Source organism: Phodopus roborovskii, unplaced genomic scaffold, assembly GCF_943737965.1.
Source record: "Phodopus roborovskii unplaced genomic scaffold, PHOROB, whole genome shotgun sequence".
NCBI classification, from domain to species: Eukaryota; Metazoa; Chordata; class Mammalia; order Rodentia; family Cricetidae; genus Phodopus; species Phodopus roborovskii.
In genome coordinates this window covers 14778640-14899281 of record NW_026126416.1, presented here as the reverse complement: position 1 = coordinate 14899281, position 120642 = coordinate 14778640, and the positions used below count along the sequence as shown (strand labels likewise).

At 40.9% G+C, this 120642-nt stretch overlaps 1 protein-coding gene across 1 annotated transcript; it reads left to right on the top strand.

Annotated features, from left to right (window-relative positions):
• The first annotated feature begins 29859 nt into the window (after window positions 1–29859).
• Window positions 29860–106435, top strand: Ism1 (isthmin 1). Its single transcript, XM_051183148.1, has 8 exons — window positions 29860–29922; window positions 30087–30239; window positions 30406–30570; window positions 79436–79666; window positions 88595–88859; window positions 94509–94652; window positions 97752–97841; window positions 104824–106435. The coding sequence occupies exons 1-8, from the start codon at window positions 29860–29862 to the stop codon at window positions 105339–105341; spliced, it is 1629 nt and encodes a 542-aa protein (XP_051039105.1). The 3' UTR covers window positions 105342–106435.
• The last annotated feature ends 14207 nt before the right edge of the window (window positions 106436–120642 follow it).

The window sequence follows — 120642 nt, the reverse complement described above, 5'->3', positions numbered from 1 at the left end:
CACCAAGTATAAACAGAAGGATTTCAATGTTTACAGCTAGAGAAACAACAAAATAATCACACATAAAAAGGTAGAAGCGACAGATTTTACTATTGAAAGTTACAAACATGCCCTTCAGATAGTTCATAACAACATTCCCATCCCTTTACATTATGTAGGACAGCCATCTCTTCAATATGCACCAACACTACTGACATTCTATAATCATTACTGAATTGTTATGGAAAAAGTGGCTCTCGTGAATGTCTTGTGGCCTTTTAACATGGATAACCCTTTTTCATATTGTGTTGCCTGCTTGTCTTTTGCACTTTTACTGTTTGTAGTCCCTGACACATTCTGCATTACAAAATCTGATGCTAGAAGACAGGGAAGCAGTGTCTTAAAGAACTTAGAGGGAAACAGTTTCTAATCTAAAATTCTTCATGCAGAAATATCTAATAAAAGGAGAAGAAAACAGTAGCGTGTGTGTGTGTGTGTGCGCGTGTGTGTGTGCGTGCGTGCGTGCGTGCGTGCGTGCGTGTGTGTGTGTGTGTGTGTGTGTGTGTGTGTGTGTGTACACCAAGGAAGTTCTCTAAGGTGATTTCACAATTACAGCCATACTTCTATTTATTTTTTTTCATGTAAACAAGGTCTCACTAAGCTGCCCAAACTAGACTAAAATTGACTATGTAAAGCCAGGATGGCCTTGAACTTGTGTTCCTCCTGCCTCAATTTTCTGAATAATTGAAATTACTGGCTTGTAATACTATCCCAAGATAAAATAGGGATTTTTTAATGTAAAGCATTTAAAGTTTGACTTTCTTTAAAAAAATAAATCACTTGCAAATAATCCAATCAACGCTTCTAAGCCAAATGAAGGTACCATAGCCAGTACAGAGTAGAATTCATTAACAGGCAATGAGAAAGATCCCTTGGAATAATCATTTATAGTAAATTAATCGAACTGTTATGACAAAATAAGGATGGGCTATATGTTTCTCCAAATAGAAGGCGAATTTGGTATCCTGAGTGTCAATCATCATAGTGTTTCAGGTCCATGTAATTTCTAGCCTGTGCCCCCAAGAGCCCTAATGATTTTGTCCTAGTGTGCATGGCTATCTCCGTGTCTATGGAAAATGAAAAGTGAAAATGAAGGAGACAACCGATTAGCCCTGCCTGATGTCTGACTTAACTCTGATACTAGACACATTGAAAGGGAGTAGCCTAGCTCTGATTCTGTGATCCAAAAGGATGTCCTGAGATCTCTAAGAAAAATAATTGCTCTGATACCTCAGTACCTAGAGATGCAGCTATCTTTTTCAGTACTACTTCTTTATCCACTTCATCTACTTGTATGAAACATAAAAGCCTATGAGCTTCCTGCATCCTCCAGAGAAGCTACATCCAGTCTATTAGCCATAGTTGTTCACCCAGAAGTTTATCCAGAAGTCTTTCTTTCTCATTACTCTTGGATATACCCATTGAGTTCCACAGGAATGTTATGCTTGTCACAGTGTTCAAGGTGGTACTCAATATGTGCCTGCTCACAACTAAAGCACCTTCAGAAAAGCTTGCATGGAAAGGAGAAGGGGGCATTGCATCCATGGTGTCCATCTGCTTCTCTGACCACCAGAACCATGAGCATACCAAGTCTGGCCCATATGCTCCTTGGGATATGAAAAGAGAGGTGATGGGTTTCTCACCTCTGTGATCTTCCCCCTGCTTCTCAAATTGTCACACCTCACTTCAGGACACTCCTGGGTTTCATTAGTTATGGGGAAAGCAAGCCAAATGTTTGTTTAGTGTTGGCTCTTTAAAATTTCACTTTCACAGCATAATAGCCTAGAGTCAGCTCTCAATGAAATGCTAGAAAAAAGAAACCATAGTATACTTTATGGCTTGTTTACCCATCTGCATCTTCCCTGCACACATTCCTATAGTCCCCTGCTCCTGGGTTATGACCTTTCAGAGTTTTGCCACTGGTTCAAAGCTATTTGTCAGTGACAGTTTAAGGGCTAGGAAAAGTAGACACTAAAAAATAACAACACACACACAAAAAAATGTGTTCCTGCCCCCATCCCTGGGCCTTCCTGTTTTCACCATCTAGCCTTTCAGCATGAATGTATGTGATTGATGTGACAACAGAATTTATATATGTTAGTTTCTCACCTTGTAGATGTAAGAGTGTAGGAGGATGTTTTCACGGAGTTTCTGTTCTTCATAATCCTATGGGCATGTCTAGGTATTTTTGGATTTATACTTCCAAAGTTTATGAGGAAACAGATGTTCTATAAAGGCGTAAAGCTTAAAATAAGAAGTAGACAAGCTAAATATAGTTAAGAAACTATTTAAAATCTGTCTCATGTTCACTATTATGTTCTTGAATTATAAGATAGTACAAAGAAGATAAATCTTTCAATATTTTATAGTATTTATCACTTAATGCATACGTTACATTAAAAACATACCACTCAAATGTACAATCTTACTTATGAACACTTGTTTTAAAGAAATACTTGAGGGGAAGGAATATACTTATATACTTGTGTAAAAATGTCCTTATGAAAACCCAACACAATGTGTAACAAAAAATATATCACTTGTAAAACATTTTTACTCTTCATCAAGGAAATTTCTCTTTACAACAGCCAGAGACCATTACAGAAAATCACAACCAGCTAAAAATGCAGAGTTGTAGAATCCAGTCCCAATGGATAGATCTACCATAGGGTCCTTGCACATTTGGCTCAGAGGCCATTAAGGAAGAGAGAGCAGAAAGATCCTTAAAAGCCAGAGAAACAGGAAGTTTGTTGTGAGGTTATATCTCCTAGGAATGTCAGGAGCTACATCCAGAAAGTCTCACCAACATGGCTGCCCAAATATGACCTGAACAAGAAGGACACTAGTAGACATGCTAGACATGCTAATATGATTGGCAGGTGGGTGACAGGCTTAGGAGGCCTCAATCTTTGACAAAGAACTACAGTCAACTAAGGAATGCTGAGCACGGGAGAAACAGCCTTCCCAGAGAAGAGCACACCAATTGGTGTTCAAATACTAAATGATCAACCCTGAAAACAAACACACAAGTAACATTACATGTAAAATTTTAAAAAAGAGATCATGAATTTAGAAACAATCAAGAGGGCAGCACATGGGAGGATCTGTAGAGAGGAAAGGAAGGTGGAAATAGTGTGATTGTATTATAACTTCAAAAGTTTAAAAGAAAAAATTTTAAGAGTACATAATATTCATATGTAAGAATTAAAGCCACTGTCTCATACAATTAATATAAGCTCTTATAAAATAAATATCTTAGAGCTTTAGTTACTTAAAGCTTAGTTTCTGTTAAACAGAAACTCGTTACAAAATAGAAATACTAGATCAACATAACATTCTTTCAAGTGTGGTTACCTGTAGGAAAATCAGCAGTGATGAGAAATAAAGAAGCTAAAACATGAAACTATGAGGACCAAATCCCCTGTTCTGATCTCCAGAACATGGAGTTTTAATGCCTATATAATGAAAAGCAACAAGGACTTGGGCCAGTAAAAACTGAGAAGTTAGACTTTAATAATTATTTGGTTAAATAATTATTTGAATAAACTTAAATAATACAGCAATAAAATGAAGTTTTTCTGTCTATGTTTTAGATAAAGAAAAATGGTGTGGCTTAAGAAACCATGACGTTATGGGTTTGATTTACAGATATATATCAGAATTTTAGTGGCAATAAATTAACATACAATATGTCCTATGCTGGAATGCCACTGGAAGAGACCAAATTTCATTGTTGAAATAATCCACTGCAGACAAGAGTAGTAGAATCAGGTTTGAGAGATTATCTAGACAGCTTACAATAGACAGGACAGAAAAATTCTGCTCAAAAGATAAAAGAAGAAACAATAGGTGTATGAGATAAAACTTAGTAATGTAAAGAGATGGTTTAAAACATATTCATAATAGGTGGCTTAATAGGCATAGCTTAATAAAGAGTGAAGGAAAGAAACAAATCCATTCAGAATTGAACTCAGAGAGCTAGATAGAAAAGAATGAGTGTAAAGAAAGAAGAAAATATACTGCAAAGATTTAACAATAGAGATCACAGCTGTTTGGGTTAAACCTAAATGTTAGAAATAAATATGTTTCTACAAATGGGAGACATGTTTTACTTTTAATATTTTTATTTAAGATGTATTTGGATTTAGCTTAAAGTATTTGCCTATGATTTGATAGTTATGAAAATGTACCTATTGTCATTGACAGTATAAACAGTTTTACAAACTAATTAAATATTTAAAATGTATTTACAGAGCTGGGAAGATAGCTAGCTCTACCAGTAAAGTGTTTGCTGTACAAAATGAGGACCTGGGTTTGATAACATAGCCCCCCTCCCCCCCACACACACACACAAAACGCTAGTCATGGTGGTGAACACTTCCATGCCCAACACTGAGGTGGGAAGACACAAGGATCCCTGGGACTTCTGGCTATCCAGTCTGCCTAACTGATGAGCTCTAGGCCAATGAGAGACTGTTTCAAAGGAGGTATATGTTGTTCCTGAAGATGATATCTGAGGTTGTCCTCTGTTCTTCACATGTGTACACACATGTATACATACACATTCATACATGTCCATCAAAAATAAAAGGGCCTAAGAGATCATATTATTCTCTCTGAAGATTCAAGTTCACTTCTTGGCACCCATTTAGTTGGGTAACTCATAACAGCCTGTAATTCCAACTCTTGTGGCTCTGATACCCTTTTCTGGCCTCCATGGGCATCTTCACTCATGTGTATATGCCAACACACGTACATATAGAAGCACACATACACATAATTAAAAATAAAGGAAATCCTAAAAAAAATTAATTTATTGACAAATACACAGAGAGAGGTCTAAAAATTGTATTTCCCATTTTCTCTGCATAAATAGAGAATCTATGGGCATGTGTGTGTCCATGTGTTTACACACACATGGGTATGTGTACAAGTGTGTGTGCAATTATCTACAATTAGAAGATAAAGTAAATTAATCTTCTGGAAAACAAGTTAAAATGCTGCTTTCAGATTTGCAGTTCTTTCTTGCCCCAGTGGCTGAGTGCTGAACGCCAAGTGTTAAGTACTGTGCTGCTTACAGTTCTGTGACTCTGTATTTTGATACAAAAACGTACAAACCCTAGAAAGGGTTGAGAGTCAAGTAGCATGAAACAGTGATCTCAGATACAGAGTTACTCCCACAAAGAGCTATCACTTGGATTCTGTGGGACCTCTAGCCAGTTTGTCCCTCCTCCTCAAATCCATCTACTCTGGAGAGCTCCTATGGGATTTGGCAGGACACCTAGCTTCTATGAGGACACTGACACTTGTCCCCAATCCTGTTTTGTAGACTGCATTTGATTTCCCCAGTGAACTAAGCTACCTGCCCCATGCTAGAGTCTGTGCTGTAGAGGGACACTGGTGGCCATTTTCAGAGTTTGGAGTAATGAGTCTTCCTTGTACACTTTGGTTATCCTTACACCTATCTTTGGCTAGGTTCTCACACTCATTCACACTCATTCTGAATCTTCATTCCAGGGGAAGAGGGTCACTCATGAGCAGCCAGATACTCACAAGTAAGAAGACAATGGGGAGAAAACAGGTTTCATGCGTAAATTCTGTCTGGAATAAGAAGCTGTCAAACCCTGCCCTGGATACATAAAAGCCACAAATGCAGCACCAATGGGTGTTATGAGGATCCCTTCAATGTGCCCACCAGTTCTTCTCCAGTTGTGATTTTTCTAAATCTCTAACTAAGTAAAACCCAGCACCCACTTCGTCTTCAAGTGAGGCTGCAGTTGTCTCTCAATTTTCCAAATACTGAAACTCTAAAGTAGGCAGCGAACACTCGTTAACTCATTTGTTTAACTGTTATTTTCTAATTGTAGATAATTGCATACACATGTACCCATGTGTGTGTAAACACGTGGAATTTGTTCTGTCTTCTTTATCCCTCTGTCTTTTATACCTCCTATGATATTGACATCATCATGAGGCCAGTTTGCTTCATGCACACATGAATGCAGCTACAAACTCTGTGCAGCTAAATAAAACTTCAAAAAGAATGAATAAGATACCTTGCTTGTTCTCATCTATTCACCGGTCATGTGCTTCTTAGAGCACAATGAGTTAATTGGTGAGAACCAACTAAGACCCATCCCTAAGAACAGAAGCCATCCCACAAAGAGAGCAAACTGCACTGTACAGAAGGAGAGAGGGGTGGGCTGGGATGCAGGGAAGGCAGCCAGGATTTCCCCTATAGCCAGAACCCCACATTGCTTTACCATCTGTGAGCACAGTAGGATTCCTCCTTTATAACATATGACTAGTAAGCCCTACTCAGCCACCCCTCAAGGGCCTCCTAAGGATAAAATAAGACAACTTAAATGGCAGTACTTGATAAACCATAAAGCATTCAACAGTGAAGCAAGTTTCTGGGTGAATTTCCAGGGTGAGCATTACACGGCTGCTGGCAGTGACCTGTGCAGAGGCACCAGGTCTTTCTCATTCCTGTATGCAACATACAGCTGCCAGCTGCAGGCACCCACATCTTTTTGCCTGGAGTTTTTCTCTAAATACTAGCTGAGCAAGATTCTGCTCGTGCACATTAAAGGATGACAGTCATTTCCCCTAACCCAGGGCCAGCAATGCTGTGACAGAGATAGCTTGGAAAGGATGCCTTTCTCCAGAGCTGAGGTAACTCTGAGACATGAAAAGTGCCTTTGCATTCCTGGAGTGGCATAGCATGATGAGGTTCCCATGATCCTTTGCATGTTTCTTTATATTATTATTATTATTATTATTATTATTATTATTACTATTATTATTATTATTATTACTATTTAAGTATCATTCCCTCCCAGTGTGACTTCTACCTCTGCTTCCAGGAATCAACTCCCAAATCATCTTCTATACTTGCAGTTGATTTCTAAAGAATCAAAATAAAGACACATATCAGAATAATCTTACATCCCTTATAGAATGCTGATTGAGCATGCAAGTTATATGGTGGACAATTACTCCAGAATATATCTAATGATTCCTTTTAAGTTATTTCTGAGTGAGTTTTCATTGTCTATACATAGGGTACCTTTGTTTCTAATTAATTCATTATGGTGCTGGGCTGAGGGTCAGACTTGGCCTGCCTCCAGAGAAAGATAAAACACAAGCAATGCTACCCAGATGTATTTTTCTCAAAGCCCTGTCCTGAAGATAGATAATGCTATTAGAACATAGAACCTACAATTAGTATATTTATCAGTAAAATACCCACTAGACTGTGATAAATTTGTGTTTTTGAAGACAAAAGAGAAAATATGTTCAAGATGCATTTACTTAGCTGCCATTAAAAAAAAGCTCTGTTTTGCACTGAGTTCATTCCTATTGTAACAAGCTATTAAATTATGCTGAACTTGCCTTTTAATTGAAATAAGAAATGATGGCTTGTCATGTTTTGTGAATGTTTTTAAAGAACAATTTAATTTCCATCAAGAATGCATAGAAATGTCATCAAGTGGATATCTCTGACTTTTTTATTGCATTTTGTAATTGAGCTCGATTTTGGTTAAACTTTTACCCATCCTCAGGCTCAGGATCTTCTTTCTTGCTATTCCCTTCACCTGGAGTCTGTATGACAGGCTCATTCTCATCATGTAGGTAGTAGAAAGACCTTCCACTAACTAACATTATGACTTCCACTATAGTAGACATTTTTGTGTGTGTGCATGTTTGTGTGTGATCATGTGCGTGGGGGGTGGGGGATGGGTGGTATGTGCAGCGTGTGTGTGTGTGTGTGTGTGTGTGGTGTGTATGGTGTGTGTGTGTATGTGTGTGGTATGTGATGTGTGTGGTATGTGTATGTGTGGTGTGTGGTGTGTGTGTGTGGTGTGAGTGTATATGTGTGTGGTATGTGATGTGTGTGTGTGTGTGTGGTATGTGTATGTGTGGTGTGTGGTGTGTGTGTGATGTGTGTGTGTATGTGTGTGGTATGTGATGTGTGTGTGTGTGTGTGTGTGTGGTATGTGTATGTGTGGTGTGTGGTGTGTGTGTGTATTAGATTGAATTTTGGAAACAATGTGAAAAAGAACTAGTAGGATTCAGGTGTGTGTATGTATACACATTTGCACAAAGACACAAATAGGTGAAAATATGTGGAGGCCAGAGGTTGACATTGGATGTCATCTTCTATTGCTCTCTACCCTATCTATTGAATCAAAGCCTCCCACTGGACCCAGGGCTAGCTATTTCAAGCTTGTCTAGGTCAAGCTAGATTGCCCTTAAGAGATCCCTGTCTTTGCCTCCCAAGTGCTGGAAGTATAGGCATCTGCCAAGCCAGCCAGCTGTATGTGAGTTCTAGGAATCTAGTCCCTAGTTTTCATGCTTGAATAGCAAGTGTTTCATTCACTGAGTCATCTATCCAACCTACTAATAAGTTTTGAATTGATTATATGTTGAAGTACATTGAGATACACTGAGTTTAGTATATATTGCCTCCTTTTTTTTTTCTTGATATGACCACCAGCTGGTTTTAAAATGTGTATGTGGTTCTTATTTGTGAACAACCTGTATTTCTGCAAATCAGGTTAGACCTGAAGTAATCCCCAAACTCATTTACAGTGCTTTTTTTCATCTCTATCTGTTTCTGGAATGATGCAAATAAATTACCAATTGTTTACCTGTTTAAATTTCAGGTAGCTTGTACAACAAATGTATTCTTCATTAGTATCTGGCTCATGGTAGAGCAGAAAGCATAATTCACAAAATAAATAGTAGACAGAATAAAGGTATGAGAGGTCAAGGGCTGGTGACTCTACCTCTTTGGCATGCTCCATGAGTTAATGAGCGACTTTACCTGCTCCTGGAAGGACAGTGGTAGTCACACAAAATAAGTACAACTTGTTCACTGGTAATTGGTGAGTTATATGTCAATATTTTCTTTACGATATCACAATAAAAATGTAAGACTCTTGGTTTCATCTTGGAAAAATTCTCCCATTCACCCACCACAAATGCAAGCTCAGCAGATTGTCAGTCCTGAAGAAGCTGAGGACTCAGAATAAAAAACTAAGGTGACCACTCAGAATCAAAAACTATCTGTAACTGACCTCCTACCTAGGGAACAATGATTACAGTGGTAAGAATGGAGAAGTACAATGTCAGAAGAGTCACCACTGACTACTGGATTCTGTATCCCATAATAGCCCAGAATGGCCAGCACTGTGATATAACTGAGCTTCAAAGGTGACAACCTTACTAAGATGAATGGGATAGTTCACACTCCGTTCATTACTATTACTATTAGATTTTTCAGACTGAAGACAAAAACTCTGTTCAGACCAGTTCAAAATGGACTTACACTTTACTCTGAATTAGCTGTGTCCTGTGTAGAGATTGAACAGCCTGAGCTGGCCAAGGTCAGTGTTGTACATGCCTTATGATGAAGTCTACTTTCCCTGCTTGTGCTCTAAAAATTAGATTTCTATCTTCAAAAAACAGAAAGACCACGTAGCTTTCAATTTCTTTCTAAATTTCTAGGGTTCAAATTCTGTTCTGGCCAATGACTTACCAAAAGGCTTTTAAATCTTAACCTTTGTGTTCTTTTTTCTTATTCTTATTGTCTTTTCCTTTTTTTTTTTTTTTTATTTAAATTTGAAAACAAGGTTGTTTTACATGTCAATCCCAGTTCCCTCACCCCCCCATCCTCTCTTATCACCCCCACCAAACCCGAGCCCATCCTCTTTCTGCTCCCCAGGGAGGGAGATGCCTTCCATGGGGAGTCTTCAAAGTCTGTCATATCATTTAGTAATCAAAGAAAAAGAGGTTATCTATTTGAAAGAGAGTTGGGAGACTTGGAAGGATTGGAGAGAGGGAGCATAGGTAGGGCTGGGGGAAAGAACAGGAAAGGCAGAAGTGATGCAATTATGTTTTAATTAAAAATATATTAGAGGGCTGGAGAGATGGCTCAGCCATTAAAGGCTAGGTTCACAACCAAAAAATATAAGAAATATATTAGAAATAAAATCAAAAGACAAGCAGACACTCATATACACACCAAAGAAAATTATTTGCTGGGCATGAAAAAAAAAATAAGATTTCCATTGAAAAACTGAACTGTAAGCCTTGGGCATTAGAGTGAGGGAAACCAGTGATGCAAAACAGGCAAAGCCTATACCAGCAGCTGCAAGGCCAGAGCCCAAAGAGTCTAGGGATTAAGAGTCAAATTCTGCTATACCTTTGTGTCAGGGATTATTCTAGCCCAACAAAGGTGGCCTGTGCTGGAGACTACCTATGTTAATGTTGTCCTTTCTGCACTACAGCACTTAGCATTATCCAACTTCACCTAAGTCACAATAACAAAGCTCAATGAACATGTGAATGTATCCCTAATTCAACAACTAAAGTTTCACTCTTAAAAATGACTCCACGTAAATGAACCAGAAAGACTCCTCTCAGAACACATTAGTACGAGTTTATTTTCCAAAACCTAAAAAAAAGATTTTCTTTAAATTATGTTTTTTACCTTTTGGGAGTACCAGGGGAGCAAATCCCAGGGTCTTACGTCACTTAGCTGCAGCCTAACTTTGGCTTTTTGAGACAGGGTCTCACTACAGAGCCCAAGCTGGTCTCAAATTTGGGGTCATTCTACCTCCACACCCTGTCATGTTACGCACTACTTGTCCTAAACCAGTAACACCACAGAGAATGTCTCCTCTACTACAATTATCCCTAAATTCCTTCCTGGAATTGGTCAATCTCAGGGGCAGTTAATAATCCTTAGCAACTCATGAACTGCCACTGTCCATCTCACAGCCTCACGTTTTCAATATCCTTTGAGGCTGTCTAGCTCCCACTGCCCTGTGAAAGAAGCAACGGGGTGCCATATTTGAAGCTGGAGAAAAACGCCATTCATAACTAGTTTGGGTTTCTTTGAAGCAATGATACTTAACCCATGTAATCTAGTTCACAGAAGAAAAAAAAAAAGAAATAAAAGAAAACCAAAAAAAAACATCAATAAAGTGAAGGAAAGGAACATTTGAGGTGAATTTGTCCTAATTTGGATCTTGTTACCCAGGGTGGCTCCTTGTTCCATACCCCAGTGAGGGGGAGGAGCTAGGCTGAGGCTTCATTAGCCATAATGATAATTACATCCATTTTCAAAGAGGCTATTATCCCCAAGGCTTGAAGTGTGCTATAAACATTAATTAATTTAAGCTCTGGGTAGCCAAGTACCATTATGTCTTTTGTAAAAAAGACTAAACAGAAGTGAGCAGTGATCAAAAGTTAAGTGGTTTCCCAGGGCTCATTCAGCAAGCCAGCGTAGCTGTAAACAAAACCCAACCTGAATGACAACTCCAATAGGCCTCAGTGGCTCAGTAGCAGAGGCAGAGGAAATGAGGGTATGGCTACATTTTAACCAGACATGAGATACATTTTACTAATTATATGTAATAGTAAGGAAACACTGTGACACTGAAACACGCCAATAAAATGGACCTCCCCTTGTAGCCATCAATGACCTTTCCTCCCAATTTCTTTCAAGGCAAGACTTCTCAAAGTTGATTATGCATCCATATCACCTGGGAGTTGTCCTGTTCACCTGTAGATCCAGAATCAGCACATTGGTGGTAAGGCCAGAGTCTTCACGGAAGCACGTTCCTGGCCATGCTGGTGTCACTAGTGGACACCTTGTTCGACAATTTCCTATGTTATTTTCATTCTTGATGGGTTTTTCTCTATCCAACCCTCTTCTAGCTGACTTTTTCCAGTACCCATGTACTATAGTTTCCTTCCTCCTAGTTCTTCAAAATTGATGTATCATATTTATAGAGTGGAGCAGGTCTTCAGAGCTCAGTTCTAGAGTTTTGACCTTATTTGGAATTTAGAGACAGAGTTGCAAGCACAGTGTGCTGCCACTATCAGGCTGAGATCTGGCTCACCTGCCCTTTGATCCCAGCATGGAGACTGCCAGTCCTTTGAGCAGTTAGTTTGGCCTTGGCTCTTCCTACAAAATGCACCAGGGGAATTTCACTTCGTGATATTTATTATACAGTATAAGTATTTTTAGTATTTCTCGGCCTTTCCTTAAAGACAAAGCACTAGAGTATACAAATGTGTGCTGCTTGAGCAATGAAATAATGCCATGGATTGTATTTAAACAATCTCAAGACACAAAGGTGGGAAAACATTTAATCAGTCAGGCATGGTTCTCTTTCTCTCCTACAAGATCAGCATCTGGATATTAAAAAAAAAAAAAAAAATTTTTTTTTGAGTAAAAATTTCCAGTTTTTCACCACAAACAAATTGATTTACTAAGGAAAGAATTATCTAAAATGTATGCAGCAAGCTGTCCAGGATATAGAGTTTAATGGAGTTCAGAAAAACTGTGTAAGGAGTAAGGTTCCCCCTCTACACTGCCCCCCCCAGCCGCCTCCGCGGGTTTGGACCCACCACGGCGGCAGCCCAAAGTAACACACAGAGACACTGTATTAGGTATTATTAGGTATAATGTTGTTGGCCAGTTACTAGTTTCTTATCAGCTAGCTCTGTTTTAATTATTAACTCATTTCTATTAATCTAAGTATTTCCATGTGGTTTCATCTTACTGGAGAGTGGCTGGCGTTGTGCTCTCCCTGGTCTCTACATGCTGCCTCCTCCTTCCTACCTCCTCAAATCCTCCTTGTCTCCTAGTTCTGCCTATTTTGCTTTCCTATTGGTCAACAGTGCTTTATTCATTAACCAGTATGAGAAACATATTTACAGAATGACATCTCCCATCAAAACTGTCTAATTTAGACTCCCAACCATAGAGGTAAGAGCCTTCAAGGAGACCCCAATGAGGATTTGGGAGGATCCACACAGAGCAGGCTGAGCCTAGAATTTTACATGCTGGTGGAGAATGGAGCCTTCTCTCAAACACCAGAAAGATCCTTGGTGAGCCTTGGGTACTTATTATTGCACAAACAAGAGAGGAAGCAGGGAGGACCAGAGTATTGAGGGACCCCTGATGAAAGATAGCTAAGACCTGGCTTGAGAGGCTGGCCCAGGGGACTAGAAGAGGGTGAATTCCAGTTGTGTGAGCAGAGCTTGATGATGGATGAGCTGTGTGGGGTGTAGAACTGCCACTTAGCATTTTACATGTCATATTTTTAGCACAAATCTTTAAATATTGTCAATCAATTTTAAAAGAAGACCAGTAGTGCCCAATTAGTATAAATTCAACAAATGCTGCTTATGCTACTAAAAGTTAAATGTACAAATGTTCACATGCAAAGAAAGACAACAAGGAAGAGAAAGTGGGGAATAGCCTTAAACACATTGGTACAGGACACAACTTCCTGAATAGAATATTAATAGCACAGACACTAAGAATGACAATTAATAAATGGGACTTCATGAAAAGAAAGCTTTTGTAAGTCAAAAGACACCATCAATAGGGCAAAATCATAGCCTACGGAATAGGAAAAGGTTTTCGCCATTTCCTCATCTGACAGAGGGCTGATTTCCAAAATATATAAAGAACTCAAGAAATTAGATATCAACAAACCAAATAATCCAATTAAAAACTGGGGTACAGATCTGAGCAGAGAATTCTCAACAGAGGAATCTCAAATGGCTGAGAAGCACTTAAAGAAATGTTCCGCATCCTTAGCCAACAGGGAAATGCAAATCAAATTAACTCTGAGATTCCACCTTACACCTGTCAAAATGGCTAAGATCAAAAACACAAGTGACAGCTTGTGCTAAGAAGGGTACTCCCATTGCTAGTGGGAGTATAAATACATACAGCCACTTTGAAAATCAATATGACAGCAGTTTCTCAGAAAATTGAGAATAGATCTACCTCAAGACCCAGCTATAACACTCTTGGGCATACATTCAAAGGAGGCTCAATCAAACCACAAGGAAACTTTCTCAACTCTGTTCATAGCAGCATTATTCATGATAGCCATAACCTGAAAACATGCCTCTTACTTCAAGAATGGATGAAGATAATATGGTACATTTACACAATGGAACATCGCTTATCTGTTAAAGACAATGACACTATGAAATTTGAAGGCAAATTGATGGAACTAGAAAAAAAAATCATGCTGAGTGAGGTAACCCAGAAAGACAAGCATGTGTGTACTCACTCATAAGTGGATATTAGCTATAAAGTGAAGGTAACCATGCTAAAATTCAAAGCCCCGGAGAAGCTAGGAAACAAGGAGGGCTCAAGGGGGACATTCTGATCTCCCTGGAAAGGGGAAATAGACAAAACTGTGGGCAGACTGGGGGCAGGTAGGATCATGAGGGATGAGTTGGGGTGTGGCAAGGGGGAGCGTACTGAAAGATCATATCAGGGTCAGGTAGAAACCTGATACAAGAGAAAGTCCCAGGAATCTACAAGGATGATCCCAGTTTAGACTCCTAGCAAAAGGGCATGCATAGCCTCACCTGGCAGAGAGCAACAATCAAACATTAGGCCGCATTAGGGGCCAGATTTTTCACTGTAGATATTCAGAAATAGCTCACCAAGATGAGTTAAGCTGCTCTGAAATGATAGGCAGTAAGAACTTGAACACTAAGAAAAATGTGAGTTGGAGCCACACAAAACTGTGGGTTGACGACATCTCCCATTTCTGGCCATAGTCCACCTGCTGCTCTAACCCATCAGACTGTACCAACAGATATCCAGTAAAAGTTTCTATAAGGTATGCAGAGAGAACATGCTTTAAGCCACGGCTGGTGACACTACTGGCTGCTGTGGTACAGCTGTCTCAATCCCATGTGGTTGGTTTCAGACTTTCAACAAGGTATCCCTAAACACAGTGTTGGGGAGCAATATGGAAGACTGCAACACTGTCTTCAAACACAACAGGTACCACTATGTTCAAGAGCACAGGTAATCACAAAAAGTAAAGCAATGAGGAAATATGGGTATAAACTTTGCACTTAATATAAGTTATATATTTTCACTTTTTTGTGTGTGATTCAATTCTGAACAATGGATGTATTTAAAAAGAAGCAGTCGAACACTTGGGAGACAGAGGGACAGATCTATGTGAGTTCAAGGTCAGCCTAGTCTACAGAGTGAGTGCCAGGACAGGCTCTAAAACTACACATAAATACCCCATCTTGGGGGTGGGTGAAACTTGCAAAGGTTCTGGAAACACCCAGAAGAAGCCATTATCACCTCCAGTTTGTAGAAAAACTGTGATACAGTGGTTGCTAGGACATTGATGATGCCAGTTTGAACCCCCCTCTCTAAAGCTGATAAATAAATCAAAATGTAGTAAAATCTCTGCCACCATAAATGTGCTTATGTCTGGATCTGGAATATGAATGCCCATCTCACTGTTCATAGACCAGACTTCAGGATCTTGTGCAGATACTAGAAGAATTTATACTTTCAGCTACTTCAGAGCACTTGGAATGATCATCTATTTTAATCAGATTTATCTTCATCAATATTAATGATTGCAATATGACAAAACAATTATTTGATCCAGTTACTATTGAAAATGGCTACATTCTTAATTAGGAACAATTTAGCATACATTTTTATGACCAATGCCTATTTCTTTTCTTTTCTTGCCACAACTTGCAGGGAATTAAGTTATAAAAGTAGTTTATGTGCCTATAAAAACCAACCTCTGCTAAATGGAAAACAAAGAAGGTAATTTGTACTGTCAGATCATCTTTTTAAACTTTGGAGGAGGAATGGGGGCTGGGTGGTTCAGAGTGAAAATGCAAAAAAAAAAAAAAAAAAAAAAAAAAAGCAACTTTTGAAACAATTTTTGACCCTGTTCCTTGAATTCATTTAAAACTACAATAAATAAAGGTTCCACGAGATAAAAAAAAAAAATGTGCAAGCAGTTGTCACAGCAGACCTCAATAAACACTGCTTCACAAAGCCTATTTCCTCAAGAGTTAATAATGCTCCAAGACCCCAAGAATCCTCATGAATACACTAACTCAGATTATTACTCAATTATGTTCAAAGACAGACTTATTCAGTCTTCTGGTTGTTGATTGTATTGGCTTTCCCTAGCTGTGTTTCAGGTGTTTTAATTTCAAGTCTAAAAATCACCCAATCGCTTTCACAACAGAATCCCCACCTTTGAAGGGAGATAGATGATAGGGACTACTCAGAGGTATGCAATGTTCTACCTGTCTGAGCTACTTGAATTCAATTTTTTACATCCACAGCTTACAGTTTTCTTTGCTATTTCCAGGATCCCCTGTTGACATTTTTCAAGGGTCTGTTCTAACCATTTGTGAAATTAAAAATAAAAAATTCACTTGAGCACAGAAATATTTCTGGGACAATCTGTAACAATTTTAATAGTGTGCTGGTGTATGGGCAAAATATCTTTATTCTTGTATGATTGTATTTTCTTCCAAGGCAAATTAATTCCACTGTGGAACTGAGAGAGGTAGCTGGTAGGATAGAAGACTTAACTCAGAATAGATCTATGATAATCTGTCTGAAAAGCAGTGAGGCCACCTTCACTAGAGTAAGGAAAGGTAGATGGCAGAGGCTACCACTGAGCACAAAGGTACTGGGCTTCATCAGGATAGCTTTGCTGCCTCCAGCCCATAAGGAGTCACCTTAGTTTTCATAGTTTCTACAAGGTCTTGTTACTGAAGTCTGCTCCATATAGCTCTCATCCTTTTTGAAACAGTAGATGCCGCAGAACAAAATTTCAAGGATCACACAATTTTTCTTATATACTCAGCACTGACATGCCATTGATTCTACCCATGTGCCACTACCCAAAACAAGTCACATGGTACATGAAAATTATCAGACAGCCAACAGGATGTGTATATAGCTAGAAGTTAAAGCTATTGGTATCAACACTGGTGGCATATATATAGTCATAAGGAAGTGAGATATGTAATTATGAGCTGAGAAATTTGTTTGTGCTCTGGGAGCTGAGACCCAGGGAAGCAAGTAAATATGAACTTACTATCTACTTGACTGGCATGTCAGCCTTCTGCCCTTAACTGACACATACGCCATCAGTTCTCCAGTATGGTAGACTATAAAAGCAATCAATACTCCTCTGCCTCCTCTCTTTACCAAAGACTGGTCTAGCCTAAAACCCATGCTAGGAGAATAAGCCCATCCCTGACACTTCCTGGAGCACCTGGACCCACAAGCTGAATGACCCAGAGATAGAACAACCCATAACTGGAGGAAAAATGTTAAAGTAATGATTGATGCCTAATGATTGATATTCTACTATATACATAGATTGGTGCTTAGCCCAATTGTCATCAGAGACACTTCATCCAGCAACTGATGAAACAGATGCAGACACACAGCCAAACATTAGGTGGAGCTTGAGAAAGCCTGCAGAAGAGTGGGAGAAAGTATTGTAGGAGCCAGAGTGGTCAAAGACACCAGAAAAGTCACATAATCAACTAAACTTGTAGGCTCATAGGTGCTGACAGAGATCAAACCAGCAACCAAGGAGCCTGTATAGGACTGACCTAGGGACTCTGCATATATGGCACAGTTGTATAGTTGATCCTCTTGAGAAGATGGGAACAGAGACTATCTCCAACTCTTTTTCTGACTTTTAGGACCCTACTCCTCATACAGGGTTGCCTTGCCCAGGCTTAATACACAGAGAGGTGGTTATCTTTCTGAAACTTGATATGCCATGTTTTGTTGCTACTCATGGGAGACCTGCCCTTTCCTAAATAGAAACAGAGGAGGAGTGGATTGGAGGGTGGGAACAGAGGGGAGTGGAGGAGGGACTTGGAGGAAAAGAAGAAGGGGAAACTGTGGCCAGGACATAAAATAAATAAATAAATTTATTTTAAAAATAAAGTATTTTGCTTTGTGATCTGCTGAGATTTTGTTGTGATTTTTAATGTTTCAGACATTGCATTTTTTATTTATTTTATTTTTAAACATTTTATATGTACAGATGTTTTGCCTATGTGTGTAGATGTTCACCATATATATGCAATGCCCACAGGGCCCAAAAGAGGGTGTTGGATTCCCTAGAAGTGCATTTTTGAGATGGCTGTGAGCCACTTCATGAGTGCTGGGAATTGATCCCTGTTCTCTGAGACAGCAACCAGTTCTCTGAACCACTGAGTCATCTCTCTAGCACCAGATTTTATTTACTGTTTTTGTTTAGTAACATTAACAAAGAAAACCTATGTCATTGTGGTAGTTTGAATGGGAGTGGCCCCATAGAGTTATGTGTTTAGATGCTTGGTAATCCATTGGCTAACCCTTTGGAAAGGACTTGAAGGTGTGGCCTTGTTGGAGGAGGTGTGGCCTTGTTGGTGGATGCTTGTCACAAGCTCATGCAGGCCCATTGTTTGACTGTCTCTCTGCCTCTTGCCTGTGGATAGACATTTAATTCTCAGCTACTCCTCTGCACCATGATTGTCTGCCTGCTGCCATGCTCCCCTCCATGATAACTACTAATCCTCTGAAACTGTAAACAAGTCCCCAGTTAAATGCTTCTTTTTGTCTGGTTGGTCATGGTGTCTCTCTATAGCTATACAACTCCAAGATAGTAACATGGAGTGTTACTATCCATATTATCCATAAACTACCAACATCCTTGAAAACATACTGTAATTATTTAGTTTTTTAACTCTTCCAAATGCTCCTGAGAATCAAATCCAGGACTTCTACCACTGAGCTCTACATCAGCCCCACGCTTATTTATGCATTATATCATGACTGAATTATCCTAAGAAATTTTACAAGATATGGAATCCTACTGAGAATCAGTTTTGAAACAATAGTTCCTGAAACATCTTCAATTATAGCAATGTTTGAATGTAGATTTATTCAGTCAATGCTAACTATGTCGTTCTGTTGTCCAAACAAGAAGTGTTATAGCCATGACTCACCACTTGGTTTATCATCCTCTGACAGACCCATCATCACTAACAACATCAGCATCAGACAGCATACTTCATCTAGTTTATCAGATTGTTGAGACAGAGTTGGTACATTTTCAGAAAACAAAACAGACAATTTAATTCAAACTAGTACTTTTTAACATATGAGCTTACTCTAGCATAAAGAGCTAAAAGAACAACCAAACTCCATCTTCCACCACGCATCTCAAGAGTATTTTTACCATCACTTCTACAAATTGAAGCTGAATTTACATATACTCTGTGCACAGAAATGATGGGTGACTCCATTGATTTTCCATATAGAAGCATCAGTATTCAGCTCAAGACATGAAATACATTAGGTACTGAGAAAGTTTTTTTGTAGCCCAGGCGAGTTACAGCCCACCCCACCCCAACCCCTGCCAAAGGCCCATCCTGGTCTCTCATTTCCCAATTTGCTATACCTTTTCTTGAATTTCACATAAGCAGAATATATCAAATGTATTCTGATGTATGACTTTTTTCCCATTAAACACAATGTCTATGAAAATCACACATATTGTCCCATGCTCATTCATTTACACTGACAATTGGTATTACACTGTGTGGATATATTGGAGTGTGTTTATCCATTCCAAAATTGATATATACATCTGGATTGCTCCCAGCTGTGCATTATTATGAAGAAAAGCTGCTATGGATATTCTTACTTGTATCTTTTTGCTCTTATAAGCAATCATTTAGTTGGGCATATTCCTCTTAATAGTATTTTAATGAAGTCAATTTTATATAATGTTAGTGTCCAAACACAGTAATTAACTAAGTAATCTATGATAACCATATAAAAGAATAAACTGCCACTTTTAAGAGCCTTCTTTACAAGACTTTAATAAGCATGTACAATAGTAATTCAGTCATATCTTTATTAAAAATTCTAAATGTGTATGGACTCTATGCATATTCATATATAAACATAAAAGTATGTTTTAAGGGACCATAAACTCAACATACATATTTTCTCTCCCGCTAGGTATGCAAGATGTCTCTATCTCCTAACTGTTCTTATACCTAGGCACTGTCTCTGAGTTCTAACTTGAGCATCTTTCCATATATTTTTGTAAGAATTGTCTACTAACCAAGAAATAAGCTTTTTGTTAATTGAGTCTTTGAGTTTTGGGTTGTTTGTTAGAGCTAGTGTCTCTTCTCTGAATACTACAAATATATTTTTTCTAAAATTGCTATGATTTATATCACTGTCTTATACTGCATATACACACACACAAACACAAACACACACACAAACACAAACACATACACATACAAACCATACATACACACATACATTACACACACACACAATGTGAAAACAGCTTATCCTTTGATTTTTTGTGAACAACTAAAACACCCCTTTAAAGTGTTACTTTATTTCCTTGCCCCCTAAAATTAAAATATATATTAGAAATCCCAACTCTTTGTCAGTAATTACACATAAAAGCCAGCAGTTATTTAATGAATGACACTTTCAGAACCAAGTTAGGTCAAGGTAAATAAAAGAGAAAGTCTTGACCTTTATGAATGACAATCACCGCACACTTGAAACATTTATTGACAACACTGACGTGCATATTCCTTCACAAGGCTATTTCTCATCTCACAATCATCGTTATGCTTAAAGTTTATGAGAGGGAATCTTCCGATTTTAGTTCAGACACATCTGGCTCACAAATGAGGCACCACACCCTCCATCATTGTGAAATCCTCACCACAGCCTGGATGATGAGATCTTGTGTTTATTAGTAAAGATGTTAGAGCCAGTCAGTTGCAATGCTATTTTGAGTGGAGACATCTCAGATGTGGCATCTTGGAAGTGTTAGTGTCTTCTTTCTTTGCAGAGGAACTACGAGGTTAAATCCACCTCTCGCTGCAGATTTATCAGTGTTAGATTTGTTTTAGAACTGATCTTGCCTGCAATCATTGAGATATGCAGGCATTGAGATATCAACTGATCAACTGACATTACTGTTGGAGAAGAGTTAACATTCCTGCCTTGGGTTACTGTTTCCTTAATTTTTTCTTTTTGACTGAGTTCTTCTTAACTTCCACATGATGTATTCAGATTTTTTTTAAATAAAGCAATATAAATATGAAATGCTTTTGTAAAACTCTGAAGATAACAACTTTCTTTTTGTCTAACATACAATCTCCCTTGCTTCCAAAAATAAACAAAGAATTTAAGGTCAATTTATTATTACTATTGATAATGACCTTTGATTAGAACCAACAAAATAACTGATTCATAGAGTTCACACTGAGGACACTTGGCCTCTTCTATGATCCAACTCACTGCCCTGAAAAAGCTGACAAGCATCTTGGAAGAAAATGAAGTACATTCCCAGAAAAGTATATGAATTAATATTTCCTCTCTTCTCACATTCACAAACATCAGAGGACCAACATATTCTTCATCGACAACTCTTCCAGTTTAAGCTAAAAAAGATGACTTTCATCTTCTGTAACTTGAGTCATAATCTCCAACAACTGGTCAAATCAACATTACAGACCCCATGTGATGTCCTTCAGGGAACACAGAATCATCTGGGTAGAATTCCTCCCCAAAGTGCACAATCTGAAATTGGTCCTGGAGAAGCAACCATGTGACTGTAAACTGAAGGTCATGTTGCAAAACCAACTGCCCAGATTTAACATTAATGACACAAAAAAGGGGAGGAAAGAGAGAAGGAACTGTCCTGATTAAAAGTTGTACAGAAATAGAATGATGAAAATGCAACATGATCAGTACTTCTCACCTGACTTCTAAATGAAAAAGAAAACTGTGGCAGACATTATATGAACTATTGGAATGTATGGTTGTATTATAAGCTAAATGACATGACACTGAAGTGAAATGTCTCTTGTATGAGAATTGTATTATGATGAAGTAGAGATTTCCTATTCTAAGGAGGTACATACTGCTGTATCTGAAGTTTGGGACCACGAAAAACACTCTGTGTTGGACTACCCCAGATACAACAACTATTTATTTGCCTTGTTATTCTATCTAGACTAGACTCATCTGTGTGGTCTTCTGAGCAGACTAGACTTCCTTCTGTATTTCCGATCAGACACAGTGACTCTATTTCTGGAGATAAGCTGTGTGCAGAGGAATCTAAGTCCCTGGTTAATCTAACCATGGATTATTAGCATTGAAGAAGCAACACAGAGAGAGAGAAAGAGAGAGATAGAGAGAGACAGAGACACAGAGACAGAGAGAGACAGAGAGAGAAAGAAAGAGAAAGAGACAGAGAGAGAGAGAGAGAGAGAGAGAGAGAGAGAGAGAGAGAGAGAGAGAGGCCTAACCTCAGAACTCAATCTTCACTCAACTAGTCAGAGTAAACCCCAAGGTTAGTGTAAGGTTAAAGATTATGCTCCCACCCTATAAAGGGCTGTCAAGTTGCTTCATAAAAAGCTTCAATACAATGTGTGCGTGCGTGCGTGCGTGCGTGCGTGCGTGCGTGCGTGTGTGTGTGTGTGTGTGTGTGTGTGTGTGTGTGTGTGTGTTGGGTGCGGATGCTACAGACAGGATGCAAAGATTTGCATTCAGTTATATTTATAATTTCTTCAGAGGTTTGAAATTCTACAGCACCCCCAAAATTGTGGTGAGAATATAAGATAGGAAAAGAAGTCAGGCATGAAAGAGTGTACTAACTTTTTAATAGGCAAATCAAAGGCAAGCTAATGAAAGTCAGAATCCTAGTAACATCTCGTTGCCTGGTTCTGGACAGTAGATCATTTACTTTCTGGATCTGAGAGGTGAGAATTCCAAGTGACAAACCAAGAACATGCACTCTTTTCTGTAGAAGGGCCTTTTAGAGAAATTTACTGGGAAAAGAAGGAAGAGCATTAGCCATCATCCCTGTACAGTGTTGAGAGCATCTATTTATTCTGTAGGCCTCATCTGTGAACTGACATCTCTACCTTGAGATTAAATTGTGTCTCAATGGCATGCTTTCTTCTGGGCCCAGACCTTTTCAGAAGTTTGAGAATGATGCATATCACATAAGACTTACATTTAAGTCTTAATTATGAAGTGCTTTCCCCTTCTGGCTATAGCATGTCATCGGTTTATTTTGTTTTCCATAATTTGTATAGCTAGAGTTATAACAAAGCAAAAGCAATGAAAAGAATGCTGTGGTTCAGGTAAGAGATGTAAGGGCCAGCTACATGAAGAAGCCAGTGGAGGAACAGGACCTAGTATGTTTTAACTTTACACCAAAAATGTGACAAAGGGGGCCTCCCACTAAGGAAGAATCATCCCAAACCTTGCAGTTACCCAATTATATCTGTCACCTTTCTGCTCTGATTTTCCAGAGTCCTGACTTCCCCAGAGAAAAATACTTCATGGTCTCTCGGAGTCCCTGTGCATTATGGCCTTTGTGGGTAAAGCAGAGAGAGCCATCGGTGTCCCCTCAGTCTTTGGACACTGTGTGTAGGATGTGTGTAGGTAGCAGAGTCACTAGAGGTCCAGGTGCCCAACAAACCCAGCAGCTGCTTCAGGGGGTGGAGCCCTTGGGAGCGCCTCGGATGGCGGATGGCGTGATTTTCTCACTTCACAGCACTCTGCCCCCTTCTGAGTTCAAAGGAGAGCAGCATTTCAGCCGTTTTTGTTTGTGATTCCTTGAGGGCTTTGAGTTTAGTCCTATGGCTGGCTCATTTGAACTGTGATTTCCAGAAGTTTTGTGAAAGTCGTGTTCTTCTATTGGCTATTTAAATGCCATCTACCATGTGCACTCAGCAGTGAAGGGGGTAAAGCAGCCTCTACCCTCATGGGCAGAGAAAGGAGTACTTCATTTAACAGAATCACAAGACTATTAACCTTGCCCTGCATATGGACATGACAGCTGAACTTCATGGCAGTCCTCTTGGAGACATTCTTAGCCCCAGTTTACAGACAATGAGACGGAGACTCTGAGAGGGAGAGTACGGCTGGCTATCTTTCAGCAGAAAGAGTCCCTCTGAACTCCTCGGTGATAGGTGATATGAAGATAATGTCTTCAAGGCGCCTAAGCCAAGATGATGTGACACAACAGCAGCGGTCACACTAAATCACAAGGCCCACGCTCTGTGTGCTCTGTTTTAAAACCTCACCCGTTTGCTTGTGCACTTTTTATGACTGCTTTCTCACTGAAACCAAAGCTGCGTGTGTGACAGGGACATTTGTGCGGGTGAGGGGGACCAAAATGATTGCTATTGAGTTCTCTAAAGAAAAAGCAAGCCATAATCTTCCTCTTTGGGAAACTTGCTTCCTGCGCTAGTTCAGCATCAATAACAAACTCCAAAATGTTAGTGACTTTCACTTTATATGACAAAATAGTTCAGGTTTTCCTATGGCAACTGTGGGGTTGGGTAAAGCATCTGCTTCAGTGTGACCCAGGTTAATAGTGCTCTAAGGTCACCTGGGCAGGAACATGCAACCAACTGACAAAGGAAAAGGAGACACCCCCTTCCCCATCCCCCGCCAAGGGGACTTATATTTGGAAAGGGCGCTGAGATCACCTCTAATCTCCTTTCATTGGCCAGACCACGGTCACATGACTGCCTGCACCTAAGTGCAAAGGACACTGGGGGATGAAGTCAGTATGTGCTAATGGAGAAGGGAAAGAGGTTGTGGTGAACACATAGTCACCTCCACCTTAGAAGAAAACTGGTTTTGAATTCTCTGACCTGCTTCAAAGCCTGTATAAAACGTGCACATTTATAATTTTTACTCGGTTGAACACCTATCTTTCTGACATACGTGCTAAATATGTGTACATCCAATGCTGTGGTGGTGTCATGTTGCTGAGTTTGCTTGAAAATAATCTTAGGCATCTTGTGAGAACTTGGTAGTTCCTTCTTGTCCCCCAGTGTCTGTCTGAAACTGCAGAAGCTGCCAAAGAATACATTCTGTGTTCATTCCTACACGCGGGTTCCTGTTTAAACGTTCAAATTTGTAAATTAAGATTGGACAAACATAACAATATACTACAATAACATCATATGAAAGGGTCTCTCAAAATATTTTATTATATCTTACTCTTTCTGGACTGAGCCAGATGATACCGTGCCTACCCGGTAAGATGAAGTCAGGTGAGAGACAAAAATACCCTGACATCGTGTGAGGCTGCTTCTAGAAGAACCAAACATGAACACTGAAATATCATGAGAGTGGATCTGATAAATAGGAAGCTACTATGCTACTGATGGGAAGCAGAAAATACTGAATGGGTTTATTGGAAGAAAATATGCTCCATCCCAGCTAGGATGTGGCAGAATATTCAGATTTCATCATGCTGCTCAGAATCACCCACAATTTAAAAATTCTTAAATATGTATTTATGGAATTTACTAAGTTTTACTGCTATCTCAGACCAGAGTTGACCTGGAATTACTAAAACTACAGAAAAGGAAGCACAAACAAAATGAGTTCCTACCATCAAAGACATCATGAAACCATGATGTCATCAGTGATAATAGCTATAGTGCCTGTAGCTATTTCTTCAAGTATTCTAGCCAGATATGCAGACCTGCCACACAAATACAATTGATTATAAGTACAAAAATCTATGCAAGTGTATACAATAAAGAGACAGAAGAGTTAACTGTATTAATATTTCAGACAGCAACAGAAGAGATGATTTATTAAGTAGAATCGAAATAGGCACCAAACTCAGAATTTTCAACATCCTTAGCCATCAAGGAAATGCAAACCAAAACTAAATTGAGAATGCATCTCACTCTAACCAGAATGGTGGCCAATAAGAAAACAAAGAACAACATATATTGGCAAAGACCTAAGAAAATATAAATTAGTCAGACACTATAGGAATTGGTATGGAGGTGCTTCAAAAAGGTAAACTAGAATTATCAGATGATCCAATTATAACACTCCTGAACACAGATACATGTAAAGACCTTTACATCAACACACCATAAAAATCAGTGCATATCCATGTCTATTGCTGCATTATTCACAACACCCAAGATACAGAACCAGCCTAGCTACTCATCAACAGATGCCTGGATAAAAAACCTGGGAGTGTGTGTGTGTGTGTGTGTGTGTGTGTGTGTGTGTGTGTGTACATACATATGTATATAATGTATATTATAATGATTTTTATTCTTTTATTCAACCACAAAGAATGAAGCCACATTATTGCTAGAAAATTAGACAAACCCCAGAGATTGCCATGCCAAGTGAAACAAGCTCATCCTAGAAAGAAATCTATTCCATTAAAGTATGAGGAGTCCCGTTTGAGATGTGGAAGTATATGCTGGCTAGTTTTTTTTTCTTTTTGCAAAGTTGACATAAACCAGGGTCATCTGGGAAGAGGGAATTTCAGTTGAGAAATTGCCTTCATTAGACTGGCCTGTGGGCAAGACTTGGAGCATTTTCTTGATAAGTGATTGATGTGAGATGGGATTGGTGTGTAACATGAGATGACACCCCTGGGCAGCATAAGAAAGTAGGTTTCACAAGCTTTGGAGAGTAAGCTAGTCTCTGCTCCACAGTCTCTGCTTCAACTACTACATTGAGTTCCTGCCCTGTCTTTTTTCCACAAGCCCTTTCCTCCTTAAGATGCTTTTGGTCATGTTGTTTACATCAGCAATAGAAATTGTAACTGGGATAGATATTGACACCAGGAGTGAGGTCTTCCTCAAATAATGAAATTAAGAAAATTTCCTGCAGCCCTTTGGATTTCAGTTATTCCAGATGTAGTCAAGTTAACAACCAAACTTATTCATCAGAGGCTACAAAATCCCACTCTTTATCGATCATTGCCCTTACTTTTAACGGTGGACACCCTCTGAGCCTGAATTTTCATTGTAATCCAGCCAACTTTATAATGAGGACTTGGGTTTGATTTTAGACCATTTGCGCTTTACGTCTGCTGGACAGAAGATCCTCTTCCAGGGCATACTTAGAAATTTCCAAGCTGTTTATGTGCATCTGAAGCCAGTTAGTTTTTATCACAAGCTCATTCTTTTCCTTTGTCAGTTTATCACAGGATGCTAGAAGCAACCAGCTAGCATCCTCCCCCCACCCCGAAACACACACACACAAATTATCAAAAGCTTTATGCATAGAGTCACTAAACTCCTTGCTCCTCACAAAGGATGAATAAAGATCAAGTGTGTTAATCTGAATAACATCTTTAAGTACATGAGATCTTGTGTGTAAAAAAGAGAAAGGTGATTGTTTAATAATAATGTGTTTGTGTGTCAAGTTGACAAGGAGAACTGAGTTGTGCTGGTCAGTTTTGTGTCAATTTGACACAAGCCAGGTTCATCTGAGGGAATTTCACTTGAGAAAATGCCACCATCAGATGAGCCTGTAGGTAGGTCTCTGTGGGATTCTCTTACTTGCCAATGAATAAAATAGGGCCCAGGCCACTGTGGGCAGTGCCATTCCTGGGTTAAGTGAGCCCATGATATGTAAGAGAGCTAGCTAAGCAAGCCAGAAGAAGCAAGCCAGTAAGAAGCACTTCTCCATGGCTTCTGCATCAGCTCTTGCCTTGGGTTCTTTCCTGCCTTCCCTTCGTTATGTAATGCAAGCTGTAAGATGAAATAAACCCTCCCCACCCCCCATTGCTTTGGCTGTGGGGCTTATCACAGCAATAGAAACCTAACTAAGACAAAAGGGAAAGTTAGGAAGGAGAACAAAGGATAAGAAAGGTAATCAAGTATATCATAAGATGTGTGTAGATGTGCTAATGAAGTTTCTTACTTTGTACAACTAATCCATTCTCATTTTAAAAAGTGAACATTACTCTATGTAAGACATGTACTCAATCCTAAAAATATTAGTGATGATCAGGAAGGTGCCTCTGTGAAGACTGCCAATGTCTGGAGAGGTAATGATAGTTGTAAATATCAGATCGTCACGTGTATTTGAAGAAAAGAGTGTCTTTCTCACTTGAACAAAGCCAAGTGCAGATATATCTAGTTCAATGGCTCCCTTCCGAACAACAGTCTGCATAAATTCTCCTTCTTTCTCTTAGACTGCCATGCCAAAAGGGTGTGCACATCCATAATCACTCAGGAGCCTCAGAAGTAACAGAGCTCTACACTCATATTAGATCCAAATGTGACTGGAAAATGTCTTCTAGCTGACAATTTAGGAATAAGGAAACAGTATCCTGGGGGTAAGTGGGGTCTATATTGGTCTTTCACAAAGATGGCATAATCCATGTCTGCTGGGATTAAGGGCAGGCTAACAGACACATTCCACTGGAGTGTAGTATGGCCAGCAATAAGGATATGAATCCAGGACCTTGGAGATTTTGAAGGAAGTAGGATTATTTTCAAATTTCTGCCAGCTACTGGAATGGTTTCTGAGATGTGTTTGAAACACGGCTTGTTGGTGCATTGTACACACAGCTCTCTTTTCTTGTAATCTGAAAGCCAATGTTCCCCAAATCCCTCAGAAGCAGGGTGTTACTGGTAGTTTTGTTTTGCGAATGCGACAGGTGTGTGCTTACCAGATTGAAGGGACTTTAGTAGCATTCATTCACACGTTTGTTCAATGACTAATAAAGGCTTCTAACCCCAGATCAATTTATATTTTATAACAAATTTTAATCTTTAAATTTACAGTTATAATTTTATAAGAATTCACATTCCTTTCAAGAGTTTCCAAGTCCCCCCCCCCCCGGAGTAATTTTTCCTTAGGAGGAAAAATATGTAACTTTTGGATGAGAGGAAATGCAGTCTAGGCTCACATGTGGAGACTGTGAGGGAAAAAAAAAAAAAAAATGACAGAACGGAGCATCCCTTCTGCCCTAATCTAGACCAGCCTGCCTTTGGCAACAGGAATCATTTGTCCACAGCACCACTGGAAAGGCCAGGAATGCAGCCATCCTTACCCTACCTATGGCTACAGGGCTCTAGTTTGCCATCTTAATTTATATACTCCACCTGTGTGCTGATTCGGTCGCCTACTGCCCTTAAGTGATTCTAATTAGAAAACACACAGGGGAATCCTTATGGGATTCCAAAGCTGCTAGGATCCCCTTTGATCTCCCATCTGAACCACCAAGGTTTATTGTTTCAATTTCTTCCCTCAGCGCTCGGGTTGACAATTATTGGTATTTTAGAGCCTGGAGATAGCAAAGGGATGCCAGGCAGCCTAACAGTCCTCAGCAAGCACTCTGCCCAGGGAGAGGGGCCGGGGAAGGGGGCGGGGGGAACCCAATCCCAAAAGAAAAGTAAAGATACCATCGTGAACTTTATAAATAGCTGCCAGTTTATTAATGATCTGCTGGGTTTGGCTAGAATTTTAAAGATATTTCCAGCATTTTCAAAGAGGCAGACAGCCGGATACGAACAGATGTAAGTTGTATACTGAACCGCGGCTAGTTAAATTCTACAAATGCTACAGCGACCCAAGGAACGTTTGGAGTAGTGAAAGAATTTGTCTTGAGGTTTCCAAAGTAAAGGTTTAAGCTCTAAATGGAGTTTAATTAAGAACTTTTTATCCGTTTCTAGTGGTCATAGAAAGAGGTAGAAAAGAGAAGAGTGGCGCCTGGGTAAGAAAGTTTTATTTATTTAATTGCGTTCACCTAAGGAGACTCTGAAGGATTTATCCTTTGGTCCTGGGGTCCGGATGAGAAATGGAAATGTGTGACAAGGGCTGTGGGAACGTGTGCTCATGCTTGACTGGGGCTGGCTGGGGCTGGGCTCACCGGGAGGGAAGGGCTGGGCTGGCTCGGGAGGAAGGAGGCGGAGGGAACACGGTATAAAAGTCTCCAGCTTAACAGACCGCTTGCCACTAGGAGCCACTTCGGGAAGGCAGGAGCCAGAGCCACGCCAGACCCAGTTCACTCTAGCGTCAGAGGAGAGGATCACGCGTTCTACTGGTCCAGCGCTGAGCCATTCCATTCGTCATCTGCATCCCTTGCAAGGCATGAGTCGTTCCCCGGAGCCCGAGGCTGCAGCGCGGTCATGAGGAGGTGGCGCAGGAGCAGCGGCTGCGTTTCGGCAGCCCTCAAGTCCCCTCTAGGCGCGGCGCCCCCGGGATGAGCCCCCCCCCAGACTCGAGCCTGCTAAGAGTTACTCAGCGCCCCGCTGACGTCCGAGTGCCTCCACCGCGCACACCGAGTCCCTTGCAGCCTCCCACACGACACCTGCGCGCTTAAGTGGACTAGCGGACTCAATCCTGGCTCTCCCAGGCGCTGCGGGAGAGCGATCTGCGGTACCCAGTGATCAGCCAGCCCAGTGCCCATCTGCTAGTGTCAAGACCCTTCCGGAAGAACAGACACTGTGCCACTCCCCCAAGCTCGCCTGCTCAAAGCCAGGGCGCACAGTGTGGTTGTAGACACCTGGTTTGTCTAGCCCCTCAGTTTTCCACCCCTACAACTCCAGCTCTACTTTGCCCATAAACTTTTCTTCAGGTGGCCTAGGCTCTCCCCACTGGCCCACAGTCCCAAGCATTAGTGCGAGCAGAGGGCTAGCCCCTCCACCACAGCGACCTCCGCAGTGCACACTTAGCACAGCCGAGAAGGCGGACACAGGCGCCGGCGGGGCGCCCCCAGTTATCCTCAAACAGTGACAACCTCGGTGACCGGGTGCCAACCCATCCGGGGACTGGGCGTGCGGGGCTACGAGGCTGGCGGCCCCCAGGAGCTCGGAGTGAGGAAGGTGGTGGCCCTGAGGGTGAGTGGCTCGGGGCAGCGGGGGCGGGGGAGCCGAGAGTGGAGGTAACTGCGGGCTGCCACTGAAGCCCTCCTTCTCCTCCTCCACCTCTTCCCCGCGCTCCTCTGGCGGCGTCTCCCGTTCCAGCTGCGGCACCGCGGCCACATCTGGGGCGCCCATGTGCGCTCGGGGGCTCGGCTGCGCCCGCCCCGCCGCCGCCCCCACAACTCCCTGGCCGCAGGGTGGACCCTGGCCTGGCTTGGGTCTCGGACAGTCCAGTGTCCCCACCGCCGCCACCGCCGGACAGCGCCTGGGATTGCTCGGCCACCGGCTTGGACGTCCCCAGCCCCGCGGTGGCTCCGCTGTGGTGTGGGGGCGGCGGTGGCGGCTGCTCCTGCTCCCCGGGCCCCGCGCGATCGGCCGAGCCCAGAGCCAGCCCTGCGGGCCCGGGGAACGGGGCCCCGCCAGGGGCCGAGGCGGGAGCAGCGCAGCCGGGCTCCGGGGCTCCGACTCCTCCTCCCCCGGCGCCGCCGCCGCCCGCCGCGCGGGGTCCTAAAGCCGCGCGACTCAAGAGGATGGTGCGCCTGGCCGCGGAACTGCTCCTGCTGCTGGGGCTACTGCTGCTCACGCTGCACATCACGGTTCTGCGCGGATCCGGAGCCGCAGACCGGCCAGACGCGGCCGCCAGCAACGTCAGCGGATCTCAGCTGCAGGTGAGTGCGCCGCCGGAGGGGGCGTGCGTGGTTGCGCGAAGCCGGGTGACAGGCAAGGTAAATGCCAGGAGGCGGGTCCTCTGTTCCACCAAAGAGCACTTGTGCCTAGGCATCTCTGCTAAGGCAGAAGAGCCTGGGCTAGATGATGGGGGTTGAGGGAGGGGCGTGTAATGTGTGGAGACCCGGCAGGCTGCTAGGTCTACTACCTAAAGCACTCCTCGGAACTGTCACTGGCCAGGCACCAGGAAAGGGTGTTGGGCTTGGGACATACAGGTCAGCTGGAGGATGCTTTGCTTCTGAGTGCTTTCAGAGACTGGGTAGCATGTCTGGAGGCAAGGAAGGTTAGAGATCTAGAGATGGGATGACACTACACAAAGAGGCCTTATGAAATAAATCTCCAAACTATTTAAGAGAAAGAAGGCTAATGGGTGTGCAAGCAGTGTCAGAGGTCAAGACATAATTTCTGGAGAATAGCCAGAAATTTCCCGTGTGATTCCTTCACCTTCTGTGCCCCTTCATACTGTGCAAAGGTCATAGTCAAGGCACCTGCACAGATCTGGTCTGGAGTTACTTGACACTTTGAAACTTGTAGCAGAGACTTCTTCCCCGTTACCCTTTGAAAGGTCCCGTTAGTAATAGGATTCCATTGGTCCATTTCAGCTCCAAAACAGGGGGGCATATATTGGGCCTTGAGGTGCCAAATGAATTTTGCTGAGTAAAGGTTGCCCACATGGGCTTCTTTGCTAAGACTTTGGAAAGCCATTCTCATGGTTCGAGGGATAGGACAGGTGCACACCTGGAGAGCTGGTAGAAGCGAGCCGGAATTTTCTTCAGGATTCTCCAGTCACCAACGAAATCAAGCCTACTAAATCTATTTGCTCTCCAATGTTGATATTTTTACATCTTTATGCTTATTTGCAAAAAAAAAAGCTGTTGTTGGCGGAAACATTTATTTAAATAGCTCTATAGCAGTTATTTACTATGCTACTATTTTAAGAGTGTTATGGGATTTAATTCATTTACTCTCACCATAACCCTCATTACAAGATCGCTAATCAGTCTGCCTTACAGGTTATGAGATCGAGGTACAGAGAGATTAAGAAACTTGTTAGTATTCACCCATTCCCACCTGTTGATTAATTATACCAAGTGTGTTATCTGCCAGACTAAATTTGTAAGGTGACCCTTACAAATGCAAACCAGGCCTGCAGAAATACATACCCCAAATTTAAATGTTCTTGGGCCCTTCTAAAAACACTCTCTGGTTTTGTAAGAGCCTCTCACATTACTCTTTGTGTAAACCTGTACAATGACAGACATTTCCCCACTCCAAACATTTGAAGGAATAATTTTTACTATCATCAAGACTTCTGGAAATCATATTTTATATGTAATGCTTTCTTGGACCCATGAAAAGCTGTAAAAAAAATGATGCTCTATGGAAAAGTACATTTGGCAGATTTCTTTATGAGGTGCATGCTATCATTAGAATAATCTCCCATTGGCCTTTTCCACCCCAACAGTAAGTTAATGAGAGAGGCAGCTGGTGGAATTGGATGGGATTCTCAGAGGGCTTTTACTGAAGAATAGCACCCGACCCCCGCCCCCAAAGCAGAAGGCATGGGAAATTTAGAAAGAGTCCTGCTCCTAGAAATATCTGGGGTCCTAAGTAGCTGCTAATCTGGTAGCTTTCCTTTATCTTGCTACAGTGTTCAGTTACGGTGAACATCCAAAGCTCCCACTTTTAACCAGGCCCTGTGATGACTTTAACAGCTTAGTTTGTAACTTTATGCTTTTTTTGTAATTTCTTCTTATAAAATTTTATATTCTTCCTGACCAGAGTTATTTCTTGGGCTCAAGGCAGTATGATTCAAATGGACAGAGCCAACTGAACCTGCAAAAGACATTTGTCTGCTGCCTGCAGGATGCAAAAGAATGCATTTGCTAGCAGCAGGTGTATTTGAAGACAAAACTGTAACTGCTTGGTTCTTCCTGTTTCCTGGACATTTTGAATCCAATCTTAAACACCATCTAAATCATTTGATTATGCTGCCAAAGTCCTTCTTAGTTATCAGAAACTCAGTGGATCCTGTACATTATGAAGCAGGTAATGCACTGTATTTGAATTATTTGGAAAGATGCACATCTTTATTTAAGATTCGGTGACTTGGATGGTCAAGGATATCCAATAAAAGTACTTAAAACACTAACAAGAGCTGAAGCCTTATTGAGTGCTTTTTGTAAATGACAAGCAATGCCCCTAGCACTTTACATATAGTAACTTCTCTAAGTTCAAAGAAAAGAACCTCAGGAACTGGGTAATGTCACCATCTCATTGTCAAGTGGAGAAACTGAGGTTAGGCAAGTCACTCTAAAGCTGAAGAGCTAAAAGCCCCTTAATTTTTTCTTATTGTATAGTGTAAAGATGTATACCTTACATTTTGTATACCATATTTCAAATTATTTATCAGTATGCCAAGTTGTGATAAACTCATTATACTGCCTACAAAAGAAGGACAACTTTCAAATAAGTTACATTTTTAAATGCACATTTATAGTCTTGCTGTGTCAACTACCTCTCTCTCTCACTCTCTCTCTCTCTCACTCTCTCTCTCTCTCTCTCTCTCTGTGTGTGTGTGTGTGTGTGTGTGTGTGTGTGCTTATATCATCTATACCTAAACACACTTAAGAAATATTAACAAGTTTTCTTTGGTAGTTCCAGGGAATTCTAGGAAATTGAACTGGGGGGGGGTTGCTTAGATTTTTTCCTTTGTGACTATTCCATTGCTACAGGTATGCTGCTATGAAGTAGCAATAGAATGTTTTGAGCACATAATATCTTCTGTTGGCCAGTGGGTCATAAAATACCCTGTAGGAAAGTCTCAGTTGTCAGCACTAGCTGTATAAAAATTTGTAGAACTGCCAAGTATTTTGACTTTTGACTGACATCTTATGTTTTGCTGACATAACTTTATCTTGTACTGGCCAAATATTCTGATTCTTTTTTCCCATATACTTTTAATTAAATGATATAAAGAGCAACTGTATATAATAAAAGCAGTTTGGAAAACAGAATATTTCAAAATATAGGCTTCACAGACAATAACAATTATAATCAAAATAATGCTATCTCCTTTTTAAGTGAAATTCTCATGTGCCTTCTAATAAATCTCACTCAAATTTAAAATTGTGATTTTTAGTAGTAAAACCTGACCTCATTAAAAGCAGTGAGATTTAAGCAAGTTTAATAAAATACCACATTGGTTATTTTTACAATAGCATGAAAGGAAACCGAACTCTGAACTTCAATGAAAAGATTTTGTTCTTGATCTGTCATCTTTACGAGCCAACATGCTGCCTCTTTATTCGACTGTTGCCTTCAATAAAACAGTGTAGCTTCGTGTACTCCCTGCTTTATCTGGGCCATACAGCACTAAAAGAAACGCCACTATTAAGTGAAGCTCCTCACAGGGACTCCAGGGGGGTTGACAGTCTTCTCCTTATCTTTGGTGAATTCATTCTGAGACCTTGGTGAACCCAAAACCGCACATAGTGTGGAAGCCTACAATCACAATTTCTCCTCTACATACACTCACTATGCTAAAGAACAAAAACTTTCAATAAGATAGATATCAACACAGTGTGCCATTTAAAACATACAGATTAGACATTTCAGAAATAGTCCATTTAGTATTTTTAGACTACAATTGATTGCTGGTAACTAAAACCAAGGAAACAACAGACTGGTGTCCATTCCACAGATGAGTATGCGGAGAACAGAAGAGACTGAAATAACTTACTCAAAACTACACGGCTGGGGTAGAGGAAGGGCAGGCCCAGGACTTGGACTGAGACAGGCTGACTATAGAGTCCAAGCTCCTGTTGTCTGTCAACACGATTTCTCCAGCTTTGATTCAAGTTAATAGGCATTTCTGTTTCATGCATCCCAGCTTGCATGCCCACTTTCCAGTTAAGCAATTGCTCTCATCACTGGAACCCTTTGTAAGTGATGGATAATTGTCCCCCTCCCCTACTGCTGCATAGCAAACCACTCTGCAATTTAGTGGCTTAAATGCAGTCATAGTTTTATTTGCTTATGAGTCTGTAGGGCAGCATCTAGCTCTGGGCACAGATGGGCAGGTTCTCCTGCTCATCTCTCCTTGAATTATTCATGTATTTAAGCCCTCTGTTGGTATAATGTGGATGAGGTAGTGTTAATGACCTCATTCATAAGTCTGATGGTTGTCGCTCATTATCGCCCACCTGTTTTCTCCACATACTCTCTCACCCCTATCTCCACATGGTAGGCCCAGAGCAGCAAGCAAATGAGAGCAGGTGAAAGACCCCTTAACCAACTTTCACATCTTGGGATCAGCTTCGATATAGATTCTGTCCCCAATGGGGAGGAGCCATCAGGTTACATTACAAAGGCCTGTGTGCATCTGAAGGAATTCTTGCAAATACAATATGGATCTTTTGTTTTATGGGATTTGTAGATGTCTTGGCCAATTCGCTTTGTTTAAGCTACCTTTGGCCATGTAGTAGCTGACTCCCAATCTTTTCCCTAATGACCTTTTTTTTAAGTTTATACAAATCTTTAAAATACATTCTGTTCAAATATGTTTGTACTTAAACTATTCTAGAACAGCAGTCTAACTTTGAAGTTATTTCTGAGTTTTAAATATATAACTATGTTTTTTTTGTTTTGTTTTGTTTTTTGCCCAAGAGAATAACCAGACTTGTTAAGTGCTCCACTTTGTCATATACTAAGCTTTTCACATATATGTATCTGTTTTGTCACACACCTATTCGTGTACATATATTACTGTGTTTTGTGTAATGTAGTCATATGTTTTGATAGGATTAACATTCTGTTTTGTTTTGTTTCAAGTATATGAGCCAGTGACATAACTTAGCAGGTAAAGGCTTTTGCTACCTAAGCCTGAGGATCTCTGAGAATATTAGTGACCTCAGAGACACACATTTTGGGAGTTGAAAACCAGAGCCCCATAAATTGCCCTCTGACCTCCAAAAGTACAATGTGGTATGTGAGTTCACATGCCCCCCCCCACACACATGCTCTCTCTCTCTCTCGCTCTCTCTCACTCACACACACATTGACCAATTGATGTTAAAAACAGTTCTTGAAAATTTATATCAAATATATCCCGGTGAACTTTATAGAGTTGTTTTGCTTTAAATTACTACATTTTTTCCTTTTTAATTTAAATTAGAAACAATCTTGTTTTATATATCAATCCCAGTTCTACCTCCCATTCTCCCAAATTACAATTTTAATGAGAATTATTTTAAATGTCAGACTGCTTTTACCTCTCCCATCTAAGACAAACAGAGGTGTCTGTTTCTTGAGAAAGGTTTTATGTTGGGTTTTTATCAAAGTTTTTTTTTTAATTGAAAATTATTTTTTTCATGCAATATATTCTGACCATGGTTTCCTCTCCAATATCCTTTCCACCTCCCTACTCACCCAATTCTGTGATTTCTTTTTTCTCTTTTTTAGGAAACAAACAGGTAAATTTTAAAAATTGGGTTATATAAAAAAAAACATTTCTGTTGTATAGATTACTTTCTATGTTTGAATGCTTTTGAGAATAGGTATTAAATGTTGTTATGTTCATCAGTTTTATTCTGGAATCTAGAAAAGCAACACTTAGCAATACCTGCTTGCAAGTGTTAGTTTGCCATATATATATATATATATGGAAGCTGGTATTACACTTTGGTAGTATCTTTTATTTTTTTCCCTAGCACTTTAAATAATAAAAATTGAATGTCAAGGAAAATAATGTTGGAATACACTTAAAATCCTCTTAAGTTTACTATCTCCTTGATTGGAACCTCTGATTCATATTCTAGCTGATTCCGCTGTCAATGGCCTATTTAAATTATGTAATACTTCTTTAGTTGGTTATAGTATTTATATTTTCAAATGAATTTTAATTTTAATTGTATAAGGGTTATGCATAATTAAACATTTGCAACTGTTCTATGTTCTTTTGTATACGTTTTCATATATAGTATATAATGTCTTATATGGTAAAACCATAGGACCCAGATTGTTAATTGTATTATATAAGCCTCCATACCTTGAGTTATCTGATGATTCCTGAAGTAAAATAACTAGTTTCTTACCCTACAATTGTACCATTTTTTATTATACTTCTGTACATTTTAAAATTTACATTTCTATAATCCATAGTGTTAAGACATAAATGTCTTTGGAGTGTGTTGTAGTTTTATTGAGATGAAATTTCCCATTAATCGCTTTCATTGCATGTATATTAAAAATGTTTTATTTTTTAGGTTATTACTCTGAATCCTTTTGGGAGGTTATTTGAAGGGGACATTTCTTTGTGTATAGTTTTCAACCTTTAGTTTCAAGCATTTTCTGCTTTCAATATTTTGACTATCTAATATTGATGATCTCTGCCTCATTTTCTTTATCTATGAAATCAATGGATTAATAATTTGTAATTACTTTGTTACTGATAAATTTGAAGTTATATTTTCCAGGGTATTTGTTGTTCTTAAATTTCTGAGTATTTCTCTGCACCCACCATCAGTTTATCTGTGTGAGTCTAGTAAGGGAGATATCCTCTCTATAATCATAAACTAGTGTCATTTTGAAGACTAGCAAAGCGCTTTTATCAGGGATTGGATCTGAACACTTAGCATTCAAATTTATTTATTTTATTCACTTTCCCTCAAATTATGGAAGCAATGTGTCCTATTTCTATTACTCTAAAAATCTTAAAAACATAGTTTTGCTCATACATTCCTATCAATGCTAAAAATGAGTCAGTACTTGTAACTTACATCCCCTGCGACACAGAATTCTGATTCCTTTTCTGTCTTGTCTGTAGGTTATCTCTAGATTTGCTAAATTGTGTTTTCTGAACGTTTAGTACTGGGGTTTTCCATTTTTTCTTTTTCCTTTAGCCTTTTTATTGCACTTGGTGATCAATGCATACCAGTTTTATTATGTTCTCAAGAATTATTTTGCTTTAACGTCAAAATGTCTTTAATTCTTTCTCTGTTGCTTCATAGATCTCATATTCTCATTTTTTTATGTTGCTCAATACATTCTTTAGAAAGTGTTTTTGTAAACAGCTTATCAACTACAAAAGTCTTCAAGAACTTACATTTTCGGACACCTTTATTTGGTTCTTATATGTAATGCCAATTTGGCAGCTAGCTGAGCTATATTGTTTACTCTCAGAATTTTGAAGATATTACTCACTTTATTATGCTATTTCATGTTTCATGGGAAATTTTAATAGCATTTCTTAGCATTTGGCTTTTTAAACATGCTAGGCAAGGGCTCTAGCACTATCAGGAACCCTTGATCCACTAAAAAACAAAGTTGAAGCTCTTAAGATATTCCACTTTACTCATATTCATAAATTTCATTAGATACAGGGATCGACTGAGTTCTTTTCAGCAAATGGCACATACACCCTTTCCATGTGAAGTCCCAAGCTTATACTCTGCTCAGGAAATTTTTGTTTATTTCCAGTATCTATAATTGGTCCTTCTGGGACTCTTATCCAAGCGTGAAGCTAATATTGAGATCTCAAGGTCTGTCTTCAGTATCTATTTTCCCTTCCATGCTCATACCTTTGTCTTGAAAACACACTTTACATCCTGGCTGCACCTTCTCCTCACACCTGACTTCCATAGTGAATGCCAGGTGGAAACGTTACATGCAGACACTCTGAATCCCAGGACTGAAGGAAGCAGTGCTTGCCCTCTAGTCCTTGGGCTCTCCCCAAAGCCTACAACCCCTTCTCATCTTACTTCATCCTCTCCAACTTCTCCACTTCCTTTCTCTTTATTTTCCTTCCTTTCCCATTTTTCCCTTCTCCCTTCTCCTTTCTCTCTAAAAACAGTCTTTAAAATGTGTGATTTACATGCAATAAAGTGGACGAATTCCAAAAGTTCAATTGCATTTTTAGTAGCTGTAGGTGGCCATGTAGCTGACATCAAATACAGGATTCCCCATCACCCTAGAAGACTTTCAAGTGATTGTAGCTTAGTAAACAGTCCATCCTTCTCCTGATGTCTACCAGTACAGATTAGCTTTGCCTGTCCCACTGCTCACACACATAGAATTGTACTGCCTACATTTTTCCATGTACTTGTTATGTTTTACTTAATGTACTATTTTGAGATTCTTTGAAAAAGTGTATCAGTAGATTTCTCTTCTTTCGTACTGAGTGATATTCCACCATGTAGGCAATCCATGATTTTGTCTATCCACTCCCCATCAATGGATGTTTGAAGACTTTCCCAATCTTCATATAGTGTAGGTAAGATCATGTTACTACCATAGGTCCTTTCATAAACAGATGTTTTTATTTCTTGTCAGTAGATATCTAGCAATTAAAATTAAATCGCCCTTGATATTATTGAATATTTTTTTCTCAAGAACAAAGTTTTCTGAAGACTATTCTTCTATACAGTCAACCCTGAAGTATCTCACTTTTGATTTGTTTGCCACTATATTATGTCTATTAGAAGCCTGTCACCCCTCCCAGGTGATTTTCCTATTTCTTATTCCTATTTACTGTTATTATTGTAATTTAAAGAGAAAAAGAGGTGAACACAGATGCTTGGTTGGTCATGTTGAACTGGAACACTATAATTTTATTTGTTCTTATTTTTTTAGACAAAAGAGCTACTCTTTATGCAAGTTGTTAATCATTTCCTCCCAGCCATGATCTAAAGAGTGTATTGATCTTTGGGTTACAAGGATGCCCTTGGGATGGAGAAATAGCTCAGCCATTAAAGGATAGGCTCACAACCAAAAATATAAAAGAATGTCCTGAGAATGTCTGTTATTAGAGAATATTACATCTGGGGTGTCAAACTTACAAATGAACCCCAAAACATATTCTTTTGTGTCATTCAAATATTTCTAAACCTCATTTATTTTCAGACCATTCTTACTTTGATATGCCTTTAGGTCCCTTGAGCTATAATGAAATTCTATGTTCTTTTTTTATCTCTCCAGTGTCCTTTCCAAGAAATGTTGCACACAGGTTTGAAGATTATTGTTTAACAATTTTAGATTGCACCAATTTTAGATATCCATTTCTTTAGCACATTTTCTTTGGATTTGTTTTATGATATTTTAGGGCTTTAATATTTTATTTGGTTCTATTTTTCCTCTCAGCTTCTCTTGCAACCAACCCCTGGTTCAGCATTTTGTAACTTGATTGGTGCTGACAAAGTCCCTGTCTTCAATTGTAGTAAAGAAAGCCTCTCTATCTGTATTAGTCAGGATTCTCTAGAGCAGTGGTTCTCAACATGTGAGTTGTGACCCCTTTTGGGGGAGGGTCAGACCTTTGACAGGAGTCACCTAAAACCATTAGAAAACACAGATATTTAGATTACTATTCATAACAGTATCAAAACTATAGTTATAAAGTAGTAGCAAAAATAATTGTATGGTTAGGGGTCACCACAGTATTAAAGGATTGCAGTATTAGGAAGGTTGAGAACCACTACTTTAGAGGAACATATATATTACACATATATATATATATGTATATGTATATGTATATAATAATTCCTACCTCAAATGATCTGAGTAATTAAAATTTACTCAGAGGTGTGCTCAGAAACTTGGGTATTTAGTTAATTTCAGATGTAGTAGTCAAGTTGACAACCAAGAACAACCATCGCACTCCCCCTGTCCTTTGCCCCCAAACAAATTATTTAGCAGCTAAGACAGGAGTGTCTGGGTAATCTTATATTACATGCCAGGAGCGCAAAGAAATGACAAAGGAGTATGTTGTTGAGCAAAAAAAAAAAAAAAAAAAAAAAAACAGTCTCATTTTGCATCTTTTAAGGCCTTATATATGAAGTTCAAACAAAGCTATGGACATGAAATACATAAAATTGTCTTCTAGGGTAGAAACATGGCCCAGCAGTTAAAAGCACTTGCTGCTTTTGCAGAGGACCTGAATTTGGTTCCCAGCGCCCACATGATATCTCCCAACCATTTGTACCTCCAGTTCTAAAAAAATCTAACACCCTCTTCTGGCTTCCAAAGGCACCAGGCCACCCACATAGAGCACATACATACATGCACTCAGGTGCATAAAGAGAAAGGAAGGAAGGAAGGAAAGAAGGAAGGAAGGAAGGAAGGAAGGAAGGAAGGAAGAAAACAAGAAAGACAACTGTCTTCTGTGTATATTGGTCAAGAAGCAAGATCAAATACAGTGCCAATCAAGCCAGCATGTTAATGTCCAGCATTACTCTTAGTGCCGAGCTCCACTGTCTGTGCTATCTACTTCCTAATCACATGCTCTTATGTTTCTTCCATTTCCTTCCCACCTTCTCCTTCTCTTCTAGGGATTCTAGGGGTCTTGTCAGGGAGTATCTCATGTTTGCTTTTGGACGACACAAAACTAAATGATATACTATATGCCTAAATATTAGTCATTGGGGTGACTTCCTATCTAGATAGCCCCAGAGTAGAACGCAACTGGAAAGACAGAGCAGAGCTTCCATGAGACACTTCTGCTTGTTGTCAGTTACAATAATAAAGTTTGTAAACCTCAGAAAGATCTGTGGGCAGTAACAGTATCCAATGTCTCATACCTTCCCACAGATAGGAAAATCCATGGATAGCAGAATTGGATACAAACTGAAAATTCCTGGTGCTTAGGAACATGACTGGCTCATTTTTCCTTGAAAAATTAACCCCTGTAGTCATTTACTATTTTAAATAAGAGGATGAATGAGAACAGGAACTCCTCTGAGTTCTGTGTGGGTGTCATCTAATGTCCGAGAAGGCAGGGCAGGTTATGTTGATAAATAACACCAGCTCCCCAAACATAGACGAGCAGATGTCACTGGAAAGTTATTTCTGTAAACTTAGCAGACGTGAAAACAGAGGGTTAGTGACTCCTTCCTGTTGGCGTTGACCTTTGCCCATCTTAGTAAAGTGAATCCTCTTGTGTAAGGTGCTATCTGTGAGTAGCATCCCTCTGTGAGAGAGCTGCTTTCTTGTTCTCCCTGGAAGACACACTGAAGCAGGGACCCTGAAACTTAACTCACGACTTCAAGTCTGAGACCCTGAACTATTGGGCTTACAATCTAGAGCAATCCAAACTCTAGGTATTCAGTAGCAGTGGCCTGAGAAATAAGAGGGAAAAAAAAAAAAGAATATAGACATAGAAGGCAATAGGCCAGGTCATTTCCTGCTGGACACTACATATCTGTAAGGAGTATGGTTTTTCTGCCCGCCGCCGCTGGTCTTGTCCCGCCGCCATGCCAGCCCCAAATAACACACTGAGACTCTGTATTTGATACAATTTTGTTGGCCAGTTACTTGTTTCTTATCGGCTAGCTCTGCCTTAATTATTAACCCATTTCTGTTGATCTATGTATTTCTCTTACCGGGGAACTGGCCGGCATTCTGCTTTCTCCCAACTCTCCATCTTCGCTCCTCCTTACTACTTCCTCTTTCCTCCTTGTCTTCTAGTCCCTCCTATCTTGCTTTCCTATTGGCCAACAGTGCTTTATTCATTAACCAGTATGAGAAACATATACAGAATGACAAGTATGAGAAACATATATACATAATGGCATCTCCCATCACATATCTATTTTCAAACAATAAGGTATGGCTAAAATGTACATGAAGAATGCAGGAATCTGGAAATAAGGCCATGCTCACACCAAGCATTAACATCTACAGCATCCAAACAAAACATGTATGAATGTTTCTCTCTCTCTCTCTCTCTCTCTCTCTCTCTCTCTCTCTCATGCACACACTCCATATTTGGGCTCAAAGCGACCTTTGGATATGAACAATGAAAAGAAGGGAAGTAGTCATTTTATTACTTCATAAAATACAGCCTCTTGAGACATAATTGATAAGTGATGAACTGTATATATTTAACATGACTATTTTTGACAATGAAGACACCTGTGAGAATATCACCATTATTAAGGTAATAAATTTCAAGGCGTTTTTTGTGCCCCTTTGAAATATCAAGAAAGCTCTAGGCAGCCACTGACTGGTCTTCTATCATTATAGACACATTTTGTATTTCCTGGATTCTTTGTTAGTACATTCATTCATATACCTGATACATATTTTTTACTCACATAATTAATTTAACAATTATATTTGTTCCTTTTTGCTTATTCCATTGAATGACTCCATCTACAGTATGTTAATCCATTGTCTCACTGAAAAACATTTAAGTTGTTTCCTATTTGGGAACTATTAAAATAGAAATACTGTGAACATTTCTGTAAACATATGCTTTCATTTCTGTTGGGTGTATATTTAGGAGAAAAATGGTTGGGTCATATGGATGTGACATGTTTAACTTATTAAGAGATCTTGCCAATATTTTAATGCACTTACATAGTGTACTCAGGATCCACAACAACCCTGTGGCACCTTTGAAGAACTTCACAGAATTTGGGAGTTGAATTCCAGTAAGATATCTTCCTCAATTAAAATAGCAGTATTTGCCTTCCCATGTATTGTAAGAATCTGAAGGAGAAAAGAAAAGCCTGTACCTTGGAAAGAGTTCTTCCTTTCCTTTCAGGACAACAAAACTACAAAATCCCATATGGCTCAGTTACCCAGGTGACATAATGACAGTTATGTAGTGGTCGCTGTGGAGTGAGGATGAGGAACAAAAGGTGAGTACTGGACCAGAAAACAGATTAGAAATGTGGCCAATGTGCTTGCTGCTGTTGAGTGTGCCTTCCTCATCAACCTACCCATTTCCTGTTGAACAGCAAATTGAGAAAACCAGAGGAATGCTATCTTAACTGAGCTGTGATTTTGAAGTCCAGTATGAGTTGTGAGCTCAGAATGAATTGTCAGCCAGATGGATTACTATGACGCTTTAACTTCTAGGGAACAGAAATAATAAGAATTTAAGGACAGACCATCTCAGGGTTGCAGAAATGGCTCAGTGGTTAGGAGCACTGGCTGCTCTTCCAGAGAACCAGGGTTCAATTCCCAGCACCCACATGGCAGCCCACAACTATCTGTAACCCCAGTTCTAGGGGATCCTGCATCCTCACACAGACATATATGCAGGCAAACCTTCAATGTACATAAAATAAAAATAAAAAATAATTAAAAATAAAGACAGACAATCTAAAAACACAGGCTGAGGAAATATTAACATGGGATCATTTTCTGGGCAAGACGCATGTTAGAACACTGTGGAGTATGTCAGACACCCACAGAATTCTAATTATGAGGACAGGGAGTGCCCTTTTACATAGAAGGTGACCCATCTACTATCTGAGTGTTCACCAAATGCAGTCATGGCCCAGAAGCCCACAGGAGAAACCCAGGATGACTTTACAGCCCTTGTACCCAGAATGCTGTAGACTAGCAGACTAGCATCTCCTTGTGTCCATCCCAGAATCCCCAAATCAGAACCTGCATTTTGACAAGGTTCCTGGCTTAATAACAGGCATATCACAATTCAAAAACACTCACTAGTACAGAGGTGTGCTTCTGAACACCCAGACAGCAAGTAATATAGATTCTATATTATTCAACTACCCCTTAACAATGTTATAGGATTAATTGCACATAAAAACTCAGTGGCCTACAGCAATTAGCATGCATTTGCCAGTTGATCTGCTAGAGTTCACATCTGGACAAGTACCCCCACAAGTCCTGGCTTGGGTTTGCATTTACTCCATGCACTTGTCTGGGCCCAGCTGGATGGCTCCCTGCAAAACCTTTATCTCATGGTGATAAGAATATACAGAAAGGCAAAAAATAGGCATGAGTATGGAACACAGTTCAGCCACTTGCTTGGGTTAAACCTACATCCTGTCAACCAAAGCAAATTACAGGGTCCCACAGAATGGCCAAAGAGTGGCTGATTCTGATTCTGTTCCTTAAGAGTATCCCCCTAAGCAAAGGCATTTGCTTCTGCATCCCTTTCAGTGAAATTGAACAAAATAGCTACATCACTGGCAATTTATAATGTTGCAATGACCTTTGTATCACATAGTAAAGTTTTAGCATATAGGTGGTAGTACTGAGAATTCAGTGACCTTGGACAAATCACATCAAACCTCTGAACCTCATTTTCTCATTGGGAAACAGGTGATCCGGTGTGGAGGTGGAGCTCTGTTAAATCTGTGAAGTTCACTTTCAAAACTGATGGTGGTAATTATAATGGTGGCACAAAAGCTAACACAAAACACTTACCCCATGGCAGGCATTACTGTTGGTGCTTGATGTGTGTATCCTCCTTTTCTTCAGTATGCCACCAGTTCACCCTCTCATGATCTTTTGGGGAGCAAATCACCAAGACTTTAGACTGTTCTCTCTATCCAACAGTGTTGTCACATCCTTCTACAGTTCCAGCACTGCCTTGCTGCTGTCAAACTCATGGGTCACTATGATTCCAGATCCTTTCCTGCTAGATCTTCTCCGTCTTTGACTTCCTTGCACCTCCAAAGAAGTTTACCTTTGTTTTGTTTTCTTCTTAATGAACCATCTATCACTTATTGAGCCCAATTTGTTGAATTCCATTACACATTAGCTGTTCTTTCCTTGTGACCAATCTCACTCAAGTTTCCTACATAATTCATTCATTTGGTAGTAGTCACAGAATTGAACACTGACTAAAGTGTAGTTTAAAAAAAAAAAACCTTCTATTTTGTGCTGCTGGAGATCGACCCTAAGGCCATGCACATGCAAATATTAAACAACACTCTATCACTCTATCATAGAATGACATCCCCCATACAACTCACCCCCTAAAAAAAAAAAAAGACCAACTTATAAAGGAATGTGTGTGATCACTGAAAATGTAAAACCACTACACTATCCCACTGGAATGGTAAAATGGAGAAAATAATCCTTGTAGGTACTATAATGTTGAGCAACTCAGTGGTCAAGTGGGAGAGTAGACTGATATAAACATTGTGGGAAATGATCTTTCCAAAACAAATAACTGAAAATAAAATCTCTACACACATCTATTCTACCCTGATGAGATACCCACAGTCAATGCACTTAAAGACTGGGAGAAGAATAGTCAGAACATTATTAAACTCATCTCAATCTCAAGCCCAAATGTCATTGATAGTAGAATGAATAAGAAGGCAACAGAGCACATGCTTAGAATGAACGAATAACAGCTCCACCCAGGGTGTAAGTTTATTGGTATAGTACTGTGAAAGAATCCATTCACAAAACACTATCAGCTATATAGTCCTATCTATATCAATGTCAGCACCATGACAAATGAATACATGAAGGTGGAAGGGAGGACGCAGGTGGGAGCAGGCCAGACATTACCCTTGTCAAGAAAGTGCCTAGGATGGCTGCTCCCTCTGAGTTCTGAATGTATTCTCTCTGTTGATATGAATGCTGGTTACAAAAATGGCCTCTGTCCATGAATGTTACTGAACTATCTATGCACAATGCCATACTCAGTTAAAAATACAGTCAAGAAAGCAGCAAGCAGGGAAAACGGTGTAGAGACTGGCCCAGTCTCTGCATTCCCTGTTGTATGCCACTCTGCAAGCTGGGGTCTCTACATTTTAATGAATGTAGACTAGTTTGTGTATTATGCCGGTGCTCCTCTGCCTTCAAGGCCCAGTGCTATTGTTAGAACATCAAAGACCAACTGCTAAGATACTGTTCTTATGAAAAGAGTGACCAGCAAATTTACTGCTTGACTTCATTCCCTTTAAATGAAGCTGGCCCCACGGTCCTCTTTGAAAGCTCCATTGTGGACATATATCTTCTTTATAGGACATTGTGTACAATAAAGAGAAGCAATAACTTCAGATAATAAAAAATACCTTTGAGAATGCTGTGAGATGGGCATTCCATTTAATAAATATCACTGTGGTTACATACTCTCAAACCCACTGAACTCCAGCCATTTGCCCAAGAGCCTTCTATTTGACATAGGAGCTCTTTTGAACTAATTGACTTATTGTATTTATGCCCCAATTGTTTTCATAGGCTCTGTAAGATCTTAGGAATAAAACAGGATTATTTACTCCAGAGGTCCACCATACTGAAATTAGGCCAATGGCAAGATTCAGTCCTACTACACATTTATTAGGAGCTTCCCTTCAGTAAAACAAACTAAACTCCTGTGTCCATTATATGACGTCCTCTGATAGCCCTGGTGTGAAAAACTTTTGACATTATCATTTTCAGATAGGGGACAGGATTAGAAATGAATGGATTGTTTTATACCTATTAAAAAGTAAAGATCATTACTGATTGTCTTTGGGAGAAAAAGAAAGACTACTTTTAAAGAATGTTCTTGGTTTAATATGAAGTATGAACTAGATTGTGAGAAAAGAGGCATCTATAATCAGAATCACTGGCTTGCTCAAAATTAAGTAAATCAGAATGATCTTTTCAAAAACAATTACTTTCTGCAGGAGTGTTTAGCCCACAGCACCTAAAGCATTCTCTATAGTTGCCAAGTCGCTGAATGTGTTAGTGCACATGAGAAGTGGGGGCTGAAGGATCAGGAGTTCAATGACAGCCATGACTATAAAATGAGTCTAAAGACAGCCTGGGCTACAGGAGAATTGTCACAAAAAATAAATGAGCAAGTAAGTAATCTACTTTGGAACGCATCCCTACTGGAGGGTTCCATACTGTACAATCAGTTCACTTGGTTGGAAGCAGGCTGCTGAATAGATCCTTGCTTTTCTTCTCTCCTCTTTAGTCCAATTCAAGAAAATGTACTTGCAGTGATTAAGATGGTGAGATTTTGATGGAGACAAAGGACTAAGTTTAAAAAAATCTATTAAATAAATATGCAGAGTAAGCATAAACAGCACCAAACCCCTCACAATCTTTGTTGAGCAATATGACCTCAAGCAAACACTACACTCCTCCAAGTAGTAAGTGAGAATAATGAGTCACACTCTGTATAAGGTACCCATGGAGGATGTTTTTTTCTGCTTTAGATTCTACCTCATAACCTCACAGCCCTGAAACTCATGTAATGGCCCTTCTACAGTGTAGGATAATCCAAAAATGAGCATCAATTCTTCAGCTCTAATTTTGCTCATAAATGGTGAGATAGGAAGAAAAGAAGGAAATTGGGTTGGACCAGACCTAGCTGATTTGATTACAGAATGATACAGCCAATAAGGATAGGACTGTGTGCTGTGGAGCCAAGAGGAACAGGATTCCCATCTTCCTGATGTGAGCTGAAGGAAAACAAAGAGGATGGGGGTCAGAGTTTCAAAGAGCTACCGTCTAATTATGAGGCTGCATCTTTTCTCTGAGCCTCTGAATGGTTACTTCAAGACTGCTCAAGCCATTAACTCAATTTACTTTACTTTAAGGGCTCCTGTATGTGTCTGTTGTTCCTTTGGGTTGGCGTTTTTCATGCCACTTAGAATGTGGTGTAAATAGAAATGCCATGGCAATCTGCCAGTCTGGAGGAGCCTATACAGATGGGAAGAGCGTCTGTTGGCTAAACAGGCCCCCTTTAAAAGAAAAACTCAGTACTCACAAAACCCTAGGCATTTAGGCTGGAGTGACATCGGGAGGCCATCTGCAGCCCACCACACATAGGATCTAAAGCAAACTTTTCTTTTGGTATTTCACCTTGAGGTGGTTACTAGTGGGAGAACTACAGTGGGTGTGGCCCTAGAAAGATCTGATTTCTGGGGCAAATGTTTAAGTGAAATGCCTTTGAGGCTATGTGGACACATGACACACTCTTATGCAATTATGACAGGGGTGCTAACCATTCTGCTCACTAGGCTGAATCAGGCCTTCATCTGGACCTACTACTACCAGTATGAAGCATACTGTTAAGAAGACAAGTTTCAGATACTCACCAAAAATATGGATTTTTATTGAAGTGAAGAAAGCCCCCATGTTTGCCTTTCATTAATGAAGAATCTAAAACCTGGAAAAAAAAAAAAAACGAAGGGACTTTTCCCCCAAATCTTAACATTTATGATAGCTAATCTTGACTGTCAACTTGATTAGATTAAGAAGAGATTAGGTGGTTTGTGGTATACTGTTACATAGACATTAACCCCAACTAATGCACTTGATGAAGAGTCCAGAACCTGGGGAAACAAAAGAATTTGGACAAGACCATATCAATCATTTTTCATACAGTCAGCATTATATTATGGGTTAACTAAATCCTAGGCAAATTGGCTTACATAAGCCACATTTCAGAACAGCTCACTGGACTCTTAGATGAAGGGAATCTCAGTATGTATGCCCCTAAGGCACTTGTATTCTGTGACATTACAGATGATGTTCCATTATTGCAGGACTGAGAGGTCATTGACTGAGCAAGAATTCTGTCTCTTTTCTTTCAGAGTGTGTGTCTAAGTATAGAGCATTGCCCAACCATCATACAACTGAATTAATCTGAACCTCACTAGGTTTATCAAATTGCTATTATTAACAGACATTCTAACAAATATTAAAAACTCAAGAGAGAAAAGAATTTATGTTTTTGAAGGAGGAGCTTAAGAACAATTCATATGTGATGCTCATCAGAACAGCCATGAGGAACACATATAGGACATAACCACAGGGTAGCTACTAAAAGAGGATAACTGAGAAGTGCTTACTGGGAAAGTGACAGGGAAGTCCTGAGCTCAGTGACAAGAAATGTAGGGATAAAGTATGGATAAGGAATGTAGCTCAGGCAGATAAACTCAGAAGCACCAGAGCCTTGAGAGGTAAGAATTTTTGCTTGGCTGAGACAAGGAAAAGAGACTGAAGAAAAGTTTGCAAGAAAAAAAATGTAGTAAATGAACTTGTGGGAAAATACATGGACTTTGGTAAACAACCTCACTGTTCTGAGGTTGACAAGGACAAAGCCACTGAAGAGATTCTGGATGATGGCTCTGGCTATTATTGTAGAGAATGGAAAGGAAGCAGAGACATAGTAGAAAGTTGTAGAAACCTACGTCATAGTTGAAGCATAGTGGAGAGCAGTAAATAGGCACAAGACACAGGGCTAGGACAGACACAGAAGGGTGTGCAGATGGCTGAACTTCAGGGGATAGATTTATATTAAGCTCTTAGAGTATGAGATGACAATGGGATGTCTAAGTAAAGATAACGAGGAAAGACATGTTTAGGTGGACCAGGAATTGAGACTGAAGTGCTGTAGCCAAAATGGTGGGTGGTTTCACAGAGTTGTGAGATCATAGGAACCAGTAGAGGAGTATGTCTTAAGAAGGTCCCATAACCTTCCTAATGCTGCTGTCACAACAAAGAAGAAGTCAGAGAAATGTGTGTGCAAATGGTTGCTCCTGAGAGGAGTTCCAGGGGCATTAAAGGAGGACTTGTAGTGTGTACTATCAAAAAGAATTGTGGGAAGAAAGTGGAGATAGAAATCATAGATAAGACGCGAGAAACTCCTATGAGTTTAATGATTCACTTAAGATAAGACTTACCAGGCCATTTTGAATGTTGATGATAAAGATACAGTAGAAAGAGATATTTAGATTGTAATGTTGATGAAGAAGGAAGTGCATTCTTCATGAAGGCTTGAGTTTGAGTGTGGAAAGTGGCTTTTCATTTCACTTTTAGAATTGCCATTTGATAGAAGCAGGGAAACTCATGTTAGCCAGCTTTTGAGAAGGTGAATAGTACAGAAGAGAGTGTGGATTTATGATGGAAGTATGAGAGTCATGAACCAATAGCTCCTATTTCTTCTGTGAAACTGAAGGTCAAAGTAAGAAGCACAAAAAAGAGATGTGGAGAATGATGTCGAAAGACTCCCTGTGACCCTACCCTGCTGGAGGTGAGGTTGTGAGAGGGAAGATGAGTAGTTTGGGGACAATGGTAAACCCTCACTTGTGTGAGGTTTAAGGACATGAATCAAAATTAAAGTTCATTTACCACGTTGAGTGATTTTCTTTCATTTCTTCTCTAATTTGTTTGGCTCCCAACATAGAAAAGTTACATTATTAAGTTTACCTTAAGAGTAGGTGTTTTGTTCCCCAGTCACATGGATCAGAGGGAGAGAGAGAGGGACAAGGGAAGCTGAGAAGAGTTGGCCATAAAAGTTTATTATAAGAGGTTAGTACACTGAACATAGAGGAAATTGGAAGTGAGAGAGGGCTGAAAGGTCACGAGTTGCTGGCAGTTTCCTTGAAAGGGTAAGACCTTGGAAGGAAAGATGGACTTCCTTCCCAATTTTTCAGAGAATGCATTTTGTATGCTCTTGGTGGTGGTGGTGGGACAAGGGAGTGCTCATCCTCAACTTTCCTCTCTGTGGGAGTGGACTCATCTGCCAGCTAGGAAGACAATGTAAACAATGGGCCTTGCTATGCTCTCACACATCAATGCAAACAGAAACCTGGCAGAAGCAACTTGAGGAGTGAAAGGTTTATTTTGGCCCATGGTTTTAGGGTCTATACATGATAGCTTGGAGGCTGGGCCAGCTGTCTGTAAGCACAGCAGAAGGTCTGTCTGTTAGATGAGATAACTTCTCACATCTTGTTGAATCAGAAAGCAGAGAGCTGGTAGCAGAATCTGAAGTAGGGTCTCAATGACCACTTATTTGGGCTTCTCCACAAGTCCTAAAGTTTCTGGAACCTCTTAAAACAACACCACCTGCTGGAGACCAAGTGTTAAAACACATCATCCTGTGAGGGACATTTAAGATTCAAACTGCAACATTCTCTCCCTAAAGACAGGCAGTATAAACATAGAAAGACATAAATTTTGCCTCAATCCTGGATAAATGCAAAGGTCTGTTCACACTCTCGGAGGCTAAGTTAAAAACCTGCAAGAAGAGGAGGCTTGATTCAGAACAGGTCTCTCACAGGTTTGCTACTGCAGGCAAAGGAACTTGTGACTGCCGTGGCGAGCATAGTTCTCCATGGATGTCAAGCCATACTGTGACTGTTCTGAATGGCATCATCATGAAAATGTCTGACATTTACTTGCTTGGCCATTGTATGTCATGGGTCCTACAGGTTACACGGCAATGCAGTTCAGAGACTGTGTTGTTTTATTCTGTTTCTCACAGTAAGACCATTGAAAAGAACTTAATTATAAGCAGCACACTGAGCATAAAAATATGCTAAGGAGATTTAGCATGGTGGGGGTTATTCTAATTCACAAATATGGTATTAACTTTGCTGTTTAACTCCATAACTCAAACATAAATGAGAAGATAATGTGGCTTTGTTTTGTCCCCCGGACCCAAATCTCCCAGCTGAGTTTTATGTTAGCTGTCACCCAGGCACTTTTGGTACTACTAATGCATTTGTGGATGACCCATTTTGTATAACGAGTGTATTTACCCTTCCTCAATCCTGAAGAAACTTAAGTTACTGATGTAAAAATCACACTCAAGGAAGACATGTCAAAAGGAGAGAAGTGTGTTTGTCCTGTGTCGCATTCAGAGGCCTCTGCTTTGTATTGTATATATGGTGATAATTTTCCTGCTGCTTTCCACTGGACTGTCTCCTAAACCATTTGAAATTGAATACCAAATTATATTTCTTTAACCAGACCCAGGAAATTGTGAGATAAAGAAATGGCAGAGAGATATCTTTATATGAAATATCCCTGGAATCAGTAACTCCTAGAACAGTTAGTTCTCAACCTGTGAAAATATTTATATTTTGATTCATCACAGTAGCAAAGTTTCAACTATGAAGTACCAACAGAAATAATTTTGTGGCTGAGGAATCACCACAACACAAGGAACTGTATTAAAAGTTTGCAGCATCGGGAAGTTTGAGAACCACTGCCTGGAAGAAAGTGTGCAACTTTGACCTACAATTGTTGAGATTTGAATCTCAAAGAGCATTTGTTCCCTATTCTCCCCCTTACCCCCCCCCCACATTAAATACCTTATACAGGTTACAGACACCTACTGCTGTGTAACAAATTGCCCCAGAATTTAGAAGATTAAGAGGATCCACATTTATTATCCCAGCATTTCTGCATATCAGGAAGTCAGCTCAAACAAGCTACAATTAAGGTATCAGACAGGGCTATAATCTCCTTGGATGAGCTTCAGACCTGTTTCATGGGAGCATTTACAGATTTCAGTTTCCCATGGGTTTTTGGCTGGAGGGAGTCCTCAGTTCCTTTAGCACGTGGCTTCTCTACAGTGTGGCTCACAAGAAGAGAACGATTTTATTTTGTTTACAAAGCAAAAGCATGAATAGAGCCAGAAAGAGAACATGAAACCAGTGTTTTTTGTAATCTTGTCTTAGTGATGTCTATGTTACTTTTATCACAATCTGTTTCTTAAAAGCAGGTTCCTGGGCTAGAGGGATAGCACAGCTGTGAAAGGCTAGGCTCACAACCAAAAATATAAAAGCAGTCTCTTGCTGCCTCCCAAATTCAAAGGAAAGGTATCATATAAGTATATACATTCTAGGTGATGGGGACACTGAGGGACATTTCAAAACCTGCCAGACCATCAAGTCTCTGTATGTGTGTTCATTCCTGCTTCCCCCAGACAGTGACAGTTTGCCTTCACTCTGGTGTGGTCTTACTTTTCCAGATTTCTTGATTTTATTTCTGGTTTCTGTTCTGTCACCTCCATCCAAACTATGGTATTCCAATTTCTTGCTCTAAATTTATTACTCTTCCTTGCTAAAGAACATTTGATAGTTCCCTTTTTTCAATACAAGTATTAAGAATGTCTATATCTTGGACTAACCTCATTTCCTACCCTTCATTTCAACAGGCTACAAACAGCCAAGTAGATTCTGCATGTTCTTTTCCCCTGTGTTCATGCTGTTTCCTTAGCTTAACACTTTCCTTCCCCTTTCCAACTGTGAAGATGCTAAACACATCACAGGAGAAATTTCTTTGTGCTATGCTGGGATTTCAATGGGCTTGATTCTAAGCCCTCTTGCATTGCATGTTCACTAAACAATTACCATATTCTCGTTCCCATATAACTATCTAGGGCATAAATACTGCTGTTCCTTACTCTGCATGCCAATAAGAGAAAGGGTCTTGAGGGCTGCAGTAGTAACTTCCATCTCTGTAGTGGCCTGTGCTATGCAGGCAGTCCCTTGCATATGGCAAGGGTTTGATAAAGTCTAGAATGATGGTGACTGCTTCCCAACATACCTTTCTCAAAGTTAGGAGGACTTACTCATTTTATTATTTTCATGTTATAAATGAGAAATCTGAGATGGAAAGACTTTCTCTGCTTATCTTAGAGCAGACCAAGGACCCTGACTTAGGAGTCCTCATTCATTTTAAGTGAAAACCTGTATGACCTGACCTGATATTTGTTTAGCTGCACCAGAGATTAAATCTTCAGCTTCACACTTGCTAGGAAAGCATGCTAACCCTAACACGTAGCCTCAGCCTTAATTTTATTTTAATTTTGAGATAAGGTCTTGATAAATATCATTGGAATTATTATATCCTTGCCTTACCTTCCTACATTGCTGAGATTACATTTCTGCACCATTACATCTGGCTTTGATAATTTTTAAAGATTCATTTCTATTTTGTGTCCATGAGAGCTTTGACTACATGCTTCTGTGTGTACTACCTATGTAGTGTACGCTTGCACGTGAGTGCATGCATGCGTAGTGTGTGTGTGTGTGTGTGTGTGTGTGTGTGTGTGTGTGTGTGTGTGTGTGTGTGTGTGCCCATGGAGGCCAGAAAAGGGTGCTGGATCTTTCAGGCAGTTGTGAGGTACCATGTGGGTGCTGGAGGTCCTCTACAAGAGCAATAAATGGTCTTAACCACTAAGCCATATCTCCCAGCCACCTAGCTTTGATTTTTTTTTTTAAATAAAACACTACAGAGTCATTCAGCAATCCTCATACTGTCAGTTTTAATAAAATCATTCATAGTGAAAAAATCGAAACAGACAGAGATTTTTAAAGTAAAAAGACTTTCACAGGTAAGAGGAAGGCCAGGTCTGCCACTTCTTGTTCATCTGTGAATTAACTTTTTCGAGTTAGCAAAACAGCGGTGTCAGGAAATGCCATATTCTTAAAGTCAGTGTGTGTCCTCCTGCCCTAGACTCATTTCTGGCATGCAATGATGTTACCAAGTAGCCATAGTCCGCACAGTTAGGAGGGCTCTAGTGACCCAGGACACATAGATGCGATAGCTAGAACTATAAACATGACTGTCAGCAAAGCGAAGCATCGTGTATATGTGTGTATCTGTGCTACAAAAAGAACTGATATGTGAAAGGTAATTATTTCCCCAAAGCAATTGTCCAGACCTCTCCAGACAATAGTCTAAATTTAAAATGACTTTCAGCCAAGTCCTGTTTGCACCTGGGAACTATGAGTGGTATTGAAAGCTTCATAAAGGAGATGAAACTTGACCAGGACAGGAAGTGACTTACAGCCGGTAGGCTCAGATGTATTGACACAAGGTAGTGAAGTAGGAAATTATGGTTTTCAAAGAGAAGTCAGATCTTAGTTTCTCTTTTATCTCAGTGTGATGTGTGTGTCCTTGGATCAAATCCCCTAACCACAGTGCAAACGTGACATTCATGCAACAAGAGTGGTTGGAATCCCTGTTTTTTGTGAGTCTCATACACAGGAAAGTCAGACTTCCTTTATGACTTGTTCATCATGTGTCAGTATTGTGGTTTCCAAATGCTCTTGGAAGCTGATTTTCCAAGTTCCAGGTGGGCTCTGGGCCATGGCAGCAGCCAGAAATGCTGAAGGCATTAGCTTGAGCCAGCATCGGTTTCTTGGAGACTCAGGCTGGGGTAGTCTGTTTTACATTAGGGTATTTCTTGGTACATGAATTATCAAAATCCTTCATTCCCTACCATTTCTTCACCTGCCTCTCCTTTCATGGCATGTCTTGTTATTTCTGCATAAACTGGGATATCCAACAAGTGATTATTCTAACACACTGAGCATGAACTGTGTGGCTAGTGAGAACTATTTCCAAGGGAATGTGATCAACTGGAAAATTTGATAGAATCTTGACAGTTGATAGATCATGAACTTCACCTCTTGGGCCAGCCCCCATAATACCAATTTCTAGTGTTTTCTCGTGTGCCCTTGCTGGAGCTGCTGACTTTATTTTCCTACCTCTTTCCCACGTCTTCACTCCAGTTTTAGCATAAGGATAACCATCTGAAATAGTCTGAAGGATGACACATGATCAATTCTCTCTCACACATGCTAATAGATACAATATTAATATATATTAATTGGGCCTCATAATGGGTCTCATTCTGACAGTTTTATACATGTAGATTCATTCATCTGCCCCGCACCCAAATGCTGAATTCTGACCTATTTCCTTGATGCCACTAGATGATTCTTTGTTTTGCCTGATCTGCTACTTAGAACAGAGGGAAATGGTAAACTGAATATATTTTATCTGCAAAACTTAGCAGTGACTTTGAATTGACCTAAAGATGGGAAACAAGGTAGAAGTATATGACAAGAGGCAACTGGTCAACAGGAAAATAACAGGGATATTCCTTAAGCTTTTGTAGGAGAAATGGCTATTTCTATTTGAGTGAGATCAGTTAAACTACTTGAGCTGAATTCTGGTTCCAAATACATGTGGTCAACCCAGGAGCCCTGGAAAGAATCTGGCTTTGTTTTAATCCAAATATTAGTCATTGCTGGGTGGACTTTTTTTAGGATGATTTTTGAAAAGATAAAATAAGGACACAAAAACCCGGAAGAAAATCCAGGTGTCACAGAAAGCATGGTGAGCCACTCTCCCTGCCCATCACTGAGAGATACAAAAACAGGTGTCTGTACAGGCTGGTGCTGAGCCTGCCCTTTCCACAGATGCATCTGAGTTTGGAAGCTGTTGTGGGGCTAATGGAAGTCCAGGACTTCATCATCCAGCCCAATGGCTGCTGTTGCCAGATATGAAGCAACAGAAGGTCATCTTGAGCTCCATTGTGCTCTGAATGGAGAGACACAGTGGGACCACACGGGGCCCAGTCTTTTCCCACAAAGTAGCGATGTGTTCCAGGCAAAAACCCAATTTGGGATGTTTTGGCCCAAAGGAAACATTTACAACCAAATTATACACCTCGGAAAATAAATGAGCTTTCATTTTGGAAGGAAACCCTGCCGGGCTCTTTATTATTTGTACCACAATCATAAAGTTGGTTTTAATCTCTGCAGTGGAATGCCATTGGGTTGGCCAAGTGGCAGGCTCAGTGGTTGGAGTGGGGACCATTTCACCCTGCAAAAAACACAGTGGGAAGGAAAGGAAATTATTTCTCGTGAAACTGTTCTCAGGAATCATTGGTTTGGGTGGCTTGGGGGGGGGTGTATCTTTTTCTAGCACATCCATTGAAACTTCAAAGTTGGTTTCTTTCTTCATCTCTTTCTTTTATTCTCTTCTTCAAAACTTCCAGGGGCCCTCTGGGGAAAACTGTGTCCTTTATAAATGAGTGAAAATCGAACAGTAGACCCAAGAAAGTCTATAATGGATTTCTCCCATAGCTCACAGGAGAATGGAATACTGAAGTTGCAGGAGACTGAGGGCAAGGCTGAAAAGTCTCCTTCCTTTTCCCCCCATAACAAAGAAATCTGGAGATTTAAACCCACTGAGCCTCTGCTCCCAGGATGCATGCTATGGAAGGACCGTGTTGAGGAGAAAGTGGCCAGGGGTCTGTGGGCATCTGAGATGACCCAGGTTGTAAGCATTTTGAACCACTATCAGATAAGTCTCAGAGTTCTTTGTATCCGTTTAGGGTGGAATAGAAAGTGACCCTCATATCCATCAAGAATATGACCAAATACTTTGGGTTAGCAATGCCTTTTCCAGACCTCAGGACTTAATGATCTTTCAGAGAGCTTCTCACTGGTTCTGGGAAAACTGGCATGGAGTCTTTGTGGGCATGTGGAGGTGTAGCAAGCAGAACATGACAGAAGCTGTTCATGTGAAGAGGAGTTCATGGCAAGACTTTGGCTCACAGATCAAGCAGTTAAGAAAGCCAGCTAACAATCCTGAGATGTTTTCAAAGTCTACTAGTCCTGAATGTCCTGGTGTCTGTCTGCATCCTACCAAAGACACCTGGACTTAACCAGCTTTGGGTTTGCCTAGAATATAAGCTCCCCACCACTCTTTAGGCTGCTGCAGCGTGTAACATCAGTGAGGAAAAGGATTATGTTTGTCTTGCTCCCCATTGAATCCCCAGCCCTTGAGTCATTAGCTCCCAGTAATTAAATGAATAAGTAAAAAAGAGTCCTGTAGCTCATCTGCCCACACACCATCAAAACAAATCCCAGATAATTAGATGATTTCAGCGCTTAATCATTTGGGGTGGTTGAATGTAAGTGTGGCTTAAGTGTTGGGTCTTCTTTGTCCCGCTCCTATTCCCCCTCCCCGAATTAAAGCATCCCAAGAATGAATTTAATAACTTTTTCTAGTCTGAATTTTATATCCGTGCCCTGGCAATGTTTAACTTATGACTGTTGGTTGCTTTTTATTTTCCATGAATGAGGATTGTATGCCTGAGCACCTCTCCTTCTGGGAGTTCCTTTCCCTTCCAATAATACCCAGTTAACCAGGAGTGGATCAACTGGGCCATTCTTCACCAACGAAACCCTGGGAGTGTCTTTCACTTGTTCCCTTGCCCTGACACTGAAGGCTTCCATTTCCTGGTGCCTGCCTTCGTTCTACCTCACCCGCCTCCCACAGACACCGACTTCTGGCAGTGGATAAGTCAGCTTTTATTATAAAAATGTTTATGGAGACTGTCAGTTCTTAACCTTAAAACTGAACCGTGCTGTTTGTATTTTCCTAAGTGATGGAGAGTGTGAAGGACTGATGAAAATGGAGCGTGAAGAGATCAAACATGCGCCTTGGAATCTTTGTTCAAGACCTGGAATAGGAGAAATTCCACTTGAGGGGGGTTGAATTCCAAAGAAAAGGATCCTCTGTGAGCTGAGCTCAAAGCTGAGATCATGACCTGATGTGAGAGAAAGTGAGGTGCAGGGAGCGAGGGGACCAGTGGGAGATGTTCAGGGTTAGGGTCATGTGATGTTCTGAAAGACAAACAAAAAGAGTTAGAAATATATTTCTTTTGGTCAGAGAGCAAATGAATTCATTTGCAACAAACTATCTTCTGAACTTCTCAGGCCTGCTTTCAAATGTTGGGAGTTTGAAAGAAGCCATTCATAAGCATGTATGACAAGCTGAATTACAGGACTTTTGTTTGCCATGGGACTTTTCTGTGGACTACTGGAGAGGGTGAACATTTGAAGCTGGAGTTCAGCTCTGAGTAACTGAATACCCAGGACATTGGTAAAAAATGGGCCTGGCTCTATCTAAAAGGCCAGCCTTTGTGTCTGCAAACTCGGGGAATAAGTAGGAGAGTCTGAGCTGGAATCAGCAAAGGGCATTTTCACATAGTGGGTTATAAATCTGCTGAAAGAGACTGAGACTATGGTTGGCACCAAGTGTTTTCATTGGGGCCTGTGCAAATTAGTTTGGCAAGAGCATTTTCAGGGACTGGATCTTGGCATAATTTGCCCATGTCTATGGAGCTTGGGACACTGAAATATAATCTTCACATCTTTCTTCTGTTTCCTACCAGCTTCATTTCCAATGTTGTCATGTCCTGGTGGATTGTTTTCCCTTCTTAGCCTGTCTGAGTCTCCAGAACCCACACAGGTCATGTGATATGTTACCTTTGGCCTAGGAATAGCTACCTTTTCCCATAGCCATGTGAAACATGCCTGTCTTTCTTCAGGACCTTGGGTCTTTGGAGAGAAAGATGAATGAGGAGGAGGTTGGTGGCCCTTTGCTGCCTTGTGTGGGGTACATGCTACTTAAACCTGCCAAAAAAGATCAGATTATGTTGACACTAAGTAAAGCAGAAGTGAGTTCACTCTCCATCTTTGCAGCTTGTGATCTTTTACCTTGGGGGTCCTTATCATTCAGGGATCTTTAAGCAGTGGTGAACATTTCAGAGTGTCTTACCCTAGCTGGGCTTACTAATTTGCATTTATTCATCATTTGTTTGGTTGGATTTTCTCAAGATAAAGCACTCCAACAAGCTGAGAGCTTGTCATATTCTGACAGCCCCATCCCTTTGCTATAGTGCCTCCTGGAAAAAGAATGCCTTAAATGGTCCCTGTCTACCTGTTCCTTCTCCTGGAGCAAGAGGAGTTCATTGGGTATGAACTGGGGAATGTTGTGAGACACTAGCTGTGAACTCCAACTTGGGACTCTTCATAGGAGTCTGAAAGTAAGCATTGTAACACATTCCCAAATAACACTGGTACTACTTTTAGAACAGCTAAATTAAAGTGATAACTTGAAGTTACCAGGTTCTTCTGGGAGGTTAAGAAAACTGTGGGCTAGGGCATGGACATGGTATGGTATGGCTATAATCCTAGAATCCCAGAGACTAAAGAAGGAAGATTATAAATCAAGATCAGCCTGGGCTATAGAGCAAGACACTATATCAAGTTGGGAAGACTATTTCAATTGTCTTAAACTTAAATAAATTTGTTAAAACACAAATTAGTAAAGCACAGATACTGACATCTATGTATATAAACATGCTAACATTCATAGTTACATATGTGTGTAGGCAAATACATATTTTATGTACATACAAACATACATTTCTAAATAGATTAAATGTACATATATGCCCCTTGAACATCTCAAACCCTGCCATGCCCTGTTGTTCTACTAGGGCTGTTCTGGGTACTAGCTGAGTATTAGATGTGACTTAGAGGCAATAGCCACTGGTTCCTCCCATTATATTTTTCTTGTCCCTCTAGGAGAAAAGGACATTGATCATGTTATCATTTGAAAGTTATCATTGAATGCTGTTGTAGCTAGACTTGGAGTTATCACATGGAAACTGGGCAAAGACCATGTTCTATCACTGTAAGAGAACCTCATCCTCCCACCTTTGAAGAACTGAATTCTGTTCCATAGATAATAGGATGAGTCAACCACGCCCACACCCATCAGGCTTCAAACTCTGGTCTGTTCATTCCTTCCTTCTTAATCCATTCATCCATTGCTCTATCTATTACATGGTCCATTTATTCTTGTAGAGGGCATTTAATGAGAGCCTATTATGTGTCAGATACCTGGCTAAGAGCCAAGTATATAAAGTTACAAACCAAAATCTAATATCTGCTTTAAGGAACTGATATTCTGATGGGAGCTATCACAAAAAGGACAGCCAATAAAATATTGACTTTTGGTAAAAATATCTTCAAAGGTAATAAGCAGAACAATGGGGGTGTTACTGAGGGGTTGAGAGGGCCACTAATTAATTATAAAAGGTGATGCTGCTATTATTGCTTCCCAGAGGGGAGACATAGGCAATATCTATTCCTTCTTCTATGACAAACTGAGGCATAATTTCACCAAAGTTCACTATGGGGAACCAATGTGTTTATTGGCTTCCTTCCAGAGCATAAGTGAGAGGTTACTTATAGGCATATGGGTATCCCACTCCAATAAAGCAGTGCCTGGAAAGCCTTCACCCAATGGAGATGAGAGCTTCCCTGTAGCTGCATAGATAAAGCCCTGCCTCCCTTAGTCTCTGCCTTTCCCCCAAGGCCACATGAATTGATGCAGAGTTGTATATAACAGTTAGTTGAGTGCAGCTGGATACTCAGGTGAGGGTGTCATGACCTCCATCTCTACATGAATGGCTGTAAACAACCAAGCCAACAAGCTTAGCTAGGAGAATCCTTTTGCAAGAGAGCACAGCTGGACCCCCCCCCCCCCAGATAAAGATTGCTTTGCTCTGAGAATAATGATACATCACAGGTGACCAGGAAAATCCGTTCTCTCTGAACGTGAAATTAGAATGAGGAGAGGAGTATGCCCTAAACCAGCTTGGAAAGCAGAGAAGTTCTTTCTGTTGTCATTGAATAGGAATGGACTTGAGGAATGGACTTGCCATGGCTAATCTAATTCATCCTTTGTACAGCCCAGTTTGTCTTTCAATCACTGTTTAACCACAGATGATAACAAAAGTGAAAAAAAGCTCTAAGCATGTAAATAAATTCAACAAAAGAAGCCAGTGTAAGGTACAGCAGTAATGTAGAAGAGGGATTCATCTGGCAACAATTTAAGGAAGACTTCATAGAGAAGGGAATACCTATGCAGGGTGATCAAAAACACATAGCAACTTTCTGTGGATAGTAAGAGGAGCAGAGACAGAGGCAAGCGTGTCATGGAGGCATCTACCAAAGCCTCAGTATGAATTTTAAAAAGGTATAATAGTGTCCCCTCCTTCAGCCTGAACCTCAACCCCTACTTGTCCCTCCACAGACTCCTTCCTGCTCTGTATACATTGTACAATGTATGTGGTATCCCAGAAGACACCACAGAGGGTCACCTCTACCCTGCATTTTAAGCTTTGGCATCCTGTGGATATGTGTTCATTCACTATAGTGTGAAAATTTAATATTAAAAATTATTATTTGTATTTAGTATGGAAAAGACAATCAACTCTTGGCATATAGGTGACAGTTAATTATTAAAAGACTTTCTAATTTAATTATTTTTTACTGATTGGCATATTCATGCATATCTATAATGAATTTTAGTTCACCTTTATCTCTACTTCCACCCTGTCTCATTATCCCTCCTTCTCCTTTTGAACCTCTCCTTCTTCCTAAGTCCCCCTCCTACTTCCATGGTGTGTGTGTGTGTGTGTGTGTGTGTGTGTGTGTGTGTCTGTGTCTGTGTCTGTGTGACTATGTGTCTGTTCATTCCTGTGTGTGTCTCACTGAATTTAAGCAGGACTTTCTGTTCCTACACAAGCATGAGCAGGAAGTTATTTACTGGACCACACCAATTCTTCATATGTACAATGGAAGGGGGTGGTAATTATGCCCATCTGATGGGGAGCTTTGAAAGGCAGCTGACTAGAATAGTGCATAGAAAGTAGTAGGACAAAGTTAGTCTGGAGACTGTTCTCTTAAGGGAGGAGGTAGAAGTTTGGTTGGTACTAGGAAAGGAAATAACTAAACCCTGGGAGAAAAAACAGTGAGAAGAAAGAGCCACTGTAAGAGCACCGGGAAGATGAACGAGTGAGGGATTGGGTGAAGGGAAGCAGTGTTTCTCTTCAAGCTGCTACCCATTTTATAGGAGAGCCCCAAGAAAGTGATGCTTCTGATGAGAAGCCACTTACTTATGTATTTATTATTTTTACAGTGCTGAAGAACAAACTGTTGCAGCCTTGCACTTGCTAGGCAAGTGCTTCTAGTGGCTACATCCCTAGTAACTGCTCTTCTGTTGTCAAATACTGTATTCTTTTATTCAGAAAATGAAAAAGCAAGAATAGAAACAACTTGATTTTTGTTTTTTGGTTTTTGGTTTTTGGTTTTTTTTTTTTTTGTGGGGGGGTGTATTTGACCTTTCCATGTGTCATTTCTCTTTGATTCCTTCCCTGGTTTCTTTTGTGGTCTTTGTAGTTATGCACATCCTGTACATATAACTTACAGAGAGAGGGAGCACAAATCATACATGTTCTGCCCAGTGAACTTCCACAAAGTGAACACATCCATTCATCCATTTCCCAGATCAAGTAGTGGAATACAGCTATACTCCATGAGCCTCCCAAGGGCTCCCTTCCCTTCACTGGCTCCCCCAGGCTGCCACAATCTGGACATCTAAGACTATTGGTTAGTTTTGCCTGCCTTTGAACTTTATATAAATAGAATCTTAAGTCATATGTTCTTTTGTACTTGACTTCCTTTGTTCTCGATGATGTTTGTGAAATTTGTCTGTTATTAGATGTGGTTATAGTGTGTTTATTCTCATTGCTATATAGTGATTCATCCTATATTTTAGGTATACATTTTACTTATACCTTCAAATACTGGTGGCCAGTTGGTCCCTGCCACTTTTACAATTCAGCCCATATGTTTAGCAGGTCCAAAATAAATTTTGATGGCCCCACCTGCTAATATCCGAAGCAATACATACTTGGGGCCCATTGTTTCATCTGTCCCCTGGAGTAGCCCTCTTAGTGTTTGCATGACATACTATGTGGCATTTTGCTTCTGCCTCTTTATGTGTGGGTTGGTCACCATCTGTTTTATTTCCTCCTTGTTGTATCTTCTGCTTTCATTGACCAGACCTAATTTTCCCTATGAAGTTCTCAGATTGCACAATTTACACAATATTGGACTATATTAGATCTACATAAGATTTTCTCTAAGAAAGGGAGGCCAGGATTTTCCTGGTAGCAAACAAAATGGGGAACTGGGTTGAGGATTTAATTCGTAGGGTGCTACACTAGAATAGTGCTGTTACTCTGGGAAGGGGAGGATAGGGAACTCAGAACAGCTATAGACTCTCCTATTCTCGACAACATCTCCATGGGGAAAGTTAGGACAACATAGACCTGTGCAAGAGACTAGGAATTTGGGGTGTGCTTCCTAGCAAGGAGCCTACCAGCCTTTTCATTATAGAATTGCAGTTCTCATGCCTAACCCAAATGAAAGATTTATTTAACATATGGTGCCTAGGATGTTTGAGTGATGCTTTATCTACCCAATTTCCAGGACTCTCCCATTTTTCTCTCTAGATCCATTTTTATCTGCTAAATTTATGTACATGGGCTCTACATACATTGAATCAACTAAGCATTGTAACTGCCTCTTGCTCTGGCTTCAAGTTGGCTTTAGCCAATGTGAAACACGGTAGGCATAAGGAGAGACTATTTGGAAAATCTTGTATATCAAGCTCCACCCTCATCCCTGCCCCTACACATAACTCTCTATTTTCCTTATACAAACAGTAACCTCTTCCTTTCCTTACATCATCAAGTCTGTGCTATAAGATCTCCATGGTGTTATTGACCAAGAGGTGGTAGTTTCTGGCCCCTTTGTCCACAAATGCATAGGCCATTCTCTTGTGTTCTCTTCAGTTACCAAGCTTAAGAGCACTTCAAGTTTTCTGTTCATACTTAGACTGATTTATCCTAATATGGTAATGTCAATACCTGCATGATGGTTAATCTTAAATTCCAACTTGATTGGATTAAAAGGCAACTAGATTAATAATGCACAACTCCTAGTGTTTCTGTGGCAATCAGAGACTGTTGATCATGGGAGTTCTGACCTAATGAGTGATTGATTCATCCCTCGATGGATTCATTGTATGATAGCATTATTGTGTGGTCAGGAAGTGTAGGAGATGGAGCCTACTTGGATAAATTAGCTCACTGGGGGTGTGTCGTGTATCCCCTTCCTCTATCCCCTGGATGTCATATTGTGAACTGATCTGCTTTATCATGATTCACCATGATAGACTGAGGCCTTTGATATAGTTAGCCAAAATAGATGAGTCTTCTCCTTAAGTGAATTCTCTTAAGTATTTGATGACAGTGATGAGCAAAATAATCAATACGACTGGGAAGAACAGTAAACAGATAAATACCTTCTCTGCTGCACCCCACTCTCCACAGCCTCTAGAGAATGTGCAGTTCTCTTTCTTGAACCTCCAGTAACTGAAGGAGTTTTGATGGGAGATTTGTCTTATATGATAATACAACCAGGAAATTCTTTGTCTCCAGGATCAGAGGGGAACTATGTATGGGGACAGGCAGGATGAAAGTAAGTTTTATACCTGGGGACAGCCTTCTGTCGTCTTTTTCACATGCCATGGTTCTCCACTCTTGTTTCAGCTTTTTAGTGCCTTGGGCCAGGATCCGGACAAGTTGGATAAGATTGAAGAGCATAATAAATTGTATGAAAGAGTCATCAGCTGGGTATGGTGCTGCACACTTTTAATCCTAGCACTCTGGAGGCATGGACAGAACTCTTTGAGTTTTAGGCTGGCCTGCTCATAGTAAGCTTGAGGCCAGCCTAGGATAGGACACTTTGTGAAAGTGAAACCCTGACTCAAGGGGAAAAAAAGTCACTATATGTTAAGTTGTGAAGACTCTGGGCCATTTCCCTTCCTTAAACTGAAAATGTCCCACCCTTCAGGATTTCCTACTTTCTACCCTTGCTCTTTTTTAATGTGTGAGAATTTTTTAATTTCCCCTCTAGAACTTCTTAAAGACAAAAGGAAAATCTGCCCATGTGCAGTTTTCATAAATTTCAGTTTAAAAACGTGATTCTTCTACCAATATAGAGTAAGCAAATCTCAAAGTTTTAACTAATTAATGAAAAAACTAGGAAGAGATTAATGCCAGGTCACAGAATTTGAAGAAAATGCTGTGGGAAAATAATTGAGTTCATTTTTATATATGAATAAAATTAGTTAATATACTAGACATCCATAAGCCTTGGTTATTCTGCTGAACCAACTCCAAAATTTCTACAGGATGACATTCTCTAAGCAAGCATATCACATTTAATCTACCACCCTAATCAATAATACCTCAAAGATGTATCCTCCCAGAGAATTAAATAAACTCAGATAAATATGTTATATTGTGCCTCATTATGAACTGATGAATTTCCCCTCCCCTTTGCCTTCATTTCCAAGTTTTTGATAAATTTCCCTAGTAATCCATGTGTGATCTGAACTGCCATGGTCCAGCACACAGTACCTGAAACATGATAGAGATATTTGTTCAGAGAGCTCATGAATCTAACAAACAAACACCCCCACCCCCATTACTTGAGCTTTGTCAAGACACCCAACAGCTGCATCACCTGCAGGAACCAAACTGTGTTTCCTTGGAGACAGGAGAACAGAAGCTCAGTCAGATTCATCTGGATAGGCATGTGGGAGGGGGGAACAAGTCCTGGTGACCTGCAGCTTTCTCCTCACCTCCGGCCACATTTGGTCTATGGCAGCTCTATAGTTAGCTTATAGAGCTTATAGGCCTGGCTCTCTAGTAATTGAGCATGAATGGTTTCTGGCAGCCCACAGAGCTACACAGGTGTACCATGAAAGTACAAGGAAAAACTCTTGTGACTCAGCTCTGAATCTTTGAAAGGCTGGTGGTGGAGCTGTTAACAAAGAAGTTCATAAAAAAGGAAGGAAGTAGATGCTGAACCTTGCAACAGTATTCACCAACCCTGAGTTAACATGAGAACGGCTCCAGGAATATTATAGTCACTGTAGGCAGCATCTGCATTTGACGGGTCAGGGCCATTGGGTTTTTATTTAATCACGCTACCTGTGGATCTGATGCCTTGGCCATTTCAAAAAGTTTTAAAACACATTAAGGCAGTTAAGAACATGTTCTACTGTTGTAGAGGACCTGAATTCAGTTCTCAGCAACTACATCAAGCAAATCAATGCCTCTGGCATCCACAGGCACCTGCACTATGTACACCTCTCTCTCTCTCTCTCTCTCTCTCTCTCTCTCTCTCTCTCTCTCTCTCTTCCTCCCTCCCTTTCTCTATCTGTATCTGTCTCTATCACATAACACACATACATAATTTTAAAAATAGCAATCTTTTTTTAAATGTTTAAAAACCTCATTTCTGTGATACAATTGTTCAAGACAACTGTCTTGTAAGGGTTACAGCCTAAGGACATCACAACTGGGTAGACTGAGAGCTCTTCTGAAATTCTCATCTACTTCATAAGACCATTATATAGGTCCTGTATCAGCTTTCACTGTATAACAAGCCACTCTGAATTCGTTAACTTTAAACCATAAAAGTCTATTATGCTTCATAATTCTCTTAATCTCATCCAAGTTGGCTCAGCTAGTCCTGGTGGTCGTGATCTCAAGCTGATGACTGTCCTTTGGCAAATTGATTGGTTTAAGATATATGACCCCTGATCCACATGTCTCCCATTTCAGTAAGTTAATCCTGGCTTCTTAGCACACTCCAAAAAGCAACTAAAATAGGCAACACTAAAACACATGCACTTTGAGGTCTGTGTTTGTTACTGTCCATTTGTCCATAGTAAGTAGCATGAACAAATTCACAGTGAGGAGCATCATCAAAGATTATATACAGGTACACCTGCTTAAAGAAGGGTTGTATAGGGAGGAAAGATTTGTAGACATCTTTAAAACCATTCTACCATAGAAGCAAACCACAGTAACTTACTCAAACTTACAGCAAGGCAAGGTTGGGCCTGCCTGGGACACAGGCCTCATTCTAGAACCAGCACTATTCCCACAATTCCAAGGGTAGAGATCCATTTCCTTTAAAAGTCTATTTATAGGTAATTGGACTGGAGAAACTATTAGAAGTAAAAAGTGTTGACCTTAAGTGTTGAGAAGACTCCATCTTCTTAATGGGTAGAGTAACTGGGTAGGGCCAGCCTCTGAACAAGCATCCTATGTGATCTTGCTTAGCTTCTGAGATTTCCCTTCCAAAATCAGAATCCCAGCTTTGGCCTGGGTCCTTAGTAGCCTTTATTCCATATGGGAGATACAGATTTATTGCCTGAACCTCCTTGACCTGCTGGACCCCTTCTCCTGGCCAAAGCAGGTTTTGGATACTTGGCACCTGCTGTCTTTATTTACTTCTGTTGCTATGATAAACACCAAGACCAAAAGCAACTTGGGGAGTGTTGTGGTTTGAAAGAAAATGGCCCCCATAGGGAGTGGCAATATTAGGATGTGTGGCTTTGTTAGAGTAGGTATGGTCTTGTTGGAGGAAGTTTGTCACTGTAGGGGTGGACTTTGAGGTCTCCTATGCTCAAGCCAGGCACATGGTGACACACAGTTCACTTCCTGTTGCCTGAGCATCAAGATGGAGAACTTTCAGCCGCTTCTCCAGTACCATGTCTGCCCATGCACCACCATGTCCCTCCATGATGATAATGGACTAAACCTCTGACTCTGTAAGCCATCCCAATTGGCTTTATAAGAGCTGTCATGGTCATCATTCCTCCTCACAGCAATAAAAACTCTAAGTAAGACAAGGAGGAAATGGCTTCTTACATTTTGTACTTCAGAGTTCATCACTTAGGGAAGCCTGGATAGAAGTTCAAGGCAGGAACTGAGCAGAAACCATGGAGAAGTGCTGCTTGATAGCTTGCTTTCCCTGGCTTGCTCAGCTACCTTTCTACACACCTAAAATCTACATACCCACGGATGGCACCTCCCACAGTATGTTTGACCCTCCAGTGTAAATTAACGGTCAAGAAAATGCCTGCACAGAAATTTCCACAAGCCAGTCTATTGGAGGCAGTTCCTCAATTGAGATTCTCTTTCCCAGGTGATTTTGGTTTTTATTGAGTTGACACTAACTAGCACATGGGCACAATGATTAGTGCCTCTCCAAGCTAGAAAATTAGTCCAGATCAGCGGTTCTCAACCTGTGGGTTGCAACCTCTTTGGGGACTGAATGACCCTTTTGTAGAGGTCACAAAGCATCAGAAAACACAGAGCTTTACATTATGATTCATGACAGTTGGCAAAATTGTGAAGTAACGACAAAACTAATTTTGTGGTTGAGGGTCATCACAACACGAGGAACTGCATTAAAGTGTCACAACATTAGGAAGGTTGAGAACCACTGGTATTAGACACTCACTCTGTTTTCCTTCTTTCTTTTAAAATATTTTTGAGAATTCATTTATGAATATCATATTTCTATCTCTTTCAGTGTCTTCCACATATACTCTCAATTTCATGACCTCTTCTTTGCCATTATTTACACAGAATCTACCAAATCCGTTTAGTGTTACTCATGTGTACATGAGTTTGGGACTAAGCACTGATTAGACAACCTCTCAGCGAGCTCATCCTGCAGCCACTGATTACCTGTAGATCTTTATCTAGGGGAGCACTTCTACTATTTATGTTGGTATGTCAAGTGGTGTTGTCATTATGCAAATCTTGTTTAGGCAACAATAGTGTTGTCATGTTATGAGCATAGATTCTCTTTTACATCTACACATTATAGCAGTAACACTTTGGCCCTCTAGCTCTTACAATCTTTCTACCTCCCTTTTCTGTAATTTTCTCTGAACCTTTGGTATAGCTAAAATGCAGAGAATCACTGTCTTCTAGCAATAGAGAAGGCACAACTTGAAACATCACCAATAATCCATACTCAATAATATTTGCTCAGAGTGCAACATTTAGAGGATGCTGAGCTCCAGTGTGGCCAAAAAGCAGTGACTGAAGCCCCCTGGTGGACAGCCCAGGCCTTCCATTATAGCCCTTGGCAAATAAGGTCTGGCCTCAAATTTGAGTACCCAGGGACAAGGACTCATGAGATCCAGCTTTATTATCTAAGTTTGTCTAGCTACCCCTAAGGAGGACTCTAGAAAATACAAATTTTCTACTTTATATTTTCATTGATGTTTTATAGCATGAGTAAAGATTCTCTTCTGGAAAAACTGGCTTTCCATCCTTATAATTATGTCTTCTATGCTATCTTAGAGTTGAAAGGGTGATTTCAGTTCATTTTTTAACTAACAGAACATAAAAGAAGTGGGTCCTGGAAAAATTACCCCCTCTGTTTTCTGTGCCAGCGATGGAGAAAACACAACTTGAAATGCCACTAATAACCTACAGTTTTAAGATCAAAGCAATACAGAAGTATTAGAGATAAATCAGCAACATGCTGACTTCTATTTTGCCAGCTGGCCCAGAAGCATTAGGGGAGATGAACAGAGTTGAGCAGCTCCTCCCCCAGAGAGCCAATTCCTGCCCCTGTGCAGAGAATTGACCATCCTTCATCTCTCCTAAAGCAGTGCCTGAGATCCTAAGTGAGGTCACTCCCATGCCCTAAAGTAAACATCCTCCTGATGCATTCTGCCACCACAACCGGAGATTCCTCGGCTATTAGTCAGACTTTAAACAGAAGGCTCTATTGGTTCCCAGCCAGGACTGTGACACTCCTGCCTTCTTGAAACATGATGTGGCTGTGTCACCAACGCCCAGGGTTGTCTCCGGGATCCCCTAACAAAGACCGAAGCACATGTCTGGCCATCTCCTCTCTGCCAGGATGTTTCCTAAGGAGTTGCTGCATTTTTTCTGCTCAGTTTAGAATAGAGGCAATGATGAAGTAACTATTGACTTCATCCCTGCTGTTTGCAGGACAGTGATTGGCGTCGCATGCACGTACAACAAGAACGGACATCCATCAACCTTTGTACCCTCACATCCAGATTTGATGGTGTCTCCCTAGTGGATCTTGATTGCCTCTTTCCAGCACCCACTGCTGCCACTTGTAGAGAGCGCACATCTCCATTCCATCGTCTTGAGTACTACAAACTTCGTCCCTTGGAGAAGGAGATGCTGAGATCCAAAACTCATTTTATTCATTTTCTGATTTTTCTCTCCCCAGGAGTACTTGCTCTTCAATCATGTGTGAAGATAATCAGTGTGTCCTTTATTCTTTTATCTTCCCAAATGGAGAACTTTTGCTCTTCCCTTTGAAAACCCCATGGCATTTCTTGAACTTATTTTTAGATGTGTGGAAGTTTTCCAGACAAAATCGATGCCCAGCACAGATTAAAAAAAAAAAAAAAGTATGATTATCCTGGGTACAAGGAAACAGAGTGTTTTAATATGGAAGAAGTGTAGCCATATGCCTGGGTGCAGCATGGCTTCCTTTAATCTGGAAAAAGGAAACAAGCATTGTTGATAATAATATGCAGATGTCCAGCTGCAAATGAGGACATATTGTTAATTAGCTATATTGTTAGTGTGTTTTCAGGAGAGAGACTACAGTGACGTTAATTATAATCTCTGTTGTTTGTTGTTCAAAGCCTATGAGACCAAATGCATTGCTAATAATATCTTCTTTAATATCTTCAATAGAAGATTCTTAGATTCTTTTTTTTTTCTTTTAGAATCCCACATTAAAGCTACATTAGGAGTAATGAGGCCTACAGCCTGAGCCTAATTAAAACAAAATCTAACAAGACATAGCAATCATTATCATTAACTAGTACTTATTTGGCTCCCCTTCAGCAGTTGGAATTGAGGTATGGGGTGCAGAGATCCAAGATATAGCCTTCTTTGCCCCCCAGAAATTTGCCATCTAGTCTGACTCTGAGACGTCGGCCTGGTTGTATTAGCCTGGGAATAGTTTCCACAGCCTTGAAAAGGAAAAGCACTAAAACATTTCTAGCAAACCAGTTTGTTACCAGCGTGTGCCTCTCCTGGAGGCTCGGGCAGGGGCGAGAGCAGCCGTATTTTTCACACAACAGCCCTTGGTTGATGTCTGCCAACAGGAGCCGGTGCTATTTGCAGACAGGGACAACAATGCTTAGGTCATTTTCCAAAAACTGGATCCGTTGACCATTTCTTCACCCTGTTCCTCTCTACTGATCATCTTCCTTACTGATGGTCATCATCTCAATTTGTCCTGTGGTTTGTTGTCCAAAGAACCTTGTGCTTTCACCCTTGTATCCATTGCCTGCAGCAAATGACCAACTGGGACACTCTGGCCATTCTGACCACTCTGGCCGTAGATTTGGTTGTTTGTGGTAATCACAAGGAGAAGCTTGGGCCACACAGTGGCAGAGTGCTGTGACTGGACAGCCTTGGTCTTGCACCTATAATGTATTCAGCATAAAGAACACAATGATTTAAAAAAAAAAAAACCATGGGTTTATCATCTTAAAAAAAAAAATTCTCTCCTTCATCTCAGTATAACTGTCCCGGCGAATGCAGGACTAAACTGTGAGAGAAAAGGAAGATGGAAGATACAGGAGGGTTGAGGTAATTTGAGTGCCATGCAGCTCCAATAAGCCTCCAACTAACTTGCAGAATGCCAGGAGTGACGTAGCACCCAGTGGAGAAGTCACAAGATAGGCTGGTGTTTACACTAGTCAACTACATCACAGTAGGGCTCTGAGCTGTGCCTCTCCCGGCTCTGAATTCTTCAGTATTATAAAACAGGCTGTCAGTTGCAGGCTTGTGTCTTCCTGGCTCACCTTCCCACTTTCCCGTTCTCTTCACCTATTCACTTGTATTTCCTTTTGATCTCAGCTTACAAATTACCCCCTCAGAGTTTAATTACAGCTACTTCAAATAACGATAGTCATTTTTCTTTATAGGTTCTATTATATGTATGTTCATGCACTTTCAGATTCAGTGGGCATCAGTCATATAGTTTTGCTCTAACTGGGAGCCCAACAAGCTGGTACCTGTGGCTTTTTTTCCCCAAGAGAACTTTGCTAAGAACTGAAAATATCCTTGCTGCCTGTCACTGCAAAGTATTCCAAACTCATGTGCACTGTCTATTCCCAAGCTCTTGATTCAGCCCTTTGTGCAATGAGCTCTGGTTCATTTGAGTGAAGACAAACCCTTGAACATTACTGAGAGCACTCTAGTATAATTTAAAGGAAATACTGCCTAGCACAGTCAGCAAGATTTGAGGAATATAATGTGTAAATGCAGAAGCAATGACAATTCAGTAAGTATTTGTAGAGGGTTGCAAATTTGATATGGGATGTTATGGGAGGTTGCAGAGCCCAGAATCTGTAACTGGCTGCCGAAGATTCAGTCACATTTCATCTTATGCTCTGCCAATAATTCTGTCATTTAAGGATTGAGTTCAATCACAAAGATCAAAAGCTCAACATGGTTAACTAGCTACATAGGTTTTTATTTTTTTATTGAAAATGTTTTTCACATACTATATAACATTGTGCATACTTATATAGTATAATTCAAAATATGTATGCCATGAGCAATAAGTTGCTGATAATTAACCTCAAAAATTTACTATATAGTCTATGCTTTGGGAATTTTTTAACTTTTCTAGTTATTTTGAAACATACAATAAATTGTTGAGAACTACTGTTACTCTCCTGTGCTATACAACAATAGACCTAACTTGTCCTCTCAACTATATCTATGTACCCACTACCTAAGCTCTTCTGGTACTCATTCCCTAACCTTCCCAATCTCTGGCAACCAGTACACTCCCTACTCTGTAAAGATTAATATTATTTAACTACCACAAATGAGCAACAACAGGCAGTTAATGCAGTTCCAAGATTCCATCAGTATTTCTATAAATGACAGATGGTGGTATTTTTTTTAACCAAGCCAGACACATGATCCTGGCATAAAAACTGACACCTAAACCAATAAAGGAGAGAGTTTAACATTTAATTAACTGTTACAGCTCTAAAGATAAAATAGATTTTACAGAAGGGAATACTGCAGCTGCTACTGTAGCAGTATTGTGCTGGGTCTTTCTATGTCAACTTGATACAAGCGAGAGTCATCAAAGAGGAAAGGTCCTCAACTAAGAAAATGCCTCCGTAAGATCTGACTAGGGGGCATTTTATTTATTATTTGATTAACTTTTATTGATTAATGTATTAAGTATTAAGTTACTTGATTCACATGGAAGAGGTCAGTCCATTGTGATTGGTGCCACTCCTGGGTTCTGTAAGAAAGCAGGCTGAGCAAGGCACGATGAGCAAGCCAATAAGCAGCATCCCTCCATAGTCTCTGCATCAGCTCCTGCTTCCAGGTTCCTGACCTGCTTGAGTTCCTGTCCTGACTTCCTTTGGTGATGAACTGTGATGTGGAATCATAAGCTGAATAAACCCTTTCCTCCCCAAGTTGCTTTTGGTCATGGTGTTTCGTCACAGCAATAGCAACCTTAACTAGGGCAATTATCAATGACAAGGATAATGGGAGCATCATCAATCCTGGAGTGATGTGATGAGGCTGATAGTACTCTCAGTTCTTTATACAGGAGAAGGTGGGATAGAGAAGGACAAAAGGCAAACCGAACCTGCTTCCTTTTTAGCACTTCAAGTCCTCACCTCTCCTTAACCCTAACTGGACAGCCTGTGTCACGTGATCACCCCTCAGCCACAACAGAGTTTGGGAAATATAGTTTTAGGCATCCATCTTCCCATCTGAAACAAATACTGAATAAGAAAAAAATAGGAAGGGTCATTGGGTAGGCAACTGCAGTATCTGCCACACTATTGCTATCTGAAGCAGAACACTAACCTGAAAGAGCCTGATGTTTTTAGAACCATGCTATTTTAAGTCCAACTACTTACAGAAAAATTAAGGATTCCCATGCACAAAGATAGCAAGTATGAAACCATAGCTAGCTAATTTTGACCCACCTAGATCACCTTCCTCAACTTCAGTTATCTTGTTTTTATTTTCAGTGGGTAACAGCTCTACCATTAGGACCATCAAGGGAGTGTCAGTGTCCTAGTGGAGCTGACACATGGCCAATGGCAAGTCACAGATTAAAGGCTGAGCAGGCCAGCCCCTTGTGTCACTTTAATTCAGACAGAAGGAATGTAGTAATTTTTGTCTTAAATTCCTGGACATCTCTAAACTATCATCTCCAGAAAAGGAGTTTTGTTTGTCTAAATAAAACTCTGTTTTTACAGTTGTCATCTATGCTGCAACTCTTTACCATGTTATAATAACTTAAGTGGGATATCCTGTGAGTATGCATAACCAGAGTGTTGTCATCAACTGGGATCTGCAAGAAAGATATGACCTATGCCCCTTTAAGAAAGATGAAGAAGGGCCTCCTGATAGTGGATGTCCATCATCCTCCCATCTCAGATCACCAAAATAATGGGTACTCTCTTATTTTGTTATTGATGGAGTAAAATTCCATTTCATCTTAGAGGGACCATTCTTAAATACCCTTCCCTGAACTCAGGTTTTCCACGTAATTACATTTGGAAGAGGTATAAACATAATTCAGACTTTCAGAGATAGTGAATAGCATTTTGTTATTAATTCCAATCTCCCAAATACTTTACAAATGTTGAGTCCCAGTGTCTAGGGGATAGGGTGGTTGGGGAATGATGGAGCAATGCCACAGTTTTGTGCAAGACTCAATTCAAAACATAATTGAATCCCAGTCCTCAAACTATTCCCAGCAGAGGTACTTGTGGCCTGAATTGCTCAGCCAAAGGTCCTAACTTTGCACTTCTCTTTTATTGTGTAGATACAGCCCAACTCTTGACCATCTTGCTGGAAGAGTATAGGGCTGTGATTATCTGCTGTGCTTCTGCATGGAGGGGCACTAAGCCATGGAAAGTTGAAAGAGTTTGTTTGGTTTGAAGCTAAGCCAGTAGTCACTCTACAATGGTGAATTTTCTATCGGAAGAGTTCAAGAGTCAACAGAAAAAGAAATAAATTAAATTTCGTCCTTTCCTTTTCAGACACCTAAGTAAAATGTCAATTAGCCACATATATTCATTTCAAATCTCTTCAAAACCACAAAATTTAGTAGTAAAAAGAAGTCTTCGTTGTGTATTGCGATGCTGAGAATTGAACCTAGGACCTTGAGCATGCTAGAAAAATGTTCCACCTCTGAGCTATAGTGCCACACAAAGAGTTTTGTTGTTGATCTAGTTAAGAACATATTTAGTTGATACAATAAATCTGTGACTTGAATTACAAAATTCTATAAAATGTTTGGAAAGCAAATACCAAACCCCTTATGTGATATATATGCCTAAGTGTCCAACAAGAAATTATTCAGGAGCCTTTCCACGGATGCTCAAATTGTTAGTTGGCGGCAGTCTTGTAGGTCTCTAGACCTTTATTTGGGTTCAATTTTCTCTTCAAACCAATATTGGCTCCCTCTTTTATGTTCTCTCTCTCTCTCTCTCTCTCTCTCTCTCTCTCTCTCTCTCTCTCTCTCTCCTGTCTTCTATTCCAGGGGAATGTGGTTAGGGTGCATGTGAGAGGGCAGAGAGGGTAAAAGTGAGGGAGGGAGGGGGGGAGGGAGGGAGAAGGAACTGGGATCAACATGAAAATAATAAATTAAATTAAAAAGTAAAAAAAAAAAAAGAAATTATTCAGGAGAACCAATTGTACATTCTCACGTCAACATGGAGAAACAACACCATCAGGTATGACCAACTGTACTCTCTAATACCATCAGGGAGAACCAACTGTACTCTAACACCATCAGGGAGAACCAACTGTACTCTAACACCATCAGGGAGAGCCAACTGTGCTCTCTAACACCATCAGGAAGAGCCAACTGTACTCCCCAACACCATCAGGGAGAACCAACTGTACTCTAACACCATCAGTATTGGCTGGGCATCCTGTGTTAACTGCACAGAAACAACCTCATTTGGTACCTTTTGGGAGGTTGGGACAGTGGTCTTATGTTGAAGAAAACTTTTCTATTTTCTCTCTTTACTTTCTCCTCACCTGTTTCTCTCTCTCTCTCTCTCTCTCTCTCTCTCTTTCGCTTTCTCTCTCTCTCTCCCTCTCTCTCTCTCATTTCTATCTCTCTTTCTTCCTTGTCACCCCCACCCCTGCAACTCAATCAGACAATAATGCATTTAGAATTCATTACATTGAGCAATGCCTCAGAATTCTAGTCCAACTCCCTCTACAATCTGCCAGGAAACAGAAACCATGGCAAAGAGGTAGCTGGAAAGGTTAACAGAGACACTGGCTCAGCCACATCTCTTGAGCAAAAGGGAAAGGCAAGTGAAAACATGAAAGCAACCTCTCACTTCACACTTCAGGGGTGACAGATATGCTCCAGGTTCTTCCTTGCCACTTCAAACATTGACAAAGGTGGTCTGTGTTTGTGTGTCATTTTGAGGCTCCTCTTGACCTTGGGTACTCAGAGTCAATGTGTTTTTATTCTAGACAGAACTGTTTGGCTGGGTCAACAGCACTGTAGTGGGGGCAGGGAGTGCGTGTGGAGACAATGTGCTGGAGCATAACTCCCAAACCTCAAAACATGCCCAACAATAACAACAGCATTAACCACTGACCCAAAGGCTGTGGAAATTCTATCTCCACATCTTCTTCCACCAGTAAACATAAAAATACTGTCCCTTAAGGGATGGAGGATGTCTTCACTGAGTGTTCCAGAGAGAGTATGAGGACAGGGATATCTACATTAGAAACATTTCCCCAATGACAAGTAAATTGGGACATTTTTCACTAGGCAAGAAAACCATTTGACTTGCAATTTTAAGGATAAAGGCATTAAACTTCAGAGTTTTCTTTTTTGTCACTTCCTGTCTCTTCATCTTTCTATCATGTAGTTCTTCAACTTTTGGCATTCTATACCCAGCCTTCCTGATTTTATGTTCCTATAAGTAGCTGTCAGTTCCTCCTCTAAGTGTTGTCTTATTTGCTCTATGTCATTCCTCTGGATCACTTTGAGGATCCTCCTCCTCTTGCTTAGACCTTGTCTCTGCTATTACCGCCTCAAAAAGGTGATTTCTGTCTACCTAGCTAATGTTTCCTCCATCATCACGTACTCTTTAGCAATCAGTAGTCTCTTGTCTTACTTGTCTATTTTTTGTTTGTTACACACAGATGTACATTCTAAAAGAGTACCTATCATGTACCATCTCATGCCTATCTTGTAGGTGGGATTTATTTATTGGATAGATGTAAATATATGAATGAAATGGATATATATGTGGCTAAATGGGTAGATGAATAGACAAAAATAAATGGCTGAACAGAAAGAAATAGGTAAATGTATTGATGAATGGAGATACAATGTATGAAATGGATAGATGTAGTCAATAGTTTGACTTAAATATTTATCCAATTTAATGAAATACTTTCCTTTGTGTCTTACACCAAAGAAACAAAGCTGAACATCAAGATTGTAAGTAAAGCCATGGTGGTTACCCAGTAGAGGCTGTGAGGAACAAACTATAAGTTAGTCCCAGCTTTAAATGAGTTTTCTCTTTTCCTTCAAAATACCTCTCTTAGGTTAATGTGCTTTGGTACTTAATAAATGGCTCATAACTCCAAAGAAAATGCTTAAGTAGCAAACTGAGAAACATTTCCTGATTTGACATTTACAGAAGGAGAAACATGTGCTAGGGAAATGAGTTGGGAATACTCTGCTGGCTTGGTGGTTTGAATTAGAATGGCTTATATATATAAATGCTTAGCCATCAGTTGGTAGATCCTTTTGGGAAAGACTGGGAGGTATGGTCTTGTTGGAACAGGTGTGGCCTTGGAGGAAGTAGGTTATTGGGAATAGGCTTTGAGGTGTTAAAAGTCCATGCTAGGCCTAGTGTCTCTGTCTGGTGCCTGTATTGCCAGGAAGTAAAGATCTTAGCTACTGCTACAGCACCATGCCTGTAGGCTTCTCACCATGACGATAATGAACTAACCCTCTAAAACTATAACCAAGGCCCCAATTTAAAACTTTTATTTGTATAAGAGTTGCCTTGGTCATGGTGTCTCTTCACAGCAATAGAACAATGACTAAGACACTGGGTTAACTCCAGCCACTGGAATTAAGTGTCCTTGTCCCTTGATTTAATGGACTGTTAAGGGTAGCACTTTTAACCACCTGTCTTCTAAGTATTTGTTCATTGCTTGTCTGTCTGTCTGTTTTAGAATAATCTCAACCTGGAGAGTGATTCCACATCAGAAACTGGCTTTCCTCTGTCCAAAGAAGTCCCAGGGGAGCACCAAGTCGTCCACCAACCCTTCCCCAGACAGCGATTTCCTCATGAGACTGGGCATCCTTCACTGCAAAGAGACGGCCCCAGATCCTTTCTCCTTGACCTACCAAACTTTCCAGATCTTTCCAAAGCTGATATCAATGGGCAGAATCCAAATATTCAGGTAATTCTCAGCAACTGGCAGGTAAAGGAAAAGAAAACAGTGCATCTCTTTGTTTCCTTACCTGATTCTAACAATCACTGGAGCCCCCTTGCCCTTCTCAAACCCTCTGTGATTCATGCTGAGAGGGTATTATTCCCATAAAGATAGTGTTGCAACACACCTGATGACTTTTGAGACACTGAGATATATTTTTAAAAATGTACCCTGCAGTTAACAAAATGTGGTAGCTATAGGAAAAAGCTATCATGACCTGTGAGTAGACCAAGTAACCCACAATCTATCTTCAAAGCACTCAGGAAGGTACTTCCCCTCAGTGCCTTGCTAGCTTGCCTTCAACACCAGAAATTCCTTCAGGAGAATTCCTCCTAAGGAATAAATGGCTTACAAAAAAGAAATAAATAAGAAAGAAGGTGATAACTGAACTCCCTAGAAGGGAGTTCATTTTTCATTAAATGGGATTTTTTCATTAAAATGGGATTTTAATGAAGCCGCAGAAAAAGGACACCAGCAAGGAGTTCTTGGATTAAAAAGTGATAGCATTCATCTACATTACAAGGGAAAAGTTGCTTTGGTCTGACCCCCCAAACATCCTCTTGAAGGAGAAGCCATACTCCCAGGAGGAATCACTATGTTGCTCACCAAAGCCACCTGACTGGTACACTGTAGTCATGGAGCTCAGCTCCAGGATCTCTGGCTCCCAGGAACACCCACCCACCACCAATCCATGTGTCAGGAACACACTCCTAATTGTGCCTGTTGCTTGCACCTTCTCTGCTCCCTGAATAAAATTTTTCTGGCAGCTCAGAGGGGCCCTAGGTGGCCTATCCTTCACCTCACTCCAATCTTTCTTTAAGTGTCTGTAGCCATATTTCTATGCTTTGTTTTGATTCCTGCATTTGTATAAGGACAGATTTTCATTATTTTATCATCATAGCAAATGCCTAGCTTGTGTAGTAGCTAGTTACTCAACTTGAACTCAGAGCATTCTTAATTCAGTGGTTTCCCGACACCTCCAATATTTGTGAGGTGTGTGTGTGTGTGTGAGAGAGAGAGAGAGAGAGAGAGAGAGAGAGAGATGTGTGGTGGGTGTGGGGGAATGCATGAGTGTATGTGGTATATGTGTGTGAGTGTGTGTGTATGTATATTGTGTGTATGTGTGTGTGTGTGTGCGCGCGCGCGTGTGTGTCCTTCTCTCCTCCATGGCCCTTCTGACTCACTCTCCTGACACTCTGCATGATATAATTTCAGAGCAACTTTCGTCCAACAAAGTTGTGTTGCTTTTTAACAATGAATGTCCCTGAGAACAGACCTTAATTAATGACCATCAAGCAAGGGCTGCTATATATAAAACACTACAATAGGTTATGAGACTTTAGCAAGCAGAAAGCCGTATCTTTTCAGTCTTTCCTGTTGATGACACAGGTATGGCTTACCCAGCTACCACACAGAACAGTACCAGATGGATCTTGAAGACAGAAAGGAAAAGCACTGTGTTCCCCAACAGAAGACAGAAAGAAGGAGGGCAGAACTCTGTGAGTGCTCTAGAAAGGAAAGGATTTTGGAAATCATAGTTGACAGAGTGTGCTCAGAAATCACTACCAAGTAACATTTCTGATGAGTGCTACAGTCTAATGACTTATTGGAAAAGCAAACCTTTTACTCTGGTGCCCTCCCTGGAACCGGCCACAAGGCTCTGAAAGAGCAGTGGATCTACCTGGGGGCAGGACAAAGTGACAGAGTAGGGGCAGTAGGCTCCATACCATTGCTACTATTGCTCCCTAATGTGGCTTTGTCTATAGGAATTTCTCATTGTTTATAGATTTTATGCTTCCTAGGCTCAATAGCTCTCACCTTAGACTATGGTTAACCTTAATTTCACCATGGCTAGCATTTATCCCAGAGGCAGGAAATCAGGGTGGGTCTCAATGCTGAGGCCCAGGGGATGGGAGATGTGGCTTTGAGAACTGCTAATGTAAAGCTGCAAGAGAATGTTGGATTGGGGAAAAAGGAACACTCTGGGCTTTTGAGTTTGGGGCCAAACTTCTTGTGTCCATTTTTCTTTCTTCATCAGTCTGGATATGCCCAATCTCTGTCAGGTACCTCTGGGACCTTTGAAAGTGCCACCTAAATGTTAAGGAAGGACAATAGCACAAAGGTTGTTGGGATCACAGGTTAAACCTGGGAAAAGATGAGCCCTCTCTCACCCACATGACAGATCTGTGCAAGAATTCAGTAAAGTGGCCAAGAAAACTCCTCAGATACCCTCATAATAAGCTGTGCTGTTTTTCTGAGTAGAAAGTAAAGGACCCTTTGAGACCATTCCTCCTGGAGAAGGAGCTCAGCAGTGTGGAAAGAACTAGACAGAGGCCAAGGTGAGGTAGCAGAGAATAAGGGTGGGACAAGAGAAGGCCCCGCCCACAAAGCCAAGGATCCTCAAAACATGGGCTTTTCTTGGGCAGAGCCTCTTGGAATTTTACAGAATCCTCTTCATCCACCACAAAGTGTGGTTATGGATGGAAATCATTGCCTTAGTGCCACTGAGACTCTCAACACCCTGCTTCTGTAGATCTGGAACAAGTGAAAGTCCCCACCAATGCTTTGCACTTGGTCCTGTCCTTACCCAGCACTCAAGCAAGAAGAATTTTGTCTCCAAATGGTGGTCCTGAAAGGGAAGCTTTGGAGGACATGGCAAGCGGAGGACGGACCTATTCCTGGGAAGGTTTCTTGTTTTTCCAGAGTTGCATTTTGGACACCAGAGACCACAATATCTGCCAAGAATACAGGTTTTCTATGGCTTCAAATATCATAGTTATTGGCAGAATGTATTTGAAACTAATACAGTTCCAACATAAAGATGTTGAAGCCAGACCCCAAACAACACAAGGCCTGCTGCACAATCCAGTTATTCCATTCTGCTTTCCATAGTCCCTGCCTGTTGGCCTTCCACAGTGTAGAGGAGTGACACAGAAATTTTTAATTGATCTGATGGCTTCTTTGCCCTAAAGAGAACTGAACTCCATTTCTAGACAGTCACCAAAGGGTAGTGTGAGTCCCCCCCCCACTCTTTGTGTGAGTGTGTGTGTGTGTGTGTGTGTGTGTGTGTGTGTGTATCTGTCTGTCTGTCTGTCTTCTGCCCACACATGCTCCTATGTACAGCATTAGCCTCTACCATCCCATGCACCACTACACTTGAGTAAACCAGTTCCCTGGTGGTCCTTTAGAACATAAGGGGCTTCCTTCCCAAAGGAGAGGGGGTGATGCTTTCTGGGTTGGCAGCCCTCAGCCAGGCCTCAGAGAACTCAGTGTTCTTTTGTTGAAAGCCACTGGCTTGATCCAGCCCATCCAGTCAATCACAACCCCCCCTCCCTGCTCACCAAGGGGCCTCAGCATTTCTCCCCTGGTTAGTAGCAAAAGGGGTATGTCAGGGGTAGGCTTCTGCTGCCAAAGCCTCTGACCTTCTGTGTGTCCTCCCTAGGCAAAGTGCCCCTTACTCCCACCCAGTTATCCTCGGCTGGAGCCCAGGAACCAGACAGGAGGAATCAATATGCTTGTCCCTGACCCCTCTGCCACTCCCAGCTCTGGAAATACATCCAAAGCTCCAGGACAGGATCCTGTCCGTCCTTTGAAAATGTCTGCACATCTCCAAAGTGACATTGTTGAGCTTCTGCAAAGGGTTGTGTCCTTTGGGCCCCTTGACGTTTTGGGTGAAGAACCCTTATTAAAAGCCTCGCGTCTGCTTCTGGGAAGTATTTTTATGCAGTCAGTCAGGCAGCCTCACTCTGTGGGAATTAGACTCCACATTGGCACTAGTTTCAGGCTGAGGAAATGGTGGGCTTGGGGGAGGGGAGGGGTAGTATTATTTCTGCATAGAAAGAAAAGGCCTCAGACTGCTAAGCTGCCTCTCTATGTTAGATTTTAAAACAACTTAAGAAATTAGTTTCTGCTTTAAAAAAAAAATCATTCAAGAAAGAAAGTAAATCCCCCAGGAAAACTTAGACTTGAACTTTAGTGCTCTTGGCTGAGTTTTTGTTCTTTGGTTGATGGTCAGATAATAAAGACAAAAATTCCAAAACAAACTCATTATTAGACTTGCTGCATCAATTCATCACTACGGTAGCTAGTCACAAGCAAATATATCCCTTTTCTGAATTAATCTGAGGTCAGGATCCACTTCAAACAATATAATTCTTTCTTTGCCTCCCTTGAGAGGGACTTAAACACAGTGATCCAGAGACCTTTCTTCTCTACACAGACCTATTTCCATGGCCCTAGGCCTCTGGGGTGCTACAAGATATACTCAGAGGGAGTGGTCAGGGTTTTAAATCCTTCTATCTCTGATTCTCCCTCTTGTGTCTATGGATACTTTTGAAATGGCCAGTCTGGCTGAGGAAGAGCCAAGTCCTGGATAAGAACCATGGTGCCAATGGGAACAAACCTGTACAGCTGAGATTCTCGGGCTTCTGCTATCATGGTGAACTATGGAGTCAGAGTGAGCTAGGTTTGGAGTCTAGCACCATTACCCACTCAGCCTGCTAGTCTTGGGTTCTGTAGCCCCTGGACCTTTTTTTCAATCTTTTTGTACCTCAGTTTCCTTGTCTATAAAATTGGTGTGATAATTCCACCTCCAATTACCTACATCATCTGATCTCTGAGGACTGAGAATATCCATAAGAAGAGCTTAGCACAGGTTTATGTGTATGGCAAGCTTTCTGGAACTGGTAGGTATGCGAGGTGAAGATGATGCACTTGAGGATGACAGAACAATATCTGTAAGAATAATTAGGCTGCTAAAATGGCTCCGTGAGTAAAGGCCCTTACTTCAGAAACCTGGCTACCTAATTCAATCCCCAGAACCCTCATAAATGTAAAAGGAGAGAAATGACTCCACAGAGTTGTCCACCGACCTCCACAAACAAATTATAGCAAGTATATACACCACACACACACACACACACACACACACACACACACACACACACACACATATACTGGGCTGGGTAGGGGAATAAATAACGTTTTAAAAGATTAATTGCATAAGAGTTACCTGGAAACTGTTTCTATACTTTTTTCACCATTTATCATGGGAAGTTGATTTCCCTAAGCCAAGTTTGTGCCTGAAAACTGAGTCTAAGTTTTGTAGAACAGACAATACATCTGGGCAGGCACACTGCTACAAATCTCAGTGCACTAACCGCAATTATGTAGGGAATACCACAGTTTCTCTGGAGCATCAGCAGGTCTAAGACAAGAGGATTGAATATCTTCTTGACCTATTTTGTGTTCTTTCTGCCACAGTTGTCAAGGGAGAAGGGCAGCAGAAACTTTTGCCACAGACATATTCCTGGATGTTCTGTGCTCTTGAGGGAATCCTTTTTCTGTCTGGGAAATTCTAACCTACATCCATCTGCCCAGGCCATTCAGCTCACAAAGCTCAGAGGAGCAACAAGAGAGAAAACTCCCCTAGGTTCCCTGCAGCAGCACAAAGTACATATTCACAGTGGCCATGGCTCATTAGCAGTGGGGGCTGCCTTAAGTCTTGCTACAGAAATTGTTTTGTAGAGCAGGAGTGAGTTTGGTTCTAATAGAAGTTTTAACTATTTAATAATAACAACAAAAAAGCTGAACATAGTTACCAGATTGGGGCAGAACTGGTACCTATTTTTGCATTACCCTTTGTAGCTGGAGAATTCTGTCTTGCCTTGGGCCCGGAGCTTTTGAAAAAGTTCTCTTTCTTTTGCGAGGTGTACTAAGGTACCTCAGGGATATATAATAGAGCTAGAAAGGATGTGGAGACCTAGGGTCGTTATCAGCTTGAAGTTTACTGTACACACTCCATAATTCCAGTGCATTTACATTTATTGCTCAAGAGATCTCTCCAATGGTTTCCCTGACTCTAAAATACCCGAATAGAACAAGGGAAACAGGAAACAGAAAAGTAATCCCAGCCATTTGAGAAGGCATTTGCCATGCTCATTGCATCTTTTTAATTGGATGCCTATAAAATTTCAGGTTCAAGATTAGATTTCTTCTTTTGATATCAGTATGAGGTTTCCACATTGCTGACTGTGGGGAAGGGTGGGTCCTGAGATTTGTTTGTGTTTTGTTTTGTTTTGTAATTCATTTGGGGCAGTGGCTAGAAATTAAAGAGAAGAAAGAAACCTCGAAGCTGTTGAGATTTAGTCATTGATATAGTTTTGGGAGTAAATTCCTATTTTGCTACCCATTGCCTCGACAGGCAAGGACTCTATTTTGTTTGGATCTGAGCAGCAATTTGAGAGGGAAAGAAAATCGTATTGACGGTAATAGCTTGAAACATGAAATTGTTTTTATTCCCCGCTTGGAGAAATTGCAGGGCACATTTTGTTTAAGCAATCCCTTTGACTCCAGTCTGAATACAAACGGAGTATCGAAACTGCTGGGCAAGTTGTCCTTTCTTATCTTCTACTCAGAGACTGATTTCATTACCATAATTGCCTGCTTGCCTGGCTCCCCTGGCTCTTGGCAGCCTCTCTCCTCCAAGACCCTTAATATCCTTGCAGACAATCGTTGCAGTCCAGTGGTTCTATCTGTAGGCAGAGGGGGATGGGGCTTCAAAGGAGAAAGGCTAAGTATTCAAAGACTCTGCCCTGCCCATCCTGCCATGCTAGTTTTATATATGCCATCCAGTGGTGTACTCTTTATTCACTTGTCCTTTTAAAGTTCCATATGGGTCCTAGTAGTCATTATTCCCTAGCAACTGTCCATTCCACCAAACAATGATAGAACATGGGTGCTGTATTTCTTTTCTTCTCCTAATCTTAAAACTATAGATGAATCTCATAAAACCGTCACAGTTATAAGATTACAAGTGTTGCTCACAAATTAAGGCAATGGCAGCAACATGGTCTAATGCTCCTGGTGCCCTTCTAGGTATCCTACAACAGAGGAGGTAGATATACCTGGCCTGATACATCCTCAGCATACTATGGGCTCTAAGGTCGCCCTCTGGACCATCTCTAGATCTCAAGCTCAGGATCACTACTGGCTTGGCAGCTTCTTTAAGTGTTAGACTGCATATGATGCAAACACCCCCCAAGCTGTTTATCTAAAGGATGGGCACACCCCAGTGCAATTTGGCAGGGAATAACAACAACTCTTCAGATGTCGGGTCAGGGCAAAACGGGAATACATCTGCCCAGTACATCTTGCGCTGATTACTTGGAGTGTGTGTTTCTGATTCATTTGCATGTAACTCTTCCAGAAGGTGTTGCAAGAACTATGTGATGGCCAGAGGAACCCAATGAGTCTTTTATTAGTTTTTAAACAAGATTTTTCTATGCTGATTGTCTCTCAGAGCCAAGAAGCCGTGTTCTTCCAGACCTGTGACAGATTTCAAAAATAGGCTTCGATAATCCAAAGAACAAGTTCTAACGATAGCTCAGGAACTACGTGCTTTGACCCTGCTGCTGGGGCTGAACAGTGGGAGGAGTGAAATATCATAGCTAGAAAAGCTTTGCCCTGAGAGCCTTGCACTCAGCATCTATCAAGTCCTATAACATCTAGCCCGCTCCCAGTACCTGAACCTCTTTGCTCCCTCAATCTTGTGAGGAGGGTCATACATCTATCGGTTACTTTTGGAAGGCAGGGTGGCAAAGTTGGTAAGAACAGGAGCTCTGGACTCATATTCTCCTCTGCTACTTCCTAGCCTTTGACCTTTGGCCACCCATTAACATCTATGTGCCAGTCAGTTTCCCTAATCTACAAAAGGCTGCCTCATGTAACAATCTCACAATACACAGTAGCTTGGAACAATGATCATTGGATTGCTCATCGTCCTCTAGAACAGAAATTGTGGTAGAACTAAGCCAAGGGAGCTTGCTCAGGTGTGGTATCACTGAAGGTGACCCAACTGGGACTGAAAGATCCATAATAGTGTCAGTCATGAGTCCTTAGTCTCAGTTTTCTTCCATATAGTCTTTTTCTGGCCTATCTTTATGCAGTGATCAAGGCTAGGCTTCCTTACATATCCATGAGAACACTGGAAAGAAAAGAAAGTGGATGCTCCCAGTACACTTTTATGGAAGCTTCAGTATACTTTTTTGGCATATGTATGTGTATGTGGTGTACATACCAATATATACACATGTTTCAAATATGTGTGGGTGCACTTATGTATGCAGGTACATGTATGTGCAGAAACCAGACATTAATGTTGGGTGTTTTTGTCAATCACTTTCTACCTTTTATACTGAGGCAGAGTCTGTAACTTGAACTCAGAGTTCTCCAATTCAGTTAGTCAAGCTAACCAGCTCACTTGGGGAAATGTCCTGTCTCTGGCTCCCAAGAGCTGTGATTACAAATAGGCCACCCTGCCGGGCATTCATGGTGGTGCTCAGGTTTGGAAGCCCAGTCCTCACACTTACTCAACAGACAACTTTACCCTCTGATCTATCTCCCCAGTCTTCACTGAATCATCTCCCCCAACCCAGTGAGTGTCACTTATTTCCATTCAACTGGACCAAGTAACTCATGAGGCAGCCCAGGGGACAGGAAATGAAAATAGACTCTACCTGTTGATGGGAAATATGTATGGCTTATGTGCAGGAATGTGGGTTATAAGGCACCTGACCAATAAGTTATGCTTTGTTGTGGCTGTTCTTTCAGTACATGAGGAACACAGACAGTGTTCCTTCAGTGATAGGCTTATCAACAATTTGGTTATCAGTAAACCAAGAACCCAGTCATGTCTAGCCTTTTGCTTATCTGAGGCCATACTTCTTCTAGTCATGGAGTTGGTGTGGGCCGTTCCTGAATGTCTTGCATTCTCTATCACCGTGTAACTGCAGCTTCTTTCACAAGGGATGCAGCCATGCTTTTCTTTAGCACTCTTAGACCTTCTTTCCAGCTTGATCAATTCGCCATTGATCTGACCTGTTCTGAATTCCTCAGGTCACCATAGAGGTGGTTGACGGTCCTGATTCTGAAGCAGAAAAAGATCAGCATGCAGAGAATAAACCCAGCTGGCCAGTCGCAGCTCCTGATTGGCGGGCCTGGTGGCAGAGGTCCTTGTCCTTGACCAGGACAAACAGCGGGGATCAGGACTACAAGTATGACAGTACCTCTGATGACAGCAACTTCCTCAGTGTTCCTAGGGGGTGGGACCATCCAGCCCCAGGCCACCGGACTTTTGAAACCAAAGAGCAGCCAGAATATGGTGAGTTTACTACCCAGTAATATAAAATTGGTGGGGAGAGTAAATGAAGATGATAAGGCCTCACAGTCATGAGGCCAAACAAAACCCAGTTTGCAGTATGTGGTTTTCAGTCTTCTACGAGGCATACCTCAAAAAGGATGTGTCCACAGAAGCCCTGTGGAGCCATCCACAGCCACATTTTTTTGGGAACAATTTAATTTTATTTCTAAAGATGAATAAATCATCAAATCACCTTCCCTATATTTCTTAGATGTGTACAGTTGCTTCCTGTAACCAGGAAGCACGTCATGCCTGATATTACTGGAGTGGTCCTTGAGGACCCACGTGAACAACTTATGTCACAGATTGTTAAAGCAAGCTTCCCCCCTCTACTGTAAATGTCATAACCCTAAGTTGAGACTACTAGGTTCATAAGGTAATAGGAATCTTTCAAATCAATGATTACTAAATTATTTTTATTAAAATAGTAAAAGTTCCCTTCTTACTTAAGTTAAGATGAAAGACAGGGTGGAGGGATCTCAGATCCATTCTGTCACAATGATTCTCCCTCTTTCTTCCTTCAAATGAAAATTTGATGTGTCACAAATGCCCCTGGTGTTATGTTCTTGTGGCCCTTGTGGTTTAGAGGTTTAGATGAGATGTCCCACCCCGTCCATCTCAGATATCTGAGTACTTGGTCCCCAGTTGGTAACTGCTAGAAAGAATTGGGAGTTGCGGTCTGATTGAAGGAAGTATATCACTCAGGATGACCTTGAGGTTACAAAAGCCACATCCCTCCAGGGTGTTCTTTCGGCCTCAGGTCTATGAGCTCCCCCCTGCTGCTCCTGTCCCCTGCTTCCTACTACTTCCATCTGTGTGCTCAAGGTTCCTTCATCATGGACTCTAACACTCTGGAGCAATAAGGCCCAAATAAACTTTATTAAGTTGCCTTGGTCATGGTGTCTTATCATAGCAAAAGCACCTAATACAAGAATTGTGCAGAGCATCTCAAACAGAGATCCAAGCAAGTACTTTTCTATACATGGTAGTTTTCCATTCCCTAAACTGACCACAGTTAAGTTGGGTGGGCATTGCTCATCGGTACCTTCATTAGTATTCAGTTCTTTGGAATTTTCTAACTTGTCATGGTGTAATTGTAACAGCCTATTTCACAGTCTTTTTTATTTTTTTTTTTCTTGGAGTTTTCTTTGTAATATTCATTATGGCTGTATCATCAGTACCTTAGAAAAGGGAGGCTAACTTTGGCCAGAATCAGTGTTGCCAGAAGGCAGGATAGATAACAGAGTGTGGTGGGGATATACAGACCTCAGATATAATGCTCAGATATTATGCTGAGTCTGAGCTGTGTGTAGATCCATAATTATCTTAAGTCTTATTAAAAGCCTCAGTTTCCTTATTCATATAAGGAGTATAATTCTTCCTGCCACAGACTTATCCTAGAAGCTTAATGTAGCCATGAACACGCAGGACTAGTGATGCTGGATTCCCAGTGACTACTTCCAGGCCATACCTGTCAATTCTGTGGCCCCTATGCTAGAACTGGTCCACAAAGCTCAGCTGCCCTGACACTGTAAAAGAAAGGTTTTACCACACCAGATAGCATCTATGAACACCAGCTATTGGCTCATTGTAATGGTGAGGATTGCCTTCCTTCTTTGAGCCCTTTGATGTCACTGGACTGTCAAAATGCCACAGAAATATTATCAGGAACAGTTTGTTCTTGTTGTAATTGTTGCCTTTGCAATTATTGTAGCTGAGGCAAGTTTTCTTCTCCCTCCCAGTTTAGCCAACATACAGTATCCTCACTTGTGTTTTCAACATCGTAAATTAAGCTTACCTTCTGTTACATATATCACAACTTCTCCATCGGGCATTAAAACAGAGAGGGTTTCTCCCTAGAAAGATGTGTTCCAGCCTGAAATCCCATTCTGCCTGTTGACCTCATGAAATAGGAATCCCTGGGAAGGATTTTGCTGGATACTTAACTGGATCAGTGTGTGATAGAGGCCTTAAGATAGTGCAGATTTTCCTAGAAGATTGCTCCCCCATAGAAATGATTAATCACATGGCTAATTTGTGAGCAGTTAAGAATTTGAAGGAAGCCACCTACCGGTAAAAATAAGTTATTGATGGCTGCTTATAGATAGAATATTTTAGGACAGATAGGCATATTTCTAACAGATTTTAGAACTACTCCATGCAATCTTAGCATTCTGGAGGCGTGAGCAGGAGGATCATGAACTTGAAGCCAGCCCAGATTGCATAATTAGCTCCTGTCTCAACAAACAAAGAAAAACAACCAAGAAACTACCCCCAGTCCAATTTAGCAGCTACAAACAACATAAGATGGGTTCTCTCTTAGGAGTTTGCAGGTTGACTAGAATGTTCATCTGAGCTGATATGGGCTGGCCTGCTGGACCTGAATAATCTCTAATGACCTCACTAACAATGAAGGGGCTCAGCTAGGCAATTACAAGTACTGAGTTGGCCAGAGCCTCTCTTCTCCTGGCCCTTAACTTCCTTGGGCTCTTTGCATGGTAGTAGAATAGTTCCCTCCAACTAAAAAGCAAGTCTACATGCTTAAACATCTTGCAGGTCTTTGCTTGCATCCTATTTGCCATCATCCCATTGTAAGTGGACATAGAGAAAGGATTTATGAGCATCATTTCCCACACACTCTGATGCAGCACTAGCATTTCATCATTATGCTATGTAGGTTTTGTCAAATTGACACAAGCTATAGTTGACTTTGAAAAGAGAAACTCAACTGAGGAATTGCCCCCATCAGACTACCCTGTGGGCATTCTGTGAGGGCATTTTCCGATTAATGACTGACATGGATAGGCTAATAGTGAGCAGGTGGTCCTGGATTGATTAAGAAAGCAGGCTGAAGCCACGTGGTGGTGGTACTCACCTTTGATCCCAGCACTCAGGAGGCAGAGGCAGGTGAATCTCCGTTAGTTCAAGGCCAGTCTGTTCTACAGAGTGAGTTCCAGGATATCTAAGGCTACACAGAGAAACCCTATCTTGGAGAGAGAGAGAGAGAGAGAGAGAGAGAGAGAGAGAGAGAGAGAGAGAGAGAGAGAAGAAAGGAAAGGAAGGGAAGGGAAGGGAAGGGAAAAAAGAAAGGAAAAATAAGAAAGCAGGCTGTGCAAGCCATGGGGAGCAAGCCAGTAAGCAGTGCTCCTGGCCTCTGCTTTAGCTCCTGTTTCCAGGTTCCTGCCTTGAGCCCCTGCCCTGACTTCCTTCAGTGATGGATTACAACCTGTGAGCCATAAGATGAACTACACCATCCCCTAAACTGATTTTGGTCAGTGTTTTATCACAGCAATAAAAAGAAACTAATAGTCATTTAGATCCAGAAAAGCGAAGCGAGGAGTCCAGCTTATGCTAAGTCCTCAAGTTGAGTAACATTGTCCCATATGAGTTCTTGCCCTTAATGAAATGAAAAGGAAGGGCTGCAGGAGGTTTCTGGATAGCAGAGGCCCCTTTGCTTTTTATAAAATCCAGCAGTACAACAGTTGGCCTCACTGGATTTTATCTTATGAGCTGCTATTCCCTCCGCAAGTGACATGGCTTCTATCTGCATGAGGTAATGTTTGCTTTTCAAACTTACCCTCTCTCTTCTTATGATGTGAAAATATGAGAATATTTGTTTGTGCCTCTTGTTGCTCCCTTTAACAGACCTGCCCCTATTTGTGTGTGCAAGTTAAAAATGCAGTGTGTGCATATGTAATATAATTCACTACATATAGATGGCATCACTGACAGGCATGCAATTGTTCCAGGCATGTCTGCAGAATTCTGGGAGACAGCAGTGACAATTCTAACTCATACTTTTTTTTCTCTCTGGAAGCAACTTGTCCCTCCAGCCCTGCTGGGTAGATACCCCAGAGGAGACAATAGAGAGGTTCACAGTGAAAAATGATGCCCGCTTCCCTAATGTAAAACAGAAAGAAGCTTTATATGTCTGGCTGCCTATGTGGTTGGAAAACTGTTTCTTAGAAAAAAAATCAAATTTTGAAAAAGGTATTTCGATGAAAGGAGGTAGAGATGATGCTTCTGAAGGTAGGTATGCCAGGAGTAACTTTTCATTCAGTTAGGGAAGTGGCCATTACAATGTCGTGTACACACACAGAGACTCATCCATGCACATACATGCACGCACATACATGTATGCACACTCACACACATTCTGAACAGTAGGCTGAGAGGGTTCAGCAGCCCTGTGAGATAGCCCAGAGTGCCTTCAGAGTCAGCACTGTGTAAACAGTGGCCTTGGCAGCTGGCACAGGACCCATGATTGGGTGAAAACGTGTGGAGAACAATCTTGCTGGGTCTATATAATAACAACCATCACAACCTATTATGAATGAAGGGTATCTCATCCCTTCAAGGCACATGACTGTAGCCCCATGCTTGGCACTTATAGAAGCCCCAAGGTTATTGGAAGCTGTACATAAGCCAGGAGAAGTTATTATGGGATGGTGCTACTGAAGAAAGTCATGCGTTGGAGATGTAGGGCTTGATGCTACAACCCAAGCTTTCCTTTCTGTTAATCTGATAACCCTTGACAAGCCCCCAGACACTCCCAGACTTTTGTTAATATTTACCTCTAATAAGAGAAAAAGTCAACTTTGATAATGTACCTACATCCCCAGCCCTCTCCAGCCCACCCCCTTGTGTGGTCTACTTCTTATTTTCCCATGTCATTCATAACTTCTAACACACTATATAATTTACTACTTTATATTCATTATTCATTCCAACATGATGAGAAAAACTATTCTTAATACTATATCCCACATACCTAGAATTATCCTCGACTTAGAGTGAGAGGTCAACTGATATTCATTGGCCAGATGTTGAATAATGACCTCAAAGGATATTTTTACATTTATCATTAGTATGTTGGTTATTTGCTACTGTATAAAAACAATCCTATACTTAACAACTGAAAAAAATAGCAGTCATTATTTTTCATGATTTAGTGGCTCAGGAAGTCCAGACCACTGGGCAGGTCTACTCTTGATGGCTTCAGCTACATTCAGTTTCTACACAGAAATATTGGGAGGCTCCCTTTCATTGTGAAGTGTTTTTATGTCACCCCATTCTTTTTGGTGGCGTCTTACCAATATTGAATGTGTTCATCAGCCTGGACTTCTTTCATGGTGTTTGGATTTACCAGAGTAAATTATACTGGAAGACAATGGGGACCATAAGGTCAAAGCAAGACCAGATTCTGTAGAACTCTTCTCGTCCCTTCTCCTCTTCTCTTCTTTTCTCTTCTCTGTCTCTCTTTTCCTTCCCCCTGCATTGCTCTTCATCCCCCTCACCCTGTCCCCTCCCTTTCTAGATCTCAACTTCTTTATTTCTCCTATCCCCCACCCCACAAGGAGGAAAGGTTTGTCCCAAGGGTTAGGTCCTAGTCATGTATATTTCAACACAGTGCTGCAACCCTCTCGGTCTTCACAAGGCTGAGCTCTGACATGAACCCACAGCTGTAAGCCTTTGAGCTCAGACTGGACCAATCCCTTTTGGAGTGAAAATGATGCAAGTGGAAGAGTACAGGGCCAACAGGTAACTTGAACATGAGACTTGGCAACTTTTCAAGTGGGGATGACGACCATCTCCCTGACTCCCTTCCAGATTCCACAGATGGTGAGGGTGACTGGAGTCTCTGGTCTGTCTGCAGCGTCACCTGTGGAAATGGCAACCAGAAGCGGACCCGTTCTTGTGGCTATGCATGCATTGCAACAGAATCGAGGACTTGTGACCGTCCAAACTGCCCAGGTAATTGTGAGGCTGTGGCTCTAAGTTCAAGGGGAATGTTTTTCATTCATGGTGATTGAATTTACCAGAGTAAATTAGACTGGTAGACAATGGGGACCATAAGGTCAAAGCAAGACCAGATTCTGTAGAAGCCTTCTCTTCTCTTCTATTATTATTTATTATTTAAAAGGTACTCATTGTCCTCATAAATCTTTTGACCAAAATGGGGCAACTAGAAATAGCTGATAAACTTAGTGGATAGATAGATTTCCTAAGTCTTAAGCACAATGGCAGTGGCTATGACTTAAAGGTTAGTGCCATATTGTACTTACTTAACTTGAAGGAGGGACTCTGGTCAGTTTGCGACTTTACTGGAAGATTGCCATGACCTGAAAAACTCATGTCTTATAAGGATGCCAGCATGAGTGGACTCTCATTCTCAGTAAAAACCATGAGTCAATCTTGTCAGTAATACATGAAAGTTGCCGAGGCTTCCCATGAAACAACCTGCTGCAACTTAGCATTTAATTGTGACCTTGTACTGTAGTACTGGTGCCTTAAAAATTAAATTAATTGCTAACTTGATGGGGAACCGTGTTGAGACTAAACAATAATCATGACTGCGGTTGTCAAAGTTATAGTGGTTTATCAAAATCTAGCCTATGGCCTATTTATGTAAGCCCTTCATTGTTAAAGGGATCAAACAGGAGGAACAGAGGCAATTCTGCACTATGTGTGTCCTGGTCCTTTACACAAAGTTTATCACCCCCTGGCCCATAGTTTTACTGTGTTCTCATTGCCAGGGAGACTACCAGCCTACAGTAATATCCTGGGCCCTTTCATGAAACCACACATTCCAAATGACTTCATTGAAAAATTTAAAAGACTAAAAATCTGATCCCCATACCCCAGACTTCCTTTTTCTCCTCTTAGACATTCTCTTTTCAAACCAGGGATATTTGGACCAAAACAAGAACAAGAGCGGAAGCAGAAGGATTTCCAGAGGCAGGGTGGGGGGAGAGCTGGAGTGAGGTGTTTGCTGGCAAAGGGTATGCGGAGAAAATGAAGTTGAAATGTAAGAAGTGGTGGCCCTAGCTCCATGCTATCCCTTTGCAGACATTCTAGCTGCTCTAATCTTCCCTGTGCCCCATGCAATGAGCTGAGCTGTGGTGGGTTTGGGATGGGTAGGAAAAAAGTATTAAATAATCCCATGAGTGAAGAAGGTGACAATCGGGAAGGACATGAGGAAAACAAGAGGACTGTGAAGAACAAACGATATTGAGGTGGAGGACAGGAAGAGTGTCTAGGGGTGAGAAAGGGAGTGTTTGTCTAGCGATGTGTGAGGTCCTGGATTAGATTCCCTGGCACCAAGCAAAAGAGAGGAAGGTAAAGAGTTGAAGAAAAATGCTAATAAAGAGTATGGGACTGTTCTGAGTAATTCAATGTCAATGAAACTTCCATGACTTTTAGGTGTGTTATTTCATTTGGTTCTCAAAACAATGCCCCCTGGAGCAGCACTTTATCATTGTAGTTATTTGGCATTTGTGGCAACTGAAGCCCTAAACCAGCAACAAATAGAAATAATGGAATTGGAATCCATGCTGTCTGACTCCATACTCTTCCACCTTCGCCATGAAGGAAGGCCTCTGGCTCAGCCACACATGGACACAGACAGAGCAAGCACACAGAGCCAAGGCAGTAAATTTGGATTTCTTGTCAGGAGAAGGTTCTCCCCTGCTGCCATTTCGCATGTTTCCTTTTAGGGTACCAGGACCACTAAGAACACTGCAGCTAGAAAGCCTGTGCATGCATTTTCTTCTCATCCGCCCTTGTCCACTTCAGTCTTCCCAGCCTTCCTGCTTTAGGAGGTTCCAGCTTCAAGGGTTCCTTTGGATATAAATGATTACTTTCAGCAGGGTCTCCTTTCTTATTTGGTGTGTCGAGTCCTCTGCTTTGCTGGAAGTATGGAATAGACAAGGTCTTGTAGACTTGGTAATGACTATCCTATGAAAGTATGACCCCTTGGGGGCTGGAGAGATGGCTTGGTGGCTAAAAGCACCTGATGCACTTTCAGTTCCCAGTACCTATGTCAGGCAGTTCGGAACCACCTGAGACCCCAGGTCCCAGCAATCTGATACCCTCTTCTGGCCTTCTCAGACACCTGAACACACATAGCATATACACACTCACATACACAAATAAAAATAAATATTTCTTACAATCATGTCCCAAGGCCAGCCCTTGCTTGAGGGACCTAACAAAATCAGAGCCATCTCTTAAAGGAATATAGTCCAGCTCATTAGTGAAGCTAGGGTCACCCCACCATCCCCACCATCCCCCACTACCCCTGCCCCCCCCAAAAAGCTGCTAGCCTCTACTCTTTCCTCTTTCTCATGATTTAGCTTGCTGAGTCTGCATTGGGTGTGGTCATTTTGAGGGAAGGTTTAAGGGAGCTCAAAGGGTTGAGGCAGACAGGATTCAGTTCCTTATAGTAAGTAACAGTTTCTCTTTGCCCCCTTTCTGGAGCATCAATACGATTAGCACTAGACAACCAATGAAGCTGGAAACATGAGCTTCTACTTCCCCTTCTGGGAGGTGCTCTCCCGATACTCACTCATAACTCAATTGACTCTGCCGAGGAGAGGTGCCCCTTAATTCTTCTGAATTCAGAAAAATGAAAATTGAGGCACACAAAGATGAAGTGTCCTGCCCAGCTCCACACAACTAGTAGTGATTTAAACCCAGGCAGTCAGCCATTGAAAAGAAGGTCCTGAGCACTCCACTGCCTCTGGTTTAGTTTGTCATTCACCAGACAGCCACCCTGACAAGTGCCCCCCCCACCACCACCCACCTCTCATCTCCAAGGCAAATAGGTAAGTCTGTGGGACTCATTGCAGGCACATTTGGATCTGATTTTGTGCTGTGAATAGTATCTGGAGTTTTAATATGTTTTATGCACTGCTACCTGCTTTTACTGTTTCCTCTGTTGGCAAGTTTCTACCCATGAGTAGTAATGAATACAAAAAGGCTTTGTTCAGGTATATTTGTTATGTATTTGAGGGGGTGGCGGTGAATTTTTCCATAAATCTGAGGGAAAAATGAGCTCTTGTCTGTGTTTAGGAATTGAAGACACTTTCAGGACAGCAGCCACGGAAGTGAGTCTGCTTGCGGGAAGTGAGGAGTTTAATGCCACCAAGTTGTTTGAAGTTGGTAAGAGTTTTTCCCTTTTCTAAAATCCAAATATTGGTTCAGTGCTTTGGAGATTCATTTTGCCTTTGCAGTGTCATCCTTGGACCCATGAAAATGTTTCCTTTTCCCCTTTGAGGGTCCAGTGCTCCCAACAGATTTTCTGCTCACTGACTAGACTCCAGGCATGAAAGAGAAACCTCACCCCTCCAATACCAGACTAGGCTGAGCCATAGGGAACCTCTGTGAGCAAACTGCAAAGCCTCTTAAGTTAGGCAAGTTGAGCTGACCCTGCTCCTAGTACAAAATAAGCCTATCACCCTCACTCAGCATCCAGTAAAACAAAATCTCCAGCAGAGGAGAGGAGAGGGGAGGACGTTTTCTCAATATTATGTACTTCCCTCCTTTCCAAGAATTTTCCATTGTGGGTCAGGGAGGACTTCAGTACTTTTTTTTTTTTTTTTTTTTTTTTTCTGTGCTTCTCACATCTCTAGTAGAAAGCACTAGCTCAGAAGCAACAACCTAAATGAACACAGCAGAAAGCACACACTCAGGTACGAGCTTGCTTTTCAGCACAGCTTCATTTGCTTCTGGATACCATTCCACATTGTAAGAGAGTCAGATTCCTTCCATCCCATTTCTTTTATCCTCGAAAATTCTTCTGTGAACTCAAGTCTGCGGTATCTTCTCAGACAAAATTGAGCAGGCCTAAAATCTCTTTTATTTTTCCTAGCCCAACTATTTTGAGATTTAATCTTCTCTTTCTCGGAGAACTACAGGAGACAGTGGACAATCTAAGTACGATAGTCTAGAAAATAGAGAAATACTGAAAAGAACAGTGTCAGAACTCTTATGAAAAGACATAATAAAGAGCTAGAGCGTCGTCATCAGAGGGAAGTAATGGACAGCGCAATGACAGTCCTGCCTCATCCCACCATCACCACCTCAGCTGGGGAGGCATTGATAGCAGAAAGCTGCAGGGAGAAGGATGGTCCCTTTTCTTTAAGAGTGTTGCCTCTAGCAAGTTGAAGACCACATAGTCAAGAATATTTGGATGGCACAAATTGGTCTTAATGGGAAAAAGAGGGGATTTGACAATTAGGAGGGGAGGGGGATGAGTAGGAGCAGTGAATATGATCTAAACATATTGTACAAAATTATCAAAGAACTAATAATTTTTTTCCTAAAAGATAGGGGCAGCCATGCCTAAACCACTCTGAGGTGAATATCAAGCTATTTCCTCTGTGTTTTATAAAAGAGATCCCTTCCAACCTGCTTCTTTTGTCCATGAAAATTCTCTCATAAACTCAAGTCTGTGGTATCTCCTCAGACTGAAAATCAGGTGGGCTGATTTGCCAAGGCAGATCCCAGATCTGGTTTAGCTAAAATATACCTTAATTTTTACAATTCTTGTTCATAGTTTATTTTTACAACAAGTCCATTTAAACATTGTCTGTAAGGCAAACTCAGGACAGTTTAGAAATTCTGTGATAACAGGGCCTCATCCCTTGCCTCGCATACACAGTGGGTTATCTTTAACAAGAGCTGCCTACAAACACTGGGTTTATTTTCTCAACTAACTTTAAAGGAGTTTTACATAAAATAGAAGAACAGAAGACGTGGTCTTTGATGGGCAGAGAACTTCTCACGTCCCCTCATCTCTCCTTTCATAGGCAAGCACCTTTTACCTTTTTGTACACGGTGAGGCACAAGGCCACATCCAATGCATGGCTAAGGATACCAGAACTAAGAGCTATTTCAGCCAGAGTCCAGGCAAAAAATGAATTGAGTACATTGAGTGTAGGCAATTGGTGAATATTTGGTGAAGGACCATTTATTTGTAAAGCCTTGAACAGAGTACATATGAAGCAATAGGAGAACCCCAAGACTGGAAACCATGGAGAACCCTTACCATTCTTGACCCAACGGGATCAGGGTGGGAGCAGTAAGCACAGCTCATAGAGTCACCTGACTACAGTCCCAGCTCTCCAAAGGATGCAGACAATGTGCACTGAGAGAGAAACCAGTCAGGGAATTGTCCTAACTATTCTCTTCCCACCTGATGGGTCTTCCCACAGGGCAATCCAGATAGAAATCAGGCATGAAGAGCCTATTGATATGGTCTACATGGATCAGCACAAGATCATCATGGGATGGAGACATAGAAGGGCAAACAGTAAATGAGAAAAGCAGGGACTGAAAACATGATCAAGTTACTTAAGCTACCACTACCTTGAGTTTTCTTGTCTATAAAATAGCATGAGATATTACATCTTGCAAAATGACTGCAGAATCCAGTATGTTACTATCTGACAAATTCAAGCACTCCCATAACACTGTATAAGTACATTTTTTTAAAAAAATTAAAAAACAGTCAAAAAATGTCCTGTAAGTGCAGGAATTACAGTAGTCCCCCACCTTGGAAAATATAATATCATTTTCTGGGTACTCCTGAACTTCGTTTCTGAAAGTCCTGTCCTTCCAAGGAAAGCCTGTGACTTCACAGGTATTACCCAAGATAGAACTGTCCCACTCTGAGTGACTGTGCAGACATGAGGACATAGCCACAAAATCTTAGGACTCAGAGACGAAAGGAGCCACTGTGTATGCCAGATGGCCCTACCCAGAACAGTGAACTGTTCACTTCACATCCCCTGACTCTGAGTCTCCATCCCAAGCTCATCAGAGAAGTCCTATGTTCATGCCAACTTGACAATTAGAAAATTGAAGCTCAGTAAGTTGAAATGACTTGTCTATGATCACAAAGCTTCTAAGAAGTTGGGTTTTAATCCCATCCAGGTTAAATATGATAACCTAATCTCACACCAGATCTCTGTGGACTCATGAAAAATCTCCCATCTCTCCCTTCCCCATTTAACTGATGAGAGATGCACATTCCCCAGCCGACTCTATGTCCTGACCATGTGATCCCACTCATAACTGGACCAGCCTCCCCGGCATTTGACTCAAAACTAGAGTCATTTCTTCTGCCTTACTCTCTTTACCCCTAGACTTCAAAGCCTCTGAAGTCTAACAACTGACTCCTCTTGATCCAACCTGCTGTTACCACCAAGCATATTTTCCTGTGCTTTTACCAAATTTAGCACTGGGTCAGTTTTCTTGCTGCACAGCTCAGTTGATACATATTTCACTGTACTCAGTGACTCCCTCTGAACAAGCCTAAACTGAGTAAGAGCTCCATTGCCTGGTGCCTTGTTCTCTTGTACCTTCTACTCCAGAGATGAAGTGTCCTCTGCCCCATTCATCCTAATTTTGTGTTTTCTCTCTCTCTCCCTCTCTCTCCCCTCCCCGTGTGTGTGTGTGTGTGTGTGTGTGTGTGTGTGTGTGTGTGTGTGTGGGTGGGTGGGTGTGGGTGTGGGTGTGGGTGTGGGTGTGGGTGGGTGGGTGGGTATGTGTGTTTGCCCATGTGTGTACATGAGGAAGCCAGAAGTCAGTATCAGATGATCTCCATCTTAACTTTTTGAGACTCATCTTAACTTTTTGAGACTAGGTCTCTCACAGAATCAGGAGCTCATTATTTCAACTAGCCTGAGATTCTCCATGACCTACCTGTCTCTACTATACAACCCAGTGTTGAGATTACAAACATGCTGTTTCACCCAGCCTTTTCATTGGTGCTGGGGACCTGAATTTGAGTCATCATACTTAGTAGCAAGTGCATTAAGCCATTAGTCTAATCCCCCATCAGATGTGTTTATTGCTGGTTTAGCTTTTACAATTAATGCTTAGCGGAAGACCCTCCCCTGCCTCCTCCTACCTCTGCTGCTGAAGCTTGTATCAATTTGGGTTCTACAAGAAGCACATACTAGATAGGAGAGAACATACAAGGTAACGGTATGACGCTGAAGGAAGACAAAAGGAGAATCAGGAAGGAAGAAAATCAAAAAACTCAAAGCCCTGTCCAACAGGGAATGTCAGGCTGAGGGGACCCGGAGGGGAGCCAGACAGCAGGGCTTCCTCCATGCTTTGTCATCTTGACCTCCAAGACCTTGGTGATAGGAGATGGTCAGCAAGTACACAACAGCAAGCTCTCTTCTGGGAGCTCTGAAGACGTCTGGCCACCACCAATCCTACCATGGCTCATGATCAGCATGATGTCACAAATACCCAAAACTATTCCTGACTTACCCTACTAGAAATAACATGTCATTTCAGTTTTGTAATGTTTTGGTTTTGTTTGCTTGTTTTGCTTTGCTTTTTTTTTTTTTTTTTTTTTTTTTTTTTTTTTTTTTGACAAGAAAGCCAAGTATTGTAGTACATAACTGTAATCCCAGCATTCAGAGGCCGAAGTGAGTTCCAGGCCAGCCTAGGACACACAATGAGACCGTCTCCAAAACAACAACAAACATAAGAATGTCTAGGTTTAGGAAAACAGGGCTTTCTGTCATGGAGAAGTAAATGAATCCAGAAAGAACCAGTGGTGTGTCCATGAAGCAGCTTCCTGTCAATGGGAAAAGTACTTGAAAGAGGAAACAACTTAAAAGAAGAATGGTTTATTTTGGCCTCTAGTTCCAGTACATGGCATTTGGCCTATTGCCTTTGGGCCTGTGGCAAAGCAGAACATCATGGTGAGGGAACAGGTGATGGCAGAGGCTGTTAACCTCATGGCAACCGGGAGGGAAAAGAGACAATGAAAGGGACTGTCATTCCAGGTCGCCTTTCAATGGCACACACTATAAGTTCCATTACCTGCCTGTAGTGCCACAGGCTGGGGACCAAGCCACCAATATGTGGGCTATTGATGGACAGTTAAGATCCAAAGTATAACAGTGGGGACTAGGATGAAACTGTGGGAGGTGGAACAGAAGATAAAGGGTGTTCTACCCTGGGGCCGGCCAACCTGCTTTCAGAAGGGACCCCAATGGAGAAGCTGTGTGCCAGCTCAGGAGAGTGAAGGGCCAATGTCCAGGGGCTTGAAAAAAAGGAGGGAGACTGAGTAACATTTGGCTGAGATGCATTCTGTTCTGATCAGTCTGTGTGGGCAAGTAGTTCAACTACGCGTGGACAAAGAAAAGAAGGTCTGTAACTGAACTCACAGCCCATAAGTGGAGGTGGAGCATTCATGAGTCCAATGTGAACAGGGCTTCTTTTGCAGTAAGGTAAAGATGGGATGAGGACATAGATTCTTAATATTGCTGTTCTTGGGAGGCTGGAGAGATGGCTCAGAGGTTAAGAGCACTGGCTGCTCTTCCAGGAGTCCTGAGCTCTATTCCCAGCAATGTACATGATGGCTCACAACCATCTATAATGAAATCTGGTTCCCTCTTCTGCTGTGCAGGTATACGTTCAGGTAGAACACTGTACACTTAATAAATAAATAAATATTTTAATATATATGACTGTTTTCCGGGACAAAGTTCTTTGAATCATGGGCATTGGGCCTATTTATATGCCTAGGCTTCATTTACTTGTTATTTTAAGATAAGGTCTCACCAAGTTGCCCAGGCTGACCCTGAAGCCCTTCTGTATATCAGGCTAGCCTTGGACTTGTTCTCTATACAAGATTTACCTTAAACATATTCTGTAGGCAAAGAAGGCCTTGAACTTGTGATTCTCCTGCCTCAGTCTCTAGATCAGCTGGGATTACAGATGTATATACTCAAGCTTGATCTGGGATAAAGTCTTTAAATAAAGTATGACATTGTCATTGAATGGGAATCCTAAGGAGGTTTTTCTGAGTTCCTGGGTTACAGTGAGACTCTATATATCTGTTTGATCCCTACCTTATATCAAGTCCCCTTCCTTTTGGCTATCATTTTCCCAGTGTCTGCTTCCACTGGCATCTTGACCTCAGAGTCTGACAGACATACACTGAATCAAATGCTCTTGACCCAAACAGCTGAAGGACCATGAGATCCTCTGAGTGTGATCAGGCAAGAGCCAGGCTGACCTGGGAACATCCTGTCCCGTCCAAGTAGAGTGTCGCTGTTCCCAGGGGGCAATGAAAGAACAGCATATATTCAAATCTCAGTTCTTAAAGAAAGCCAGGATTCACAATTAGCTTGGAATCTATAAATTATTTTTTATTTTAAAACAAACTTTAAATTAAAATATATTCTGATCATATTCTTCCCTTCCCCCAAGTCCTTCTAGATCATCTCCCCCTTCCTATCCACACAACCTTCTTTCTCAAAAAACAAAAACCTAATATAACAAACCTCCCAAAGCCAAGAAAACAAAATAAAACCATACCCAAAAGAGAAAAAAAAGCCGCTATAACCAAATAAAATAGTTGACCAACATATAAGTGGAATCCATAAATTCTTAAGTATTTGCAACTAACTCAACCTTTTCTTACTGCTTTGAAAACAAAACATATCACCTTTGGTTTCTGAGTTACACACTCACCCCTTTGGGGCATCTTAGCCTATGAATTTGCATACAGTTGGGAGTTGAATTATGTTATGTTTTAAACCATTCAGTGAGAGGCAGAAATAAAATTGTCCTTTGAGGTCTTTCCACCACATTACCACTCATTTAAGAAATTCAATACAGCTCTCTGAATTAGCTAATTGTGTTAGGATGTATAATTAGGCTATGGTTATCTGTGATGATATTCTGTTTTTTGTTTGTTTGTGTTATATTTCAGAGTTTTATTGGGGTTTTGTTGAGATCTGGTTTGATTTGGACATTTTTTGGAGATTCTTTAAATTTAGGGATAATAACACATTTTAAAATAAAATTTTAAAAGGTGGATCAAATGCAGTAATAGTTAAATACGAGTGAGGGGATTTTAGTAGTCATTCAGTCAGTGACTTAGTCTTTGCTGTCCTTTGTTTGGAAATCCCTCATACTATAAAGTAAGGAGTTGGAAAGATGTCTTTCAAACAAACCTGCCGAGTTCAGGGATGACGAGAATGACCACCATGTGTGGTGGTAATGGGTACCTGCCCGGCGTCTGATGCTAACGGAGGACACTGTTGACTGCAATGTCATCTTCCCAGCAAGCTTAGCATGTGCTTAGAGTTTTCCTGTTCTTTTTCAGACATGGATAGCTGTGAGCGATGGATGAGCTGCAAGAGTGAGTTCTTAAAGAAATACATGCACAAGGTAATCAATGACCTGCCCAGCTGTCCCTGTTCCTACCCCACCGAGGTGGCTTACAGCACAGCTGACATCTTTGACCGCATCAAGCGCAAGGATTTCCGATGGAAGGATGCCAGTGGGCCCAAGGAGAAACTGGAGATCTACAAGCCTACTGCCCGGTACTGCATCCGCTCTATGCTGTCCCTGGAGAGTACCACACTGGCTGCTCAGCACTGTTGCTATGGTGACAACATGCAGCTCATCACCAGGGGCAAAGGGGCAGGCACACCCAATCTCATCAGCACTGAGTTCTCTGCTGAGCTCCACTACAAAGTGGACGTTCTACCCTGGATAATCTGCAAGGGCGACTGGAGCAGGTATAATGAGGCCCGGCCTCCCAATAACGGACAGAAGTGCACAGAGAGCCCTTCTGATGAGGACTACATTAAACAGTTCCAAGAAGCCAGGGAGTACTAACGCGCCACTGGTTTGGAGGCACAAATGCACTGATCTGCCAACTGTCACCCAGTTTTGTTTTTTTTTTTTTTAATCCACATTTTTGTATATTTGTATATTCCACATGAATATTTTTCTAAGTAAACTAGGGGTATGCACCAGGTCTGGGGGACCGCTATGTCCATTGCCTACAAACTGTGTTGGAAGTCATTCTAGTGGCTGTGTAGGCAAGAAGAGGAACCTGGTAGCCATAGTGGGTGTGATTCCATTCCCGCCTCCATCCAGTGCACAAGAGCATAGAGACTGAGGTTGTAAACATTATAAGCAGTTTTTATATATAACTTATTTAATACAAATGTGACTTAAGCTTAACCTTTTCTCTGGAGTTGTCCTTGTAAAAATTATTTAATCGCTTCTGAGAGAGCTCAAAAAGGAAAGGACTTAGGGGAGTGGAGAGAAAAGGAATATTGTGGTGGGGATGCATAAAAATGAAAAAAGAGCCACCTTACACCGGGTGCTCTTTAGTCACAGGGCATTTGCTGGAGTCACAGATTCAAACCTTTCCTTGTCTTAGACTAGGGAAGGGGTAGATAGTAAGTGAATGCTTAGAGTTAAGTCAAAGACACAGTTCTAAATGGCTTTAAACAAAATGAGCAGTGTGATTCTACTATAGAGCCCCAGCAGCAGCATTTCTGCTGTGTCTCAACGAGCTCAGAAGATGCAAGAAACTCAGGCTTTGTAAAGCCCGAAGTGGCACTTTCCAAAAGAACAAAGCAAAATAAATAGGAAAATAATATGGGCCCCATTTTGTCTATTTTATTTTAATATAACAACTTTTCTCCGCCAGTATATTCCCAGTAAATAAATATAAAAGGGGGTGGGTGGTAGGAGCTGAAGTCTGGGAAATCCTATTTTTTTATGTTTTAAGAAAAAAAAAACCTGCATTATTTTTGTAAAGTATTTATTGAGTCATTGGATATTGTGCATCGTGCAGTTGTAGGACGGTCCTGTTCTATGGGGTAGAACTGGAGGACAGATGAAAAGTTGGCTCTTATGCAATCTTTCTTGCAAAACTCCAGGAAAAGAAATATATAATAAAATCATAATAAAATGTGTTACCTGCATCCTTGATTTATGATACAAATATTGTAACTACTCCAAGGGAAGCAAGGCTTTCATGGGGAGAAAACTTCAACCCAGGTGAAAATAAAAGACTTGCAAATGGACTTATGGTGGCTAGCGTAAGTCATAGCATCATTGGTATCAAGTGCGTCTCCCTAACTACCAATTAGCTCAAGATAATTGGCACACATATGATTTTTTTTTCTCACCAAGAACTAAGAAAACCAAGCTAGAGCAAAGACTTAAAATGGGGAAGGCTACTCCAGACATACAAAAACACAAGTAATATGCAGGACAATGTAAATTATTCTTTTGCCAGATGAGAGAAGCCAAAGGTCACAAAGCATAAACCATATACCTTGTATCCCTGGTGACTTTGATATTCTTAACCACACACCCAAGTTCTCTGGTAAGAGTGTGCTCTTACAAAAAAAGCTTTTGCTAGTTTCTACCAGATTGGCTGACCCAAGAAAAAGGGTCTGCACAAAAGCACTCCCATAGTTCTTTATATTTTTTTTCTGTGTAAATGATCCCCAATAAACAATCATTTGTCACTTATCTTGGGTCTAGTGAAATCATGACATCCATGACTTCAAGGTTGTTTCCATTCCTGGTGTGTTAGTTAGGGCTTCTATTGCTTTGAAGAGATGTGATCACCACAACTTTTATAAAGGAAAACATTTAATTGGGATGACTTACAGTTTTGGAGGTTTAATCAGTTATCATCATAGCAAGACATGGCAGTATGTAGGCAGACATGGTGCTGGGGAAGGAGCTGAGACTTCTACATCTTGATCCATAGACCACAGAAGGAGATTGTGGCACTGGGCACAGCTTGTGCATAGGAGACCTCAAACCCAACCCCCACTGTGACACACTTCCTCCAACAAGGCCAGGCCTACTCCAACAAAGCCACACCTCCTAATACTGTCACTGCCTATAGGAGAGCAGCACTGAACATGGCCATATGTAGAGTAGGGTGTCCAGTCCTTTGAGTATATGCTAAGAAATGGTATAACTGGGACATAAGGTAGATTCAAAAAGCTTTATGAGAATTTGCCACACTGGTCTCCGTATTGGCTGGACCAGTTTGAAATCTACCATCAGTGAATGGGGTTCTCCTTTTCCTAAGTCCCTTATAGGATTTGCTGAAGGTTGTTTTGTTGATCTTTGATATATATATATATATATATATATATATATATATATGCAGCTGGAAAAGATTTTTCTCCCATTCTTTAGACTTCTTCATCTTCAGCTGATTTTTTTTTTTTTAGCTGTGAAGATTTTTAATTTTGTGAAGTCCCATTTGTCAATTTTTGAACTAAATTCTTGGGCAAATGGAGTCCTACTCAGACTCAGTTCTTTCCTACACCTGTAATATGTATGTACTGGCTGTGTTTTCTTCTAACACTTCCAATGTTTCACATTTAGATCTTTGATCCATTTGGAATTGGTTTTGTGCATGATAAATATGAGTGTAATTTTGCTCTTCTGCATGTAGATATCCTGTTTTCCTAGCACTATTTGCTGAAGATGCTTTCTTTTCTCCAGTGTATGTTTCTGGCATATTTGTCAAATATTAAATGGCTGAATCTCTACTAAATATAGAAACTCACAGAGAATAAGCAACTTATTACTGAATAATGGATGAGTCAAAGAAGGAATCTGGAAAGGAATAAAAATTTTCCTGGAACTAAATGAAAATATGATAAACCCTCTGGGACAAAATTGAAAGCTATCCTAAGACATGATGACAAATGGAATCAAATCTAAGACCCAGATATAATTCACACACCCATGGACACTTGAATTTTGACAAAGAAGCCAAAACTATACAATGGAGAAAAGAAAGCACCTTCACCAAATGGTGCTAGCAGAACTGGATGGTGGCATATAGAAGAATGTAAATAGATACATATCTATCACCCTTCAGAAAACTCAGCTCAAAAACTTCAATATAAATCCAGTTACACTGAGCCTAATAAAAGAGAAAGTGGGTACTGGCCTGGCACAGAAGACAACTTCTTAAATAAAACACTAATAGCACAGACACTAAGATCAACTATTAATACATGGAACCTAAAAAACTTAGAAGCTTCTGTAAGTCAAAAGACACTGTCAATAGGACAAAATGGCAACTTACAGAATGGGAAAAGATTTTCACCAGCCCCACATACAACACAGGGCTGATCTCTAAAATAAAAAAAAAAAAAAAAACTCAAGACACTAATCATAAAAAACCAACTGATCCAACTTTTAAAAATGGGGTACTGACCTAAACAGAAAATTCTCAACAGAAGAATCTAAAATGGCAGAGAAACACTTAAAGAACAGTTCAGCATCCTTAGCCATCAGAAAATGCAATGACTCTGAAACTCCATCTTATACCAGTCAGAATGTATAATATCAAAAAGCACAAGTTACAGTGCATACTGGTAAGGGTGCAGAGCAAGAGGAACACTCCTCCATTGCTACTGGGAATGAAAATGTATACAGACACATTGGAAAGCATATGGCAGTTTCTCAGAAAATTGGAACTCAATATACCTTAAGACCCAGCTATACCACTCCAGGGTATATACTCAAAGGATGTACAATCATACCACAAGGACATTTGCTCAACTATGTTTATAGCAGCTTTATTTGTAACAGCCAGAACCTGGAAACAACCTAGACACCCCTCAACTGAAGAATGGATAAAGAAAATGTTGTATATTTACAGAATGGAACCTTTTCCTCATGATATATTACCATGCCCAGCCTGAATACAGGGGTAGGTGCTTGGTCTTATGACAACTTTATATGTTATGCTTTACTGATGCCCATGGGAGACCTGTCTCTTTCTCAGCAAATACAGTTGACGGGGTCAAAGGGGAGGTTGGGGGAATTGGAAGGAAAGGAAGAGGGGAGGCTGCAGTTGGGATATAGAAAAAAATAAATTAATAAAAAATTTCAGAAAAAAATAAGAAGGCTCTCCTATAAGAAAAATGTATACTTTTAACTTCTTGTTTTAAAAAAAAATCATGAACAGGACAAATAAATGATGTATTATACAACTCAAATATATGGAAAAATAATAAACCAAATCCAAATCCAGTCAACAGCACGAGATTAATAAAAATCAGAACAGAAATCAATGAAATAGAAACAAAGAAAACACAAATAATCAATGAATCTAAGAGCCAGTTATTTGAGAAGATAAATAAAGTGGACAGATCTTTGGCCTAAATAATCAAAAGAAAGAAAGGGACCCAAATTAAAAGATCAGAAATGTACAGAGAAACAATGCAACAGACAAGTAAGAAATTTGAATGTTATAAGAGAATATTTTTAAAAACTTGCACTACTTTAGGTTGGAAAACATAAAAGAATTGGATGAATGTCTAAATTCCAACAAACCACCAAAATTAAACCAAGGAGAAGCCAACAACCTAAACAGACCTGTAACAAATGAGGAGATTGAAATAGTAATAAAAAGCCTTCCAACTAGAAAGTATCCAGGGCCAAATGGAGTCACAGCAGAATCTACTTAACTTTCAAAGAATATCTACAGCCAGTTCCTCTTACACTATTCAAAATAATAGAAACAGAAGGAGGACTCCTAAATTCTTTCAATGAAGCCAGGATCACTCTTATACCAAAACCAGGTAAAGACACACACACACACACACACACACACACACACACACACCACACACCACACCACCACCACCACCACCACCACCACCACCAAAAACTAAATCTACAGGACAACAACCTTGATGAGCATAGATTTTAAAATGCAGGGATAGTTCATCATACATAAGGCAATAAATATAATAAACCACATGAATGGACTTAAAGACAAAATCACATGATCATCTCAGTAGATGCAGCAAAGCCTTTCACAGAATCTGCCATGTCTTCCTGATAAAACTCCTAGAGAATGTAGGGCTAAAGCCTCAACATAATAAAAGCTGTATCTGAGAAGTCTAAAGCCAATATCATCCAAAGGAGAAAAACTTGAAGCAATCCCACTGAAGTCAGGAACAATACAAGGGTGCTCCCTATCCCAACCCCTTTCCAATATTATACTGGAAGTACTAGCAGGAGCAATAAGGCAAGAGAAAGGAATTAAAGGAGTGGGATTTTAATTTTTTTAAAAAGTCAAGGGTGGCAAGTACTGTGTTGGCAGTACAAAAGAGAGCTTGGCAAGAAATTCATGTTTTCTAAAGTTTCAGGCATGTAATGATGAGAGAGAGATGATATGTCCTAGAGTCACAGCCAAAGTATTTTTCTTAAGGATTTACCATGGAATTGAAAAGAGAATTCTTTCACGGTTCAATGAGAATAACTGAGAACAGTACATTTTCTCCCATGAGCCATTTGCCTTTCAATGCCAGGTCTTGCTGACCTCATGAACTACGAGCAGGAAAGGCTATGTAGGCTCTTAATATATTAAGACTGCTATCTCCTTTATACCACTGAGATCGTCCCATACCTCTGGAAATTTACCAAACTATTTACTTAACAATAATCTGTTGCACACTGTCAAATAGTGCTAATTTTTGGGCCCAAAACCCAGAGGACCAACAAGAAATTCTCAGTTCTTTTGATAGACACCATGACCCTCCACCTAAACTGCCCAAATACAAACACAGGCAATTGCTGTCCTAGGCAACAGAGAAAGATGACACAGCCTCATCTGCCATTTGTAAACCTCACACATTGAGCATCTGTCTGAGTGTTTGATTCTTCTTACTCTTCCTGGAACGAGCCTCTTTTCTGGTCACCCACCAGACTCTTGAGGCCCACACCTAGATGGATGGTGCCAGCCATGGCAAATATATCCACAGCTTTCTTGTGGCTGCATCTGGAAAGGGTGGAGGTAGGAGTCCATTGTTTTCTCTTCTGCTCCAGGATCTAGCATCTGCCCTGATTACTTTCTCAAAAGTGTCTCTAGCTTTACATTTCTGTAGCTAAGAGGGTGGGAGTTTCTAGTCCTCAAACCAGTGATCAAAAAGTAGAAACTACACCAATTTGCTAGTAGCTTTGTGGACACTATTATCTGGAGTTTTTAGAGGAGAAAATAAGTTCCACAAGGTTAGCAGCTGTAGTGCTAACTTGGGTGAAGGCAGTCCCTTATTCACTGAGCCCACATCCTTTAATTATTCCTTCTCTGCTCTACTTCGGACTCCTGCCAGGATCTTTCCTGTGACTTCCTCTGCCTTTGTTCAAGTATATCACCAAGGATCTGGTCTCCTCTTCGTTTTACGCTTGGTTCTCACATTTTCCTGAAAGGAATTTTCTGCCTCTATAGCCTAAGCCTTTGCTCTTGTTAAGTAACTGAGCTCAGCCAGGTGGTGTTGGCTCATGCCTTTAATCCCAGCACTTTTGAGGCAGAGGCAGGTGGATCTCTGTGAGTTCCAGTCCAGCCTGGTCTACAGAGTAAGTTTCAAGACAGCCAGAGATGTTACACAGAGAAACCCTGTCTTGAGAAACAAACTAACAAAAAAGTAACAGAGCTCAACATTTCTGTATCCAGGATAAGAACAGGGATAGCCCTATTTCTCAGTACTGACTTCGTTTCTGTCCCTGTTACTATGGAGGAAACACTGGAACAAAAGCAATGTAAGGAAGGATCTGTTTTGGCTCTCAGTCTCAAGGCATGGTCTGTGATGGTGGGAAGTTGTGACAGCAGTGCTTGAAGCAGCTCGTCACATAACTTTCACAATTGGAAAGTTGAGAGATATGAATGCATGCTGCTGCTTAGCTCCCTTTCCGTCCTTGAATATTTCTGAATCCCAGGCAATGAGTGATGATACCAAGAGTGGGTGGACCTTCCCGCCTCTATTAAAGCAATTAAGACATGTTATGAGTAGTTTTTCCCAGCTTCCGGTCCCACCGCCACGCCAGCCCCAATTAACATATAACCAGTAAGGATTTTCTCCCCTGCCGGCCTGGACCCACTGTGGCGCCAGCCCCAAATAACGCACAAATAACTCTGTATTAGATATAAATGCTGTTGGCCAGTTACTTGTTTCTTATCTGCTAGCTCTGTCTTAATTATTAACCCATTTCTATTAATCTATGTATTTCCACGTGGTCTCATCTTACCAGAGAGTGACTGGCGGTTCTGCTCTCTCCAGTCTCTCCATGTTGACACCTCCCTCCTCCTTCCTCAAATCCTCCTTGTCTCCTAGCCCCGCCTATCTTGCTTTCCTATTGGCCAACAGTGCTTTATTCATTAACCAGTATGAGAAACATATTTACAGAATGACACCTCCCATCAAAGGCAACCCCTACGGCATATCCAGAGGCCCATCTCCCAGATAACTCTACATCCTGTCAGGATGACAACATTAATCATCACAAAGTATGACAAACAGAGAGAATATATGCATGGCTTTTATTAGTCAGGCTTCAAAACACTTGACATCATATCTACACTCCACAACTTCATCCATATTACACTGTTCTCCAGTGGTATTTAGAAAACAAGTCAGTTAGGGGCCTAGGAGGAAAAAAGTATCTACGGCAGTGGGTTCTCAACCTTCTTAATGTTGCAACCCTTTACTTAACTTCTTAATACTGTGGTAACTTCCCTACCAGAAAATTATTTTCAAAGCTACTTCATAAGTCCAATTTTACTACTGTTAGGAATCATAATGTAAATACATGATATGAAGGATATATGATAAGGGACCCCTATGAAAGGGTCATTCAAACCCCCAGAAGGGTCATGACCCACAGGTTGAGAACCATCGGCCTATGGGAATTCCCAGGAAGTTTCTGCATGGCATGGGAGAAAATGTGAAAGGAGGAATTTTAAATAGACATAAAGTTGGCAAAGGAGCAAGATTCTTTTCCCCTCTCCAGTGTCTCCAATATTGCATTACCATACTCATCTAGACCTCAGTTCCCTGTCTGTAAATAGGGAAGGACCACCTGTCCTGCCTACATGCTGGGAAGTACATATGATGTCCTAAATACCCCCCTTGGAACTCTTCATGTCTATTTATGCCAACAATTTCTTGCTGGAAAGTCCTAAAAACCCTTATCTGGTGTTTCTCTAGTCACTACTCTCTGAGCATGCTAGGAGCTCCAGGGAGTGTACATAACAAACACAAGCACTAAACAGCAGACTGGCAGGCACATGGTAAAAGAGTACCAGGCTCGCCTCTCAAGTTGTGCAACTGTGAAGCATATTTCGTTCCATTCCTGGAGCCCCCATGGGACTGATTCCCAGTCACCCACAGTGCTAACCTGCTTGGTAACACTTAGCTCGTTGCCTGCCCAATTGTCCTTGCTTCTTTTCCCCCACATCCCTACTGGTACTTGCTGGGATAATCTCTCAAATTTTCTAGTTTCTCAAACCCTTCTGTCATTTCACTTTTCTTGGTATCCTAAACCAAGACTTCCTCTTATACTTTATCATTTGTTGCGACTACTTAAATGTGTATTTACTGTTATTGTCACCGTGTATTGCAAAAGTTAGGATTTTTGTCACTGCTGACAGAGCTACCAAACATCTCACCCTATTATTAGATTCAACAACTAAAAATACTTCTTTGCCAAATACCTCTATCTGTACTTTTCCCTTTACAAATTAACTTCCTTATTGACCATGCATAGACCAGCACAATCCCAAGGACCACACTTGGGCAGATCTTAAATCAACCAACCAACCAAACACACAAACGAATAAAAAAAAAAAAAAAAAAAAAAAAAACCAGTGATCAAAACAGCCATGAACATCTACTCTGTCATGACTCACAGAACTTCTCAGGAAGTAGGCTGTGGAGGGGTCGGGTGGGACTCCCTCTTTGTCATCCATTTACAATTTCCAATGGAAAAATGTGTGGGTTGTCACCATGATGCCTGTACAATTTCAGATAAATTAAAGGCTTGCTTCAGTAATTACTGGGTGGGTATATACACAAACATGTACCCGTGTGTACAGGCCCCACATACAGTAGTATAAATTAAGACAGAGAGTTTAAAGTCAGATGCTTCTCTGAGAAGTAGAAACGGTTTACTGTATAGGATTAAAAGAATGGCAACATTTTCTAGGATCAGAAGGTAAGATTTTTCTGGAACAAATTCACAGGACTCCAAACTCTTTTATTGAACCCCACCAGAAAAACAAAGCTTAGACACAGATAATTTTGTTAGATCTCCGTGTAGCGATCTGGAAAGACAACATACAAAGACCCATGCCCTTGCATGTAATGGCAAAAATAACATCATCCTTAAGCATCTTAGTAGCAGGGGACTGGTGAGGGCCTGGATTGAGATGCAGCTGCAATAGCAAAGCTGAGTACGAATTTTATGACTTTGTTAACTTTCTATCTGTTCTGGGAGTAATAAATGTACCCTCATAGATATTCATGGTTTCCCTCAAAAATAAAAAAAAAATAAAAAAAAGAAAAAAAAACCCTTTTAAATGGCACAGAAAAGCCTTTCATTCTTGAGGCATGTAATTCATGGATGATTTTCAAAATGTCATGTTTGAATTGGGAAAGTAACTTTTCTTGAATTAATCAGCCAATTTCTTCAAGAATATGACTCAAAGGACATAAAAATTTCAAGCCTGACTTTTTAAAGGTATTTTTTTTCCTATGCAGTGAGTTTATTTTTCAAAAAGGTCATGGCTAAATCCTGAGTTTAGTTGCCATGGACGAGAACCATCTAGATGAAGTGTGCCTTTCATACCTTCATAAGAGGGAATCAACAATTCCTGGTGGACACTACTTCAGTTTTTACATAGGCATCTTCATACTGTGCAGGCCTTTTCTCCTCTAGAGCCCTCCTGCACATGGATTTTCTAGTGCTTATTTCACTTTTAAATTTCTTTTCTACACCTTAAAGTCTTATTTACCTATCAACATTTTATGTAATTATTTGAGAATTTCATACAATGTATTTTCATCATATTTAACACCCCCCCATTTCTCCAAGACCCTTCTCCACTTCCCTATCCCTCACCAATATTGTGTCTTTTTTTTTTTTTAATCACCAGTCAACTCCAATTTGTGCTGCCCATAAATAATTGGATGGGGAGTCATCCACTGGAGCAGGGTCAACTTAGTAGGAGCCATACTCTCAAAAAACAATTACTTGCTCTCCCCTAGAAGCCATCAGTTGCCCAGAATGCCTTAGCTGAAGAGTGGAGCCTGTGAATCCCTTTTCACTCCACTCTAGAAATGTTGAGTAGCCTGATCTTGTTCAGATCTCATCCAGGAAACCACAGCTGCTGTGAGTTTATGATTCCCTCAGTCCTGTTATGCGCATGAGACACTTTACTCTGGTCCTCCCCAACTTCTAGATCTTACAATCTGTTTCCACATATATACTTCTCCCACTGTGGTTCGTGAGCTTTGGGGACTGAATTTAATATAGATGTGTCCTTTGTGGATGAGCATTCCATCAACGTTATTCTCTATTCTTTTACTAGTTGCCAGTTGCTGCATTAGCCACTATTCATAGCACAAAGAAACTTCTCTGATAAGGTCTCGGAACTGCACTAATCTTTGGGTGGAGAGATACAAATTTAGAGGGCAGTGTTATGCTATACCTGTTTAGTAGAATAACAGAAGGTTCATCCCTGGGGTCTGTGAGTGTTGGAAAACCCTGCTATTTTAAGTTCACAGTCCACCATGTCTGGATAGCTCTCCGAGAAAGATGAAAATACAGAATTCCTTTTCTCAGTGGGGGCTTTCTCTTCTCTTTCTAACTCTAAGTGGAGAGTGCCCCCAAGTTCAGGTGTCTGATCTTATTTGAAGAATGCCTCTGCCCAGAGCTCCCTACAAATGCTGTGTGACTCAGTTCTTAAGTCTTGTTCTTTCCTCCCTCTCATATGATAATTAGGCACTGTATTATGACAATCAGCCCTTCCTGTTCATAACCCTAAGAACTCTAATATATCTTACCTCTGGAACAATAAAATGAGAATTCTCTCTGAAGCTGACTCTTTCCATCATGGCTGTCTGAATAGTGCTTGCAGCTTCTGCTCCCTTCAGCCTTGTGGACTGGTGGCCAACAACCCCCAAGAAAGAGGAGACCCACATGTGAGTACCCCAATCGTGGTTTTTGGAGGGAGCTCATTTACTGAACCAATCATGAATTTCTTCCTGTGAAACTGACTTTAAACACAATCAGGAAGTAATTGGTTACTCTCATCATACTTGTGCCACTATTGTACCCATGGGCATATCTTTCCCCAGTGGCATTATTGAAATTCATATGTTCATAGCTATGTAAGATTGCTGATAGCTCACCTCTCTCTCTTGCCATCAGCCTGCATAGCACTTCTGCATACTATGAAGAGCTAGCCAACACGGAGGTATTTATTTGATCAGGTATTTAGTCACAATGAGTACTACTTTTTCAAATAGTGCCTCTGTGAGCACTCCAGTGTCTGTCTTCGGGTTCTTATTTATACAAGCTTCTATTCTGAATGGAATTAAGAGGTCACTGGTTGCGGTGGTTTGAGTGAGAATGGCCCCACCAGTTCATATTTTTGAATACTTGATCTCTACTGGTGGAACTGTTTGGGAAGTATTAGGAGGTTTGCTCTTATTGGAAGAGGTAAGTCACGGGGGGGGGGGGGTGTGGATTTTGAGATTTCAAAAGACTTGCACCTTCCAAGGTGGCTCTATGGTGATTTAAATAAGAATGCCTCTCCCATAGACTTCTGTGTTTGAATGCTTGGCCCACAGGGAGTGGCACTATTAGGTGTGGCCTTTGGAGTAGGTGTGGCCCTGTTGGAGGAAGTGTGCCACTGAGGGGGGCAGGCTTTGAAGTCTTATATGCTCAAGCTATGTCCAGTGTTACACATAGCTTGCTGATCCAGATGTAGAATTCTCAGCTCCTCCAGCACCATGTCTACCTACATGGTATCATGTTTCCTGCCATGCCAAAAATCGACTAAACCTCTGAAACTGTCAGCCAGCCCCAATTAAATGTTTTCCTTTACAAGGGTTGCTATAGTCAGGGTGTCTCTTCACAGTGACAGAAATCCTAAGATGGTCTCTCTCTGCCTTTTACTTACGGATTAAGATGTGAGCTCTCTGTTGTTCTTGCTGCCATGTTTTTGCTTAACAGTAAAGGGCCGGCTCCTTCTCTTTGAAACTGTAAGCCCAATTAAATACTATCTTTTATAAGTTGTCTTGGTCACCAAGATAGTCATTTTTGATTGCTACAATAAAACTCCATGACTAAGGCAACTTATAGAAGAAAGCATTGATTTTTGGTTCATGATTCCAGACAGTCAAGTGTCTACGTGCATCATGGCAGGGAGAATGGTGGCGGCACTAGAGCAACAGTGGAGTTTTGCATCTCTGTCTACCAACAGGAAGCACAAAGAGGTAACTCAAAACCACACAAGCCTCAGTGACATTTCTCCTCCAGCAAGGCTGTGCCTTCCCCAACCAGCCACTGACTAGAGACCAAGTATTCAAATGCCCCAGACCTGTGACACCTCAATCAAACCACCACATACGTGAAATGGATGAATTCTTTTAGAGGAGATATGACACAACACCTAATGAAGAAACAGAACCGAACAGGCTTATATCTAAAGTGAAGCACTAATTAATAACTACTCAGATCATAACACACAAGTCTCAGACGATTCCATTGATAAATTTCCAAACACTCAAAGAAATTATCATATATCTCTGGGAAATCTTTCAAAATGCAGAAGGAAAACAAAAAACATTTTCTAACTTCCTAGTTTGGGATATAGATAAGCGGAGTAAAGAGCCTGTGTCTAAACTCAATCGTACATATAAGGAGTTACACTTCTAATGATGATCTCCTTTTCCTGGTTGTCCAGAAGAAAAAAACACTCCATATGTAGAAAGCCAAGGCTTCTCTTTGCTCGAACCCTCCTTTATTAACCCAGTCTTCTCATTCTCCTTGATTACACCTATGAGTAATTAGGAGGATGGCTAAAGTCTCAGTTTCTAGGAAGTGCAAGAAGGCAGTTTATAGTTTCTTTATCTACTCTAATTTCCTAGTGCCTCCAAAGTCTGAGTCCTCTGATGGCCTTTGCAGTGAGTGACTGCAACCTGACTCAGGATTTGGGAGGCTTCTGTAAGTTGTAAAATAAAAGAAGCATGTTTAACGATTAAGCCTTTGATTGTCAGGATTCTCCTCTCTTCCCAGATCTCTGCATACAAATGTAGACCACGGAATGTTTGTTTCGAGTCGGTGTATACCAAGTCTTTTGTCCTTTTCCGTAGTTAGAGCTACAAACTCTACCTTTAGGGCAGTGGTATCTGAGGTAAGAGTAAGCTGTCTATAGTCTGAGTTGAAGTTATTACAGCATATCCTGATTTCCTTATTCCATTTAGGATAAAACACAGCCAACTATAAACCACATGTGTTTTGGATGTGGTGAGAAGAGCCTGTGAAGTCTAGGCAGAGTGCCCATGAGCATTTTAAATCAACTGATAAAAGGTGTAGGACAGGCTTGGGAGTTCTTGCTCAGGGTCATGGGATTTGTGAATAGAGATGTTCAACTTTCCTAGAAGGAGGATTTGATGCTGAGTATGGCAAAAGTCTGTATGGAGCTGAGACACACTACTGCTTAGTGCATATATGAATTGATGGGGGGAGATAATATCTGTTTGTCATCCACAGGCAACCTTACTTGCCTCTTGAGTCCATAGGACAATAACTACTACATCCTAAGTTATGAGGTTCAGCTTCCGGCAGTCATATCCACTTGTTTGGAAGGAAAGACACTATCTTCAGATCTAAAGCTCCTAATACTATTCCTTCCCTCTCTGTTACAAATAAAGAAAAAATTATTTTGTGTTGTTCGACTACTCTTGGGAGTGGGCCCTATCCTGGAGTATGGCCAACCTATCAGAGGTCACAACATTAAGGAAAGCTGACTCTCTTTTGCGGTAGTATCAAGTGCCAGGTAGTGGTGGGATTTAATGTTTACTTTTTTCCTTGACTGGGCCTGTCAACAGCTAATCATGGGTCAGAGAAACAGACATAACCATATATGTTCATATTGGTAACTGGTGGATTGTGGGGGAAGGACATTCACTGTCTTCGGAGATGCCAACTAGGCTTCTCTGGTCAAACCCCATGGTCACACAGATGGCTTTGATTAAATTCAGTGAGCCACAAAACAAAACAAAAATACTTGAACGTGAAGTAGGGACCAGTAGGGAGGAGGGAAGATGACAGTGATGTGAAGGAAATAACAGGGAAGGGAGGGGAGTATAAATCACTACATACACAAATTGTCAATGAACCAATTTAATAAATACATAAGCCAATAAACCAAGCAGACAGTGATGTAACTGAAAATCATTCAGTTAACCTAAGTAGCCGAATCTGTAACCTCAGAAAGGCAAATAAGACCTAAATTGAAAAATATGTATGCTATGCATGTGTGTGTGTGTGTGTGTGTGTGTGTGTGTGTATCTATGAATGTGTGTCTGTTGATCGTGAAGCTAGAAAAGGGATACCTTTCTACAAGATCACCACTCACAGTAATGTAGTTGCTTGGCCCAAACAACTTTCAAGACACAAACAATGGGGACAGGGAGGCTGAGGAGGAAGTATCTTGGTTTGAAGTGGCCATGTTCCCAATGTTAGAAAATGTAAGTGGACTTTGTCCATCCCAGGAGCTGCTTCCAAATAACCACACAGAGGCTTATATTAATTTTAAATGCTTAGCCAATAGCTCAGACTTATTACTAACTAGTTCCTACATTTTAAATTAACCCATATTCCTTATTTATGCTTATTCCTTATTATGCCATGTAGTGGTACCTTTATTAGCATGGCATGTTCATCTTGCTTCTCCTCTCAACTCTCTAACTCCATCCCTCTTTCTCCCTGTATCCCCAGTTTGATCACCTGCCAATACTTTCTGCTTGGGTACTGGGCCAATCAGTTTTTATTAGCCAATAAGAGTAATACATACTCATAGTGTGCAAAAGGGTTGTTCCACAGCAGGAAAAACTAACGATTCGTAGGAAGTAAAGAAGATGCCGAGGCAAAAACTTAGCAGTCCGTTTCTTGGGAATCAAATCCCTGTGCAAACTTTAACTGCAGTCAAAGTTGTATGGCATGCGTGACCAAACCAGACCCCAGACTGCTTCCCTCCACCAGAGCCTCCCATCCAGGAAGTGGTAGATATTGCTTGGCACCAAGGAGAAAAGCTCTAGGGAGTTCTAGGGCCCTGGCC

Bases quoted from the DNA above. Each gene is read 5' to 3' on its own strand.
- Ism1 (XM_051183148.1), top strand. From the start codon at position 29,860: ATGAGGAGGTGGCGCAGGAGCAGCGGCTGCGTTTCGGCAGCCCTCAAG. The intron at 30,571-79,435 runs GTGAGTGGCTCG...TGTCTGTTTTAG, and splicing joins GGAAGGTGGTGGCCCTGAGG to AATAATCTCAACCTGGAGAG. The intron at 79,667-88,594 runs GTAATTCTCAGC...TGAATTCCTCAG, and splicing joins GGCAGAATCCAAATATTCAG to GTCACCATAGAGGTGGTTGA.